Raw genomic sequence first — 144179 nt, 5'->3', positions numbered from 1 at the left:
GGAATTTAAGACCACAATGACTACATAAATACACTAAAAGCCATAAAGCATAAATCACAAAGTGTGGAAGAACAGATAGTCATTGTGAGCAGAGAGAAGGAACCCCAAGAAAGAACCAAAAAGAAATGCTAAAGATAAAAACAAAATAAAGAATGACTTCAATGGACTTATTTGTACACTAGACATGGTTGAAGAAAGAATTACTGAACTTGAGGATATCACAATAGAAACTTCCAAAACTAAAAGGCAAAGAAAAACAGACTTAAAAATAGAATGACCAAGAAATATGAGACAACTAAATAATGTGTAACATACACATAATGGGAATACCAGAAGGGGATGAAAAAATAAAGGAGCAGAAGAAATATTTGAAATATAAAGACTGAGAATTTCCCCAAATTTATCAGACAACAACTGACAGATCTAGGGAGCTCAGAAAATGTCAAGCAGGAAAAGTTGTCAAAAACTACACCTAGGCATACTGTTTTCAAAAAAAGGAAAAATCAAAGATAAAGAAAAATATTTAAAGAAGACAGTGGAAGAAAAACTCCTTACTTATAGAAGAGAAAAAGATAAGAATTATATTTGACTTTTTGGCAGAAATTATGTAAGCAAGAAGAGAGTAAATTATTCTTTTTTATAATTTATTTATTTTATTTAATGTTTTTATTTTTAGCTGCATTGGGTCTGTGTTGTTGTGCATGGGCTTTTTCTGTAGTTGCAGAGAGCGGGGGTTACTCTTCATTGTGGTGTGTGGGCTTCTCACTGTGGTGGCTTCTCTTGTTGTGGAACATGGGCTCTAGGCACACGGTCTTCAGTAGTTGTGGGGTGCAGACTCAGAAGTTGTGGCTCATGGGCTCGAGAGTGCAGGCTCAGTAGCTGTGGTACATGGTCTTAGTTGCTCTATGGCATGTAGGATCTTCTCAGACCAGGCTTGAACCCGTGTCCCCTGCATTGGCAGGCGGATTCTTAACCACTGTGCCACCAGGGAAGCCCCAAGAAGGGAGTAAATTCTGTATTTTGAAAAAAATTATCTTTCAAAAGTGAAGGGAAAATACTTTCTCAACTAACAAAAATTGCTGGGGTTTGTTGCCTGTATATCTGCCTTATAAAAAAAAAAGTTAAAAGAAGTTCTTTAGAGAGAAGGAAAGCGATACAAGTCAGAAATGCAGATCTCCATAAAGGAAGAAACAGCATTGGAGAAAAATACATAAAGATAAAATAAAAACTTTAATTTTTTTATTCTTAACTGAGCAAACTGATAATATTTTGTTCAAAACAATGACAACAATGTACATAATTAAGTATTCTTATATAATATAATGCATATAAACTTACATATAAATAAATTGAATTACAGCCATGATACAAGAGGTAGGAGGGAGGAATTAGAATCATTTTGTCATTATAATGTACTTGCACCACCTGTTCAGTGGTATAGTGATATTTGAAGGTAGATTTCTGTATTAAGGAGCCAGAACCAAAAGGATATGATAGGTAGATGGATGGATATAGAGATGATAGATTGATAGATGATAGATAGATAGATAGATAGAGAGATAGATAGATAGAGAGATGATAGGTAGATAGATGATAGATAGATGTAAGTGGAGATTTATTAAAGGAATTGGCTCATATATTATGGAGGGTGAGAAGTTCCATGATTTTTTTGTCTGCAATCTAGATAACCATGGAAGCCAGACTTATAATTTCATCCAAGTCTGAAAGACTGAGATCTAGGGGAGTCAAACTGGTCTAAATCCTAGTCCAAGGATGAGAGCCTCAGAAAGGGGGTTGATGATGTAAGTTCCAAGTCTGAGGGCCCAAGAACCAGGAGCTCTCAAGTCAAGGCAGGGAGAAGATGAACATCCCACTTCAAGAAGAGACAGCACATATTTGCCCTTCCTTCAATATATTTCCTTCTATTCAGGCCCTCAACCAATTAGAAGATACCCATCCACATTGGTGAGAGTGGATCTTCTCTACTTAGTCTACTGATTCAAATGTTAATCTCCAGAAACAATCTCACTGACACATCCAGAAATGATGTTTTACCAGCTATCTGAGCATCCCTTAGCTTATCAAGTTAATGAATACAGTTAACCATCACAACTTGCATTAGTGGCTAATGTATATTTCAGTATATAATGCATACTCTGTAAATGTACATGAAAACCACAAAACAATTTTAAAAGAAATTACAACTGATTTGCAGAGAAAGGAGAGAAAATGGAATGATATGGAATGCTCAATTAAAACAAATAAAGGTAGAACAAAGTAGAGCAAACAATAAAATAAAACTAAAAATAGGAGCAAACTGTAAGAACAACAAATAGAAAACATATAATATGGTAGAAACTAATCCAATTATATCAATAATAACTTTGAATGTCAATGATTTAAGTATTCAATTAAAAAGCAAAAAGTGGGACTTCCCTGGTGGCACAGTGGTTAAGAATCCACCTGCCAATGCAGGGGACACAGGTTTGCGTACTGGTCTGGGAAGATCCCACATGACGCAGAGCAACTAAGCCCATGTTCCACAATTACTGAGCCTGCACTCTAGAGCCTGTGAGCCACAACTACTGAGCCCATGTGCCACAAATACTGAAGCCCACACACCTAGAGCCCATGTTCTGCAACAAGAGAAGCCACTGAAATAAGAAGCCCATCCACTGCAACAAACAGTAGTCCCCATTCGCCCACACAGAGCAATGAAGACCCAATGCAGACAAAAATAAATAAATAAAATTTTAAAAAAATAAATAAAAAAGCAGAGTGTCAGAGTTAATAAAAAAAAAGGACCTAACTGTATGTTGTGTACAAGAAATCCATTTTACATATAAAGACAAATCTAAATTAACAGTAAATTAATGGTTTTGTGGTAGTATCTTTAGGACTTTCCATGTATAGTATCATGTCATTTACAAACAGTGGCAGTTTTACTTCTTTTCCAATTTGGATTATTTTTATTTCTTTTTCTTCTCTGATTGCCATGACTAGGGCTTCCAAAACTACATAGAATAGTAATAGCGAGAGTGGGCATCCTTGACTACTAGAGCTCATCAATGAATTTGATAAAGTTGCAGAATACAAAATTAACACACAGAAACCTCTTGCATTCCTATACACTAACAACAGAAGATCAGAAAGAGAAATCAAGGAAACAACCCCATTTACTATCCAATTAAAAAGAATAAAATACCTAGGAATAAATCTACCTAAGGAAACAAAAGACCTGTACTCAGAAAAGTATAAGATACTTATAATAGAAATCAAAGATGACACAAACAGATAGAGGCATATACCATGTACTTGGATTGGAAGAATCAGTATTGTGAAAATGACTATATTACCTAAAGCAATCTACAGATTCAATGAAATCCCTATCAAATTACCATTGGTATTTTTCACAGAATGAGAACAAAAAAAAATTACAATTTGTATGGAAACACGAAAGATCCTGAATAGCCAAAGCAATTTTGAGAAAGAAAAATGGAGCTGGAGGAATCAGGCTCCCTGACTTCGGACTATACTACAAAGCTACAGTCATTAAAACAGTATGGCACTGACACCAAAACAGAAATATAGATCAATGGAACAGGATAGAAAGTCCAGAGATAAAACCACACACCTATGATCACCTAATCTATAATGGAGGAAAAAAGAATATAAAATGAATAAAAGTATCTTCAATAAGTGGTGCTGGGAAAAATGGACAGCTACATGTAAAAGAATGAAATTAGAACACTCCTTAACAACGCCATACACAAAAATAAACAGAAAATGGATTAAAGACCTAAATTTAAGACAAGATACTATAAAATTTTTTAGAGGAAACCACAGGCAGAACGCCCTTTGACATATATTGCAGTAAGATCTTTTTTGATCTACCTCCTAGAGTAATGAAAATAAAAACAAAAATAAACAAATGGCACCTAAATAAACTTAAAAGCTTTTGCACAGCAAAGGAAATGATAACCAGAACATAAAGACAATTCACAGAATGGAAGAATATATTTGCAAATGAAGCAATCAACAAAGGATTAATCTCCAAAATATACAAACAGCTCAATATTAAAAAAAACTATCAAAAAATGGGCAGAAAATCTAAATAGACATTTCTCCAAAGAAGATATAAAGATGGCTAAAACATATGAAAAGATGCTCAACATAACTAATTATTAGATAAATGCAAATCACAACTACAATGATGTATTACCTCACACTGGTCAGAATGGCCATCAAAAAAATCTACAAACAATAAATGCTGGAGAGGATGTGGAGAAAAGGGAACCCTCCTATATATATATATTTTTTTTCTGGTACGTGAGCCTCTCACTGTTGTGGCCTCTCCTGTTCCGGAGCACAGGCTCTGGACACACAGGCTCAGTGGCCATGGCTCACGGGCCCAGCTGCTCTGCAGCATATGGGATCTTCCCAGACCGGGGCATGAACCCATGTCCCCTGCATCGGCAGGCAGATTCTCATCCACTGCACCACCAGGGAAGCCCCCTCCTGTACTTTTGATGGGAATGTAAACTTGTACAGCCACTATGGAGAACAATACAGAGGTTCCTTAAAAAAACTGAAAATAGAGCTACCATATGATTCAGCAATCCACTCCTGGGTTATCCAGAGGAAACCATAATTCAAAAAGATACATGCACCCCAATGATCATTGCAGCACTATTTACAATAGCCAAGAAACAGAAGGAACCTAAATGTCCACCAACAGAGGAAAGGATAAAGAAGATGGTGTACATATATACAGTGGAATATTAGTTAGACATTAAAAAGAACAAAATAATGCCATTTGCAGAAACATAGATGGACCGAGAGATTCTCATACTGAGTGAAGTAAGTCAGGCAGAGAAAGACCAATATCATATGATATTACTAATATGTGGGATCTTTAAAAAGGGTACAAATGAGCTTATTAACAAAACAGAAGTAGAGTCACAGATGTGGAAATCAAACTTGTGCTTACAGGGGTACATGCTTACATTGGGAGTTACACACATTACTATATATAAAATAGATAATTGGTAAGCACAGAGAACTGTATAGCACAGAGAACTCAATACTCCGTAATAGCCTATATGAGACAATAATCTAAAAAGAGTGGACATATCTATATGTATAACAGTTTCACCTTGCTGTACACCTGAAACTAACATGACACTGTACATCAACTATACTCCAATAAAAATTTTAAAAAAATAAAAAGGAACCTGGGTTCCTAACGACCACTTAAATCTACCATACAAGTCCTGGGTAACCTCCCTCTGGGCTGCTACTTACAGAATTAAAATAAAACCCCTATTGTTTTTTTAAAAAGTAAACAAATGAGCAAATATAAAGCATGCTAACACTAATCAAAAAGCAGTAGTAGCTATATTAATTTCAGCCAGAGCAGACTTCAATACAAGGGAATTTATCAAGCAAGAAATTAGATCAATTACCTACAATCTCTTTCATAAGATAGAGGCAAAATGAATACTAGCTAATTCATTCTATGAAGCCATTATTACCTTACTACCAAAACCAGACAGTACAAGCCACTTTGAAAGATGGATTGGCAGTTTCTTAGAAAACTAAACATAGTGTTACCACACCTCCAACAATCTTGTTCTTTGATATCTATCCAAAGGATTTGAAAATTTATGTCCACATAAAAACATGCACACATATATTTATAGCAGCTTTATCCATAATTGCCCAAACATGGAAGCAACAAAGATGTCCTTTAGTAGCTGAATGGATAAATAATCTGTAGTACATCCAAATGATGGAATATTACTCAACACTAAAAAAAGTGAGCTATCAAGACAAAAGACATTAAGGAAACTTAAATGCATACTACCAAGTGCAAAAAATTCTTAATATACTGTATGATTTCAACCCTATTACATTCTGGAAAAGGCAGAACTATGGATACAATAACAAAAATTATCAGTAGTTGCCAGAGATTGGAGAGAGGGAAAGATATATAGGTAGAGCAAAGAGGACTTTTAGGGCAGTGAAACTAATTTCTATGATTTATAATGGTGGATACATATCATTATAAACTGATAGAATTTGTTCAAACCAATAGAATGAATAGAACAACAACACTAAGAGTCAACCTTAATGTAAACATAGACTTTGGGTGATACGATTTGTCAATGTAGGTTTATCAATTGTAACAAATGGGGGAAGTTATATATGTAGGGGGTAGGGAGTATATGTGCTATCTCTGTACCTTCCACTCTTGATAACCTAAATCTGACCTAAATATAAATTCTAGTTAATAGAAAAATAAAGGTAAAGGAAAAATATGAAATTTTCATGAACACAATTATTTATTCTTTAATTTTGTATTCCCAGAGCTTATAGCTGGGCATAACACATAGTAGGCACTCAATAGCTTAATACTGAATAAATTCAAGGACTAAATAAGTATTTTTCCTCTGGATGCCACCTAGATTTCAGTAGAGCCTAAAAGTTAATGGAAATTCTAAAACAAACACTTGAGTCTCTCTCAGTACCATCTTCATTGTATACCCAAAAGCATTTAATTATCACATCGTTTCCTCAGGGTGTTTACAGTAGCTGTGTGATTACAAAAAGTTGAGGCTCTTTTTTATTTTGTAGTGGTTGTTGCTGAATAAAGCTGTATATAAATTATAAAAATAAAAAATATATAGCTATTGTTTTACCAAAGGAAAGAAATACAAATATAATTCAATATTTCAGTGATTTACAAATATACTGTCACTGTAATATGAAAATAAATGCTCATGTTGCATAATGATTTGCTATAAAACATTTTAAGAGCAGAATCAAACAAAAAAGAAGCTGATCTCTGTAATGTCAGACTGCATCACATTATGCAGTATCAACAACCAAAGAACATTCAAAATAGAATATTATGTGGCTTGTCTTACAAAATATTCAAAGACATTTGGTTTCTTTAAAATGCAAGTAATCACTCTAAGTTCCTAATGAGCAAGAATGGAGCTATCATTTTTCCTTAGACAGTCTCAAAGCTTACCATTCTTTGACCCCAAATAAAGGGCCTCATTAGATCGTGGTTGAAAAAGTGCAATATATAGAACAGTCATATGATATATTCTCAGAAATATAGGAAAAGATGTGTATGACACAGGTCATTGAAGGGGAAAATTCCTTTCAGAAAGTGTCAATTAGCAAAACTCAAGTATTTACTATTATTAAAAATACATATGTTGAATATTTTAAATTATATATTTTTTCATTCATACACTTATTTAATATCACAAGAACAGAAGATATGAAGAAAATAAAATTTATCCCCACCCAAGTATAAATATTTTCAATAGTTTGGTATTTATTCTTTAATTATGAGGGACAGAGGAAAGAATAATAATCATAATGTACACACAAGTTTTATAATAGTCTTTTACTGTTTAACAATATATTATGAGCTTTTCCCCATATTATTAAATGTTTTTATCTTATCTAAGAATAGTGAAGTCTTTTGCTAATTTGTCATGATTATGCCATGGTTTTGAGTAGGTAATGGGGGTGTGGGAATGGGGAGGTAAGATGCTTACACTTAACTTCATCTTACTTAGATATCCACATTTTCATTTTAGGTTTTTCCCATCAAATTTAAATATTCCATTACTGAGGCTGATAATTCTCTGTCTCCAATCCCCACCCTCAACAGCATCCATTCTTACACATTAAATCTCTGGACAGTAATCAATTCAAACTAGGACCACCATGACTATTTTTGAGAAAACACTTGTAATTTTTACTACCAGACTTTATATTATTTTACATACTGGGGCAATGGCTGAAATGAGGGGTCATGTCTTCTCCCTTCTCTCTCCCTCTTCTGTCCTCTGTACTTTCATGCCAATCCTGTTCTATTCTTCTTTTCTTGAAAATGGTGGTGGGAGACAAAGTATTATCAGTCTCAATAATAAAATTTTTAAATTTGATTGGAAAAATCCTAAAGTGGAATATAGATATTCAAGTAAGATGGAGTTAGCATAGACACCCCTGATTTCATTAGGATGGAAATGGGCATTGTTAGAATTTTTTTTTAATAATAAAATAAACCTACATTCCCCAGCCTACTTTGACAGTGCTAAATTTTCTCAGGTATCAGTGGAAGTATGCTGGAATATTTGGTCATGTTTTATATTCTGATGTAGGCACCAACCTATTCTTGTTGTTTTCTTATTAGTCTACTATTAGTAGCCTGTAATATGAGGCTGAATGTAAATCGTGAGACACATGATCAAGAGATTTACAGCATTCACTGTGGATAGTGGAGCAGGGAGATAGAAGAAGCCTGCGAAAATGGTGATCTCACAAAGTCAATGAATTATCCCAGGACTTATTATCTCTGACCTTATTTTTATATTAAAAAAAAATCTGTTATGTCCTAAAGCCACTTTCATCTGTTATCTACTTCATGCAGCTTAAGGCAATCCTTTGGTGATATCCTCTCTTCCAAACTCATTTTTCTTTCAGAATCCTGTTCCATAGATTAAAACAAAGGAAACTCCCATACATTATCATAATTTTTCTGAATAATTCCATATCTTGGTCTTGCTTAAATTCAGATTGAAACCACAAGTATCATCTTTTCAGCAGCTTTCTTAAAGGACTATATTTTATTTTCTCTTATTTTTTTCATATTTTAGAATCTGAGATTATCTGAGATGGGGAAAGCACTCTTCTCCCATCTCATTGCTCCTTCCACATTATGATGTATCTAACCACATATAAAAATGTCTTCTGTCCTTTAAGATCATACAGTTTGACTATTCCCACAACATCTGTTTTGGTTTCTGTTTCCTTATGATTTTTTTCTTCCACCTCTGCTTGGTTTCCAGTACTGAAATAATCTGAATGACTACAATATTCAGGCAGAGGACTATTATCCATATTTTTAAAGTCTTAACACTTTCATTTGTTCACACTCACTATATTTCAACTACTTCCTCATATATATATATATGCTGATTGTCAGCATCATCCATAAGGCTTCATATCCAGAATTTTAAATTGAAAATCTCTTGCTCTGACAGTAACGCCATAGGGTTTTTCTCTCCCTCTACTTTTACCACACTGAACCTTCCATATTTTTGACCCTTCTAACACCTCCATTTAAACCTTCTATTCTTTACACTTTCTCTGTACCCAACTTTATGAGCCAATATTAAAAACAACTCTCTCGCTGACATTATGAATTATTTTCTGTTCTTTACCCTTTTGTGGAATCTCCTAACAATACCCAAGCTTAGATCAACATCTGTTTGCTCCCTTCTATATCCAGGATATTTAGTAGTTCAATAAGAAAAGTACATAACCATGTTGGCTATGCTGCTACTGTTAAATCATAACCTCAAAACTCAATTAGGCCTGAAAAACTGTGATTCTTATGAATAACTAATATCACATGGCTCTTCTATAACATGAAATGCAATAGAAACAATTAATTCTGCCTGATGATAGAATGAACGGCCTCTTAAAGGAAGCATGTTTATCTGCATATATGTGAATATAATAGCTTTTAAAATATAATTATAAAAAATAGGAAGGAAAGAAAGTTATGAAGATATATAAATATGTAGCTAGTTTAGAAATCTGCATGTCACTTATGGTACCTGAAATGTATGGGTTTCATTCAGCAGGTGCAACTGAAATATACATGAGAAGTATTATAGACATCCTAGTGACTTTATAGTTTTATTCAATTAGAAAAACAAAATTGTGAACAGAGGACTGAAAAAGATTATGTATACATTAATATAGCTTCTTGCAAAGTAAAAAATACTTTTAATTTGAAAATATTTATAAATTTCAAAAACACATGTAGTGGAAAAAAACTAGAAGTAAACATCAAGAAGAGTCATATTTTGGTAGGTAATCTAACAGTTATACATGTATTTAGAAAAATTAGATCATAGTGTATTATTGTTTTTCTTCATAGTTTCCATGCAAATATATCATAACTTTATTTCTGCATTGAAAATTTTTCTACACCATCATTTTAGTGATGTGACAACATTCCATAATATTAATGCTTGAAAATATTAAGCAGTCTACTATTGATTTCAGTTGGTGCCAGGTTATACATATTGGGAAAAATGCTTCAATAAGCATCCTTTTACAAATACATTTTGCAGTTTATTATTTTTTTAGATTTAATAAACTTATTCTATCTAGAAAAATTTCTAATAATAATATTCTAGGCTTTTAATATTCACTAAATTATAAATTTAATATTTTAAGTTTGTACTAATATATTTCTTTTTGTGATTTTCTTAATAACATTTGTCTAGAACATATTTTACTGTAAGAATACAGTATATGATACATATAACATACAAAAATGTTAATCAACTATTTATGTTATTGATGAGGTTTTTGGTCAACAGGAGGCTATTAGTAGTTAAGATTTTGGGGAATCACAGATTTTCGACCTCTTGAACAATGTGGTAAGGAAGAATATGAAAGTGATAAGGAAGTGGTAAGGAAGAATGTGAAAAAACTTTTCAACAGGATTATTTATCAGAGAAATAAAAATGTTTAAATCATAATGGAGCAAAAAAAAATACACTCACTAAAATTGTTTAAAAAAAAAAGATGAAAAAGTCCAAATACTGGAAAGGACTGTGATTCTCATACATTGCTGTTGGAAGTATAAAATTATAAAACTGCTTTGGAAAATTGGTTGTTGTTTCTTAAAAATTTAAACATATATCTTCCCTATAATCCAGAAATTTCACTTCTAGGTATTTATCCAAGAACACAGAGAACTGGTGTCTACCCAGTAGCATTATTGATAATAGCCAAAAAATAAATAAACTGGTAACAATATAAATCAGTAGGAATTGGATGCATTGTGGTTTATTCATATAATTAGTCATACTCAGGTGTAAAAAGCTGATGAGCTCCTGAAACATGCAACAACATGATTACATCTTAAAAGAGTGTGCTGAGTGCCAGAAGCCAGATACCAAAATCACATAAAATATACTATATGATTTAATTTATATAAATTTCTTGACTTCACTAATGGATTTGGACTTTCTATTTGTAAACATATGACTGAAAAAAACAATTAAAATGCTTAAAATATTTTATAAGCCCATTCTCTAGCAACAATGTTTCTAGTAGAAGTAATGGCAGAAAGTGATGATGACAGAAAGATGATGATAGTTTACAGCAAAGTAAATGAGTTTAGTGGTGGTGGCAACAGCATTCTGACAAGATTTTTCCATCTTTGTTACACTACAGTTGATCCTCCATTCCACATTCCCAGATTCAACCAACTGCAAATCAAGAATAATAGAAAAAAAATCCAGAAAATTCTAAAAGGCAAAACTTGAATTTGCCATGTGCTGACAACTATTTATATAGCATTTATATTGTTTTTATTATTTGTATTGTTTTTATATTATATTTATATTATAACCAAACAAGGGGTGATTTAAAATGGATGGGATGATGTGTGTAAGTTATATATAAATACCACCCCATTTTATATAAGTGACTTGAGCATCCTCAGGTTTTGGTATCTGCCTGGGGTCCTGGAACAAATCACCTCTGATACTAAGGGACAACTTTATATTTCTGCAATACCTCAGATCTCAGTAGCAAAGACTGGGATTCAGAGAATCCTGTAATAATGAGATTTGAAGTGGTGGAAGAAGTAGCTTTGAGTAAGCAACAGACAGTGTCTACCAAAGTACTCAGCACTATGACTCATTAAAGTTTCTAACTTTGAGGTAACGTTTAGAAAGACTGTACCACCCGTGATTTTAATGGAAATTTCTCCAAGCCCTCAAATCTAAATGTGATGGTATTTGTAGATTTCAAATGGACATGTATTTTTATTATATTAAAGAAAAAGAACAAACAAGGTGAAATTAGATGTCAGCTGACTTCTAGGGAAGGTGTGGTTGCCAAGGTGGTTAATTTATTATAGGTTTTCATCTTAATGGTAAAATTTATCAATTTATCTATTCAGCATCTATTGAAAAGTTCACATTTTACTTTCACTCCTTTTCTCTACTAATGATTAAATATATGTTTGTTAATACACTACTCTATTTGCATCCCTGCCAATTACCCTGCTTGTACTTAATGTCTTAACATTTTTATAAAATGTTGGAGATGATTTATTCAAATTGGTGTTTTAGTACTTCTGCTTCTATATATAAGCTTGAATTCCTTTTATCTTTGAGGTAGGCTTTTAGACATCAATATGATGGTAACTTTTTAAAAAGAATCAGGAAACCATCTATCTTGTTCTGTATACTAGAGAAGTTTAAACCCCAGAAGAATAATTTGTTAGGTAAGGCTTGAAACATATTGACTTTTATCTTGACTGAGCCCAGAAACATTTTGTAGATAGTTGCTTGCCAATTTCTTCCCAAATATATTGCTTGTGTTTCTTCTTCTTGAACTAATTAAAACAATATATTTTTCAACATTGATAGGACTCAATGTATGCTCAGTAAAATGGATGATAAAAGATCTACATTAAAACTTAATAACTGAAATTTCAAAATGCAAGTTTCAAAAGTAACATTATAAAATCTTCCAGGGTAAGAAAAAAAAAAAACAATCAACAATAGTCTAGACAATGGCTCAATAATCAGAATGGCATTTCACTTCCCAAATGTTGATACTGTTTCTAACTCAGGGCAAATTATTTGTATTATGCATCTATACCTAGTTAAACACTGAATCACTATAAGGATTAATAGACATAAGCAAATTATCAGATATTTAGACACAGACAGAGTTTTGAGAAGCTACTTCACCACAGTAAGAAATAAAGTAACAGAGGAAAGTTCCAAGATCTCAATAGCAAGTTATTCAAATAGTAAAGAATTAAGGAGATTCCCAGTGTAACTATGATGGGAAATCACCACAAAATGTCTGTGCTGCAGACCTAGGGAGCAATCACTCCTGATTACAGCAAGAGGACAAAAAGCTCTAGAAGCATGTCCCCACGTAGATGAAATTGACAGAATATCTGCTGTTTACATTTTGGTCAGAGAAATTGAGGGTGGCTGACTGGATTAATGGTATTAAGTAAGAACACAAAGAGTACGTTTTCAGCTCCAGGAAAATAAAATGTTGTAAAAGAAAGTCTTTTATCTCTGATATGGCTCAGATATGGATAATGTCTACATTATCATAATGATGTACATACCGATTATTGATAAAACAAAATGTATGGTTTAATCATTTTGGAAAGATAGGGATGGGATGAGAAGGTTAGTTTGCCAGAAAGCTAATTGCTTACTTTACATAGTAAAAATAAATAAGCAAAGCCTAAAATTAGAATTAAGAGCATAAGTATATTATTTGGAAATATGGATATTGAAACTTCTTGGTATCCACCAATATTCATTTTCTCTCCAGGTACTATAATAATATTCAGTTATTTATATAGCTACTAACATTAAGACTGAATTTTCTAGCTTCCTTTTTCTCAATGTGGTAATGGATGTAGGTAGGAATGGCATTTTATTTTGTTTTGGTTGAGCAGCATTTAGAATATAACTTTATCTGTTTCTTCTCCATCTCCCTCATCTGTGGAGCAAATTTGCTATCTTGACACATGGATAAATTCCACATTCTAAATATAGTGGATTAGGAGAAGCCTGGGTTTTGAGATATGCTTCAAATAGATCTGTCTTAACAGCCCAGGTTGAACACCTACAAGAGTTGTGTGTGTGTGTGTGTATGCACACGTGTGTGTGTGTGTGTGTGTGACAGAGAGAGAGAGAGAGAGAGGGAGAGAGAGAAATTTTGTGTAGATGGTATAGTATAGGGGTTGGTTCCAAGAGCTCTGGGTAAATTCCAAACCAGACACAAAGCCTCTGTGACTTTGGGCAAGTTAACTATCTTTTACTTACATTGACACATGCCTTACTGAATTATAGTGAGAGTAACTTGGATTAATCCAGGTAAAGAAATCAGAGGAAGCAGAGCATTATTTAACCTTCTTATATTTTCCTTCTTTAGATACTCTGTTACATTGGATTTTGACACTACAATCCTATGGATTTACCAGTGCATGTGTGAGAGTTGATTTTCAATTTGATTTCCTGATTCTTCCCATAGATTCAATTAGAGCTTATTTGATGTTTACACCAAAAAAAAATCTATTATATCTCAGTACAAGCAAGGAACCCCTGAAATCTCCACCAGAAATTTATGTAACTCCTCAATTCCGGTATACTTCTTTTCCAGCACTGAATATCTTTCAACCTTTGTCCAAGAGAGTATATTTGTAATATTTCTTTCTCTCTCTCTGTCAATACCAATATCCACTTTTCTGGTAGATTCTACGCTACTTTCTAAATACATTTTGAACCCATACATTTCTCTTGATCCTTTGTCCAAGTGATTTGCAAATATTTCATAGACTATCACGACAGATACTTGCAATTTAACAATTTCCCTCTGTGTGTAATTGCACTCAGAAACATCCTATTTCCCAAATGGCAAATTTTAGATATTTGACATTGCAGCATCTGTTTCCATTTTCTTTCTCATGTCCTGTATCCCAAAATGAACTTTGAGTTTTTCGCAGGTCTGGGTTTCTCTTTCCTTTGTGACTCCTCTACTGCTTGTGCCTCATTCAATATCATTATTTCCTTCCCCCTCCATACCAATTTTCCTGTGTAATTAATTATATGTAACTCTTATTTTTTTAATGTTACTTTTTCTATGCGATTTGTCTTGATCCCCTATTCTACTCACACATTATGACTTCTCATAGTATACATCTTAGTCTTATTCTTCTTGGACTCTACAGTTATACCTGTCAAAGACAAAGATCAAGGTTCTAACTAGCTACCTGGATATGTGCTCTACTTACAAGGATGCCGCATTTGGACATATCACCTCAAACAATATTTAATAATAAAATTAAATTTTAAAAATTAAAATAAAATACTGCTAATAGTTATTTTTCACTTGCAATATGCTACATACTATTCTAAATGCTTTACATTTATCACCTTAGGTAATATTTATAACAATAGTAGGTACAGTTGTTATCTATATTTTACAGATAAAGAACCATTTTCAGAGGAATTCTATTCATAAACTGCTAGTGAGGGATAGAACAAGTTTTCATGCCCAGTTAACTTACTCCAGAGTTGTGCAAATAACCATTGAATTATACATATAAGTAATAGTATAACATGGATTTATGTATAGTAGATATTACTTACAGAGGCATAGAAAAACCATAAGATTCAACCCTATATTTCATGAATTTAGTCAATGAGTGTTCTAGTTTTCAGTAAAGCTTCAGTCAGTGAAAGCCCAATAGACATGCAGATTATTTCAACTATGAAAGACTTACTTTTAAAAGTGCAGTAATATATGCCACACATTTTAAAAATGTATTTTAATATATTTAAAATATATTCTTATATTACAAAGTAAACATTTAAGAAATGTAAAAATAGTATGAAAGAAAATCCAATGATTTGCCTTTCATTAACTACAAATTAAATTATTTGCAGCCTGTTCTAACTTTTGTTTTTCTAGTATTCTAAGAAAACGCACTTAAATTTCAGATAACTGCTTTGGGCCTGCTATATTTTAATTTATTTCATTGCATGGATATTATTATTTGTGTTCATTTATATTCATTGTACTCTGAAGTTGTCATAAGTAAATACAAGCCAGAGGCAATGGTGCTTTGATACTATTTCTATATAGCTCTGAAAAAAATACTCTGGAGAAACATCATTTATAGGAATGATATTTTAAGTTGTGCTTGCTTGTTCTGTTTAATGAACAAAATAATAATAAATAAAATGATTTTAATATATTTTCTTGGTCTATTTAATTCATATTATGTATTTACCATTTTATTCATGTTAAATTATATTTATTTTTAGAGGTGAGTCCACATTACAATATTTTATTTGGAAGAACAAGATCTATGCTTTGGCTTAGATAGCATGTAGGAGTTATGTCAAAGTATCTGTTTCCTGCCTGCTACTATTCATGATGCTTGAGTGTTGAACATAACACAGCAGTAACTGTCCATATAAATAGTTTTTCTTAAAACTTTTTGGGTAAGAATAGAACATGTAGGAATTCAATAGATCTATTCTATCTTACTCAAATAAAGGAATTCAAATGAGAACAAAACAGAAATGCCTATCTAATACCACAATTATCCCTAATATTTTCCATATATTTATGTATATGTTTATCTGTGAATGTTTGTGTATGCATACATACATTTTAAATGACAATAAGCAAAATGCTATTTGTCATAGGAACTATAGAATTAGCAAGAAACAGAAATGTATTTGACTGCTTTGACTATTCATGTGTAATAAAAAAAAGAAAATAATATCCTCATATTACACTGCTGTCCATTCTATAAGTATACAGTTATTTTGTCAGCTGAGAGGCTCAAGTCTGAAGTGAAGCCTCCACCTAAAACTGAGTGACCTCATGTGGTATAATGCTGAAAATTCAAGTTGTTTTATTGGTGTATCTAGTAAACATGTGTGATAATGGAGACCATGCAGAACTCTCATGAAAATCATTATTCAATAACTAGGTCCGATGGTAACACTGAAAAGGAAGGGGGTAGTTGACTCTATTAATGGTGAATAAGAAAGCCTTTGTTATAAGAGTTCTTCTGATTCTAACAGCAAGTAACCAAGGCTAAAGGTTCAACCCCTTTTTCCTATTTAACTACTTTCTGATTATGATCAATTTCATTTAAATTACCTTTCTTAAATCTAGCCTGAAAATGGCACATAATTACAATTGAGCCACTCAGCTGAGACTGGTACTCACATAACTCAAGTTACCTTTTGGTTCTAAGTTAATTATTTTGAATCATTAAGGTTATTTATTACACTATGTGTTAACTCATCTTTGCATTTGCAAAAATTTTCCTTGAAAAGATTATAGAGTAATAAAATAATTAGTCTGCTTCCAAAAATGTTGATTTGTTTTTCATGATATAGTATATCTTTTCAGAAACTCTGAGTCTGTTTGATCTGGTTCACCTGGAGACCTGAAAAGCCAATGTGGCTTTAATGTCAACATCAGTCACAGCATATGTGTAAAACAAATGTCTATATTGTGGACACATCTGTTATTTTTATCATGAATAGGGAAGATTTATCCTTGAGTAATTCAGTTACTTTGTTGAGTATTTATCACTGAATCTCTAGAATGAATATTCTTGACTAGTGGACTAGGAATGAGTCCACTCTGCTAGTCATATGTAGAAATGTCTTGGGTGTCACAAATCACACATATTTCAGAAAATAACATCCTGACTCGTTAAGAAACTGACATTGCAGAATGACAAATATCTTTCTATGGCGCCTAGAAAAAATATATAAACATTCAGGAATGACTGTTTTCTAAGCTTGCCAAATATTTTGTGTTAAAATAATTTAAAATCAATATGAAATTTATGTCAGGTAATACAAACTAGTTGTTGTTAAAAACGATGTTTTATTCAGCAATGTTGTTTTAAAGATGCAGGTTGTTATTCATGTAACATTTGACTACAAAAACATTCTCTTATAAACAAGATTAAATTTTTATTTAATATCACTTTTAATATTACAAATCTCAGTATTCAAAAGTTGTAACAATTTTGAAAATAAAATATTAAAAGAATAAATGCAATAGTTTCAATATAAATGTTAAAATTTTCAGAATACAAATTGAGGTTGATAAGTAATTCGTTTTTCAAATTATGTAATACAAAATAAACAAATATGCCTTAAAATTTTCCTGAAGGTTTTAATTAACTTATAGGTCCCCCATCTAGAAACAATCTAGTGGACCTTGCGAGTGAGCTTTTTTTTATTTTTTCTCTTTTTTTGGCTTGAATAGTCAGGCATAATACAGAAAGTAACATGGCATGCCAGTTGCAGAGTGTGTCTAAATAACGGAAATTTGCTCATATGGAGACAAACTGTTGGCCTTTAACAAAGTTGCTGATGACCTTTAGTAGCACCTAAAGAGAACATTTTCCTTTTACACTGCTTCTTGTCAAAGTTTGCAACATGGAAAAAAAATAGTGTAAATAAATTAATTTAGCAGTATCTTTGGAATTTTAGCTATATAAGGTTAAAAGAAGATCTTAACAAAAATCCTCCAAACAAAACCCCCTATAAATAAATCATCATTATAACTGTATAGAACCAAACAGATCTAACTAATGTGTAATTAAATCAAATTTTGGTCTCCAAGAAGATAGAAGTCTGATGATGTACATATATTGCTGATTAAGCAAATGTTTTCAATTTGTACTGCCAAAGAAAATGCAAAATGAATACTTATTAGAATACATGTAAAAACAACCAATCTGAAATTCAAATATTCCATGTTTATGCATGTCCAAGTTTGTTTCCATTTTCCATGCATAGTTTCATGTGCACCCATATATTTGAAGACAATCTCCAGTACCCAGATGACAATTTACCATTAAAAAAAAATTTCCTTTAAATATCTTCTTAATCCTCACTTCTTATATGGAACATATTAAATGAGTTAAGATGATTAGAATTAACTTATCTTTACCATGGAATTTAAGTGGCTGCATTTGTCAACAAGTTCTTTTTCTTGAATACTTTTACATTATTTCCCAGCATGCTTAAATCCTACAGCTATGAATAAGGCCTTCCCACAATTTCCCAACAAGAATTAATCCTTTGCTCCCCTCTCCTTTCATATAATTTTAAAAATCTTAATTACAGTTCTTATTAGAGTAGGTCTCACTGGTTTTAAGCCTCTGGATTCAAAGAATCTTTTATTTAGACATATTTGGTTCATCCAGGAATGCTTATACATAGTAGATATGTAGTAAATACTTACTAAATTGTATTGCAGAGTAAGAAGTGCTTCTCTGGAAAGACTTTTGCAAACAGTAGTACATTATAATCATTTTGATACACCCATGTTTCAGTTGCTCTAGATAAAAATGCATATATATATAAATTAATGAATAAACAATGTGACTTACTCATTGCCTTTAAAGTAAAAGAAAAATTATTACTGTATATAAATGTATTTACTAATGAAATATTTTAATAGAGGGTGATATTGTCTAGAACAGGGTTTCTCGACCTCAGAACTATTGACATTTTGTGCTAGATAATTCTTTGTTGTTGTGGGCTATCCTGTGCATTAAAGGATGTTTACCAGCAGATACTGATAATATTCCCCAAATCATGACAATCTATCTCCAGACATTGCAAAATATCTTCAGAAGGCAAAATTATTCCTACTAGAAAACCACTGATCTAGGAAAAGGAGCAAATTGATAAGTCCTCACTCTCAAGATTTGTAACCACAAAACTCTCCCTTGAGCCCATCAGATGACTGACTCGGTCATCTATGGAGTTTCATCTAAAGGAAGTCAAAAAGAAAAAGAAAATAGAGACGTATCTTTATTTCTTACCATAGAGATTGCAGGGAGGACAAATAAAAGCTAGAAAATGCAATCTAATTCTAATCTGACTTCTCTCTGAGTTTTGGTCCAAAGGAAAGATATTTGTTAGCTGCGTTGGGAGAATTACTTAAGGACAAAAGAATTACTATGTCAACCTAAATGTTGGACTTTGGAAAAGAACAGCCTTGAAAGCTGCTGGTAGTGATGTGTAAGTGGTCACATAAAACTAAGCTCGTTGGTGCAGAGTGGATAGGAAGTAGTAAGGTCAGAATTTAGCTTTCTAAAGTCCCCTTCCATTTTTTTGTGTTGTATATGGGGCACTGAATTTTCTATAATGTCCTGCGGCAGGGTGCATGTAGAGAGTGACTATGAAGGGACCAACTAGCAATCAATTGTTTATTCCCTATAAGACCTCTTAGGAAAAACTGAAACATTTGATCAGGCACAGCTAAGTTTATTAGACATACTGTAAGAAGGGAGAATACCACCTTGAGTGAACCTTATTTGTATCTCAGAAGAGGGAAATTAAGAGAGACTATTTTATTTAGAATAGGAAAGGTATTATCACATAATAGCTTTAAATTGGTAAACACCCTGAGATGCGGGTCTTAAAGCAAATTGTGTTGAACAAAATGTTAGTCTTCTTAAATAACTATTGATACTTCAGGTGATACACAGTCATATTGTTCAATAGCAATAATTTCTTGGAGAAAGTAGCTAAGTTCCTCATGCTTATTCTCAGTATTGTTTAAAACAGGGTCAAGAAAAATTATGTTGGTTTCAGTTATCATGCCAAAAGGTCAACAAGTAAGGAAGCATATGGTTTTTCAGTGAGTTTCAAAGATGGACTCAATAAATTAGATAAGAAACTAAGACATTCCCAGCAAAAGGGAGAAAAGACCTGAGGTGAATCATCCTTAGACTTTAGCTACAGTGGACAACAAAATGCTTGAGTGTGGAATATATTTACCTCTGCAGTCACCCATTCAGGGAGCAGCTCAGATCATGTTAAAGGGGAGGCCAGGGAATATACAGTGTGGATCTGGGAATCTATCTCTTCTCAATCCCTATAAGATCTTTTAAGAGTAAACAGCATTTTCAGTGAGAGAGTGAAGAGAGGGAGGACCCAGAGATCGAAATCCAATAATTTTACTGAGAGAACTCTTTGATTTATTGTATCACACTAAGTTTATAGGATTGAACAACATTATTTTTCACCTTAACAAATACTTTATCTAATCAACATTAAAAATTAAAAAAATGGTGTATAGATTTTGCTTCTCTCTGTACAGTGTATTTTAATGTGTGAACCCTGTGGTTAATAACTGCTATGTTATACATTTCAACAAATGACTGCCACGAAAAATTAGGGAGGGAAATGTCCATGTGAACTACCTGGAAATTGTCACACACACACACATACACACATACACAAATAGAGTAATAGAGGTTTAAATGTACCTAAGATTTAAATTCAGAGAGGAAAAACATTCATAAGGATATTCCAGAGCAAGAGAAACATAAGCAAGGTATAAAGATGAAATTTTATAATGCATGTTTTCAATTTGCAGTTGGCAATTTTAACATGCATGTTTTGTCAGGAAAACAGAAGTTATGCTAGATATTTAATCTGTAGGAATTTAATGCAGAGAATTGCTTACTGATTCATTGAAAAGAAATGGAGAGAAAAAAATGTAATGGCTCAGAATAAAAGGGATAAATAGGTTACCAGCCAAAAATAGATAAACTGCTTCCACTCATGGTCTTGTTTCCATAGGTTGAATATTTTTATGTTTCTCTGAAGGCACAGCTGCTGGTGGTGGTGCTAGGACACCAGGGGATACCACTGAGTCAATCAATTTAGTCATTACCATCAAAATTGGAACTACCAAAAGGATTTCATCTGCCTCAATTAGGACTAGTTAAAGAGTATGGCCCTGCAGCAACCTCCAGTCACTGTCATCAACACCCTCACTTTCTAAGGTCCTGCCTGTAACTGCACTGGCAGAAATTAATAAAAAGACGATTTGCATGGAAGTTTGAGAAATAACTTGTGGGCTCTTCAAGGGTGGTTCAGGGCCTGAGAAATAACAAAGAAATATCCTGGTCAATAATAGATAAACTTCTGAAGCTTTAAAAGTTCTCATAATTTCTTTCTTTTCAAATACCTTTCCAACTAAGAAACTTGTGATCATTTTTGTCCTGGTACTTTAGGCCTTAAGGCAAAGGTGAAACACGGATCTGTTTTGCTAGACTGAGCTTTTGACCTTTATTTATTTATTTGTCCACATGTCCAACAAATATTTACTGTCTACTGAGACCTAAGTACTTATCTAAGCAGATTACATGACTAACATTAACACAAGACAAATGTGTTAATGTATTAATTTTAAAACCTCATCCCCAGTTATCATATTCACTCCCTGTTTCAGATTCCTCTCAACATTTTCTCTTAACCCACTCAATCAGTCATTAACCCACACCCCTTCAACAAAGCTTTTCTAGTCAAAATCACCAATGAGCTCCATGTTGCAAAATTCAATATTAAATTTTCAGTCTCATCTTACTTGACCTTTGACTGTGTTAATTCCTTTTACCTGAAACTTTTTTTGAGTGGCTTAGAAGGAAACCCACTCTTCTGGTATTTCTCTGGCATCATGGATGATTCCTTTTCATCTCTCTGACCTTCAAAGTTTGGTGTTCTCAGTAGCTCAGGCTTCGAGCCACTTCGCCTCTCTGTCTACACTCATTTTGCGATTTCATTTAGTCTAATGGCTTTAAATGCCATTAATTTTCTGTTACCTCCTAGATTTTATATTACTGGTATGAAACTTGCCTCTGAAACAGTCCTATATATTCAACTGCCTATTTGATTGGTGTGCTTGGTTAGATAACAAACATTTCAAATGCAAGACATTCAAAACTGACCCCTAATGCTATTCCACCCATGGTCTTAATTTCAGTACATGATTACTCTATTTTTCATGTTTCTCAGGAAAAATACCTTGGACATTCCCTCCACTCCTCTCATTTTTGTATCCCAAATAACATTGGCTTCATTTTCCAAACATATCCAAAATCTGACAACTTTTCATCTTCCCCACTATCATCATAAGCCATCATTTCAGTGTGGATTATTGTCACAGTTCCTTTACTGGTCCTCCTGTTACCGAGCCCAATCTTGTGCTGCTCACTCACAACAGGTTAATTAAGTAGAGAGAAAAGGTGATGAGACAAGGAATAGCAATCTTATTCAGAAAGTAAGTAAACTGAGAAGATGGTAGAATAATGTCCTAAGGAAACATCTTGCTCGGGTTAGAATACAGGCTTCTTTGATGCTAAGAAATGTGAAAGCAGGAGGGGCGGGAGTGAGGTCTGGAGGTAAGAAATAGCTGCAGGCATCTGGGTGCTGGCCAGGGTCAAGGGAGGTTACCAAATGTCTTTGCTCATGATCAGTATACTCATTATTCTGGTCTGGTCATGATGTCCCTGCAGAACTGGATAAGAACATGTGTTCATGTTTCCTTATTTCAATAAGGAGGCAAAATTTCTGCGAAGGGGCTATTATGGACACCTCAAGCCATGGGCAAAATTCCTTCAATAATTAGGGTGTTTATGTGTAGAGCTAACGTGACTAAGCAAAGGCAATTAACAATAGAACAGAAAGGTTACAACAAAGGAAATAGACACAGTATAGAGTCAGACTTTTTCTTCCCTGTTATACTCTTGCATCCATTATTACCTCCCTAGAGTTTATTCAGAATAAAGGAGCCAGAAGTATCCTTTTTATACTGCCAGATCATATGAGTCCTTTGCACAGTCATTTGTAATGGAATCCATTTCTCTCAGAGCAAAAATAGAGGTTTTACCACAGACTACGAAGTGTCAAATGGCCTAGCCTCACTCCCTCTCTGACATTATCTGCTACAATTCTCCCCTTTGTATCCTCTACAATAGTTATCTTTTTGGACAAAAACTTCAGCCTTGGCCTTTGTATTTGCTGATCTCTGCTTAAATCTCTTCTCATAGATATGTACAAGCCTCACTCTAAGACATATATCAGGTGTTTGTTCAATTATCTTAATCTCAAGGAGGTGTTCCTTGGTTACTCTATTTAAAAGTGGCAATGCCTACCACTGCAGGACTCTTCATCTGCTTTCCCATCTTGATTTTCTTTATATTTTCCATATAATTACATATAACTATATATATTGTACCTATATCCAAATCTATATAGCTATATCTACACATACTTTTTTTTTTTTTTTTTTTTTTTTTGCGGTACGCGGGCCTCTCACTGTTGTGGCCTCTCCCGTTGTGGAGCACAGGCTCCGGACGCGCAGGCTCAACGGCCATGGCTCACGGGCCCAGCCACTCCACGGCATGTGGGATCCTCCCAGACCGGGGCATGAACCCGTGTCCCCTGCATTGGTAGGCGGACTCTCAACCACTGTGCCACCAGGGAAGCCCAGCACATACATATTTTTAACTGCTGTATTTATTGCAACATCACCAGATCCAAAACATAATTTCTAGTAACTAATATGTAAATATGTGTTGAATAAGTAAACAATGAATCAGTGAATGATTTTATTTGTAAAATAAGTTAATCGATTTTTTAAGAAAAAATAAAAGTAAAGACTTCCAGAATTAATTATAAAATAAATGGCAATTCTTATCTAATTAAAGAATCATCATTTCTTCAGTTTTTTAGAAGAAAACCTCATTTCTTTACCTATTAAATCTGAAAACTTTTATTTTACACAGAAAGTTCTGAAGTTTAATTTTAAAAAGGGGATTTTTTTTAGTCATAACGTGATCTGGAAGTAGTTTAATATAAGTCCTTTATTACATAAGTTAAAAATAAAAGAGACTAGAGGTAGACTGTTGCACAACTACTCTCATTCTACTAGGTCACAGATCATCAGGGAAGGGAACATATCTATTATAAATTGTTATGTAATGTTTCACAATTTTTTCACTGTATTATACTTTACTTTCTCATGGAGTAATATAGCAGCCTTGTGAAAGCATCAGATCTTGCCACCAAAGACTTTCATAGTTCTATTACTTTTTTTAATAATTATACATACAAATTCTTTATGGCAGTGTTCAAAACTGTTTAATGGATTGGGGAATTCCCTGACAGTCCAGTCATTAGGACTCCACACTGTCACTCCTGAAAATGCTGGGTTGCACAGCCAAAAAACAAAACGGTTTTATGTAGTGAGATCAAATATATATTTCACATAGTAATGTTATGTTCCACCTGATATTGTTTGTGTAGTGTGTATGTTTTTATACTTTAAGCTCCCTGCCTCCAAATGAAGAGCTTCAAAAACATTACTTTTGTCTATAACCATTGGAAATAGAGAGGAAGTTCAGAAAGTCTGTAAAATTATAAAATTTTAAATTAGTGGCCATTTAAACTTTTTAGTAATGTTACCATTCAAAATTATTTCGTATTTGTAACTATGTATTTGAACACTTGGTATCCAAAGATAAAATGTTCAATGATTATTTCCCTGCCAAAAGTAACATCACTTTAATTAAACATATCTGACAGAAATTAAAATAACACTTTTAGGGCTTCCCTGGTGGCGGGAGAGGCCACAGTGGTGAGAGGCCCGTGTACCGCCAAAAAAAAAAAAAAAAACACTTTTAAAATTGTTTAACTTTTTTTATTTGTTAATAAATTTATACTCCCCATCACCCATTTCTCCACCCACATCCCTTGCCTCTAGCAGTCACCAATAATCTGTTCTTTATATCTATTGTCTTGGGGTTTTTTAGATTTCATATATAAGAGAGATCTACAATAATTGTCTTTCTCTGTCTTACTCATTTCTCTTAGAATAATGCTCACAAGGCCTATCTATGTTATTGCAAATGGCAGGATTTCCTTCCTTTTTATGACTGAATTACATATTCTCCAATTCTTTATCCAGTCACTAATCATTGGACACTTCACTTGTTTCCATAACTTAGCTATTGTAAATAATCCTGCAACATGTAGGTTCATATATGTATTTGAATTAGTGTATTTGTTTTCTTTGGATAAATACCCAAAATGGGGCTTCCCTGGTGGTGCAGTGGTTGAGAGTCCGCCTGCCGATGCAGGGGACACGGGTTCGTGCTCTGGTCCAGGAAGATCCCACATGTCGTGGAGCAGCTAGGCCCATGAGCCATGGACGCTGAGGCTGCGCATCCGGAGCCTGTGCTCCGCAAAGGGAGAGGCCCATGTACGGCCAAAAGTAAAATAATAATAATACACAAAATGCATTGTTGAATGGTACAGTAATTCTATTTTTAATTTTCTGAGGAAACTCCATACTGTTTTCCGGAGTGGCTACACTAATTTACATTTCTACAACAGTGAACAAGGCTCCTTTTTTCCACCTCCTTGCCAACATTTGGTATACCTTGTCTTTTTGATAATAGACATTCTAACAGGTATAAGGTGATATCTCATTATAGATTTGATTTGTATTTCCCTGATGCCTAGAGATGTAGTGATGTTAGGCATCATTTCATGTACCTGTAGGTCATCTGTATGTCTTCTTTGTAAAAAGGTCTATTCAGATCTTCTGCCCACTTTTAATCAGATTATTTGCTATTGAACTGTATGAACTCTTTTTTGTGTGTGTGTGTGTGCAGTACGTGGGCCTCTCACTGTTGTGGCCTCTCCTGTTGCGGAGCACAGGCTCTGGATGAGCAGGCTCAGCGGCCATGGCTCACGGGCCCAGCCACTCCACAGCATGTGGGATCTTCCTGGACTGGAGCACAAACCCGCGTCCCCTGAATCGGCAGGTGGACTCCCAACCACTGTGCCACCAGGGATGCCCTGTATGAACTCTTTATGTCTTTTGGATATTAGCCCCTTATCATATATATAATTTATAAATATTTTCTCCCATTCAATTATTTACCTTTTTATTTTGTTGATGGTCTCTTTTGCTGTGTATACACTTTTTAGTATGATGTACTTATTCATTTTGGCTTTTGTTGCTTTTCACTTAGGTAACAGAGTCAAAAAATCATCACCAAGTCATATATCAAGGAGCTTATGTCTTCTGCTGGGAGTTTTATGTTTTCAGGTCTTACTTTCAAGTCTTTAATCATTTGAGTTAATTTTTGTGTATGTTATAAATTATTAGTCAAGTTTCATTCATTGTATGAGGCAGTCCAGTTTTTCCAACATCATTTATTACAAAGACTGTCCTTTCCCCACTGTATAATTTTTGTTTCTTTGTCATAAATTAATTGACTATATAAGCATGGGCTTAATTCTAGGCTCTCTATTCTGTTCCATTGATACCTTTTTCTGTTTGGGTGCCTAGAAAACTCACGTTGTATGAAGAATTAATGAAATGCTTATTAAATGAATGAACTAAGTATTTTTGAAGATTGTGATCAATGCTTGCTTGGAATAAATAAGGAAAGGTATTTAAGGAAGACAATATTTTTTCCTGGGCCAAAAATAGTAGTGCTGGTAAAAAATAAAATAAAAGAGGGGACTGCATAGTAAATCCACTTAAAGGGTGTTTTTATGGTAAATGAAGTGGTTTACATTGGCCACTTTTAAAATTTGCATTTTATTTATTTATTTATTTTTATTTATTTATTTTTGGCTGCATTAGATCTTTGTTACTTCATTAATGTGTACGGGCTTTCTCTAGCTGCAGAGAGCAGGGGCTACTCTTCATTGTGGTGTGCAGTTTCTCATTGTGGTGACTTCTCTTGTTGCAGAGCATGGACTCTAGGCATGTGGACTTCAGTAGTGTGGAACGTGGGCTCAGTAGTTGTGGCTCACGGGCTCTAGAGCACAGGCTCAGTAGTTGTGGTGCACTGGCTTTGTTGCTCCACTGCATGTGGGATCTTCCCAGACCAGGGATCGAACCCACGTCCCCTGCATTGGCAGACAGATTTTTAACCACTGCACCACCAGGGAAGTCCCGAAATTGGCAACTTTTAAAGGTCGATTAATCTCACATTCTTCCAAGGTATTTGCTTCTAAGGACTTTAGAAGTGAATAATGATTACTTGAAAGGAGAGAATTAACTTTTCTAAAGAAATACAATGTTTCATTGAAAAATGAATATTTGCAACAGTTCATAATGAGATTTCAAAATTCCACACAATATTCTGGCTTTTTAAGGTCAATTGGAATTATTTAACTATAAATATTTTTATAAACATTAATGTGCTAAAAAGAGCATTAACCTCCCCCACCTCTTAAACTTTTACTTAAACATGTATAATCTATTTTAAAGGCTATTCTCAAATTAAGCTTCCTCTATCAAAACAAGAGGAAAAGAGAAATTTAAGAATGGTCTGAAATTCTTTAAAATTTTGTCCATGTGTTTGTTTTGTTTTGTTTTGTTTTCTTCTTGGACATACACTCATTTATCAATCAAAATATCTGGTTTATATTCCTCTAAGCATGCACCAAATTCTAGAGAATGATCACAAAATACAGTTTAAATACATGTATTTGTGAGTAACAATTGATTTTAGGTTGGATTCGAAGGTACTAAATACAAACAGTATTTTAAAAGGTAGCAGAATATGCCACCCCCAAATATACCACACTTACATAAGGATTTTTTTGAGCTCAAGGCAATTGAGAAGAAGCATATATATAAGAAAAAAATCTCTTCCCTTAATTATTTGCCTAAAAAGACATAAATTTACAAAGGTGTCCCTCTTCCTCTTTTTACCAGGAAGGACAAAGATTAATCCTTAGAGAAAACTTTAGACCATTATCAATGGAGAAGGCACTGATTTAAATCTACATTAAAAGTCTTACTCTTATTTACTGCTTTTTCTGGTCAACCTCCCTAATACTTTCCTCCCCTACACTTTTATGTCTTTTGCCTTTCATTGTTATTTAAGCCTGAGTTCTAAGCCATCTCTAAGAGATATTTATTTATTTATTTTAAATTTTATTAGAGTGTAGCTAATTTCCAATGTTGTGTCAGTTTCAGGTGTACCGCAAAGTGAATCTGTTATACACATACATATATCTGTTCTTTTTTATATTATTTTACCATATAGGCCATTAGAGAGTATTGAGTGGAGTTTCCAAACTTCCAATTTATAACTCCCCTCCTCCTTACCCCTGGTAACTGTAAGTTTATTTTCTACATCTGTAACTCTGTTTCTGTTTTGTAGGTAAGTTCATTTGTACCTCTTTTTTAGATTCCACATATACATGATATCATATGGTATTTGTCTTTCTCTGTCTGACTTACTTCAATCAGTATGATAAAAAGTCAATCTAGATCAATCCATGTTGCTGCAATTGGCATTATTTTGTATTTTTTATGGATCAGTAATGTTCCATTGTATATGTGTATCATGTCTTCTTTATTCACTCCTCTGTTGATGGACATTTATGTTGCTTCTATGTCCTGGCTATTGTATATAGTGCTGCAATGAAATTGGGGTACATGTATCTTTTTGAATCATGGATTTCTCTGGGTATATGCCCACAAGTGGGATTGCTAGATCATGTGGTAGCTCTATTTTTAGTTTATTAAGGAACCCCATACTGTTCTCCACAGTTACTGTACAGGTTTACAGTCCCATAAACAATGTAGGAGGGTTTCATTTTCTCCACACCCTCTCCAGCATTTATTGTTTGTAGATATTTTGGTGATGGCCATTTTGACCAGTGTGAGGCTTTATTTGCATTTCTTTAATGATTAGTGATGTTTAGTATCCTTTCATGTACTTTTTAACCATCTGTACTCTTCTTTGGAGAAACGTCTATTTAGATATTCCACCCATTTCTTGATTGGGTTGTTTGTTTTTTGATATTGAGCTGCATGTGCTATTTGTATATTTTGAAGATTAATCCCTGGTTGGTTGCTTATTTTGGAAATATTTTCTCCCATTCTGAGGGTTGTCTTTCTGTTTTGTTTATGGTTTCCTTTGCTGTGCAAAAGCTTTTAAGTTTAATTAGATGCCATTTGTTTATTTTTGTTTTTATGTTCATTACTCTAGGAGGTGGATCAAAAAATACCTTGCTGTAATTTATGTCAAAGAGTGTTCTGCCTATGTTTTCCTCTAAGAGTTTTACAATAGCTGGCCTTACATTCATGTCTTTAATCCATTTTGAATTTATTTTTGTGTGTGGTGTTAGGGATTGTTCTAATTTCATTCTTCTACATGTGGCTGTCCAATTTCCATAGCATCATTTATTGAAGAGACTGTCTTTTACCCATTGAATATTCTTGTTTCATTTGTCATAGATTAGGTGACCATAGGTATGTGGGTTTATCTCTGGAATTTCTATCCTGGTCCACTGATTTATATTTCTGTTTTTGTGCCAGTACTATACTGTTTTGATGACTGTAGCTTTGAGATATAGTTTGAAGTCAGGGAGCCTAATTCCTCCAGCTCCATTCTTCTTTCTCAAGATTGCTTTGGTTTATGGGGTCTTTTGTGTTTCCATACAAACTCAAAAACTTTTTGTTCTGATTCTGTGAAAAATACCATTAGTAATTTGATAGCAATTGCTTTGAATTTGTTGATTGCTTTGGGTAATATTGTCATTTTCACAATATTGATTTTTCCAACCCAAGAACATGGTATATGTCTCCATCTGTTTGCATCATCTTTGATTTCTTTTATCACTATCTTATAGTTTACTGAGTATAGGTCTTTTTCCTCCTCAGGTAAGTGTATTCCTAGTTATTTTGTCCTTTTTGATGTGATGGTAAATAGAGTTGTTTCTTGAATTTCTCTTTCTGATATTTTGTTGTTAGGGTATAGAAATGCAAAAGATTTCTGCTTATTAATTTTGTAACCTGCAACTTTACCAAGTTCATTGAGGAACTCTAGAGTTTTCTGGTAGCTTCTTTAGGATTTTCTATGTATAGTATTATGTCATCTGCAAACAGTGACAATTTTACTTCTTCTTTTCCAATTTGGATTAATTTTATTTATTTTTCTTCTCTGATTGCTGTGTCTAGGAATTCCAAAACTATGTTGAATAATAGTGGCAATAGTGGACATCCTTGTCTTGTTCCTGATCTTAGAGGAAATTCTTTCACTTTTTCACCATTGAGAATGATATAAGCTGTGGGTTTGCTATATATGGTCTTTATTATGTTGAGGTGGATTCCCTGTATACCCATTTTGTGGAGAGTTTTTATCATAAATCAGTGAAGAATTTTGTCAAAGTCTTTTCCTGCATCTATCGAGCTGATCATATGGTTTTATTATTCAATTTGTTAATATGGTGTATCACATTGATTCATTTGCATATATTGAAGAATCCTTATTTCCCTGGGATAAATCCCACTTGATCATAGTGTGTGTTCCTTTTAATATGTTGTTGGATTCAGTTTGCTAGTATTTTGCTGATGATTTTTGAGTCTATATTTATCAGTGATATTGGTCTGTAATTTGTGTGTGATGTGATATCTTTGGTTTTGGTACCAGGGTGATGGTGGTCCTGTAGAATGAGCTTGGGAATGTTCCTTTCTTTGTAATATTTTAGAAGAGTTTCAACAGTGTAGTTGCTAACTCTTCTTTAAATATTTCATAGAATTTGTAAAGCCATCTGGTCCTGGACTTTTGTTGGTTGGAAGATTTTTAATCACAGTTTCAATTTCAGTATTTTTTATTAGTCTGTTCATATTTCTATTTCTTCTTGGTTCAGTCTTAGAAAGTTATATTTTTCTAAGATTTTTTTTTTCATTTCTTCTAGGTTGTCCATTTTATTGGTATATAGTAGCTTGTAGTAATCTATTCTGATCCTTTGTATTTCTGTTGCATTTGTTGGAACTTCTCCCTTTTCATTTCTAATTTTATTAATTTGAGTCCTCTCTTTTTTTTCAAATAAAAATGACTACATTTTTATCTGGCAAAAAATTGTATACACATTGTTTAAATTCCTTTTTAATTTTAACAGTTTTTTGGCAATCTTAATAAAGTACAATATATTACAACCAAACCAAAACATAGCTGTTTAAGTAACAGCTGTTAAGAGTGACGAGATCCCTAATGCTCAGACTCCCTCTTCACCCCACCTGACTCCTAGAGACAGAGAACAAAGAAAAATCTTCCCATCTGGATAAGCTCATCTCCCACCCTGCTTAAGAAGCTAACCAATAGGAAGTAACAGAACAAACGAGTAGTGTCAAAGGAAGCCTGTGGTCAGGCTGCATTATCAGGAGCAGCCACCTTTGAAGGCCAGGGTCTCATGGGTTTTGCCCAGCTTGATGTCAGTCATGCTTTCTTTGCTTTGCTCCTGGATATTCTCCATTTCAGTCAGAGCCAAGGTCACACGTCAGAAGAGCTGCTTCATGTAGCCGGTCTTCGTTCTCGTCTTGATGAACATGATGCTTAGTTCTTTGGCATGCTGTTCCCCTTCCTTGATGGTTATCTGCCTCTTGGCAGCCAGGTCTGTCAAGTTTCCCACCAGCATGATGAAGACGTCACTGCCCCTCTCTGCTGAAAACTTGATGAGTCTGACCAAAGTTTTATCAATTTTGTTTATCTTTTCAAAGAACAAGCTTTGAGTTTCATTTATCTTTACTGTTTTCTTCATCTCTATTTCACTTATTTCTGCTCTGATCTTTATGACTTTTTGCTTCTACTAACTTAGGGTTTTGATTGTTCTTTCTCTAGTTGCTTTACGTGTAAGGAGAACTTGTTTATTTGAGAGATTTCTTGTTTCTTGAGGTAAGATTGTATTGCTATACATATCTCTCTTAGAACTGCTTTTGCTGCATCCCACAAGTTTAGGATTGCTGTGTTTTTGTTGTCATTTGTCTCTAGGTATTTTTGATTTTCTCTTTAATTTCTACGGTGATCCATTGGCTGTTTAGTAACATATTGTTTAGCTTCCATGTGTTTATGTTTTTTACAGTTTTTTTCCTGTAATTGATTTCTAATCTCATAGTGTCATAGTCAGAAAAGATGCTTGATATCATATCAATATACTTAAATTTACTGAGACAAGAATTGTGACCTGAGATGTGATCTATCCTGGAGAGTGTTCTATGTGAACTTGAGAAGAAACTGTATTCTGCAGATTTGGAATGGAATGTCCTATAAATATAAATTACGACTATCTGGCCTAATGTGTCATATTAGGTCTAATGTGTCATTTAGGGCATTTATTTTCTATCTGGATGATCTGTCCATTGGTGTAAGTGGGGTGTTAAAGTACCCCACTATTATTGTGTTACTGTTGATTTCCCTTTTATTTTTATTTATTATTTACTTTTCACTTTTTAAAAATTAATTTTTATTGGATTATACTTGCTTTACAATGCTGGGTTAGTTTTTGTTGTACAGCAAAATGAATCGGATATACATACATACATATATATATATATATATATATATATATATATATATATATTTCCATTTAGGTCACCGCAGTTTATTAAGTAGAGTTCCCTGTGCTATACAGTATGCTCTCCTTAGTTATCTTTTTTTTTAACATCTTTATTGCAGTATAATTGCTTTACAATGGTGAGTTAATTTCTACTTTACAACAAAGTGAATCAGATATATATATATATATATATATATATATACGTTCCCACATCTCTTCCCTCTTGCATTTCCCTCCCTCGGACTCTCCCTATCCCACCTCTATAGGCGGTCACAAACGACCTAGTTGATCTCCCTGTGCTATGCAGCTGCTTCCCACCAGTTATGCATATTATGTTTGGTAGTGTATATATGTCCATGCCACTCTCTCACTCTGTCACAGCCAACCCTTCCCCTTCTCCATATCACCAAGTCCATGGTCTAGTAGGACTGTGTCTTTATTCCCATCCCACACCCAGGAACTTCAGGACCTTTTTTTTTTTCCCATAGATTCCATATACATGTGTCAGCATGCAGTATTTGTTTTTCTCTTTCTAACCCACTTCACTATGTATGACAGACTCTAGGTCCATCCACCTCACTACAATGTAACTAAATTTCATTTCTTTTTATGGCTGAGTAATATTCCATTGTATATATGTGCCACATCTTCTTTATCCAATCATCTGTTGATGAACACTTAGGTTACTTCCATGTCCTAGCTATTGGAAATAGAGCTGCAATGAACATTTTGATACATGACTCTTTTTGAATTATGGTTTTCTCAGGGTATATGCCCAGTAGTGGGATTGCTGGGTCATATGGTAGTTCTATTTTCAGTTTTTTTAAGGAACCTCCATACTGTTCTCCATAGTGGCTGTACCAATTCACATTCAACCAAAGGTGCAAGAGTACTCCCTATTCTCCACACACTCTCCAGCATTTATTGTTTCTAGATTTTTTGATGATGGCCATTCTGACCAGTGTGAGATGATATCTCATTTTAGTTTTGATTTGCATTTCTCTAATGATTAATGACGTTGAGCATTCTTTCATGTGTTTGTTGGCAATCTGTGTATCTTCTTTGGAGAAATGTCTATTTAGGTCTTCTGCCCATTTTTGGATTGAGATTTTTTGTTTTTTTGATATTGAGCTGCATAAGCTGCTTGCAAATTTTGGAGATTAATCCTTTGTCAGCTGCTTCATTTGTAAATTTTTTTTCCCATTCTGAGGGTTGTCTTTTGGTCTTGTTTATGGTTTCCTTTGCTGTGCAAAAGCTTTTAAGTTTCATTAGGTCCCATTTGTTTATTTTTGTTTTTATTTCCATTTCTCTAAGAGGTGGGTCAAAAACGATCTTGCTGTGACTTATGTCATAGAGCATTCTTCCTATGTTTTCCTCTAAGAGTTTGATAGTGTCTGGACTTACATTTAAGTCTTTTTCTTTCTTTGTTTGTTTTGTGGTTTGCAGGCTTCTCACTGTTGTGGCCTCTCCCATTGCGGAGCATAGGCTCCGGATGCACAGGTTCAGTGGCCATGGCTCATAGGCCCAGCCACTCTGTAGCATCTGGGATATTCCCAGACTGGGTCACGAACCCGGGCCCCATGCATTGGCAGGCAGACTCTCAACCACTGCACCACCAGGGAAGCCCTACATTTAGGTCTTTTATCCAGTTTGAGTTTATTTTTGTGTATGGTGTTAGGGAGTTTTCTAATTTCATACTTTTACATGTACCTGTCCAGTTTTCCCAGCACCACTTATTTAAGAGGCTGTGCTTTCTCCACTGTATATTCTTGCTTCCTTTATCAAAGATAAGGTGACCAAATGTGTATGAGTTTATCTCTGGGCTTTCTATCCTGTTCCATTAATCTATATTTCTGTTTTTGTGCCAGTACCATACTGTCTTGATTATTGTAGCTTTGTAGTATAGTCTGAGGTCAGGGAGCCTGATTCCTTCAGCTCCATTTTTCATTCTCAAAATTGCTTTTCCTATTCGGGGTCTTTTGTCTTTCCATACAAATTGTATTTTTTTTTGTTCTAATTCAGTGAAAAATGCCAGTGGTTGTTTGATAGGGATTGCATTGAATCTGTAGATTGCTTTGGGTAGTAGATCATTTTCCCAATGTTGATTCTTCCAATCCAAGAACATGGTATATCTCTCCATCTATTTGTACCATCTTTAAATCATTTCATCAGTGTCTTCTAATTTTCTGCATACAGGGTTTTGTGTGCTAAGGTAGGTTTATTTCTACATATTTTATTTTTTTGTTGTTGCAATGGTAAATGGGAGTGTTTTCTTAATTTCACATTCAGATTTCTCATCATTAGTGTATAAGAATGCCAGAGATTTCTGTGCATTAATTTTGTATCCTTCTACTTTACCAAATTCATTGATTAGCTCTAGTTGTTTTCTGGTAGCATCTTTAGGATTCTCTATGTATAGTATCATGTCATCTGCAAACAGTGCCAGCTTTAATTCTTCTTTTCCAATTTGGATTATTTTATTTCTTTTTCTTCTCTGATTGCTCTAGCTAAAACTTCCAAATCTATGTTGAATAGGAGTGGTGAGATTGGACAACCTTGTCTTGTTCATGATGTGAGTGGAAATGGTTACATTTTTTCACCATTGAGGACGATGTTGGCTGTGGGTTTGTCATATATGGCCTTTATTACATTGAGGAAAGTTCCATCTATGCCTACTTTCTGCAGGGTTTTTATCATAAATCGGTGTTGAATTTTGTCAAAAGCTTTCTCTGCATCTATTGAGATGATCATATTGTTTTTGTGCTTCAGTTTGTTAATATGGTGTATCACGTTGATTGATTTGCATATATTGAAGAATCATTGCATTCCTGAGATAAACCTCACTTGATCATGGTGTATGATCCTTTTAATATGCTGTTGGATTCTCTTTTCTGGTATTTTATTGAGGATTTTTGCATCTATGTTCATCAGTGATATTGGCCTGTAGTTTTCTTTCTTTGTGACATCCTTGTCTGGTGTTGGTATCAGGGTGATGGTGGCCTCGTAGAATGAGTTTGGGAGTGTTCCTCCCTCTGTTATATTTTGGAAGAGTTTGAGAAGGTTAGGTGTTAGTTCTTCTCTAAATGTTTGATAGAATTTGCCTGTGACGCCATATGGTCCTGGGCTTTTGTTTGTTGGAAGATATTTAATCACAGTTTCAATTTCAGTGCTTGTGATTGGTCTCTTCATATTTTCTATTTCTTCCTGGTTCAGTCACCGCAGGTTGTGCATTTCTAAGAATTTGTCCATTTTTTCCAGGTTGTCCATTTTATTGGCATAGAGCTGTTTTTCATAATCTCTCATAGTCCTTTGTATTTCTGCAGTTTCAGTTGTTACTTCTCCGTTTCCATTTATAATTCTATTGATTTGAGTCTTCTCCCTGTTTTTCTTGATGTCTCTGGATAATGGCTTATCATTTTGTTTATCTTCTCAAAGAACCAGCTTTTAGTTTGGTTGATCTTGGTTATTATTTGATTCATTTCTTTTTCATTTATTTCTGATCTGATCATCATGATTTCTTTCCTTCTGCTAACTTTGCGTTCTTTGTTGTTGTTCTTTCTCTAATTGCTTTAGGTGCAAGGATAGGTTGTCTATTTGAGGTGTTTCCTGTTTCTTAAGTTAGGATTGCATTGCTATAAACGTCCCTCTCAGAACTGCTTTTGCTGCATCCCATAGATTTTGGGTTGTCGTGTCTCCATTGTCATTTGTTTCTAGGTTTTTTTTGATTTCCTCTTTGATTTCTTCAGTGATCACTTCGTTATTAAGTACTGTAGTGTTTAGCCTCCATATGTTTGTATTTTTTAGAGATCTTTTCCTGTAATTGATATCTAGTCTCATAGCATTGTGGTCAGAAAAGATACTTGATATTATTTCAATATTCTTAAATTTACAAAGGCTTGATTTTTGACCCAAGATATGATCTATCCTGGAGAATGCTCCAGGATCACTTGAGAAAAATGTGTATTCTGTTGCTTTTGGATGGAATGTCCTATGAATATCAATTAAGTCCATCTTGTTTAATGTATCATTTAAAGCTTGTGTTTCCTTATTTATTTTCATTTTGGATGATCTGTCCATTGTTGAAAGTGGGGTGTTAAACTCCCCTACTATGATTGTGTTACTGTCGATTTACCCTTTTATGCTTGTTAGTATTTGCCTTATGTATTCAGTTGATCTTGGTTAGGTGCATAATTATTTACAATTGTTAAATCTTCTTCTTGGATCTATCCCTTGATCCTTATGTAGTGTCCTTCTTTGTCTCTTGTAATAGTCTTTATTTTAAAGTCTATTTTTTCTGATATGAGAATTGCTACTCCATCTTTCTTTTGATTTCCATTTCCATGGAATATCTTTTTCCAACCCCTCACTTTCTGTCTTTATGTGTCTCTAGGTCTGAAGTGGATCTCTTGTTGACAGCCTATATATGGGTCTTGTTTTTGTATCCATTCAGCCAGTCTGTGTCTTTTGGTGGGAGCATTTACCCCATTTACATTTTAGGTAATTATCGATATGTACATTGCTATTCCCATTTTATTAAATGTTTTGGGTTTGCTATGTACATTGCTATTCCCATTTTATTAAATGTTTTGGGTTTGCTATTGTCGGTCTTTTCCTCCTCTTGTGTTTCTTGCCTAGAGATGTTCCTTTTGCATTTGTTGTAAAGCTGGTTTGGTGGTTCTGAACTCTCTCAGCTTTTGCTTGTCTTTAAGGGTTTTAATTTCTCCATCAAATCTGAATGAGATCCTTGTTGCATAGAGAAATCTTTGTTGTGGGTTTTCTCCTTTATCACTTTAAATATGTCCTGCCTCTCCCTTGTGTCTAGCAGAGTTTCTGCTGAAAGATTGGCTGTTAACCTTATGGGGATTCCCTTGTGTTATTTGTTGTTTTTCCCTTGCTGCTTTTAATATGTGTTCTTTGTATTTAATTTTTCTTAGATTGATTGATATGTGTCTTGGTGTGTTTCTCCTTGGATTTTCCTGTATGGGACTCTCTGTGCTTCCTGGACTTGATTCACTATTTCCTTTCCCATATTAGGGAAGTTTTCATCTATAATCTCTTCAAATATTTTCTCAGTCCCTTTCTCTTTCTCTTCTTCTTCTGGAACCCCTATAATTCGAAAGTTGGTACATTTATTGTTGTCCCAGAGGTCTCTGAGACCCCTCAGTTCTTTTCATTCCTTTTCCTTTCTTCTTCTCTGCAGTAGTTATTTCCACTATTTTATCTTCCAGGTCACTTTTCCATTCTTCTGCCTCAGTTATTCTGCTATTGATCACTTCTAGAGTATTTTAATTTCATTTATTGTGTTGTTCATCATTGCTTGCTTCAACTTTAGTTCTTCTAGGTCCTTGTTAAATGTTTATTGCATTTTCTCTATTCTATTTCCAAGACTTTGGATCATCTTTATGATCAGTATTCTGAATTTTTTTTAATGTAGACTGCCTATTTCCTCTTCATTTGTGAGGTCTGGTGGGTTTTTACCTTGTTCCTTGATCTGCTGTGTTTTTTTCTTTCTCCTCATTTTGTTTAACTTACTGTGTTTGGGGTCTCTTTTTTGCAGGCTGCAGGTTCGTAGTTCCTGTTGTTTTTGGTGTCTGTCCACAGTGGCTAAGCTTGGTTCAGTGGGTTGTGTAGGCTTCCTCGTGGAAGGGACTAGTGCCTGTGTTCTGGTAGATGAGCCTGGATCTTGTCTTTTTGGTGGGCAGGTCTACGTCTAGTGGTGTGTTTTGGGGTGTCTGTGGCCTTATTATGATTTTAGGCAGCGTCTCTGCTAATGTGTGGGGTTGTGATCCTGTCTTCCAAGTTGTTTGGCATAGGGTGTCCAGCACTATAGCTTGCTGGTCGTTGAGTGAAGCTGGGTGTTGGTGTTGAGATGGAGATCTCTGTGAGATTTTTGCAGTTTGATATTATGTGGAGCTGGGAGGCGTCTTGTGGACCAGTGTCCTGTAGTTGGCTCTCTCACCTCAGAGGCACAACACTGACTACTCTCTAGAGCATCAAGATCCTTTCATCCACACAGCTCAGAATAAAAGGGAGAAAAATAGAAAGAAGTAAAGGAAGAAAGAAAGAAAGAAAGAAAGAATAAAAGAAAGAAAGAAGGAAAGAAAGAAGGAAAGAAAGAAAGAAAGAGGATATAATGAAGTAAAATAAAGATACAATAAAGTTATTTAAATAAAAAATAATTATTAAGAAAACAATTAATAACCCCCCCCAAAAAAAAAAAACGGAGACACAGAACCCTAGGACAAATGGTGAAAGCAAAGCTATGCAGACAAAATCTCACACAGAAACATACACATACACACTCAAAAAAAGCGGATAAGGCCAAAAAAATTATATATCTTGCTGTCAAAGCCCACCTCCTCAATTTGGGATGATTCATTTTGTATTCAGGTATTCTGCATGTGCAGGGTACATTAAGTTGATTGTTCAAATTTAATCCTCTTCTCCTGAGGCTGCTGGGAGAGATTTCCCTTTCTCTTCTTTGTTTGCACAACTCCCAAATGTTTAGCTTGGGGTTTGGTCCCGCCTCTGTGTATAGCTCGCCTGAAGGCAACTTTTCTTCGCTCAGACAGGACGGGGTTAAAAGAGTAGCTTATTCGGGGGCTCTGGCTCACTCAGGTCGGGGGGAGGGAACGGTACAGGACGAACCTGCAGCGGCAAAGGCCGGCGTCACATTGCACCAGCCTGAGGCACAGCATGCGTTCTCCTGGGAAAGTTTTCCCTGGATCATGGGACGCTTGCAGTGGCAGGCTGCACAGGCTCCCAGGAGGGGAGGTGTGGATAGTGACCTGTGCTCGCACACAGGGTTCTTGGTGGCAGCAGGAGCAGCCTTAGCATTTCATGCCCGTCTCTGGGGTTCGCTTTGATAGCCGTGGTTCCCGCCCATCTCAGGAGCTTCATTATGCAGTGCTCTTAATCCCTTCTCCTCGTGCACCAGCAAACAAAGAGGGAAGAAAAAGTCTCTTGCCTCTTCCACAGGTTCAGACTTTTCCCTGGACTCCCTCCCGGCTAGCCATGGTTCACTAACCACTTTAGGCTGTGTTCATGACGCCAGTCTTCTCCGTGCCCTCCAACCAAAGCACAAGCCTCAGCTCCCAGCCCCCGCCTGCCCCAGAGGGTGAGCAGACAAGCCTCTTGGGCTGGTGACTGCTGGTCGGCACAGATTCCCTGTACGGGAATCTCTCCACTTTGCCTTCCGCACGCCTGTTGCTGTGCTATCCTCCACGGCTCTGAAGTTTCCCCCCTCCGCCACCTGCAGTCTCCGCCCATGAAGGGGCTTCCTTGTGTGTGGAAACCTTACCTCCTTCATGGCTCCCTCCCACTGGTGCAGGTCCCATCCCTATTATTTTGTCTCTGTTTTTTCCTTTTTCTTCTGCCCTACCCATGTATGTGGGGAATTTCTTGCCTTTTGGGATGTCTGAAGTCTTCTGCCAGCGTTCAGTAGGTGTTCTATAGGAGCAGTTCCACATGTAGATGTATTTCTGATGTATCTGTGGGGAGGTAGGTGATCTCTGCATGTCACTCTTCTGCCATCTTCCTCAACTCCCTGCTGGTTTTGAAAGGTCTCCTGCAGAGGTGGGGGGTGGCTGTGGGGACAAGGTCACTGACAGCAGAAGTTCTCTCCCCTTTTATGACTGCTAGAATTTGCCTTTTATATTGAGGTGCTCCTATGCGGGGTATGTATATGTTTGCAATTGTTATATCTTCTTGGATTGATCCCTTGATCATTATGTAGTGTCCTTCCTTTTTGCTTTTAATGTTCTTTATTTTAAAGTCTGTATTGTCTGATATGAGTATTGCTACTCCTTTTTTTGATTGCCATTTGCATGGACTGTCTTTTTCCATCCCTTCACTTTCAGTCTGTATGTTTTCCTAAGTCTGAAGTGGGTCTTTTGTAGACAGCATAACTGTGGGTCTTGTTTTTTTATCCATTCAGCAAGCTTGTGTCTTTTGTTTGGTGTATTTAATCCATTTAGGTTTAAGGTAATTATCAATAGGTATAGTCCTATTGCTATTTTCTTAATTGTTAGGGGTATGTTTTTGTAGGTCTTTTTTCTTCCCTTACTTTTTTGTTCTTTTCTTTTGTGTTTCCCACCTAGAAAATTTCCTTTAGCATTTGCTATAAAGCTGGTTTTTTTGGTGCTGAATTCTCTTAACTTTTGCTTGTCTGTAAAGCTTTTGATTTCTCCACCAAATCTGAATGAGGGCCTTTCTGTATAGAGTATTCTTGGTTGTAGTTTTTTTTCCCTTTCATTGCTTTAAATATATCATGCCAATCTTTTCTGGCCTCCTGAGTTTCTGCTGAAAAATCAGCTAGTAACCTTATGGAGATTCCTTGTATGTTAATTTTTGCTTTTACCTTGCTGCTATATATATATATATATATATATATATATATATATATAGTATTTAATTTTTGTTAGCTTGATTAACATGTGTCTTGGCATGTTTCTTCTTGGGTTTATCTTGTATGGGACTCTTTGTGTTTCCTGGACTTGGGTGACTATTTTCTTTCCCATGTTATGGAATTTTTTGACTATAATCTCTTCAAATATTTTCTCTACCGCTTTCTCTTTCTACTCTTCTTCTGGAACTCTTATATTTTGAATTTTAGTGCATTTAATGCTATCTCAGAGGTCTCTGAGACTGTCTTCATATCTTTCGTTCTTTTTTTCTTTATTCTGTTCTGTGGCAGTGATTTCCACCATTCTATCTCCCAGCTCACTTATCTGTTCTTCTGCCTCAGTTATTCTGCTATTGATTCTTTCTAGTGTATTTTTCATTTCAGTTATTGTATTATTCATCACTGCTTGTTTGTTCTTAATTCTTCTAAGTCCTTACTAAACATTTCTTGTATCTTCTCTATCTGTGCCTCCATTCTTTTTCCAAGATCTTGGATCATCTTTACTATCATTACTCTGAATTCTTTTTCAGGTAGATTGTCTATGTCTTCTTTATTTAGTTGGTCTTATAGGTTTTTATCTTGCTCCTTTGTCTGTAACTTATTTCTTTGTCTTCTCAATTTGTCTACATTTCTGTTTTTTTGGTCTCCTTTCCACAGGCTGCAGGGTCCTAGTTCCTCTTGCTTCATGTGTCTATCCCCTGGTGAGTGAGTTTGGTCCAGGGGCTTGTGTAAGTTTCCGGTTGGGAGGGACTGCTGCCTGCCCTCTGGTGGGTGGAGCTGGCTCTTTTCCCTCTGGTTGGCAGGGCTATGTCAAGTGGTGAATTTTGGGGTATCTGTGAGATTATTATGACTTTAGGCAGCCTGCCTGCTGATGTGAGGGACTGTGTTCCTGTTTTGTTGGTTGTTTCACCTGAGGCTTTCCTGCACTGAAGCTTGCAGGCTGTTGGGTGGACCTGGGTCTTGGTGCTGAGGTAGGGCCCTCCGAGAGAGCTCACTCTGATTAATATTCCCTGTGCCAGGAATTCCTGGTGGTCCAGCAGTCAGGACTTAGTGCTCCCACCACAGGGACTCAGGCTCAATCCCCGACAGGGGAACCAAGACCCCACATGCAGCATGGCTCAGGCAAAAAATAATAATAAAGCCAAACAAACAAAAACCAATACAAACAATAAAAATAAAACAAAACCAAAAACCAAACAAAGGCAAACAACACAGAAAACGAAAAACAAGAAAACAAACCATACAAAAAACCCAAAACAAACAATAAGAGCAAAACTAACAAAAACAAATAGTAAAATTAAAAAAAAACAACAGAGAAAATAAAACAAACAAGAAAAAGATAAAAAATAACAAAAATAAAAGAAACAAAAATAGAAAAATAAAAATACATATTAAAAGTTTTTAAAATTACCATAAAAAATAAAACAACCTCCACCACCACCACAACAAATTCCTTGTGGTCTCCACTATCCATGTCCTTGCCCCCATAGTGACCCAAAACCTGTCTCCCCAGGAGGCCCTCCAAGATTTCTAGGGAGTCTGTGTACCCTTGGGTACACTGTGAGGGCAGCTGACTCTGATCTGGCCCAACTCCTGTGTGCACATGTCCACAGTTTCCACAGCTCCTATATATAGACCTATCTCAGTTGTGGGAGCACTCGTGCATTCTAATGTTATACAGGTGCTGGTTTACCAAGCCAATTGTGTGGGTTTAATCTGCAGCTTTTGAAGCTGAAAGGATAGATTTCTATTCTTTATTCACCCAGTGTTTCAGTCTCAGCTTTGGTTTCAGTCCCATGTCTGTGTGTGGGCCACCCTTAGTCATCTGCTGCCTGCCCAGGTGGGGTGAAGGCAGTGACTGGGAGTGCATTGGCCCATTTCCATGGTAAGGGGTGGGGCAGTAACTGACTGGGGCATGCTTTCTCACTTAGGTGGGAGAGGCAAGAGGTGGAGACTGACTGGGGTACCTGGGCTTGTTCAGGCTAGAGTGGGATAAGGCAGCAAAGACTGGAGTGCATGAGCTTGCTGTGGCAGGAGTCCCCTGTAGTGTCCATGGAGGCAGGGGCTGGCAGGAGGTGATAACCAACTGGGGAGGGAATGATCAATCAAGTGGGAGTGGGATAAGGTAGCAATGACTGGGGTGTTCTCACTTGCTCTGGCAGGAACGCCTACCAGTGCCTGTGGAGGCAGAAGCTTGCATGTGGGGGGAGAGGCTGCAATGGTGGCCCCACCCTTCCCACGCGACTCAGCAATGGCACCTCACTTCCATGGCAGTCCTTACTTCCTCCAGGAGCATTCCCACCTGCAGAACTCCTCACTCCCATCTCCTCAGGCTGTCTCTGTCCTGCTGAGTTCCTCACTCCTGTCCCTTCAGGCTGTCTCCATGCAGCGAACAGTCATTGTAAAGCCTGGGTTGGCTCTTCAAACCCCTTATTTCAGCACTGAGCCCCTGCCAGCACTGGTGGGCACCCACCTCAGGCTGGGGCATGCGAGGATGTGACACTGACCATCAGTGTAAGTCTCACCTTGTCCTGCCTGCCATAGACTGGCTGCTGCACTTTCCTCCAATAGCCCCCAAAGCTCCCCTTCTCTTTCAGTTGATCTCCCCACCAGTGAGGGGTTTTCCCCTGATGAGGTAACCACTCCTCCCCTTCAGCTCCCTCCAGGGGTGTGGGTCACACCCTGTTTCCTCTTTTATTTTTCTTCCTTTTCTTTCTTTCATCCTACCTGGTTATGCAGGAATATTTTCTTGTCCTTTTAGGTGTTCGAGATCCTCTGCTAGTGTTCAGCAGGGGTTCTGTGCAAATTGTTCCACTTGTAGATGTATTCTTGATGCACTTATGAGGAGAGGTGAACCCCAGGTCCTCCTATTCCACCATCATGACCCAAACTCATTTTTACCTGGGTCTTTCCAATGTATACATGAAATACATGTATTAATAAACTTGTGTTTGTTTTTCTCTTGTTAATTTGTATTTAATATGGGTAGAAAGTGAATTAATTTTTCTACCCCTATAATTCCACTTGTGCTTTGTGTACAATATTTTTATTTTGTGGTGTCCTTATACTTAAACATACAGATTTATCAACCCCAGGTAAGATAAGTTAATTTATTTTATTTGAATGACAAATTTGATTGGGAAAATTGGGAAACAGCAAAACGTTTGTGAAATTTGTAGTTATAAAATATAAAACATAGCAGAAAAGAATCTTGCATAAGTGGAAAATAGCATGAAATGAAATGGTTAATAACAAAAGACAAGATGCTCTTTGATACATTATATTACACCATTTGACAAATCCATATATAAAAAGCACTAACAAGGAAATAATATGAATAAGGTAAACTTATGGGTTTAAGTGAAATGTTTGTGTTACCAAGTTGGACAACTGCACTTGTGACAGGGTCCTAGCCCAGGCTGAGACTCTTCATCTAGGCAAGGGAGATTCTTTTCCAATCTGATTTACACAGACAATAACAAAACTAATGCTGAGACTGGAACGGCACAAGCTTCATTCAATGACCATAGAATGGAGAAGTGGGAACGTATTTCACCAATCAACTCTTCAACCCAATTTGGGCAGAGACACCAAATATATAGGAACATTAAGGTAAAAGGGTGGGGACTGGAAATAATGGGAAGAATATTCATGACCAATGTGAGGACAGGGTTGTGGTTTGGACCTGGAACTGATGAAACTCTCCTTTTTAGTCCTTGTATGACCTTTTCTGGTTGTTGTCATGACGATTGTCAACTGTCATGGTGCTGTTGGGTGTGTCATTTAGCATTTTAATATATTACAATGAGCACGTAATGAGGCTCAAGGTCTACTGGAAGTCAAATCTTCCACCATCTTAGGCCTAGTTGGTTCTAAACAGTTCTTGTTTTTTCTGTTAACAGCTTCTTCCTGAAACTTAGATAAGAGTAATTCATTTCTTTTTGAGGGAGGGGCAGGGGTATGATTCTGAGGCAACACTGGACAAGCAATGAAGCCATTTTATAATTTACAATGAAAAGGACTTTTGCTTGCATCTGCAAAATTGGATGTATGTTTGTATAGACTGAACTTTAACCATCTTATTTCAGAATGGAAATAAATTTCAATTATTTGTATAATTTTATCAGAAATGTAAAACAAACAAAACCTAATTTTACTTTTCCCGTACCTATTTTTAATTCCTCTGACAGAGACCAACACACTATCTAAATAATGTTCTACTGTAACATTTTTTAATATGCCACATCAGTTTAATTACAGTTTCTATAAATAATCTATGCAAAATACTTCCCAGAACAGAATGCACTTTTCCTTCTGTGTATGTCACATTTTAATACTTAAAAGCATTAGAACAGATGTTAGGTGCCTGCTAAACTTGTTTTCATTTTTCTTTTATTTATATGTTAATGAGAATTTAATTACTTCATGAATACTTAAACACCTGAGGGTGCCTGATATCATTAGCTTGAACATGACAAGCACCTCAAGTGACCACATGGGAAGACAAAAATTGCCTTTAGTTTACTTGAAGACAGAAAGATGAATTCATTTCACCTCCTGCTATGTTTTACCTGACACACAAAACGGGAAAAGCATAGATTCAATCTTGCTTCAATACGACTGAAAGGATTTCAGCAAAGCACTCATGAGCATAAGATCTTCCTATTTGGTTTTGCTTAAAGGTCTTTTAATTACTACTCTAGCTCTACTCCATTTTAAAATCTTTTTTCACTTGAAAGTGTTCTGTTAAAGAAAGTCACTCTATTTTATGTATTATTTCTATGGCAATCTTAGTGGAACTGTGAATATTTTAAGCATTATTTATGGCACTGAAAAATATTCTCCATTTAAACTCAATCAGAAAGGTTTATATGGCTGAACTCTAGAAAACTTGTAATACAGATAGCATTTGTGAATTTTTGCTTATCATTTTTAGTATCAAAAAGAGTAAGGTAAGAATAATTGTGCTAATAGCATTAATAATTAAATTTGATCTATTTAAATAATGATTAAATAATTCCACATAGACGTTATCTATTTATTTTAAAATATACAAATTTTATGACAAAAAGCTATAAACAATAAATGTTTTTCCTTAGAAAATGAAAAAGATTAATCAACTCATAAATATACATATTATCAACTATACAATATCTGGAATGCATGGGGAACTGTGAAGGGATATAAGAAGACTGCATTAAGAAAAAGAAAACACAGTACTCAAAAATAGAAGAAAATAGTGGAATATTGAAAAGACAACAGCTGTTTTCTACAGCTATTGCATTAATGTGATTAAATTTGCTAGTTGACCCCAAATCCCATGTATGTTTGAGTAATTATCAGATTTAATATTTTCCTATATTTGAAGACATTTTATGAATTCTTATTTATATCTTCTTTTTCTCCCATTTCTTATGAACAAAGACTATAACTAGTATAACAAGATCATTTCCTTCAAAAGTGCTTGAATATAATTTTCCAAAATATTTTCACAGAATATGTAGTACTAAAACAAAACAAAACACTTTAAACCTAAGCTAGAATAAAAATAAATATAAAAGCAGCCAGACAATTCCACACCCACAAAAAAGAATTAAACAGTTCCTCTAAGAGTGGAATTCATTAGATCTTTTAATAGACTAATATAAATGATGAATACCTATGAAGTGTCTGGTTCAGAGCTTTGCTCTGATGATGGGGTGGGTTGAGTGCTGGAGCCTTTCAGTACTGTGATGGTTCTATGTAGCTGCTCATGGTCAGGACTACATATTGTCTTCAGCTGAAGTCCCTGTGGTGTACAAATTTTGCCATACTCAGCATATGCTGTAATGTGGCAATGCTGTGGTTCCTGGGCTTCAGTCTGTAGCATTTTTCAAACCTATCTGATCAGAATCCCTTTGGAGATTAGTGTGTCAAAAAATAGCTTAGAAATATAGTTGAGAATTATTTATTTTATAACATTTCTTTATGAGTGCAAAGGTAAAAGATTTTACACTTCAGTGTTACAGGTATATATACATATCCTCATAATAGAATAGTGTAATATTTATAATATTTATATAGCACAAATATATACCATTATATATATATATATATATATATATATATATATATATATATTTATACATATATAGTAATATATACAAATTAAATTGTGCAAGAATGATTTAAGACATAAGAATACCTTTTGTGGATTAAAATTAAGTCGTGTTATTAGCATAAGCCTTTATTCCACAATAACCCACATGAGAAGGCTCTTAAAGAGCACTCTAACTTGGTAAAGGGGAGGGGAATGATTTATAAGGCGTTATTTGGAAGGAGGGGTCATGCAAATTTCACAGAGATGAAGAAACTGTTCTTGCTGATTACCAGCTATTGTTTGGGTAATTTGAATTTCATCAAGAGTAGTAGAGAGGAACAAGTGCAAATGACAAGGACATGCCATGACCACAGAGGAAAAGTCCATTTTCTGTGTCTCTTACAACATAGGGAGATTATTCTACTGACCATTTTGAGAGAGGAGTCAAAAGATATCAATTAGTAATGCAATGTGCATAGTTTTATGTTTTACCAAAAGTATTCAGCTTCACTTAAGGCTCATTGGATTTTCCAGAAATAAATGTGTTCTTGAGCTTCTTTTTTAAAAACATTATGATTTATCATTTATCTAACTCACAGATTTTACAAATTAAATGACCACAAACTAATAACTGTATTGACAAGATTTACGTACTGGTAAAGAAATATAGTTGAGTTTAGAAAGAGCAGTGAAAACAGATAAAAATATATTTCCCAGGGACTAAATACAAGGTGGGGGGGCAATTTTTGTCGTGTTTGCTTTTGCTAAGTATAATTTCACTCATTTTTGAAATTATTAATTTTTTTAAAGGGTGAGTAAATGTGCCTTGCATCATATTAATTACCAAAGAAAAATTTATTATGGACACCTGTTGAAACAAATAACTTTATTAAACTGTATTTAAGACTACTACAATAGAGGTAACAGATGGAACTCATTTCCTTTGAAGCAAAAGGCAGCAGAGTTTTTCAATGCTGGGGTGAGCTAGTGAAAAAGTACTGGAGGATTTTATAGAGATGGCTGGTGAATGTGATTTGTCCATCAGAGTTTGATAATTGGTGCTTATTAAAGTTAGACTCCTAAGTTCCCACAGAGGCTGGAAAATAGGGATTATATCTTCTTTGATAACATTTCAAAAGGATGACTCCCAGGCCCTTGAGAAAACATGTCTGGCTTGTATAAGTTTTACATCTCAAAGAAGCAAAGAAAGAATTCGCAGTTACAGGTTTTTAAGTAAAGGGAGATCAGTGATCAAAGTTTAGTAAAGCTTAAGGGATATTAAAACTGTCTCGGGGGGCTTCCCTGGTGGCACAGTGGTTGACAGTCCGCCTGCCAATGCAGGGGACATGGGTTCGTGCCCCAGTCCAGGAAGATCCCACATGCTGTGGAGCAGCTGGGCCAGTGAGCCACAGCCACTGAGCCTGCGCATCCGGAGCCTGTGCTCCGCAACTGGAGAGGCCGCAACAGTGAGAGGCCCACATACCACAAAAAACCAAACCAAAACAAAACACAACAAAAAACTGTCTTGGTCAGTATCAATCTATCATTGAGTATCATCACGTATATTGGTTGAAATTAACTAACAAGAAATAACAAAATGGAAAGAAACAATACTTGCTTATTTGTTGAGCAAATCTCACAACTTTTTTAATAGAGATCTTTAATTTGTGAAAATACTATAGACATTTAGAAACTGGTGCAATGCAAATAATTAGATAAGTAGCAATATTAAAAGATTCAAGTAGTGGAAAATGTACATTTAAGATAAAGGAATTTTCTGCCAAGCATCACAGTAATAGGAGCCTATTTCTCATTTAAATGGGAAAAAATAAAATGTCTTATATCTTAACTGCAAATCCCATCAACTTCCCTTTAATAAAATTAAATTGCAGTAAATCATCTATGAATAAGTAACATGCTCTCACTGTAGAATGTAAGTACTTAAACATAATTTCCTGATTTTCTGTAAACGTCATTCTTAGATAATTGCTTTGTTTGCAGATCATATAGAGTTTATATGCCTTTGACAATGAAGAACTATCAATACAATGGATAGAAAATTATTTGGGAATTGCAATTTGTTATAGCTTTTTAAAAAATGCTTAGTCAGTTCAGACTGCTATAACAGAATATCATACCCCTGGTGGATTATGAACAATACATATTTATTTCTCACAGTCTGGAGGCTGGGAAGTCCAAGATCAAGGCTCCAACAGATTCAGTGTTTGGTGAGTTCATAACCAGCCATCTTTTCATCATCTTGCTGTGTCTTCATGTGGCTGAAAGTGCAAGAGAGCTGTCTGGGATCTCTCTTATAAGGTCAGTAGTCTCATTCATGAGGACTCGACCTGCATGACCTAATCACCCCAAAGGCCCCACCTCCAAATACCATCACATTGGGGATTAAGTTTCAAGATATGAATTTTGGGGGGACACAGACATTCAGCCTTAAACTTTCCACCTCTGCCTTCTCTCAAATTCATGTGTCTTACAGCATACAAAATATATGCATTACATCCAAATAGCCCCCAAATTCTTAACTTGTTCCAACATCAACTTTCCAACCTAGGTCCAAAGTCTCATCTCAATATTTAAACTATAAATCAATGATATTATACATTGCTACATTATTTCCTTTTTCAAATGTGACTTCAGTGTGTGTCATATTACCTTGTAAAAACCTTAATGGAAAGAAAACGTTTGTTAGAAGAGACTGCAAACATTATCATCAAACTCCTTTCTTTATAATTCTTCCTCTCTTTTTTGCAAATAAAAAAAATGTCAGTAACCCATGTATAGATAAAAATAAATAAATTAAATTAAATTAAGGAAAAAAACAATGTCAAGAAGTATTTTCAAATCATGAATACATAATAAACTTCTTATGTTTTGTTAAAAAAAATAACCCATGTGGCTAATTACTAAAAGTTATGAGCTACAGGAGTCCTCCAGAAAGTGATACATTGACAAACCTAATAAGACATATAGAAAAATATTATCAATGTTGATATTTCAAATTTAAATTTTGGTGAAGACTATCAAATTCAATGATATGACTCCATGTAACTGAGCAAAGTCATTAATAAAATTCTATAAAGACATTTTCATATTACCATCACACTCTATGCTATCAAAATAATTACAGTTGGAAGATACTGAGTAAGGAAATGAATGCACTGATTGTTCAGAAAACTTCACTGATTGTTCAAAAAACTTAAAAAAACATAAGTTTTCTATATTAGTTGTAGATGTTTATGCATCTAAAAGACATATTTTAAGATTGGATTACTGATAGTAAACATTAAGGTTTTGTTAACATAAAAATGTAATAGTCTATGTTTTTATAATGAGTGACAGTGAAGCCTTACATTGGGATCATAATAACTGAGTGACAATGTAAAGAATCTCAATGCCTAAAGATTGCTGGGGAAATAATCAGTCTATAATTCTGTTAAGGATCTACTCAAGTCAAAGTTGAACCTTGGCCTTTGAGAAACAACATCTTATTTCTCCAGAAAATGTCAGAGTTTTGTTTGGCATTAATCTGTAAAGTTCTGAACACACTGACTTTGCTTCACAATTTCATAGTCCTTCAGCTGGATCTCTTGACCATGTCTGATACTCTGTTACTCAACACTGTCTCATTATGATACATTATTCCATGCCTATTGCTGACATAAGCAAATTAGCAACTCAAAATGCAAATTATGCAGGTCTTTGCTCTTTGAAATCCTAAGGAGAAAATAAGTCAGGTAATGAATAACTCACTAATTTCCTAACATTTTATTTCATTTTTAATTTTTTTTTCATTTTCTAAGTGTACTTTAGTCACTTAGAGAAGATATAAATATGCATTAATCTCTCCAGTGGCTACATGAAAACAATGGGGTTGTAAAAACAGGTCAACTGCTTTATTTTAGGTTACAAAAATAAAGTGAGGAGTGAGTTTCTGTTAATGTACAGTTCATGGATTCTGAGAAAGTCAATCACACTTACATAGTGTCTAGGCTTTCAATATATTGTCTTATTGTTCTTTTGCTAAAGAACTAAAGCAAATAAAATTATCATTGTCCTACCTATTTTTCCAAATTATTTATTTATCTCACAGTACACTTTAAAGACTTTTGTATTAGTCAGGGTTTTACAACAAAACAGAACCAGTAGTATGTGGACATATACGGAAATAGATTTATCATAAACAGTTAGCTCACATGATTATGGAGGTTAGCACCCCAAATTCTTCAGTGTGAATCAGGAGACTTGAGACTCACAAGAGCCAATGGTGCAGTTTCTGTCCTAAATTCATCTGGCCAAATAAAGTCTGAAGGGAGTATGTTGGAGAATTCCTCCTTGCTTTAAGAGGCTATTTTTTTGTTGTTGTTCTATTAAGAACTTCAACTGATTGGATAAAGTGCCCACATGCATTATGGAGAACAATCTGCCTACTCCAAGTTCACAAATTTAAATGTTAATCATAGAATGAGAGGGAGACATGATGGCAGAGTAGAAGGACTTGAGTTCAAATCTTCTCAAGAAAACACCAAAATCACAATTTACTGCTGAACAACCATCAACAAAGAGACCTAGAACCTAACAAAAAAGTTGTTCTACATCCAAAGACAAAGAAGAAAACACAATGAGATGGTAGAATGGACACATTTCTGAAACAGTTAAATCCCACACCTGCCAGGTAGGCAACCCACAAATGGAAAATAATTATATCACACAGGAGATAATACTTCCCACAGGAGTAAAAGTTCTGCATCCCATGTCAGGCTCCTAAGTCTGGGGGCTTGGTATTGGGAGGAGGAGACCCCAGAGCATTTGGCAGTGAAGGACATGGAGCTTGATCACAGGAACTCCACAGGACTGGGGGAAACAGAAACTCCACTCTTGGAGTGCACACAGAAGATCTCATGCACACCACGACACAGGGGAAGAGCAGTGAATTCACAGGAGCCTAGGCCAGACATACCTGCTGGTCTTGGAGGGTCTCCTGGGGCGGCTGGGGGCAGCTGTGGCTCACTGTGTGACAAGGACACTGGTGGCATAGGTACTGGGGAATATTCATTGATGTGAGCTCTCCTAGAGGCTGCCATTTTGACACCAAGACCTGGCCCCACCCAACAGCCTGTAGGGTCAAGTGCTGGTATGCCTCAGGCCAAACAACCAACAGAGCTGAGAACACAATCCCGCCCATCAGCAGAGAGGCTACTTAAAGTCTTCCTGATCCCACAGCCATCACTGAAAATACCCCTTGACATGGCCCTGCCCACCAGAGGGACAAGGCCCAGCTCAACCCACCAGTCCTTCCCACCAGAAAGCCTGCACAGGCCTCTTAGACCAGCCTCACACACTAGGAGGCAGACAACAGAAGCAAGAGGAACTACAATCCTGCAGCCTGTGGGACCACAGACACAGAAAGTTAGACAAAATGAGACAGTAGAGGAATATGTTCCAGATGGTGGAACAAGAAAAAACCCTAGAAGAACAACTAAGTGAAGTGGAGATAGGCAACCTACCCAGAAGTGTTCAGGGTAATAATAGTAAAGATGATCCAAGATCTTAGAAAAAAATGGAGGATGCAAGCAACATTTAACAACGAGCTAGAAGATATAAAGAATGAACACACAGAGATGAACCATACGAACTAAAAAAAAAACTAGAAGGAATAAATAGCAGAATAGCAGAATAAATGAGGCAGAAGAATGAATAAGTGAGCTGGAAGACAGAATGGTGGAAATCAATGCCACAGAACAGAATAAAGAGAAAATAATAAAAAAGATGTTAGGACAGCTTAAAAGACCTCTGGGACAACATTATAAGCAGCAATATTTTCATTATAGGGTTCCCATAATGAGAAGAGAAAGGACCAGAGAAAATATTTGAAGAGATAACAGCTGAAAACTTCCCTAATGTGGCAAAGGAAACAGTCATCCAAGTCTAGGAAGTGCAGAGTCCCATAAAGGATAAACCCAAGGAGTAACACTCTGAGATGCACATGAATCAAATTGACAAAAATTAAATACAAAGAGAAAATATTAAAAGCAATGAGGGAATAGCAATGAATAACATACAAGTGAATTCCCATAAGGTTATCAGCTGATTTTTCAGCAGAAACTCTGTAGGCCAGAAGGGAGTAGCACAATATATTTAAAGTGATGAAAAGGAAAAACCTACAACCAAGAACATTCTAACCAGCAAGGATCTCATTCAGATTTGATGGAGAAGTCAAAAACTTTACAAACAAGCAAAACCTAATAGAATTCAGCACCACTAAACTAGCTTTACAAAAAATGCTAAAGGGACTTCTCTAAGCAGAAAAGTAAAGGTCACAAATATAAGCAAGAACATTATGAATGGGAGAGCTCACCCATAAAGGCAAACACATGGTAAATGTAGGAAACCATCCACACACACATATGATATCAAAAGCAGCAATTGTGAGAAGAGGAAAGTACAAATGCAGGATATTGGAAATGCATTTGAAATTAAGAGACCGGCAACATAAAAAATTATATATACACCGACTACTATATCAAAATATCATGGTAACTGCAAACCAAAAATCTACAATAGATATACACACAAAAAAGAAAAAGCAATTCAAACACAACACAAGAGATAGTTATTAAATCACAAGAGAACAGAACAAAAGAAGAAAGGAAGAATAAAGACCTACAAAAAACCCCAAAACAATTAACAAAATGGCAATAAGAACATATGGACTGGTAATTATCTTAAATGTAAATGGATTAAATACTCCCAAAAGACATAGATTGGGTGACTAAATACAAAAACATGACTAGTATATATTCTGTCTACAAGAGACCCAGTTCAGATCTAGGGACACAGATTGAAAATGAGGGGATGGGAAAAGGTATTTAATGTGAATAGAAATCAAAAGAAAGCTGGGATTAGCAATACTCATATCAGACAAAATAGACTTTAAAATAATGTTAGAAGAGACAAAGAAGGGCAGTACATAATGATCAAGGGATCAATCCAAGAAGTTATAACAACTGTAAATATATACACACCCAACATAGGAGCACCTCAATATATAAGGCAAATGCTAACATCCATAAAAGGAGAAATCAACAGTAACACAATAATACTGGGGGTCTTTAACACCCTATTTACATCTTTATCTTTCTTTATGGCTTTTATTTTAAAGTCTACTTTGTCTTATACGAGTATTGCTATTCCTGCTTCCTCATCATTTTCATTTACATTAAGTATATTTTGCCATCCCCTCAATTTTAATTCTATGTGGGTCCTTTGTGCTAAAGTGGGTCTCTCGTAGGCCACCAACTTTAGGTGTGTAGACTATTGTTTTTTATCTACTCTGCTTCTCCATGTCTTTTGCTTGGAGCATTTAGTCCATTGACATTTAAGGTAATTATTGATAAGTATTTATTGCCATTTAAACCTTACATACTAGTTGATTCTCTGTTTCTTCTTTGTTTCTTTTTCTTTTTGTAGTTTGATGATTTCCTTTTATGTTATGCTTGTGCTCATCTTCTTTTTGGTTTTTGTGAATCTATTGTATTTTTTTGACTTGTGGTTACCCTGTTTTTCAAGTGGTTAACCCCTTTCTTTGCCTACTTGCTTTAGACTGATAGTCATATGGGCTCAAACACATTCTAAAAAAGGAACCTACATTTTCTTACCCTCATCCCCCATATTTTATGATTTTGATGCTCTCTTTTACATCTTTTTGATTATGAAGTTATAAACATAAAGATGTATTTATTATTGCTGTCCATTGTAGTTATCATCCCTTTCACACACAAACTTTTTTTTTTTGGCTGCTCTTTGTAGTTAACATTGCTTTAACAAAAATATGTATTTTTCTTCTTGTTTAAAATAAATTTATTGATTTATTTTTGGCTGCATTGGGTCTGTGTTGCTGCACATAGGTTTTCCCTAGTTGCAGCGAGTAGGGGTTCCTTTTCATTGCAGTGCCTGGGATTCTCATTGTGGTGGCTTATCTTGTTGCAGAGCACAGGCTATAGGTGCACAGGCTTCAGTAGTTGTGGCTAATGGGTTCAGTAATTGTGGTGTGCTGGCTTAGTTGCTCCACGGCATGTGGGATCTTCCCAGACAAGGGATCAAACCCATGTCCCCTGCACTGGTAGGGATTCTTAACCACTGCGCCACCAGGGAGGTCCCCGATTTTTTTTTTCTTTTTAATCTGTATACTGGCTTACTTAAGGGATTTACTTTCCAATTGTGATTTTCTCTTTACTATAGCTTCTTGCATCTTTTCTATTTGGAGAAGACTTTTCAATATTTCTTTTAGCATAGGTTTAGTATTGCTGTATTCTTTTAGTTTTTGCTTGTCTGAGAAATTCTTTAACTCTCTATTCCAAATGATAATCTTGCTGGGTAGAGTATTCTAGGTTGCAGATTTTTTTTTCCTTTCAGGACTTTGAATATATTTTGCCACCCCCTTCTGTCCTTCAATGTTTCTGTAGAGAAATAAACTGATAGCCTTATTGGGGGGGATCACTTGTAATTAACTCTCCGTTTTTCTCTGCTGACTGTAGAATCTTTTTCTTTCTTTTTTTTTTTTTTTTTTGCGGTACGTGGGCAACTCACTGTTGTGGCCTCTCCTATTGCGGAGCACAGGCTCTGGACGTGCAGGCTCAGTGGCCATGGCTCACAGGCCTAGCTGCTCCATGGCATGTGGGATCTTCCCGGACTGGGGCATGAACCTGTGTCCCCTGCATCGGCAGGTGGACTCTCAACAACTGCACCACCAGGGGAGCCCTGTAGAATCTTCTTTTTAAGTTTTGCCATTTTAATTATAATATGCCCTGCCATTTTAATTATAATATGTAAGTCTGTTTAGGTTCATCTCGTTTGGGACACTTTGTGCTTCCTGTACCTGAATATCTGTTACCTTCTGTAGGTTTAGGAAGTTTTCAGCCATAATTTCCCAAATACATTTTTGACGCATCTTTCTTTTCCTTCTGGAATTCCTATTATGTGTATATTGGCACACTTTATATTATCCCATAGCTTTCTTTCTGTTTTTTCATTTGGATTTCTGTCTGCTGTTCTGATTGGGTGATTTTTATTATTCTGTCTTCCAGATCACTTATTTGTTCCTCTGCATTATTCATTCTGTTCTTCATTGCCTTTAGCTCAGCTTTTGTCTTTGCAAATGAATTTTCCAATTTTTCTTGGCTCCTCCTAATAGTTTCTAGTTCCTTTTTACAGTAATCTGCATTTCTGTTGATAGCCTTTCTTAATTCCTTCAGTATTTTCATTATATCCTTTTTGAACTTGGTGTCTGTTAGCCTGAAGAGCTCGGTTTCATTGTCCTTTCAGGGGAATTTTCTTGGTCTTTTAACTGTGAGGGTTCCTCTGCTCTTCATTTTACTTATATTCTCTTATTCTGTAAATTTAGGAGAAATGATTTGTACTGTGGTTTGGAAGGTTATTTTTATGTGTGAGCATCACTGTGTAGCTCATGTGGGTTTAATAATTTTGGTGCAAGGGCCATTTTTAGTATGGATACCTGTGCCTCCTTTCTCAGCATGTGCTGGCTGTTATCCCCTTGATACAGGGTATGCAGATGCAGTGGCTGGTGCCCACTCCCAGAACATGTGACAATGGTAGCAGTGGCCGCTTGTGCTGGTACCTTGAGCCTGTGGAAGGAGTGCCTTGGTGGCTGAGATTGCATGCATACAGAGAAAAGAGAAAGAGGTGATATAAGTAATATCTTCCCTGGCTTTGTCTAATTTCCTCACATACAGGGATTAATCAGTGCTCAGAGATGGGAGATTTTCTGCAGCTCTCCAGAGTTCTCTCTCTGACCCTGTTCTGCAAAGTCTAGCTACTGTGGTGTTATTATCTTCTCTCTTCCATCCACCTAGAAAATCTATTTAGACTGTAAATTAAGGTCATTGTTGTGTTCATCTCATTTGTTTTCTGTCCCTCAGGAACTGCTGTTTTTTATTGTCTGTCTCATATCTTGAAGATCATTTTAATATTTCCCCTTTTCTTTCTTTCTTTCTTTCTTTTTCTTTCTTTCTTTCTTTCTTTCTTTCTTTCTTTCTTTCCTTCTTTCTTTCTTTCCTTCTTTCCTTCTTTCTTTCTTTCTTTCTTTTTTTCCTTCCTTCCTTCTTTCTTTCTTTCTTTCTTTTTTTTCCTTCTTTCTTTTTTTCCTTTGGTTTTTCCAGAAGGAGGATAAATCTACTATCTTTGGCACCACTTTGCAAAAATTTCCTGGTTATTTTATTTTTGAGTTCTATAATTTCTATGTGTTTTTTCCCATGATTTCCAGTTCTCAGCCAAAATTCTCAATTTTTCTTTTATCTGTTTGGTCATTGGCAGCATAATTTGAAGTCTTTGGTTATTTAATTTGATACTTTGATTCTTTGTGGGTCTCCTTTTATAGCTTTTTATTTTTATTAACTGTTGTTCTTGACTCATATTTTGTTGTCTCCTTGTAGGCATGGTTATTTATAATTGTATGCAAGATATTTTATTTATGGAATAATTTTTAGAAAAATTTCTGGAGACTAAGGTCATTTTATCTTTCTGCAGAGAAAAATTATAACTGCTTTTGGCATACATCTTCTTTTACAAAAATCATTGTCATTTTCTAGGAATGAGACATTTCCACATATGACAGAATACTGATAGTTGAGTGAGCTGCCAATCTCTTTCCAAACATTGACAGATAAAAAATGTAATTTGCTTTAAGTATGTAATGGTACAATCTCTGAACCAGTCCCTGTGATTTAGCAAATATTTTGCTCTAATTGACCAAGATTGAATCACATACCTGAGCTTGGTTTCAAAGAACATTCATCCAATATTTGACTAAGAATAAGGAAGTGGGTTACCATGAGGAAGATTGTGGTACCTCAGGAAAGTATAAATAGAAACTATATGTGGAAACATAAGATGGTGACTAATATATATGATTCTTGTGATCCATGTATTAATAGATTCATGATCAATTTTTTGGCTTCTTATCTAACAAATTTTCTTGCCATTCTCTGATTTGCACCTCACGCCTTTTTCATAACACAAAATTTACCTTTCCCCTCAAAAACTATATTTCATATCCACTTGACTGTATATGTTTTCTCCCCTCTTCCTCAGATATTCTTTTGCTTTTTCCATTTGAAAGGCCCATACTTGTCCTTTTAAACCCGTTTTCAAATATGACCTTTGTGGTGTCTCATTTCACTTCATAAGAGGACTCAGGAACATGTTTCTAATTTTGTTGCTTGCCTCTATTCCTACTTAATTTTATTGCTTTGACTCCATGTTGTCTTGTATTTTTACATAAATTTAGGAGTGTCAAGAGCATTTTTATTTCTAAATAAAGGTTTTTTTAATAAACAAATGTGACTGTCCTGGCTGAAGGATTGTGGAAACACTTGATTTAAATGGTGTCAAAATATAAGCTAAAACATATTTTAAAATTATATCTGCAATAAAAATCATTGTTAAAAGCATAAAACTTGAAGAAAGAAAATAATTGACAACACAGGAGATGCAAATGGACAGTTTTAAACTCACTCATGTAGACAGCAAGGCAAAGCTTATTTTGAGGAAGAGAAAAATAAGAGGTGAATATGGAAACTGATATTAGGATGTGAAATTGTGCAGCCCCAAAGACAAAGAATGAGAAATTCAGACCATAGCTCCTGATTTCCTAGTAAGTTCTGGCTGTTTTTCTTCCCTTAGGTACTGTACGATACCTTGTTTAATTATAGTAAACCTTCTTTTGTTCAAATATATTGATTGACTTTGAATTACTTGAAACCAAAAGAACATTAACTTAGACTGTATAAGGTGTGTTCCTTTCCATTCAGAAACTGAATTACATCTTGGTTTGGAAGCAGTCTTAATTTTATTCGGGTAAAATTCAAACCAGCTGTATTTTATGGATAATTTTCTCATTTACAGTCTTATTACCCTAAACAGTGTTCTCAGAGTGCATTGCACAAATCAATTGGATGAGGACCACATTATAGGATGGAATTACAAAATACAAGTCCTTTGTCTGGTCCACAGAGTTACTAGATCAAAACTTTTGATGGTGGGATAAAGGCTGTGCTTCTAACAAGTGCCACAGGTAATTCTTGTGCATTTTCAATATCAGTAAGCCTATGGACATTATATAAGTCTTAATTTAGCATGTTCACTTCAAATATGCATGTATTATTTTCTTTCATTTCCTTTAAAGGACAAGCGGCTATGCTTCTTAAATTTTTTCCTAGTATTAAGTGCTTTAGAAAGTAATAGCATCAGTGTTATAATATGATTATCATAGGTATATATTTCTGAGAGAGGAAATATATGTGTCTTTCTCTAAACTAACTTATATTTAATATAAATTTTAAGCAAATACCTTACTCTCTGTTTTACTGTAGAGGTTTTATACCTATGTCCTCAATATTCAGAATGAGTTCCTTAGGACTATTTATTTAGGTGTGCTTCTCTGTTCAGCTGATTTACCATTTGCATCAGAATCACGTGGAGTGCTTCGTAAGAATGCATGTTTTTTTGAGTCTCATGAATAAAAACCCTTTGGGATGATTCCCTGGAGTTTTAAAAATGTAACCTACATAGTTTAAACTTACACACAATAGAGTTTGAGAATCTCTAATCTGAAGCATATGACTACAAAATATTTTACTACTTTAAAAGTTTTACTACATTAAAAATATATGTATATGTATATACATATATATGTGTGTATATATATATATATATATATATATATATATCTTTATTGGAGTATAATTGCTTTACAATGATGGGCTAGTTTCTGCTTTAAAACAAAGTGAATCAGTTATACATATACATATGTTCCCATATCTCTTCCCTCTTGCATCTACCTCCCTCTCACCCTCCCTAAACCACCCCTCTAGGTGGTCAAAAAGCACTGAGCTGACCTCCCTGTGCTATGCGGCTGCTTCCCACTAGCTATCATTTTTACGTTGGTAGTGTATATATGTCCATGCCACTCTCACTTTCTCACAGCTTACTCTTCCCCCTCCCCAAATCATCAAGTCCATTCTCTAGTAGGTCTGTGTCTTTATTCCTGTCTTACCCTTAGGTTCTTCATGACACTGCTCTTTCTTAAATTCCATATATATCTGTTAGCATATGGTATATGTCTTTCTCTTTCTGACTTACTTCACTCTGTATGACACACTCTAGGCCTATCCACCTCAGTACAAATAGCTCAATTTCGTTTCTTTTTATGGCTGAGTAATATTCCATTGTATATATGTGCCACATCTTCTTTATCCATGCATCCGATGATGGACACTTAGGTTGTTTCCATCACCTGGCTACTGTAAATAGAGCTGCAATGAACATTTTGGTATATGACTCTTTCTAAATTATGGCTTTCTCAGGGTACATGCGCAATAGTGGTATTGCTGGGTCATATGGTAGTTGTATTTGTAGATTTTTAAGGAACCTCCATACTTTTCTCCATAGTGGCGGTACCAATTCATATTCCCACCAGCAGTGCAAGAGTGTCCACTTTACTCCACACCCTCTCCAACATTTACTGTTTGTAGTTGGTTTTTTTTTTTTTTTTTTTTTTTTTTTTTTGCAGTATGCGGTCCTCTCACCACTGTGACCTCTCCTGCAGCAGACCACAGGTTCCAGATGCACAGGCTCAGCAGCCATGGCTCAAAGACTCAACTGCTCCATGGCATGTGGGATGTTCCCAGACTGGGGCATGAACCCGTGTCCCCTGCATTGACAGGCAGACTCTCAACCACTGTGCCATCAGGGAAGCCCTGTTTGTAGATTTTTTGATGATGGCCATTCTGACTGGTATGAGATGATATCTCATTGTAGTTTTGATTTACACTTCTCTAATGATTAATGATTTGGAGCATTCTTTCATGTGTTTGCTGCCCATCTGTATATATTCTTTGGAGAAATGTCTATTGAGGTCTTCTGCCCATTTTTGGATTGGGTTGTTTCATTTTTTTGTTATTGAGCTGCATGAACTGCTTGTAAATTTTGGAGATTAATCCTTTGTCAGTTGCTTCATTTGCAAATATCTTCTCCTATTCTGAGGGTTGTCTTTTGGTCTTGTTTATGGTTTCCTTTGCTGTGCAAAAGCTTTGGAGTTTCATTAGGTCCCATTTGTTAATTTTTGTTTTTATTTCCATTTCTCTAGGAGGTGAGTCAAAAAGGATCTTGCTGTGTTTTATGTCACAAAGTGTTCTGCCTGTTTTCCTCTAAGAGTTTGATAGTTTCTGGGCTAACATTTAGGTCTTTAATCCATTTTGAGCTTATTTTTGTGTATGGTGTTTGGAAGTGATCTAATCTCATACTTTTACATGTAGCTGTCCAGTTTTCCCAGCACCACTATTGAAGAAGCTGTTCTTTCTCCACTGTACATTCCTTCCTACTTTATCAAAGATAAGGTGACCATATGTGCGTGGGTTTATCTCTGGTATCTGTATCCTGTTCCATTGATCTATATTTCTCTTTTTGTGCCAGTACCATACTGTCTTGATTACTGTTGCTTTGTAGTATAGTCTAAAGTCAGGAAGCCTGATTCCTCCAGCTCCATTTTTCTTTCTCAAAATTGCTTTGGCTATTCGGAGTCTTTGTGTTTCCATACAAACTGTGAAATGTTTTCTTCTAGTTCTGTTAAAAATGCCAGTAGTAGTTTGATAGGGATTCCAATGAATCTGTAGATTGCTTTGGGTAGTACAGTCATTGTTCACAATATTGATTCTTCCAATCCAGGAACATGGTATATCTCTCCATCTATTTGTATCATCTTTAATTTCTTTCATCAGTGTCTTATAATTTTCTGCATACAGGTCTTTTGTCTCCTTAGGTAGGTTTATTCCTAGATATTTTATTCTTTTTGTTGCAGTGGTAAATGGGAGTGTTTTCTTGATTTCACTTTCAGATTTTTCATCATTAGTGTACAGGAATGCCAGAGATTTCTGTGCATTAATTTTGTATCCTGCTACTTTACCCAATTCATTGATTAGCTCTAGTAGTTTTCTGGTAGCCTCTATAGGATTCTCTATGTATAGTATCATGTCATCTGCAAACAGTGATAGCTTTACTTATTTTCTGAATTGGATTCCTTTTATTTCCTTTTCTTCTCTGATTGCTATGGCTAAAACTTCCATAACTATGTTGCATAGGAGTGGTGATAGGGGGCAACCTTGTCTTTTTCCTGATGTTAGTCGAAATGGTTTCACTTTTTCACCATTGAGGATGATGTTGGCTGTGGGCTTGTCATATATGGCCTTTATAATGTTGAGGAAAGTTCCCTCTATGCCTACTTTCTGCAGGGTTATTATCATAAATGGGTGTTGAATTTTGCCGAAAGCTTTCTCTGCATTTATTGAGACGACCATATGTTTTTTCTCCTTCAATTTGTTAATATAGTGTATCACATTGATTGATTTGTATATTTTGAAGAATCCTTGCACTCCTGGAATAAACCCCACTTGATCATGGTGTATGATCCTTTTAATGTGCTGTTGGATTCTGTTTGCTAGTATATTGTTGAGGATTTTTGCATCTATGTTCATCAGTGATATTAGCCTGTAGTTTTCTTTCTTTGTGACATCCTTGCCTGGTGTTGGTATCAAGGTGATGGTGGCCTCGTAGAATGAGCTTGGGAGTGCTCCTCTCTCTGCTATATTTTGGAAGAGTTTGAGAAGGATAGGTGTTAGCTCTTCTCTAAATGCTTGATAGAATTCGCCTGTGAAGCCATCTGGTCCTGGGCTTTTGTTTGTTGGAAGAGTTTTAATCACAGTTTCAATTTCAGTGCTTGTTATTGGTCTATTCATATTTTCTATTTCTTCCTGATTCAGAATTACCAGGTTATGCATTTCTAAGAACTTGTCCATTTCTTCCAGGTTGTCCATTTTATTGGCATAGAGTTGCTTGTAGTAATCTCTCATGACCTTTTGTATTTCTGCAGTGTCATTTGTTACTTCTCCTTTTTCATTTCTAATTCTATTGATTTGAGTCTTCTCCTTTTTTTTCTTGATGAGTCTGGCTAATGGTTTATCAGTTTTGTTTATCTTCTAAAGAACCAGCTTTTAGTTTTATTGATCCTTGCTATCGTTCCCTTCATTTCTTTTTCATTTATTTCTGATCTGATCTTTATGATTTCTTTCCTTCTGCTAAATTTGGGGGATTTTTGCTCTTCTTTTTCTAACAGCTTTAGTTGCAAGGTTAGGTGGTTTATTTGATGTGATTCGTGTTTCTTAAGGTAGGATTGTGTTGCTTTAAACTTCCCTCTTATAAATGCTTTTGCTACATCCCATAGGTTTTGGGTCGTCGTGTCTCCACTGCCATTTGTTTCTAGGTATTTTTTGATTTCCTCTATGATTTCTTCAGTGATCACTTCGTTATTAAGTAGTGTATTGTTTAGCTTCCATGTGTTTTATTTTTTAGAGATCTTTTCCTGTAATTGATATCTAATCTCATAGTGTTGTGGTTGAAAAGCATACCTGATACAATTTCAATTTTCTTAAATTTACCAAGGCTTGATTTGTGACCCAAGATATGATCTATCCTGGAGAATGTTCCATGAGCACTTGAGAAAAATGTGTATTCTGTTGTTTTTGAGTGGAAAGTCCTATAAATATCAATTAAATCCATCTTGTTTAATGTATCATTTAAAGCTTGTGTTTCCTTTTTTATTTTCATTTTGGATGGTCTGCCCAATGGTGAATGTGGGGTGTTAAAGTCCCCTACTATGATGGTGTTACTGTCCCCTTTTATGGCTGTTAGTATTTGCCTTATGTATTGAAGTGCTCCTATGTTGGGTACGTAAATATTTACAATTGTTATATCTTCTTCTTGGATTGATCCCTTGATCATTATGTAGTGTCCTTCTTTGTCTCTTCTAATAGTCTTTATTTTAAAGTCTATTTTTCCTGATATGAGAATTGCTACTCCAGCTTTCTTTTCTTTTCCATTTGCATGTAATAGATATTTTCCATCCTCTCACTTTCAGTCTGTATGTGTCTCTTAGTCTGAACTGGGTTTCTTGTAGACAGTATATATATGGGTCTTGTTTTTCTATCTGTTCAGCCGCTGTGTGTCTTTTGATGGGAGCATTTAATCTGTTTACATTTAAGGTAATTATCGATATGTATGTTCCTATTCCCATTTTCTTCATTGTTTTGGGTTTCTTATTGTAGGCCTTTTCCTTCCTTTTTGTTTCTTGTCAAGAGAAGATCCTTTAGAATTTGTTGTAAAGCTGGTTTGGTGGTGCTGAACTCTCTCCGGTTTTGCTTTTTTGTAAAGGTTTTAATTTCTCCGTCATATCTGAATGAGATCCTTGCTGGGTAGGGTAATCTTGGTTGTAGCTTTTTCTCCTTCATAAATTTAAATATGTCCTGCCACTCACTTCTGGCTTGCAGAATTTCTGCTGGATAATCAGCTGTTAACATTATAGGGATTCCCTTGTGTGTTATTTGTTGTTTTTCCCTTGCTGCTTTTAGTATGTTTTGTTTGTATTTAATTTTTGACAGTTTGATTCATATGTGTCGTGGCATGTTTCTCCTTGGATTTATCCTATATGGGATGCTCTGTGCTTCCTGGAATTGATTAACTACTTCCTTTCCCATATTAAGGAAGTTTTCAAGTATAATCTCTTCAAATATTTTCTCAGTCCCTTTCTTTTTCTCTTCTTCTTCTGGAACCCGTGTAATTTGAATGTTGGTGCCTTTAATGTTGTCCCAGAAGTCTCTGAGACTGTGCTCAGTTCTTTTCATTATTCTTTCTTTATTCTGCTTTGCAATAGTTATTTCCACTCTTTTATCTTCCAGGTCACTCATCCATTCTTCTGCCTCAGTTATCCTGTTATTGATCCTTTCAAGAGTATTTTTAATTTCATTTATTGTGTTGTTCATCATTGCTTGTTTCCTCTTTAGTTCTTCTAGGTCCTTGTTAAATGTTTCTTGCGGGCTTCCCTGGTGGCGCAGTGGTTGAGAGTCTGCCTGCCGATGCAGGGGACACGGGTTCGTGCCCCAGTCTGGGAAGATCCCACATGCCGCAGAGCAACTGGGCCCGTGAGCCAAAATTACTGAGCCTGCGCGTCTGGAGCCTGTGCTCCACAACAGGAGAGGCCGCGATAGTGAGAGGCCCGCGCACCGCGATGAAGAGTGGCCCCCGCTCGCCACAACTAGAGAAAGCCCTCGCACAGAAACGAAGACCCAACACAGCCAAAAAATAAATAAAATAATAAATAAATAAATAATTTAAAAAAAAATGTTTCTTGCATTTTCTTTATCCTCTTTCCAAGATTTTGGATATCTTTACTATCATTATTCTGAATTCTTTTTCAGGTAGACTGCCTATTTCCTCTTCATTTGTTAGGTATGGTGAGTTTTTATCTTGCTCCTTCATCTTCTGTGTGTTTTTCTGTCTTCTCATTTTGCTTATCTTACTGTGTTTTGGCTTTCCTTTTTGCAGGCTGCAGGTTCATAGTTCCCGTTGTTTTTGTTGTCTGTCCCCAGTGGCTAAAGTTGGTTCAGTGGGTTGTACAGGCTTCCTGGTGGATTGGACTAGTGCCTGTGTTTTGCTGGATGAGGCTCGATCTTGTCTTTCTCTTGGACAGGTCCATGTCTAGTGGTGTGTTTTGAGGTGCGAGTGGACTTATTATGATTTTTGGCAGCCTCTCTTCTAATGGGTGGCATTGTGTTCCTGTCTTGCTAGTTGTTTGGCTTAGGGTGTCCAGCACTGTAGCTTGCTGGTCGTTGAGTGAAGCTGGGTGTTGGTCTTGAGATGGAGATCTCTGGGAGATTTTCTCCATTTGATATTATGTGGAGCTGGGAGGTCTCTTTTGGACCCATGTCCTGAAGTTGGCTCTCCCACCTCAGAGGCACAGCACTGACTCCTGGCTGCAGCACCAAGAGCCTTTCATCTACATGGCTCTGAATAAAATGGAGAAAAATTAGAAAGAAAGAAAGAAGGGGATAAGTGAAAATAAAATAAAGTAAGGTAAAATAATATACGTTATTAAAATAAAAAAATATATTAAGAAAAAAATAATGTTAAAATAAACAAACAAAAAAATGTACAGAGAGAACCCTAGAAAAAATGGTTAAAGCAAAGCTATACAGGCAAAATCTCACAGAGAAGCATACACATACACACTCACAAAAAAAGAGGAAAAGGGGAAAAAATAATAAATCTTGCTCTCAAAGTCCACCCCCTCAATTTGGGATGATTCATTGTTTATTCAGGTATTCCACAGATGCAGGGTACATCAAGTTGATTGTGCAGATTTAATCCACTGCTTCTGAAGCTGCTTGGAGAGATCTCCTTTTCTTTTCTTTTTTCGCACTGCTCCTGGTGTTCAGTTTAGGATTTGGCCCCGCCTCTGTGTGTAAGTTCAGAGGTCGTCTATTCTTCGCTCAGATGGGACGGGGTTGAAGGTGCTGCTGATTCGGGGGCTCTGGCTCACTCAGGCCGGGGGGAGGTAGGGGTACATTGTACAGGGCGAGCCTGTGGCAGCAGAGGCCAGTGTAACATTGCACCAGCCCGAGGTGTGCTGTGCTTTCTCCCGGGGAAGTTGTCCCTTGATCATGGGACTCTGGCAGTGGCGGGCTACACAGGCTCCCTGGAAGGGAGGTGTGGATAGTGACCTGTGCTTGCACACAGGCTTCTTGGTGGTGACAGTAGCAGTCTTAGCATCTCATGCCTGTCTGTGGGGTCCGCACTTTTAGCCATGGCTCACACCCGTCTCTGGAGCTCCTTTAAACAGCACTCTTAATCCCCTCTATTCGTGCACCAGGAAACAAAGAGGGAAGAAGAAAGTCTCTTGTCTCTTCAGCAGATCCAGACATTTACCAGGACTCCCTCCCGGCTAGCCATGGTGTACTAACCCCTTCAGTCTGTGCTCATGCTGCCAGTCCTCTCCCTCTGCTCCAACCAAAACCCGAGCCTCAGCTCCCAGCCCTGCATGCCCCAGTGGGTGAGCAGAGAAGTCTCTCGGGCTGGAGAGTGCTGGTCGGCACCAATCTTCTGTCCGGAAGTCTCTCCACTTTGCCTTCTGCACCCCTGTTGGTGTGCTCTCCTCCATGGTCCCGAAGCTCCCCCCCTCTGCCACCCACGGTCTCTGCCAACAAAAGGGCTTCTAGTTTGTGGAAACATTTCCACCTTCACGGCTCCCTCCCACTGATGCACGTCTCACTCCTATTCTTTTGTCTCTGTTTATTCTTTTTTCTTTTGCCCTACCCTGGTACATGGGGAATTTCTTGCCTTTTGGGAGGTCTGAGGTCCTCTGCCAGTGTTCAGTAGGTGTTCTGTAGGATTTGTTCCACGTGTAGATGTATTTCTGATGTATCTTGATTTTAGAGGTCTTTTTATCCTGCCAAGGACCTCAGAGCACTTTGTGAGGGTGCCAGATTTCCAATCAGAAGTAGCTAAATAGGAGGTGTTCCCACAGCCTCTTGATTTTCCTGCTACTGTTGGAGGGTCTCCTGCAGAGGCGGGGGGTGGCTATGGCTCACTGTTGGGACAAGAACACTGGCAGCAGAAATTCCGTGGTAAGCCCTCCCAGAGTTTGCCATTAGCCCCACCAAAGACTCAATTTCTAATATTTATTTTATTAAGTTTATCTGAGTATAGTTTGAATTGGTCAAACATCATTTATTTGAGGGAATTAATTCAAGTAGATCTAAAGGTGGTCAAAATAAAATGAAACAATTTAATAAGGTACACTCAACATATAAATTCATTAGAGGGATTTCTTAGATGTAAATAGGCCCTATAAATTTTGATCAAATAAGAAGTACCCTCTAATGCATTTGAACTTTAACAGTCAAACTCATTTTATATTCAGTAAAATATCCTAGAGGCTGTTTTATTTTATTTAACAAAGGAAAATATGTGTTATTTTATTCAAAGCAAAAAAAATTGAAAAAATCTTAAAGAAGCCACTGTATGACACAAACAATCTTAACTATAAGAAAATGATATTGTGATGCATTTTCAACAGTAAGGATGATTTCCACACATTATAACAGGTGAATGAGAAATAGCTATATTAGCAATATCCCACACTTGAAACATAACTCATTATATATACCTGCCCAGGCTATATTAAATATTTAATAACAATAGGATACACCTTACCCTCACAAGTGATACATTAGGACTTTTTAGAATTTTACTTTTTCTGTGGTGAATTATTACTTGCTATGTCATAAAAAAGAGAAAAAAATCTAAAGTTTCTACTTGTTAGATCTTCAAAAAAGTATTATTAGTGAAGTTAGAAAACAATTTTACCATCTTTTCAAAGATATATCTTTCCTTAAATTAAAACACTATAAGAGATTTCATATATGTAATTTTCATTTTAAGTTTATATAACGCCTAAAAGAAACTCATCATAATTATGTTTAATGGAAAAATTTAGAAGACTGCTTTTTTATTATTTTTTTAAATGTACATTTTTTTAAATTTTTGAGACAGTGTCTAAAATGTTAGAGCATTAAGTAAAAAGAAAAGCATATTCAACCACTTGGGTAGGAGCCAAATTTTAAATATCCCCTTCCTGCTTCCAATCCAATAAATACAATGCAAAACTTAACAACTGAATGTTAATAATAAGTCTCCTTTTCTGGGTTCAATCCATATGTACCTCATATTTTGACACATTATTCATTGCCCTGAAAAGCATCAGAAAAGAGCCAGCAAACCAAATAGAGAGGGCCAAGGAATCACCACCCTGGTTAGAAAAAAAAAAAACATGAAAAAGGGCTTAAAAGTGTATAGAAAAGATACCTCGGCATCCTCATATTTCTTTTCATTGTATAATGAATCTGTTGTAGTAGAAGAGAATGCTAAGTACCTAGTTCTGTATTTTAATAAGAACTATGTGTTCAAATATACTTAAATCTCTCAACACAATGATAAAAAGCACCAAGTGCTCTCATTGTAGTGTCAAAAAATAATTTTAATTTTCATGAATTCAAGACAAATTTCTTCTGAAATGTACAATTACAGATGATTTCCATCATCTAACTCATTTGTATGAATCAAACATGATTCTGAATTATCTATTAAGAGTACACTGTTCTTTTCCCCATGCTAGTCACTTATAGACAATTATTTTCTCTTTACCCTTCCAAGAAATTGTGAACCAAGATTTTAATACCTCTCATTGAATCTGTTAGAGTATTTTCTAGGATTAGGAAGTGTAATGGTCACATAGTTTTGGTGACAAATAGAATATTATCCCATTTTTTCCATAACCACTTGTGCTGTCTGCTTTGAAAAAGCAGACCTCTTTTTGTGCTATTATAATGATTTTACATTCTGGTAATCTATAGATTAAAATAGAGATTGCTTTACTTCCAAATACTTCTTATCACTCCCAATACTCTCAAGTGAGTCTGACAGTCTCTATGAGTCTATGAATGAATCATATAGTACAGAGGTCAGCAGACTATAGTCTATGGGCCTTTACTTGATGGTGCCTGTTATTCAAAATAAAATTTTATTGAAACAACCATTTACTTGTGTACTATCTAAATCAGCAGATTTGAGTTGCTGTGAAGAGATCACCTGCCCTGAAAAACATCTAAAATATCTACTATCTGATTCTTTATAGAAAATGTTTCTCAATCTTTGCCATAGAATATTTTCTTCGAGGGATATATTTCTGAAAGCCATATCATAGTGGTTAGGTATAGTTCTCTAAAACATATAAATATATGTAGAAAAGTTTGAGATTATTTGACCAGAAGTCAGAATAACTTACTTTGCTTTTATTCTTTCTTCTATTAATAAAAAAATGTGTCTACAGAGGAAAGTGAAAATTTGTTCATTTATCTCATTGTCTTTTATTAAAGCCTTGCAAACATCTGTACATATGAAATGCTACATGGAAATAAAAGCTATAAAAATGGAGCTGTTTTTATTGAAATGGAGGTGGGAGTCTCAATTCAACAACCATGCCATTAATTACCTATTCTAGTTATCCATTTACATGTTCCATAGTCATCTCAGAATCTACAAGCTGTTTATTTCTCCAAAGACATATCCTCTTCATCTACACCCTAGTTCTGTGAGTAGTAGCATTATCTATCATAATACTGCTTAAGCCATAATATTGGCTGTCAACCTTGACTCCTATCTACCTTAATTCTCATATAAAATGCCCTGTCAATTTCAGATCCATAAAATTTCTCCAATATGGTCTTTTTGTCTACTTCTGCTGACATGGCCCTGGATAGGCCTTTATCATTTCATATCTGAGTTTTAGCAAAAGCTTCATAAATGGTCCTCCTGCTTCCAGTTTCATTTCTTCAATTCAATTTTTAACTGATGCAAAAGTTGATCTTTTAAAATGAAAATAAACATACCACAATTCTATGTAAACTAGTTCAGTGGGTCACCCTTACCATTAAAATAAAATTCAACCCCCTTAGTTTGATACATAAAGTCCTTCAGTATCTTGCTTCTACTTCGTTCTCCATTCTCATTTCTTGTTGCACCTTTCTTTCCAGACTTAAGACTCATTCTATAGAGAATCATATTGTTGAAAAACTCTTGAAAACTTAAACACCAAAAATCTCATTTTCTTTCAGAAATAACTGAATCCAATTTGCATTCTTGAATACTATAATATATTAAATACAACTCTAATCTGAAACTTCACATAAATATGACTCACATAAATATATTTTTGTTTTATATCTTGAATAACATCTTGAATTATGCTCCAAATGCTAAAAGAAATAGAACCCCTTATTCTTTTACTCAGAAAAGTAATTAGTTTTCAAGATTAGGAAAGGACAAGAAAGAGATTATATATACATATATGTGTGTGTGTGTGTGTGTGTGTGTGTATACATATATATATTTATAATGGGAATCAAGGTAAACTTAGTTGACAGACAATCAAGGAAACTGATTTATGGTGAAAGGGAGATGCAACATTTAGGACATCTAATTACAAGTAATTTGTAGCATTATAAAATACTGGAATTATAAAAGACCTCAATGGTAATCTAAGTCTAATTTCATTTTTAGAGGACTGAAGAAAACAGGACTAAAGTGTTACAGGATTTGACTAAGGCTTCAACAAGTTCTTAGCACCTAACTCATGTCTTAAGTTCTTGATGATTTTGTTAAAAGTCAAGTCTTGGGGACATTTAGGAACTTCAGGTTGAGGTTGAAACTACGAAGAAGTATTTTCAAGTCTTCTAAGAATTTGAGGTGTTTTGAAAATGGATGGGAGTCCTCCTTAAATAAATAGAAAGAGAGAGGATTTGGAAAATTGCATTATGTTCCTTTGAATTCATTGGAGTCAAATTTTATTTCTGATTATACCTTGTTATGGTCATATTGAGAATAAGAACAAAGAGAAAACATCAAATAAAAGCTAGTTCAGGGCTACAGGTGTGAAAAGAAGAGAGTTTGATGAGTGGAGGTTGCTCTAGTGTCAGTGTTGCAAATGATGAAGTGGAAAGAAATGAAGAAAAGCTGTGGAAATTTCTGATTAGCAAATTAATCATGAACTTCCTAATCAGAAAAATATCTGATGAGAGAGAAAACTAGTTACAGTATTAGTGTGGTCATGTCAAACAAATTGCTCTTAAAAATACCTTCTCACTGAAGACAGTGACAGAATTTTAGCTTATCAGATTAAGAAAATGCTACTCAAAAGGTAATTAATCAGGGAGTGGGGAATTTGTTGTGACTAAATTTTTATTCTCATTAAGATTATCTCAGATTTCTCATTAAATATTTTATTCATGTATTTTATTTATATTTTAATAATACATATTTTGAAGGCAGCCTGTCTAATTTAAAAGCAATTGTATTGAGTTTCATCAACTGATGAGAGCTTTTTTAATTTTTTTTTAAATAAAAGATCATTTATTTATTTTTTTAAATGTTTATTTATTTATTTGGCTGCGCCAGGTCTCAGTTGAGGCACACAGGATCTTCGTTGCAGTATGCAGGATCATTTTTTTTTTTTTCGTAAATATTATTATTTTTTATTAGTTTCTGCTTTATAACAAAGTGAATCAGTCATACATATACATCTGTTCCCACATCCCTTCCCTCATGCATCTCCCTCCCCCCCACCCTCCCCATCCCACCCCTCCAGGCGGTCACAAAGCACCGAGCTGATCTCCCTGTGCTCTGCGGCTGCTTCCCACTATCTATCTACCTTACGTTTGGTAGTATATATATGTCCATGCCTCTCTTTCGCTATGTCACAGCTTACCCTTCCCCCTCCCCATATCCACAAGTCCATTCTCAAGTAGGTCTGTGTCTTTATTCCCGTTTTACCCCTAGGTTCTTCATGAAATTTTTTTTTTAAATTCCGTATATATGTGTTAGCATATGGTATTTGTCTTTCTCTTTCTGACTTATTTCACTCTGTATGACAGACTCTAGGTCTATCCATCTCATTACAAATAGCTCAGTTTCGTTTCTTTTTATGGCTGAGTAATATTCCATTGTAAATATGTGCCACATCTTCTTTATCCATTCATCCGATGATGGACACTTAGGTTGTTTCCAGCTCCGGGCTATTGTGAATAGAGCTGCAATGAACATTTGGTACATGTCTCTTTTGGAATTATGGTTTTCTCAGGGTATATGCCTAGTAGTGGGATTGCTGGGTCATATGGTAGTTCTATTTTTAGTTTTTTAAGGAACCTCCATACTGTTCTCCATAGTGGCTGTACCAATTCACATTCCCACCAGCAGTGCAAGAGTGTTCCCTTTTCTCCACACCCTCTCCAGCATTTATTGTTTCTAGATTTCTTGATGATGGCCATTCTGACTGATGTGAGATGATATCTCATTGTAGTTTTGATTTGCATTTCTCTAATGATTAATGATGTTGAGCATTCTTTCATGTGTTTGTTGGCAGTCTGTATATCTTCTTCGGAGAAATGCCTATTTAAGTCTTCTGCCCATTTTTGGATTGGCTTGTTTGTTTTTTTGCTATTGAGCTGCATGAGCTGTTTATAAATTTTGGAGATTAATCCTTTGTCAGTTGCTTCATTTGCAAATATTTTCTCCCATTCTGAGGGTTGTCTTTTCGTCTTGTTTATGGTTTCCTTTGCTGTGCAAAAGCTTTGAAGTTTCATTAGGTCCCATTTGTTTATCTTTGTTTTTATTTCCATTTCTCTAGGAGGTGGGTCCAAAAGGATCTTGCTGTGATTTATGTCATAGAGTGTTCTACCTATGTTTTCCTCTAAGAGTTTGATAGTTTCTGGCCTTACATTTAGGTCTTTAATCCATTTTGAGCTTATTTTTGTGTATGGTGTTAGGGAATGATCTAATCTCAAACTTTTACATGTCCCTGTCCAGTTTTCCCAGCACCACTTATTGAAGGGGCTGTCCTTTCTCCACTGTAGATTCCTGCCTCCTTTATCAAAGATAAGTTGGCCATATGTGCGTGGGTTTATCTCTGGGCTTTCTATCCTGATCCACTGATCTATCTTTCTGTTTTTATGCCAGCACCACACTGTCTTGATTACTGTAGCTTTGTAGTATACTCTGAAGTCAGGGAGCCTGATTCCTCCAGCTCCGTTTTTCGTTCTCAAGATTGCTTTGGCTATTCGGGGTCTTTTGTTTTGCCAAACAAATTTTGAAATTTTTTGTTCTAGTTCTGTGAAAAATGCCAGTGGTAGTTTGATAGGGATTGCATTGAATCTGTAGATTGCTTTGGGTAGTAGAGTCATTTTCACAATATTGATTCTTCCAATCCAGGAGCATGGTATATCTCTCCATCTATTTGTATCATCTTTAATTTCTTTCATCATTGTCTTATAATTTTCTGCGTACAGGTCTTTTGTCTCCTTAGGTAGGTTTATTCCTAGATATTTTATTCTTTTTGTTGCAATGGTAAATGGGAGTGTTTTCTTGATTTCATTTTCAGATTTTTCATCATTAGTGTACAGGAATGCCAGAGATTTCTGTACATTAATTTTGTATCCTGCTACTTTACCAAATTCATTGATTAGCTCTAGTAGTTTTTCGGTAGCATCTTTAGGATTCTCTATGTATAGTATCATGTCATCTGCAAACAGTGACAGCTTTACTTCTTCTTTTCCAATTTGGATTCCTTTTATTTCCTTTTCTTCTCTGATTGCTGTGGCTAAAACTTCCAAAACTATGTTGAATAAGAGTGGTGAGAGTGGGCAGCCTTGTCTTGTTCCTGATCTTAGTGGAAATGGTTTCAGTTTTTCACCATTGAGGACAATTTAGGCTGTGGGTTAGTCATATATGGCCTTTATTATGTTGAGGAAAGTTCCCTCTATGCCTATTTTCTGCAGGGTTTTTATCATAAATGGGTGTTGAATTTTGTCGAAAGCTTTCTCTGCATCTATTGAGATGATCATATGGTTTTTCTCCTTCAACTTGTTAATATGGTGTATCACATTGATTGATTTGCGTATATTGAAGAATCCTTGCATTCCTGGAATAAACCCCACTTGATCATGGTGTATGATCCTTTCAATGTGCTGTTGGATTCTGTTTGCTAGTATTTTGTTGAGGATTTTTGCATCTATGTTCATCAGTGATATTGGCCTGTAGTTTTCTTTCTTTGTGACATCCTTGCCTGGTTTTGATATCAAGGTGATGGTGGCCTCGTAGAATGAGTTTGGGAGTGTTCCTTCCTCTGAAATTGTTTGGAAGAGTTTGAGAAGGATGGGTGTTAGCTCTTCTCTAAATGTTTGATAGAATTCGCCTGTGAAGCCATCTGGTCCTGGGCTTTTGTTTGATGGAAGATTTTTAATCACAGTTTCAATTTCAGTGCTTGTGATAGGTCTATTCATATTTTCTATTTCTTCCTGATTCAGTCTTGGCAGGTTGTGCATTTCTAAGAATTTGTCCATCTCTTCCAGGTTGTCCATTTTATGGGCATAGAGTTGCTTGTAGTAATCTCTCATGATCTTTTGTATTTCTGCAGTGTCAGTTGTTACTTCTCCTTTTTCATTTCTAATTCTATTGATTTGAGTCTTCTCCCTTTTTTTCTTGATGAGTCTGGCTAATGGTTTATCTACTTTGTTTATCTTCTCAAGGAACCAGCTTTTAGTTTTATTGATCTTTGCTATTGTTTCCTTCATTTCTTTTTCATTTATTTCTGATCTGATTTTTATGATTTCTTTCCTTCTGCTAACTTTGGGATGTTTTTGTTCTTCTTTCTCTAATTGCTTTAGGTGCAAGGTTAGGTTGTTTATTCGAGATGTTTCCTGTTTCTTAAGGTGGGATTGTATTGCTATAAACTTCCCTCTTAGAACTGCTTTTGCTGCATCCCATAGGTTTTGGGTCGTCGTGTCTCCATTGTCATTTGTTTCTAGGTATTTTTTAATTTCCTCTTTGATTTCTTCAGTGATCACTTCGTTATTAAGTAGTGTATTGTTTAGCCACCATGTGTTTGTATTTTTTACAGCTCTTTTCCTGTAATTGATATCTAGTCTCATAGCATTGTGGTCAGAAAAGATACTTGATACAATTTCAATTTTCTTCAATTTACCAAGGCTTGAGTTGTGACCCAAGATATGATCTATCCTGGAGAATGTTCCATGAGCACTTGAGAAAAATGTGTATTCTGTTGTTTTTGGATGGAATGTCCTATATATATCAATTAAGTCCATCTTGTTTAATGTATCATTTAAAGCTTGTGTTTCCTTATTTATTTTCATTTTGTAAGATCCGTCCATTGGTGAAAGTGGGGTGTTAAAGTCCCCTACTATGATTGTGTTACTGTCGATTTCTCCTTTTATGGCTTTTAGTATTTGCCTTATGTATTGAGGTGCTCCTATGTTTGGGTGCATAAATATTTACAATTGTTATATCTTCTTCTTGGATCGATCCCTTGATCATTATGTAGTGTCCTTCTTTGTCTCTTCTAGTAGTCTTTATTTTAAAGTCTATTTTGTCTGATATGAGAATTGCTACTCCAGCTTTCTTTTGGTTTCCATTTGCATGGAATATCTTTTTCCATCCCCTTACTTTCAGTCTGTATGTGTCTCTACGTCTGAAGTGGGTCTCTTGTAGACAGCATATATGTGGGTCTTGTTTTTGTATCCATTCAGCCAATCTGTGTCTTTTGGTGGGAGCATTTAGTCCATTTACATTTAAGGTAATTATCGATATGTATGTTCCTATTCCCATTTCCTTAATTGTTTTGGGTTCGTTATTGTAGGTCTTTTCCTTCGTTGTGTTTCTTGCCTAGAGAAGTTCCTTTAGCATTTGTTGTAAAGCTGGTTTGGTGGTGCTGAACTCTCTCAGCTTTTGCTTGTCTGTAAAGCTTTCAATTTCTCCATCAAATCTGAATGAGATCCTTGCTGGGTAGAGTAATCTTGGTTGCAGGTTTTTCTCTTTCATCACTTTAATTATGTCCTGCCACTCCCTTCTGGCTTGTAGAGTTTCTGCTGAGAGATCAGCTGTTATCCTGATAGGCATTCCCTTGTGTGTTATTTGTTGTTTTTGCCTTGCTGCTTTTAATATGATTTCTTTGTGTTTAATTTTTGACAGTTTGATTAATATGTGTCTTGGCGTATTTCTCCTTGGATTTATTCTGTATGGGACTCTCTGTGCCTCCTGGACTTGATTAACTATTTCCTTTCCCATATTAGGGAAGTTTTCAACTATAATCTCTTCAAATATTTTCTCAGTCCCTTTCTTTTTCTCTTCTTCTTCTGGAACCCCTATAATTCGAATGTTGGTGCGTTTAATGTTGTCCCAGAGGTCTCTGAAACTGTCCTCTGTTCTTTTCATTCTTTTTTCTTTATTTTGCTCTGCAGCAGTTATTTCCACTATTTTATCTTCCACCTCACTTATCCGTTCTTCTGCCTCAGTTATTCTGCTATTGATCCCATCTAGAGTATTTTTTATTTCATTTATTGTGTTTTTAATCGATGCTTGATTCATCTTTAGTTCTTCTAGATCCTTGTTAACTGTTTCTTGCATTTTGTCTATTCTATTTCCAAGATTTTGGATCTGGGAAATAGAATCTTGGATCATCTTTACCATCATTATTCTGAATTCTTTTTCAGGTAGACTGCCTATTACCTCTTCATTTGTTAGGTCTGGTGGGTTTTTATCTTGCTCCTTCTCCTGATGTGTGTTTTTCTGTCTTCTCATTTTGCTTATGTTACTGTGTTTGGGGTCTCCTTTTTGCATGCTGCAGGTTCGTAGTTCCGTGGTTTTTGGTGTCTGTCCCCAGTGGCTAAGGTTGGTTTAGTGGGTTGTGTAGGCTTCCTGGTGGAGGGGACTAGTGCCTGTGTTCTGGTGGATGAGGCTGGATCTTGTCTTTCTGGTGGGCAGGTCCACGTCTGGTGGTGTGTTTTGGGGTGTCTGCAGACTTTTTATGATTTTAGGCCGCCTCTCTGCTAATGGGTGGCGTTGTGTTCCTGTCTTGCTAGTTGTTTGGCATAGGGTGTCCAGCACTGTAGCTTCCTGGTCATTGAGTGAAGCTGGGTGCTGGTGTTGAGATGGAGATCTCTGGAAGATTTTCGCCGTTTGATATTATGTGGAGCTGGGAGGTCTCTTGTGGACCAGTGTCCTGAAGTTGGCTCTCCCACCTCAGAGGCACAGCACTGACTCCTGGCTCCTCAATTTGGGATGATTTGTTGTCTATTCGTGTATTCCACAGATGCAGGGTACATCAAGTTGATTGTGGAGCTTTAATCCGCTGCTTCTGAGGCTGCTGTGAGAGGTTTCCCTTTCTCTTCTTTGTTCTCACAGCTCCTGGGTCTCAGCTTTGGATTTGGCCCCGCCTCTGCGTGTAGGTCGCCGGAGGGCGTCTGTTTTTCGCTCAGACAGGACAGGGTTAAAGGAACAGCCGCTTCGGGGACTCTTGCTCACTCAGGCCGGGCGGGAGGGAGGGGCACGGAGTGCGGGGCGAGCCTGCAGCGGCAGAAGTCGGCGTGACATTGCACCTGCCCGAGGCATGCCGTGAGTTCTCCCAGGGAAGCCGCCCCTGGATCCCGGGACCCCGGCAGTGGCTGGCTGCACAGGCTCCCGGAAGGGCGGTGTGGACAGTGACCTGCGCTCGCACACAGGCTTCTTGGCGGCGGCAGCAGCAGCCCCAGCGTCCCACGCCCGTCACTGGGCTCCGCGCATTCAGTCGCGACTCGCGCCCGTCTTTGGAACCCCTCCAAGCAGCGCTCTTAATCCCCTCTCATCGCACACCAGGAAACCAAGAGGGAAGAAAAAGTCTCTTGCCTCTTCGGCAGCTCCAGAGTTTTCCTGCCGGCTAGCTGTGGCACACCAGCCCCCCCACAGGCTCAGTTCTCGCCGCCAGCCCCAGTCCTCTCCCTGCGCTCCGACCGTAGCCCGAGCCTCAGCTTCCAGCGCCGCCCGCCCTGGTGGGCGAGCAGACAAGCCTCTCGGGCTGGTGAGTGCCGCTCGGCACCGATCCTCTGTGCGGGAATCTCTCCGCTTTGCCCTACCCATGTATGTGGGGAGTTTCTTGCCTTTTGGTAGGTCTGGGGTCTTCTGCCAGCATTCAGTAGGTGTTCTGTAGGAGTTGTTCCACGTGTAGCTGTATTTCTGGTGTATCCGTGGGGAGGAAGGTGATCTCCGCGTCTTAGTCTTCCGCCATCTTACCCGGAAGTTGCTGATGAGAGCTTTTTAAAGGATTAGCTCCTTGAGAACAGTGAATGTGTGTTCTAAAATAGTGCCAAGAACAAATTAACCCTTCAGTAAATGCTTACTGACCAAAGGAATACACAACATAAACAAGCCCTCCTGAAAACTGCTAGTGTATTTTCAGGCACCACATTTTTCAGAAATCACCCAAATCATAGAGTTATAAACATTCAATTCAATATAAAAATTACTGGGAAAAATCACAGTCAATATTTTTTTAAGTCAATAAATTGAAAACTGTCTCTGCATTCAAATTTGAGTTATAAAATTACAAGGGTAAGAAAAGTTAACCTAAACATAATTTAGCAAATACGATATCCTAACTGGTTAAAACGTAGAGGAAATTTACATAATATTGAATGAAATACAAAATAATTGAATGGCTATAGTGATCTTAAGAATAAGAAACTCATAAAACAAATGCTGAAAAAATCAACTAATTGCCATTACTTATGTTTTATTCTGCAACTGTAACATTGCACCTGTGACTTACAGAGTTCCTTCTCAGAGGAGGAATACTAAATTATTTTGGTGATCAAAAGACACTTAAATCAAAGTTAAAAGTTAAGCCTGAGATACATAGATGACAAACTTTATTACTATAAAATTATAAGCTGTTCACCTAACAGTGGAACTGAGAGTTATCACACATTTCTTGAACAGGGAAATGCTATTAAATATTTATTATTATTAATTATAATGATATACTTACAAATATTTTTGAATGGTAAGTGACAATAAAATAAATCTCCCTATATGATGCTATATTACATTATGCTTTCTCAATAAAGCTCCAATTCTACTGCTTAATACAAAATATTCAGATTTCCAATACATTGGAAACAAATTGATGGTATTTATCTTGCTGCATACATGACTGCATCTATTCCAAATCCCGGTGTATCACTCTTTACTGTGCCATGAAACTGAGTAACAAATTATTTGGCTGAACAAAAAGGGGCATGCACAAAGCAACAGCTTAACTGTAAAACAGTTTGGAAGCAAAATGCCATTCTAAAATTTGTTGTAGTCAGATCATTAGGTTAATATGGAGTTGTGTGAGAAGTATGGTTAAAGGGGCAGTTTATATGTCTAGAAATATTTAAAAACAATTTTCACCATGCACACATCCTCGTCCCTGACTGCCTTTGAGCATGTTTGTAATCCACTAAGAACATCTGATGCATGTTTAATTTCATAATTGATTAGACCAGGTGTTAGTTCAGTCAGGAGCAGAAAGACTGGAGGGATGTGAAGCTGCTGGTTAAACTTGAACAGAATATATCAGCTGGTTTGTTAAATATTTATGTGAACTCGTAATATTTTACTAGTTTTTTGAATATAATATCTCACCAACTTTAGAATTACAAAAAAAAAAAAAATGTTTGTTTTTCTCCCAGCATGGTTTATGCCTCTTCTCTTTTCTTTCCACATTTTAAAGAACTGGTTAGAAATAATTAGAATATATTTTTTGTTAATTATATTTCTAAGATTAGAATTATTGACCAAAATTATAATTTTGAATGAATATGATAGATGAGGTTGACTATAAAATCTGATATATGGATATATGACATCATAAAAGATAAAATATAAAAGCTTAAATATAAATGGAGTGTATGCCTTTGGTTTTATTCTCAGAAATCCCATTAAATGATTCAATAATTGTATCTCCCTGTTGGTCTTTCTGATATGCCCATTCTCTTTCCTCTTCTGTGTTTACCAACCCTTGGATCATCCATTACTGATTCATTGTTTTTTCTTTGACTTTGTATTAATTTGTAGCTCCAATCTACCTCTGTATTTTTTTATCCAAAGTTTTAATTTTATATTAAAAAATTTTTATTAAAGTATAATTGCTTTACAATGTTGTGTTAGTTCCTGCTGTACAATGAAGTGAATCAGCTATATGTATACAAATATCCCCTCCCTCTTTGACCTCCCTCCTACTGCCCCGCATCCCACCCATCTAGGTCATCACAGAGCACCAAACTGAGTTTCCTGTGCTTTATACCATGTTTCCACTAGTTATCTATTTATACATGGTAGTGTATGTATGTCAATCCTGATCTCCCAATTCTTCCCACCCTTCCCTTCCCCGCCATGTCCACATGTCCATTCTCCACGTCTAAGTCTCTATTCCTGCCCAGCAAATAGGTTCATCTGTAACATTTTTCTATATTCTACCTGTATGCATTAATATATTTGTTTCTCTCTTTCTGACTTACTTCACTCTGTATGACAGACTCTAGGTCCATGCACAAATCTACAAATGACCAAATTTTGTTCCTTTTTATGTCTGAGTAATATTTCATTTACATATGTACAACATCTTCTTTATCCATTTATCTGTTGTTGGACATTTAGGTTGTTTCCATGTCCTGACTATTGGAAATAGTGTTGCAATGAATATTGGGGTACATGTGTCCTTTTGAATTATGGTTTTCTAAGCATATATGCCCAGTAGTGGGATTGCTGGGTCATATGGTAGTTCTGTTTTTAGCTTTTTAAGGAACCTCCATACTGTTCTGCACAGTTTCTGTATCAATTTACATTCCTACCAACAGTGCAAGAGGGTTCCATACCCTCTCCAGCATTTATTGTTAGTAGATTTTTTGATGATGGGCATTCAAGATACAGGATAGAAAGCCAGAGATAAACCCATGCACATATGGTCACCTAATTTATGACAAAGGAAGCAAGAACATACAATGGAGAAAAGACAGCCTCTTCAATAAGTGGTGCTGGGAAAATTGGACAGATATGTGTTAAAGAATGAAATTAGAACACTACCTAACACCATACACAAATATAAACTCAAAATGGATTAAAGACCTAAATGTAAGACCAGACAATATACAACTCTTAGAGGAAAACATAGAAAACATACTCTTTGACATAAATCACAGCAAGATCTTTTATGAACCACCTCCTAGAGTAATGAAAATAAAAATAAAAATAAACAAATGGGACCTAATGAAACTTAAAAGCTTTGTACAGCAAATGAAACCCTAAACAAGAAGAGAAGACAGCCCTCAGAATGGGAGAAAATATTTGCAAATGAAACAACAGGCAAAGGATTAATCTCCAAAATATACAAACAGCTCATGGAACTCAATATCAAAAAACAACAAAATCAAAAAATGGGTTGAAGACATAAATAGATATTTCACCAAATAAGACATACAGATGACCTAGAGGCACATGAATAGATGATCAACATCACTAATTATTAGAGAAATGCATATCCAAAGTTTTTAAAAGAGTAGTATGCTCTTGCTCTCTCCCTGCTTTACTCATCTACCACCTAAACTGGGTTTTTATCGATTTAAATTTTGCCAATAACACCCTAAATTTATAAATCATATGCAATTTGTCAGGTTTTTCTTCTTGCCTTCTTCTGCCTTAGCAAATACTCACTTCAAATCTCTACTCTCATGACTATTATGTTGCCACATTATCCTCACTGTCCTTGGACTTCTTTGATTTATCCATCATTTTATCTTGATGAGATTGTTTTCTTTCTTGACCCATTCAATAATGTTATCACACTACATTTTTTTACTCCCCTATTCTTCTTTACTATATATTTTTATCAGATGATTTCACACATTCTCATTTCTTTCAACCACCACCTATAAGCTACCAATATCTCAATTCAGTACTTCACCTCATAATCATTTCTTGAACCAGAGACACATTTATATGATTGGCTTCTATACCTATATGTGGATTTTCCATGGATATCTTACAATCAACATTTATAAACTTTATTTTCATCTTGTTTTCTTAATTTATTCTTACTCTGCATCTTTATAGGAGACATCTACATCAATCCAGTTATGCAAGTGAGAAAACTGACACTCATCTTAGACTATTCCCACTTTTATATTCACAGCATTCAATCAATATGAAAAATCTTCCAAATTCACAGTAACTTTATACCTCTATCAATGTCATAGACTAGGATATTCATTTCTCTTAATTGGATGGCTACAAGGTCTCAATTTTCTTTATTTTCTGCATTATTGTTTTTATCACACAGATTTTCGTCATAAATGCTTAGTTAACCACCTTAAAAACAAATCTGATTCTGGCACATTCCAGACAAAATTCTGCAATTATTCCTTATCTTATCTAGTGTAAAATCTCAATTCCTTAAGACTGATGCTTTCCTTCAAGTTTTGCATTCCAACACCTAGGCACATTGTCAGTCTCATCAACTCTCATGACAATCCTTATATTATTATTATTATTATTAATTTATGAGTCTTTTTTTAAGGTAATTTTCTCACCCAACACCTCCTAACTTAATGTGACTAACACCTGTTCTTCATTAATGACTCAAAAATCATATTCTCTCAAAAGTCTTTCTGGACTTTTTCACACTAATCTCTGTGTAATAGTTCATTATTACCTTATAAATGTACTTTTGGCATATTTCTGGGTTTTTATGGAGAGTGGAAGTTGTCTGAACCCTGTGTGCAGAGAGTATCTGTTGCTGCAGACACATTCCCTGTAGTCTTAAAAACTGCAGTGATGCTACTATGTGGTCAAGCCAGTGTCAATGGAGATGACTTCTGTGTCACCTGGTCTTCAGTCCAGATGAGTTTCCTTGATCCTGCTTTTTGATATCACTGCCAAGTATTAGCTTGGGCTAACTCTACCCAAACTAAACAAACAAACCAAAAAAAAAAAATTAAAAGGTCTCACAGTGAATAAACATGCTCACAGTTGACTACTATTACATAGTATCTACTGCAGGTGCTGAGACTGTTAAGGAAATTGTCAATGCCTCACTGCAACAAATAGACTTCATTTCTATGACAGACATAAACTAGGATATCTTTCTATGCAAAATATTTGAGACAAAAGGGACAGTTTTAAACGTGTTGAGGGAAAAATGTTATTTTTAATTGAGGTGCTAGGAAGTCTACTGTAATAAAGAAAGTACCATCGTATCAAACTGTTCTTTTTTTTAAAATTTATTTAACTTTAATAGAAATTCTATGACCAATGTGAAACGGGACTGTGTATCCTACAGGAGGTTGTTTTGTAGTTTTTATGTAAAATATATGAGAATCCAGTGGATGAACAACATTACAGAAATTGAATACTTTGCTAATTTCCATTAGAAAATATATCACAAGAATAAGTTTAGTGATTAAGTTATCATATATCATCATATATCATAAACTAATGTTCTCTTTCCTTTAAGATCTAAAATCTGAATTTAAACGTTTTAAATCACATAAATGTTGCAGAATTTTGTGGCGGGGAGTTGTTGTTGTTGTTTTGTTTTGTTTTACTTTTTTGCAACATGGAAAGGTATATCTCAAGAGGAGATGACCCTAAGTCAGCTACTTATATTGTTATGCAACCAAACTATGATGAAAGGAACCAAAGAAAACCAAAAGACTCTGATATCTTTCCATTTTGTTTTGTTCGAGTATCTTTAACCTGCATTTTCTTGAATTTAAAATCAAATGAAAATCTTATTATCTATGCTCAGTTTAATATGATTCAATTACACATCAAGCACAAACTTCTTTGAATTTTACAGTTAAAGAGAATCAGCAAGACTTTTTTTCATCTTGCTGCTATGTGTTTGAAAAGATTAATTAAATGATAAGACAAAATTACATGGAGTAATATGTAAAGGTGGTATCTTGTACTGTTGGAGCAAATTAATTTCAGTTCTATGGTCAAAGACTAATGAAAATTTCAGTAATGAATTTTATTGACACTATGTCTCCAAGAGTCTAGCACTCAGACACATTAAATTATTTATATAAAACTCCTTATTTGAGGGGCAGGATGCTATTTAAGAATAAAAACCTTCTACATCTTATGTTGAGCTTGATGCAAGAGGTTGTTAAAAATCATTGAAATATCTTCTTTAATTTCATAAGACATTTCTACTTTATAGTCCTCTGATGAATAGAACATGATATATCAATTACTTCTAGCTAGGCTCCAGAAACTTTATTCTACCCATCTGAAAAGTTTAAGCATTATTGATAAATCCAATATTTTTGAAAAAAAATTTAACTTGAAATTGACTAACCAATGTGTTCTCATACTACAATTTCAGTTTGTATAAACATCTACTTTCTTTTTCTCTCTCTTTTAGCAGCTAAGCCTGTCTTCTAGTGAGTTTTTCCAGACTTCTTCGTCTATTTTTCCAAAGCAGTCATTGCATTTATCCTGGACTCAAAATTCCTAGTCTTGTATCCTCAAAATTAAATGCAACACTTGTTGGCCTAGTTCAGATTGTTTCATTTAATTTGATAATTTCTGCTCTTTGATCAATTTCCACTTTAATTTGTTGTCCACAGTAACCATTTCAAGTTAGTTTTGCCTCAGTATAAGTATTTCTACGTCAAACAGTTTTTAATTTGCAGGATATTGTGGAACTTTTCAGAAAAATAAATCTTTCCTCTCTTTCCGTTTCTCTTTTTTTTTTTTTTGTACCATCTCTTCTTATTGCTACTGCTGCCATGGTTATTTATTCAAGTGCATAAAAGCCTTAACCATTATCTTCTTTCTATCTTTTACTTCTAGTATCAATTAAAATTTTATACCTAAATAAAAATCACAAAAAATATTGATGAATTACATTTATTTATTTTGTGTTCTATATCCTACACAATATTCTAAGTGCTAGATACAGCATTCTCTAAATATGTGAATTTTTAATGTATTTTCCATATATATATATATATATATATATATAATTTTTAGTCAGTCCAAATGCAGATTTTTTTTGATTCCTTGTCAGTAACTTTTAATATTGAATTTAACAAATATTTATGACATTGTTAACCTGTTCAGTATTCAGGATTTTTGCAGTTGTGATGTAAATGAAATCAAGAGTGAGGTGGTAAAGATACTAAAGACTCAGAGTGGAAATGTGAGTGAAAGATGTGAGGAAAAGCTAGCATATAGATAGCCAAAGTGTGTGTGTGTGTGTTTTTTTTAATATGGAAACACAAGCTTTATTTTATTTTATATATATATATATATTTTATTAGTTTCTGCTTTATACCAAAGTGAATCAGTCATACATATACATCTGTTCCCACATCCGTTCCCTCATGCATCTCCCTCCCTCCCACCCTCCCCATCCCACCCCTCCAGGCGGTCTCAAAGCACCGAGCTGATCTCCCTGTGCTCTGCGGCTGATTCCCACGATCTATCTACCTTACGTTTGGTAGTGTATATATGTCCATGCCTCTCTTTCGCTTTGTCACAGCTTACCCTTCCCCCTCCCCATATCCTCAAGTCCACTCTCAAGTAGGTCTGTGTATTTATTCCCGTTTTACCCATAGGTTCTTCATGACATTTCTTTTTTTAAATTCCATATATATGTGTTAGCATACGGTATTTGTCTTTCTTTTTCTGACTTACTTCACTCTGTATGACACACTCTAGGTCTATCCATCTCATTACAAATAGCTCAGTTTCGTTTCTTTTTATGGCTGAGTAATATTCCATTGTATATATGTGCCACATCTTCTTTATCCATTCATCCGATGATGGACACTTAGGTTGTTTCCAGCTCTGGGCTATTGTGAATAGAGCTGCAATGAACATTTTGGTACATGTCTCTTTTGGAATTATGGTTTTCTCAGGGTATATGCCTAGTAGTGGGATTGCTGGGCCATATGGTATTTCTATTTTTAGTTTTTTAAGGAACCTCCATACTGTTCCCCATAGTGGCTGTACCAATTCACATTCCCACCAGCAGTGCAAGAGTGTTCCGTATTCTCCACACCCTCTCCAGCATTTATTGTTTCTAGATTTCTTGATGATGGCCATTCTGACTGGTGTGAGATGATATCTCATTGTAGTTTTGATTTGCATTTCTCTAATGATTAATGATGTTGAGCATTCTTTCATGTGTTTGTTGGCAGTCTGTATATCTTCTTCGGAGAAATGCCTATTTAAGTCTTCTGCCCATTTTTGGATTGGCTTGTTTGTTTTTTTGCTATTGAGCTGCATGAGCTGTTTATAAATTTTGGAGATTAATCCTTTGTCAGTTGCTTCATTTGCAAATATTTTTTCCCATTCTGTGGGTTGTCTTTTGGTCTTGTTTATGGTTTCCTTTGCTGTGCAAAAGCTTTGAAGTTTCATTAGGTCCCATTTGTTTATCTTTGTTTTTATTTCCATTTCTCTAGGAGGTGGGTCCAAAAGGATCTTGCTGTGATTTATATCATAGAGTGTTCTACCTATGTTTCCCTCTAAGAGTTTGATAGTTTCTGGCCTTACATTTAGGTCTTTAATCCATTTTGAGCTTATTTTTATGTATGGTGTTAGGGAATGATCTAATCTCAAACTTTTACATGTCCCTGTCCAGTTTTCCCAGCACCACTTATTGAAGAGGCTGTCCTTTCTCCACTGTACATTCCTGCCTCCTTTATCAAAGATAAGTTGGCCATATGTGCGTGGGTTTATCTCTGGGCATTCTATCCTGATCCACTGATCTATCTTTCTGTTTTTATGCCAGTACCACACTGTCTTAATTACTGTAGCTTAGTAGTATAGTCTGAAGTCAGGGAGCCTGATTCCTCCAGCTCCGTTTTTCGTTCTCAAGATTGCTTTGGCTATTCGGGGTCTTCTGTTTTGCCAAACAAATTTTGAAATTTTTTGTTCTAGTTCTGTGAAAAATGCCAGTGGTAGTTTGATAGGGATTGCATTGAATCTGTAGATTGCTTTGGGTAGTAGAGTCATTTTCACAATATTGATTCTTCCAATCCAGGAGCATGGTATATCTCTCCATCTATTTGTATCATCTTTAATTTCTTTCATCAGTGTCTTATTATTTTCTTCATTCAGGTCTTTTGTCTCCTTAGGTAGGTTTATTCCTAGATATTTTATTCTTTTTGTTGCAATGGTAAATGGGAGTGTTTTCTTGATTTCATTTTCAGATTATTCATCATTAGTGTACAGGAATGCCAGAGATTTCTGTGCATTAATTTTGTATCCTGCTACTTTACCAAATTCATTGCTTAGCTCTAGTAGGTTTTCGGTAGCATCTTTAGGATTCTCTATGTATAGTATCATGTCATCTGCAAACAGTGACAGCTTTACTTCTTCTTTTCCAATTTGGATTCCATTTATTTCCTTTTCTTCTCTGATTGCTGTGGCTAAAACTTCCAAAACTAGGTTGAATAAGAGTGGTGAGAGTGGGCCGCCTTGTCTTGTTCCTGATCTTAGTGGAAATGGTTTCAGTTTTTCACCATTGAGGACAATGTTGGCTGTGGGTTTGTCCTATATGGCCTTTATTATGTTGAGGAAAGTTCCCTCTATGCCTACTTCCTGCAGGGTTTTTATCATAAATGGGTGTTGAATTTTGTAGAAAGCTTTCTCTGCATCTATTGAGATGATCATATGGTTTTTCTCCTTCAATTTGTTGATGCAGTGTATCACACTGATTGATTTGCGTATATTGAAGAATCCTTGCATTCCTGGAATAAACCCCACTTGATCATGCTGTATGATCCTTTTAATGTGCTGTTGGATTCTGTTTGCTGGTATTTTGTTGAGGATTTTTGCATCTATGTTCATCAGTGATATTGGCCTGTAGTTTTCTTTCTTTGTAACATCCTTGCCTGGTTTTGTATCAAGGTGATGGTGGCCTCATAGAATGAGTTTGGGGGTGTTCCTTCCTCTGATATTGTTTGGATGAGTTTCAGAAGGATGGGTGTTAGCTCTTCTCTAAATGTTTGATAGAATTCGCCTGTGAAGCCATCTGGTCCTGGGCTTTTGTATGATGGAAGATTTTTAATCACAGTTTCAATTTCAGTGCTTGTGATTGGTCTATTCATATTTTCTATTTCTTCCTGAGTCAGTCTTGGCAGGTTGTGCATTTCTAAGAGTTTTTCCATTTCTTCCAGGTTGTCCATTTTATTGGCATAGAGTTGCTTATAGTAATCTCTCATGATCTTTTGTATTTCTGCAGTGTCACTTGTTACTTCTCCTGTTTCATTTCTAATTCTATTGATTTGAGTCTTCTCCCTTCTTTTCTTGATGAGTTTGGCTAATTGTTTGTCAATTTTGTTTATCTTCTCAAAGAACCAGCTTTTAGTTTGGTTGATCTGTGCTATCATTTCCTTCATTTCCTTTTCATTTATTTCTGATCTGATCTTTATGATTTCTTTCCTTCTGCTAACTTTGGGGGTTTTTTGTTCTTCTTTCTCTAATTGCTTTAGGTGCAGGGTCAGGTTGTTTACTCGAAATGTTTCCTGTTTCTTAAGGTGGGATTGTATTGCTATAAACTTCTCCCTTAGAACTGCTTTTGCTGCGTCCCATAGGTTTTGGGTCGTCGTGTCTCCATTGTCATTTGTTTCTAGGTATTTTTTAATTTCATCTTTGATTTCTTCAGTGATCACTTCGTTATTGAGTAGTGTATTGTTTAGCCACCATGTGTTTGAATTTTTTACAGCTCTTTTCCTGTAATTGATGTCTAGTCTCATAGCATTGTGGTCAGAAAAGATACTTGATACAATTTCAATTTTCTTAAATTTACCAAGGCTTGAGTTGTGACCCAAGATATGATCTATCCTGGAGAATGTTCCATGAGCACTTGAGAAAAATGTGTATTCTGTTGTTTTTGCATGGAATGTCCTATAAATATCAGTTAAATCCATCTTGTTTAATGTATCATTTAAAGCTTGTGTTTCCTTATTTATTTTCATTTTGGATGATCTGTCCATTGGAGAAAGTGGGGTGTTAAAGTCCCCTACTATGATTGTGTTACTGTCGATTTCCCCTTTTATGGCTGTTAGTATTTGCCTTATGTATTGAGGTGCTCCTATGTTGGGTGCATAAATATTTACAATTGTTATATCTTCTTCTTGGATCGATCCCTTTATTATTAGGTAGTGTCCTTCTTTGTCTCTTCTAATAGTCTTTATTTTAAAGTCTATTTTGTCTGATATAAGAATTGCTACTCCAGCTTTCTTTTGATTTCCATTTGCATGGAATATCTTTTTCCATCCCCTTACTTTCAATCTGTATGTGTCTCTAGGTCTGAAGTGGGTCTCTTGTAGACAGCATATATATGGGTCTTGTTTTTGTATCCATTCAGCCAATCTGTGTCTTTTGGTGGGAGCATTTTGTCCATTTACTTTTAAGGTAATTATCGATATGTATGTTCCTATTCCCATTTCCTTAATTGCTTTGGGTTCATTATTGTAGGTATATTCCTTCTGTTGTGTTTCTTGCCTAGAGAAGTTCCTTTAGCATTTGTTGTAAAGCTGGTTTGGTGGTGCTGAACTCTCTCAGCTTTTGCTTGTCTGTAAAGCTTTTAATTTCTCCATCAAATCTGAATGAGATCCTTGCTGGGTAGAGTAATCTTGGTTGCAGGTTTTTCTCCTTCATCACTTTAATTATGTCCTGCCTTCCCTTCTGGCTTGTAGAGTTTCTGCTGAGAGATCAGCTGTTAACCTGATGGGGATTCTCTTGTGTGTTATTTGTTTTTTATCCCTTGCTGCTTTTAATATGATTTCTTTGTGTTTAATTTTTGACAGTTTGATTAATATGTGTCTTGGCGTATTTCTCCTTGGATTTATTCTGTATGGGACTCTCTGTGCCTCCTGGACTTGATTAACTATTTCCTTTCCCATATTAGGGAAGTTTTCTACTATAATCTCTTCCAATATTTTCTCAGTCCCTTTCTTTTTCTCTTCTTCTTTTGGAACCCCTATATTTCGAATTTTGGTGCGTTTAATGTTGTCCCAGAGGTCTCTGAGACTGTCCTCTGTTCTTTTCATTCTTTTTTCTTTATTTTGCTCTGCATCAGTTATTTCCACTATTTTATCTTCCACGTCACTTATCCGTTCTTTTGCCTCAGTTATTCTGCTATTGATCCCATCTAGAGTATTTTTCATTTCATTTATTGTGTTTTTAATCGATGCTTGATTCATCTTTAGTTCTTCTAGGTCCTTGTTAACTGTTTCTTGCATTTTGTCTATTCTAGTTCCAAGATTATGGATCTTGGAAATAGAATCTTGGATCAGCTTTACTATCATTATTCTGAATTCTTTTTCAGGTAGACTGCCTGTTACCTCTTCATTTGTTAGGTCTGGTAGGTTTTTATCTTGCTCCTTCACCTGCTGTGTGTTTTTCTGCCTTCTCATTTTGCTTATGTTACTGTGTTTGGGTTCTCCTTTTTGCAGGCTGCAGATTCGTAGTTCCCGTTGTTTTTGGTGTCTGTCCCCAGTGGCTAAGGTTGTTTCAGTAGGTTGTGTAGGCTTCCTGGTGGGGGGGACTAATGCCTGTGTTCTGGTGGATGAGGCTCGATCTTGTCTTTCTGGTGGGCAGGTCCACGTCTGGTGGTGTGTTTTGGCGTGCCTATGGCCTTATTATGTTTATAGGTAGTCTCTCTGCTAATGGGTGGGGTTGTGTTCCTGCTTTGCTAGTTGCTTGGCATAGGTTGACCAGCACTGTAGCTTGCTGGTCGTTGACTGAAGCTGGGTGCTGGTGTTGAGGTGGAGATCTCTGGGAGAATTTCGCTGCTTGATATTATGTGGAGCTGGGAGGTCTCTTGTGGACCCGTGTCCTGAAGTTGGCTCTCCCCCTTCAGAGGCACAGCACTGACTCCTGGCTGCAGCACCAAGAGCCTTTCATCCACCCGGCTCAGAATAACAGGTAGAAAAAGCACAAAGAAAGAATTAGTAGAAGAATGAAAGAGAGAGGGAAAGAATGGAAGAAGGGAAGAAAGGAAGGAAGAAAGAAAGAAAAGAGGGAGGGAGGGAGGAAGGATGGAAAGAGAGAAGGAAAGAAAGGAGGGAGGGAGGGAGGAATGAAAGCAAAAGGAAGAGTGAATGGAAGAAGTGAGGGAGGGAGGGTGGAAGGAAAGAAAGAAAGAAAGACAGGAGGGAGGGAGGGAGGGAGGAAGGAAAGAAAAAGAAAGTGGAAAGAAGAAGGGTGGGAGGGAGGGAGGGAGGAAAGAAAAAGAAAGAAGGAAAGGAGGAGCGGAGGGAGGGAGGAAAGAAAAAGAAAGAAGGAAAGGAGGAGCGGAGGGAGGGAGGAAAGAAAAAGAAAGAAGGAAAGGAGGAGCGGAGGGAGGGAGGGAGGAAGGGAAGGTAGGAAAAAAAGAAAGAGCAGGTAAAGTAAAATAGAATAAAGTATGAAATATAGTAGCGTTATTAAAATTAAAAAGTAATTATTGAAAAAAAAACGGACCGATAGAACCCTGGGACATATGGTGGAAGGAAAGCTATACAGAGAGAATCTTACACAGAAGAATACACATACACATTCACAAAGAGAGAGCAGGGGGAAAAATCAAAAATCTTGCTCTCCAAGTCCACCTCCTCAATTTGGGATAATTCGTTGTAAAAAGAGGAAAAGGGCGAGAAGTCTGAAATCTTGCTCTCTAAGTCCACCTCCTTAATTTGGGATAATTCGTTGTAAAAAGAGGGAAACGGGGGAAAGTCTTAAATCTTGTCCTCAAAGTCCACTTCCTCAATTTGGGATGATTCACTGTCCATTCATGCTCTCCACAGACGCAGGGCACATCAAATGGACCGTGGAGCTTTAATCTGCTGCCTCCGAGGCTGCACAGAGAGATTTCCCTGTCTCTGCTCTCACAGCTCCCGGGTCTGAGCCTTGGACCTGGCCCCGCCTCTGCGCGTAGGTCGCCGGAGGGCGTCCGTTCTTCGCTCAGACAGGATGGGTTTAAGGGAGCCGCTGATTCGGGGGCTCTGTCTCACTCAGGCAGAGGGGAGGGAGGGGCGCGCAGTGTGGGGCGGGCCTGCGGCGGCAGAGGCCGGCGTGACGTTGCAGCAGCCCCTGGCGCTCCGTGCGCTTTCCCAGGAAAGCCGTCCCCGGGTCCCGGGACCCCGGCAGTGGCGGAGTGCACAGGCCCCCCGGAAGGTGGGGCGGACAGTGACCCGCGCTCGCACACAGGCCCCGCGGCGGCGGCGGCGACGGCGGCGGCGGCGGCGGCGGGGGGGGCGGTGGCGGCGGCGGCAGCGACAGCCGCAGCCCCAGCCCCAGCATCCCACGCCAGTCTCCGAGGTCCGCGCCTTACCCGCGGCTCGCGCCTGTCTCCAGTGCTTCCCCAAGCAGCCCTCTTAATGCCCTCTCCTCGCGCACCAGGAAACAAAAGGGAAAAAAGTCTCTTGCCTCTTCGGCAGCTCCAGACCCTTTCCCCGGACTCCCTCCTGGCTAGCCGTGGTGCACTAACCCCTTCAGGCTCTTTTCCTGCCGTCAGCCCCAGTCCTCTCCCTGTGCTCTGACTGAAAGCCGATACCCGAGCCTCAGCTCCCAGCCCCGCCCGCCCCAGCGGACGAGCAGACAAGCCTCTCAGCCTGGTGTGTGCCTGATGGCACCGATCCTCTGTGCCAGAATCTCTCCGCTTTGCCCTCCGCACCCCTGTTGCTGTGCTCTCCTCCGCTACTCCGAAGCTTCCCCCTCCGCCACCTGCAGTCTCCGCCCGCGAAGGGGCTTGTAGTGTGTAGAAACCTTCCCTCCTTCACGGCTCCCTCCCACTGGTGCAGGTCCCGTCCCTATCCTATTGTCTCTGTTTATTCTTTTTTTCTTTTGCCCTACCTAGGTATGTAGGGAGTTTCTTGCCTTTTGGGGTGTCTGAGGTCTTCTGTCAGCGTTCAGTAGGTGTTTTGTAGGAGTTGTTCCACGTGTAGATGAATTTCTGATGTATGTGTGGGGAGGAAAGTGATCTCAGCCTCTTACTCTTCCGCCATCCTCCTCCGGGGCCTCCAAATGCAGATTTTTAAGAAGCAGTCAGACTAGGAATCTGTGGAGGTATCTCAGCCTCAAAACTGAAGATCTAAGTTTTCCCAGTTTTAAATATTCCTACCTATTACCTATCAGCCAACTGAGGGTATGAGTTCATAGTTATGACTGAGCTGCTGTACTTATGCTTTGACCTCCCTAACTTTATACTAATTTCTCAATACAGACTTTACTACTTGAGGGGAAACTTGACATTAAACACTTTAAGAATTATATCACTGGGGCTTCCCTCGTGGCGCAGTGGTTGAGAGTCCGCCTGCCGATGCAGGGGACACGGCTTCGTGCCCCAGTCTGAGAAGATCCCACATGCCACGGAGCGGCTGGGCCCGTGAGCCATGGCCGCTGAGCCTGCGCGTCCGGAGCCTGTGCTCCGCAACAGGAGAGGCCACAACAGTGAGAGGCCCGCGTACCAAAAAAAAAAAAAAAAAAAAAAAAAGAATTATATCACTGACACTACAATCTACATTATCATAACTCCAAATCTACAATTTAAAGGTCACTGTATCACAGTAATCAAGTGGAGAGGATATCAATTTTTATTGAAAATTGCTTTGTTGTTTATTTAATATGTTTTTACATCTACAATGAATGTATTTTAAATTACATAAATATTTGAGTGTAAACAATTAAAATGTAAACCCTAAAAAGTTAAGACAGTTGGGGCTACCCTGCTGGCACAGTGGTTGAGAGTCCACCTGCAGATGCAGGGGACACAGGTTCATGCCCCAGTCCGGGAAGATCCCACATGCTGCAGAGTGGCTGGGCCTGTGAGCAATGGCTGCTGAGCCTGTGCATCCAGAGCCTGTGCTCCACAACGGGGGATGCCACAATAGTGAGAGGCCCACATACAGAAAAAAAAAAAAAAAAAAAAAATATATATATATATATATATATATATATATATATATATTTAAGACAGTTGGACTGAAGCAAAGAGGGAGAGATATACTCCAAGAACAAATTTAGACATGCAAATAAGAAGAGACTAATAATACATAGTCCCATTAAGTTAGCTAAGATTAATAGCTAATGCAAAGACTCATTTGTGTTTGGCTATCAACACTGCTGAGAAGATAGTTAGACCTAGTTCATCTTTTGGAACTCCTATACAATCTGTGTGATCACTTTCCATCATACTGAAAAATTCCTCCTTGTTGAAACATTGATATAAACACAGTAAGTCCTAAGCAAAATTATGAAGCAGGTGGAAGCTTTTAGGGACATGGTTACAATATGGAATAGTCTTTGTCCTTGAACCACCTGTATCTTTCTTCTCTAAAGAGGCTCCTTTCTTAAGGTAGCTATCAATTAATTCAGTTTAATGGTACAGAACACTAGTTCTCAAACTTTACTTGTATTCATTTGGATTAGGGTCACTGTATTTACCTTTACTTATTTTATTTTTTATTAAGGTAACATTGGTTTATAACATTATGTTTCATGTATACTACATTATATTTATATTTCTGTATACTCCACAGCATGCTCATCACCCAAAATTTAGTTTCCATCTGTCACCATATAGGTGATCCCCTTTACCCATTTCACCCTTCCCCTCACCCCTTCCAGTCTGGGACACTCAATGTCCTTCCATGTTTTTGCAAAATTGGCAAGATTTTGTCTTTTTTGAATGGCTAAAATGTGATATATATATCATATCTTTTTCTCCATTCATCCAATGATGATTGTCTCCATCTCTAAATAATACTTCAAGGAACATAGGGGGTGTATAACATTTAAAATTAGTGTTTTCATATTCTTTGGATAAATACCCAGAAGTGAGATACCTGGAACATATGGTATGTTTGGAAAATACCATATGGGATATATGGTATGGTATGTTTACATTCCCACCAACAATGTATGGAGGTTCCCCTTTTCTCCACAACTTCACCAACACTTGTTATTCTTGCTTTTTTATAATAGCCACTTTAACAGGAATGAGGTGATATATAATTGTGGTTTTGAGTTGCATTTCCCTAATAAATAATTAGTGATGTTGAACATCTTTTCATGTGCCTGTTCGCCATCTCTATGTCTTCTTTGAAAAAAAAAAAAAGGTCTATTCAAGTCCTCTGTCCACTTTGAAACTGGATTGTTTTGTTGTTGTTGTTGAGTAGTATGAGTTCTTTATATGTTTTAGATATTAACCACTTTTTGGACATATGATTTGCAAATATATTCTCCCATTCAGTAGGTTGTCTTTTCATTTTATTGATTGTTTTCTTTGATGTACAGCATTTAGTTTGATATAGTCTGTTTATTTTTACATTTCTCTTCCTTGCCTAAGGAGACATATCTAGAAAGATATTGCTAAGACCAATGTCAAAGAGCATACTGCTTATGTTTTCTTCTAGGAATTCCAGGAGTTTCATATCTCACATTCTTTAATCCATTTTAAGTTGATTTTTGTGTATGATGTGGGCTGATTGTAACAAAAAAATGAAATATGTAGGAATAAATTTAATCAAGAGGGAAAGACCTATAGCCTGAAAACTATAAGAAATTAATGAAATAAATTGAAGAAGACACAAAAAATAGAAAGATATTTCATGCTCATGAATTGGAAGAATTAATATTGTCAAAATGTTCATACTACCTAAAGCAATCTACAGATTCAATGCAATCCTTATGAAAATTCCAATGGCATTTTTCATAGAAAAAATAATCCTAAAATTTATATGGAACCACAAAACACCATGAACAGGCAAACAATCTTGAGAAAAAAGAGCAAAGATGGAGGTATCACTTTCCCTGATTTCAAATTATATTACAAAGCTAAAGTAAGCAAAACATCATGGTATTGGTAGAAAAACAGATAAATAGATCATGAAACAGAACTGAGAGTCCAGAAATAAACCCACATATATAAGGACAATTACTTTATGACAAAAGAGAAAAGAGCACACAGTGGAGAAAAGATAGGCTGTCTCTTTGATCAATGATGCTGGGAAAACTTGACAGTCACATGCAAAAATATGAAACTAGACCACTGTCTCACCACTGTCTTTTCTACATTTCTAACAAATTCTCAGGTGATGATGAGGCTGCTGGTCTGGGAGCCTATTGGTGAGTATATTGGCATATAATTAGTGAAACAAGAGGGCTTAGTGCTCATAAAAGTCTTATAAGAAGCAAAGTATAAAGAAGCTCATAAAAATGGTATCTAACTTAGTCCTTACAATTTTAAAAAGTAACTATGCACATTTTAAGGAGGAAAAACTGATGTTGGAAGAGCTTAATTAATTTGCTCATGGCTAATCAGATTATAAGAGGCTGCAATTATTTGAATACTTGTTTTTGTTTTGTTGGTCTTTTTTTTCCCCAACTTTCTATACTTTTCACTAAAAATAACTGAAAAGCCACTGCTGATTAGGAAGAACCATTTAATTGAGAAGAATCTTTAAGGAAAAGATGGATCACTGAAGAAATGCTTTTCAGGAATCTGGGTGACCCTGTGGAGGGGAAAAAAACCTTTAATCTCAAATTCACACTTTACATGAAAACAGATTCTAGATGGGTCAAGAATCTAATTAAATAGAAAATATGTGACATAATAATAGTATTAGAAAAATGCCAATATATTTATAAAATAATCTTCATAATTTATCAAATAATCATTTTCTTAGATGACTGAAAACTCAATCCTTATAAAACTGATAAACAAAAATGTTTAAAAATGCATATGAAATAAAGAATTACCAACTGACTTTACTATATAAAGAGTTTGTACAAATGAGTAAGAAATACTCTAAAACCCATTAGAAAATTGCACAGAAGTTATGACTAGGAATATCCAGAGAAAGTAATAAGAATGAATCTTAAGTGTATTCAGAGATAGTCAATTTCATTCATGGTAATGTAAATTAAACTGAAAAATAAAAATCAAAACAATTTTTTCTCTACCAAATTGGAAAAGCAAAATGTTTCATTAAGTATTACTTTGATAAAGACTTGGAGAAATTAGTAGGAGTGTGAATTAGCACAAACTGCATTCTATGTAGAAAATATCTATACAAATATAAATGCATATTTCCTTTGAAATTTTAATTTTGGTAATTTTATCACAGATATATTCAGTTTTGTGAAATAGCATATGGTTGATACAGTTCATTGTGGCATTGTTTGCAATAACTAAATAAAATGTCCATCAGCATGTGTTTACTTATATAAATTATAATACTCATGCACAATAAAATATGTATCAGTTTTTAGGAGAATGAGATGAAGGAGAAGGAGAAGAAGAAGAAGATAGAGGAGGGGAAGAAGAAGTAAGAAGAACAGCTAGGAAGAAATATAATCTCCTAGGTTTCTAACAAATAAAAAAACTTTTTATTAGGCCATGCCCTTGGATGTAAGGTAAGCCTTATCACCATCTAGTCCCACCAAGTATAGTTCTTTGCTCATCATTACCCCTCTGGGCATCAAGAGCTTGATTCTCACTTGAAGGCAGAGGGATTTGGGGTGGGGTTTTTTATGAGTAGGCTGAATATATAATTTATTGTTAAAATTGAGTGCCACTTGAGAATGCAAGAAAACCAATAAAACAGGCAGAAAGTGTGAGTATAATGAATAAATATCCAAATTATGAGCATCCCACAACATTGAAAAGGAAGGTTTCCCTATAAGTCAGTATAGTTTGGGTTCAGGTGATCTTGGACCATGGTTCAATGTTACTATATATTTCATGTGAATTATATAGAAATAGAAGGGGACAGGGGAATCCAGAGAAACAGCTAATATGTGTCCTCATCATAGGTTAAGTGTGACCACAGATGGCTTGCGTATCTTTGCTTTCTTTCCATGTGCTTATACTGGCAAATTAAATATGCTGTGAGATATCATTGTTGGATCTGACATGAACTTCAAGTGCCTAATTTGGAGGTACAAAGCTGGACATTGTTTCTTTTTTTATCCATTCCTATTATAAGGAACCTCTTTTATCTCAAGGTCATAAATATGTCTCAGTAAATAGGAAAATTGTCTCAAAAAGGACTTTTAGAGAAGATAAAAGTTTCAAGAAAATATTTTGCTATATGTATGCATAAGAAAAGGTATAAAAATATTGCAAGTGTGAAATCATTTACTGAAACTGGCTCAACTAGTGTGAAGAATACTTAATAAACTATTTCTATGAAGAAACTGTTAAAAGTCATAGCATTCTAACCTTCCTACTTAAATGTAAGGAAATCTGTTCCAAATTTCATCATAATTTGACCATGCTTCATTTGGAATTTAAGGCCTTCTTAATGCCAACATACAAGTATCCATTCCATTCGTACTGGTATGAAAAATGGAGGGTCCTAGGCCTGTCTCATTTTGAGTTTTGTCTGTAAAATGTTCTGTGATTTTCATTACCAAAATTATAATTGTACCTCTTCATTTTATGCCAAATGATAACATGGTACATTGTAGACTATCCATTTTATACTAAATGATTCTACTTACAATTTAAAAATTTTTAAATCCTGACTCTTCTGATCCTTGCCTCCACTGAAACAAGTTTTATTCAGTTCTGCTTCCACTAAAATAAGTTTGCTTATTTTCCCAAGTCTCATGTATATGTGGTTCAACACTTACTTGACTCAAGATTAAAAGGTTTAAACTCATTATCCTCCACACCTGTGTAAATAACACCCTCATTTGAGGTTCACAATAACTGGCTCAAGTACCCACTGCCATTTTTTTCTTTTTTCATTCAATATACTTTTCATTCAATATAATCTTTTTATTGGAGTATAATTGTTTTACAATGGTGTGTTAGTTTCTGCTTTATAACAAAGTGAATCAGTTATTCATATACATATATCCCCATATATCTTCCCTCTTGAGTCTCCCTCCCTCCCACTCTCCCTATCCCACCTTCCTAGCTGGTCACAAAATGCCGAGCTGATCTCCCTGTGCTTTGCGACTGCTTCCCAATAGATATCTGTTTTACATTTGGTAGTGTATATATGTCAATATATACACTAGCACTCTCTCACTTTGTCCCAGCTTACCCTTACCCCTCCCCGTGTCCTCAAGTCCATTCTCTAGTAGGTTTGTGTCTTTATTCCCATCTTGACCTAGGTTCTTCATGATCTTTTTTTTTTTTTTTTAGATTCCATATATATGTGTTAACATACGGTATTTGTTTTTCTCTTTCTGACTTACTTCACTCTGTATGACACACTCTAGGTCCATCCACCTCACTACAAATAATTCAATTTCACTTCTTTTTATACCTGAGTAATACTGCATTGTATACACGTGTCACATCTTCTTTATCTATTCATCTGTTAATGGACACTTAGGTTGCTTCCATGTCCTGGCTATTGTAAATAGAGCTGCAATGAACACTGTGGTACATGACTCTTTTTGAATTATGGTTTTCTCAGGATACATGCCCAGTCCCACTGCCTTTTATCATTGCTAAATCTACTGATTCTCAACAACACTCCCCATAATTAACTGAAATAAGCTCATTATTTCTGCTTTGCTTAAAGTTATGCCATTCTCTCTGTTGATGTCAATGGTTATGTGATTGACCATACAACACCAGAATCTCAGAATTTCTAATTATCTTCAACCTCATATGTCTTTCTCTGTAATTCTTGGTAGCTTTCTATAACCAAGTCACCACCTTAGATTTTGTCACTATCTGCAACTACTCTGTGTTAATCAAAATTTGATTTACCTCTAACATTTCTCTTTCTAATTATAAACTCCTATTTTTTCAGCTGATCTTTACCTCACTTACACTACATCTGTCTGATAGTCATGTTACTAAAGTCCTTCCATTTATTCAAAGCCCATAAGCCCCATATAACTTATTTTTTTTTTTAAACTCAGGAGGGATCTTGTGGTGGGTCTGTTCTCCTCCCTGTGAAACCAAATCTACATGTTTTCTTCTGGGTTATTTTTATAATAGTGCTAATAAAGTGTTAGGCCCCAGAGCTATTTATAATACTCACATAAACCCTGGACTATATTAGATGATTTGTTATTAAAGAAAGTCAATTTTATTTCCAAAATTAAAATAACTTATTTTATTATTTTTTATTCCTAACCAAGAAATCATAAAGAACATAAACCTTTGTAATGGTTGTTCACAATTAGATGTTTTAATCTTAATTTTTTAAATTGAATTTAAGATTTGATTTGGGATGTGTGTGTGTGTGTGAGTATGCATGTATTTAAGTGTGTTTGTGCAACTGTAGTGTGAAAACATTAACAGATTTAAAAAATAAAACTACTATAATACAATATTGTGATCCTTTAAGGAAACATATCTAAGAACTGCTATGGTAACATAATAGCAGGAGGGATGCCACACCGGGGGAAATCTTTTCAGAATAGTTTACAAGTTTCACAAGAACTTGAATGTTGAGAAGATAATTAAAATCTGTATAAGAGAAAACTAGAAACAAAATCAGAGAAAGAGAGGAAAGTTTTTGGAATCCTGAATGCTGCTAACTAGGTCCTTGGTAAAGTAAACGGGCAGGCAGACTCTGGTTCATACAGTAAAAGTAATTGTCTTTAGATGGAGTGTTCATTCTTTTGTCATTCAGAACCCTCTCCTTTTTCACTTTCCTATCCACCCCTGTAGGCTTAGGTAGGAAAATGTTGAGGATGTTTGCAGATGACTAAGCGGAGGACATTGGCAGCTAAAGATAAGGCTCCAAATAACTGTTGGAATTAAACTGGACAAAGCCTTAAACATGCCTTTAGACTTTATCTTACAGGAAGTAGATGTGTGTCTTTTGGGAGGAAACACTATACCTGGTTTGCCAGATGCTCTCTGACCAATAACCAGAGAGATTGTAACTTTCTTGATCTGTGTACTATATTTATAATAAGGAAATTTAACATAGTATTAGCTGTCCAGGCTGGCATGTCCTATACTTGGCTGACACAGGAAATAAGTTTCCTGGGTATTTCTTATTTTAAAATCTTTTTTTTTTTAGAGGCCCTGCTTTTTTTTCTTTTATTAGTTTCTGCTTTATAACAAAGTGAATCAGTCATACATATACATCTGTTCCCATGTCCCTTCCCTCATGCATCTCCCTCCCTACCACCCTCCCCATCCAACCCCTCCAGGCAGGCACAAAGCACCGAGCTGATCTCCCTATGCTCTGAGGCTACTTCCCACTATCTACCTACCTTACTTTTGGTAGTGTATATATGTCCATGCCTCTCTTTCGCTTTGTCACAGCTTACCCTTCCCCCTCCCCATATACTCAAGTCCATTCTCCAGTAGATCTGTGTTTTTATTCCCGTTTTATCCCTAGGTTCTTCATGACATTTTTTTTAATTCAATATATATGTGTTAGCATACGGTTTTTGTCTTTCTCTTTCTGACTTACTTCACTCTGTATGACACACTCTAGGTCTATCCACCTCATTATAAATAGCTCAGATTCATTTCTTTTTATGGCTGAGTTATATTCCATTGTATATATGTGCCACAACTTCTTTACCCATTCATCCGATGATGGACACTTAGGTTGTTTCCAGCTCTGGGCTATTGTGAATAGAGCTGCAATAAACATTTTGGTACATGTCTCTTTTTGAATTAGGGTTTTCTCAGGGTATATGCCCAGTAGTGGGATTGCTGGGTCATATGGTAGTTCTATTTGTAGTTTTTTAAGGAACCTCCATACTGTTCTCCATAGTGGCTGTACCAATTCACATTCCCACCAGCAGTGCAAGAGTGTTCCCTTTTCTCCACACCCTCTCCAGCATTTATTGTTTCTAGATTTCTTGATGATGGCCATTCTGACTGGTGTGAGATGATATCTCATTGTAGTTTTGATTTGCATTTCTCTAATGATTAATGATGTTGAGCATTCTTTCATGTGTTTGTTGGCAGTCTGTATATCTTCTTTGGAGAAATGCCTATTTAAGTCTTCTGCCCATTTTTGGAATGGCTTGTTTGTTTTTTTGCTATTGAGCTTCATGAGCTGCTTATAAATTTTGGAGATTAATCCTTTGTCAGTTGCTTCATTTGCAAATATTTTCTCCCATTCAGAGGGTTGTCCTTTGGTCTTCTTTATGGTTTCCTTTGCTGTGCAAAAGCTTTGAAGTTTCATTAGGTCCCATTTGTTTATCTTTGTTTTTATTTCCATTTCTCTAGGAGGTGGGTCCAAAAGGATCTTGCTGTGATTTATGTCATAGAGTGTTCTGCCTATGTTTCCCTCTAAGAGTTTGATAGTTTCTGGCCTTACATTTAGGTCTTTAATCCATTTTGAGCTTATTTTTGTGTATGGTGTTAGGTAATGATCTAATCTCATACTTTTACATGCCCCTGGCCAGTTTTCCCAGCACCACTTATTAAAGAGGCTGTCCATTCTCCACTGTACATTCCTGCCTCCTTTATCAAAGATAAGTTGACCATATGTGCGTGGGTTTATCTCTGGGCTTTCTATCCTGTTCCATTGATCTATCTTTCTGATTTTGTGCCAGTACCACACTGTCTTGATTACTGTTGCTTTTTAATCTGTCTGAAGTCAGAAAGCCTGATTCCTCCAGCTCCGTTTTTCGTTCTCAAGATTGCTTTGGCTATTCGGGGTCTTTTGTTTTTCCAAACAAATTTTGAAATTTTTTGTTCTACTTCTGTGAAAAATGCCAGTGGTAGTTTGGTAGGGATTGCATTGAATCTGTAGATTGTTTTGGGTAGTAGAGTCATTTTCACAATATTGATTCTTCCAATCCAGGAGCATGGTATATCTCTCCATCTATTTGTATCATCTTTAATTTCTTTCATCAGTGTCTTATAATTTTCTGCGTACAGGTCTTTTGTCTCCTTAGGTAGGTTTATTCCTAGATATTTTATTCTTTTTGTTGCAGTGGTAAATGGGAGTGTTTTCTTGATTTCATTTTCAGATTTTTCATCATTAGTGTACAGGAATGCCAGAGATTTCTGTGCATTAATTTTGTATCCTGCTACTTTACCAAATTCATTGCTTAGCTCTAGTAGTTTTTCGGTAGCATCTTTAGGATTCTCTATGTATAGCATCATGTCATCTGCAAACAGTGACAGCTTTACTTCTTCTTTTCCAATTTGGATTCAATTTATTTCCTTTTCTTCTCTGATTGCTGTGGCTAAAACTTCCAAAGCTAGGTTGAATAAGAGTAGGGAGAGTGGGCCGCCTTGTCTTGTTCCTGATCTTAGTGGAAATGGTTTCAGTTTTTCACCATTGAGGACAATGTTGGCTGTGGGTTTGTCATATATGGCCTTTATTATGTTGAGGAAAGTTCCCTCTATGCCTACTTCCTGCAGGGTTTTTATCATAAATGGGTGTTAAATTTTGTAGAAAGCTTTCTCTGCATCTATTGAGATGATCATATGGTTTTTCTCCTTCAATTTGTTGATGTGGTGTATCACACTGATTAATTTGCATATATTGAAGAATCCTTGCATTCCTGGAATAAACCCCACTTGATCATGCTGTATGATCCTTTTAATGTGCTGTTGGATTCTGTTTGCTAGTATTTTGTTGAGGATTTTTGCATCTATGTTCATCAGTGATATTGGCCTGTAGTTTTCTTTCTTTGTAACATCCTTGCCTGGTTTTGTATCAAGGTGATGGTGGCCTCGTAGAATGAGTTTGGGAGTGTTCCTTCCTCTGATATTGTTTGGAAGAGTTTGAGAAGGATGGATGTTAGCTCTTCTCTAAATGTTTGATAGAATTCGCCTGTGAAGCCATCTGGTCCTGGGCTTTTGTTTGATGGAAGATTTTTAATCACAGTTTCAATTTCAGTGCTTGTGATAGGTCTATTCATATTTTCTATTTCTTCCTGAGTCAGTCTTGGCAGGTTGTGAATGTCTAAGAGTTTTTCCATTTCTTCCAGGTTGTCCATTTTATTGGCATAGAGTTGCTTATAGTAATCTCTCATGATCTTTTGTATATCTGCAGTGTCAGTTGTTACTTCTTTTTCATTTCTAATTCTATTGATTTGAGTCTTCTCCCTTTTTTTCTTGATGAGTCTGGCTAAGGTTTGTCAATTTTGTTTATCTTCTCAAAGAACCAGCTTTTACTTTTATTGATCTTTGCTATCGTTTCCTTCATTTATTTTTCATTTATTTATGATCTGATCTTTATGATTTCTTTCCTTCTGCTAACTTTGGGGTTTTTTTGTTCTTCTTTCTCTAATTGCTTTAGGTTCAGGGTCAGGATGTTTACTGGAGATGTTTCTTGTTTCTTAAGGTGGGATTGTATTGCTATAAACTTCCCTCTTAGAACTGCTTTTGCTGTGTCCCATAGGTTTTGGTTCGTCGTGTCTCCATTGTCATTTGTTTCTAGGTATTTTTTATTTCCTCTTTGATTTCTCCAGTGATCACTTCGTTATTGAGTAGTGTATGGTTTAGACTCCATGTGCTTGTATTTTTTACAGATCTTTTCCTGTAATTGATGTCTAGTCTCATAGCATTGTGGTCGGAAAAGATACTTGATACAATTTCAATTTTCTTAAATTTACCAAGGCTTGAGTTGTGACCCAAGATATGATCTATCCTGGAGAATGTTGATGAGCACTTGAGAAAAATGTGTATTCTGTTGTTTTTGGATGGAATGTCCTATAAATATCAATTAAGTCCACCTTGTTTAATGTATCATTTAAAGCTTGTGTTTCCTTATTTATTTTCATTTTGGATGATCTGTCCATTGGTGAAAGTGGGGTGTTAAAGTCCCCTACTATGAGTGTGTTACTGTCGATTTCCCCTTTTATGGCTGTTAGTATTTGCCTTATGTATTGAGGTGCTCCTATGTTGGGTGCATAAATATTTACAATTGTTATATTTTCTTCTTGGATAGATCCCTTGATCATTATATAGTGTCCTTCTTTGTCTCTTCTAATAGTCTGTATTTTAAAGTCTATTTTGTCTGATATAAGAATTGCTACTCCAGCTTTCTTTTGATTTTCATTTGCATGGAATATCTTTTTCCATCCCCTTACTTTCAATCTGTATGTGTCTCTAGGTCTGAAGTCGGTCTCTTTTAGACAGCATGTATATGGGTCTTGTTTTTGCATCCATTCAGCCTGTCTACGTCTTTTGGTTGGAGCATTTAATCCATTTACATTTAAGATAATTATTGATATGTATGTTCCTATTCCCATTTCCTTAATTGTTTTGGGTTCGTTATTGTAGGTATATTCCTTCTGTTGTGTTTCTTGCCTAGAGAAGTTCCTTTAGCATTTGTTGTAAAGCTGGTTTGGTGGTGCTGAACTCTCTCAGCTTTTGCTTGTCTGTAAACGTTTTAATTTCTCCATCAAATCTGAATGAGATCCTTGCTGGGTAGAGTAATATTGGTTGCAGGTTTCTGTACTTCATCACTTTAAGTATGTCCTGCCACTCCCTTCTGGCTTGTAGAGTTTCTGCTGAGAGATCAGCTGTTAATCTGATGGGGATTCCCTTGTTTGTTATTTGTTTTTTTTTCCCTTGCTGCTTTTAATATGATTTCTTTGTGTTTAATTTTTGACAGTTTGATTAATATGTGTCTTGGCGAATTTCTCCTTGGATTTATTCTGTATGGGACTCTCTGTGCCTCCTGGACTTGATTAACTATTTCCTTTCCATATTAGGGACATTTTCAACTATAATCTCTTCAAATATTTTCTCAGTCCCTTTCTTTTTCTCTTCTTCTTCTGGAATCCCTATAATTCGAATGTTGGTGTGTTTAATGTTGTCCCAGAGGTCCCTGAGACTGTCCTCTGTTCTTTTCTTTCTTTTCTTCTTTATTTTGCTCTGCAGCAGTTATTTCCACTATTTTATCTTCCACGTCACTTATCCGTTCTTCTGCCTCCATTTTTCTGCTATTGATCCCATCTAGAGTATTTTTCATTTCATTTATTGTGTTTTTAATCGATGCTTGATTCATCTTTAGTTCTTCTAGGTCCTTGTTAACTGTTTCTTGCATTTTGTCTATTCTATTTCCAAGATATTGGATCTTGGAAATAGAATCTTGGATCATCTTTACTATCATTATTCTGAATTCTTTTTCAGGTAGACTGCCTGTTACCTCTTCATTTGTTAGGTCTGGTAGGTTTTTATCTTGCTCCTTCACCTGCTGTGTGTTTTTCTGTCTTCTCATTTTGCTTATGTTACTGTGTTTGGGGTCTCCTTTTTGCAGGCTGCAGGTTCGTAGTTCCCGTTGTTTTTGGTGTCTGTCCCCAGTGGCTAAAGTTGTTTCAGTAGGTTGTTTAGGCTTCCTGGTGGGGGGGACTAGTGCCTGTGTTCTGTTGGTTGAGGCTTGATCTTGTCTTTCTGTTGGACAGGTCCACGTCTGGTGGTTTGTTTTGGGGTGCCTGTGGCCTTATTATGTTTTTAGGCAGCGTGTCTGCTAATGGGTGGGGTTGTGTTCCTGCCTTGCTAGTTGCTTGGCATAAGGTGACCAGCACTGTAGCTTGCTGGTCGTTGACTGAAGCTGGGTGCTGTTGTTGAGATAGAGATCTGTGGGAGATTTTTGCCGCTTGATATTATGTGGAGCTGGGAGGTCTCTTGTGGTCCAGTGTCCTGAAGTTGGCTCTCCCACTTCAGAGGCACAGCACTGACTCCTGGCTGCAGCACCAAGAGCCTTTCATCTACCCGGCTCAGAATAAACGGAAGAAAAAGAAGAACGAAATAATTAGCAGAATAAAGAAAGAGAGAGAGAAAGAAAGGAAAAATGAAAGAAAGGAAGGAAGGAAGGAAGAAAGAAAGAAAGAAAGGAGGGAGGGAAGGAGGAAGGACACAAAAAAAAGAAAGAAAGAAAGGAGGGAGGGGGGGAGGAAGGATAGAAAAAGGAAGAGTGAAACGAAGGAGGGAGGGAGGAAGGAAAGAAAGAGAGAAAGAAGGAAAGGAGGGGTGGAGGGAGGGAGCGAGGAAGGGAAGGTAGGAAAAAAAGAAAGAGCAGGTAAAGTAAAATAGAATAAAGTATGAAATATGGTAGTGTTATTAAAATTAAAAAGTAATTATTGAAAAAAAATCGGACAGATAGAACCCTGCGACATATGGTGGAAGCAAAGCTAGACAGAGAGAATCTTAAACTGAAGAATACACATACACATTCACAAAAAGAGAGCAGGGGGAAAAATCAAAAATCTTGCTCTCCAAGTCCACCTACTGAATTTGGGATAATTCGTTGTAAAAAGAGGAAAAGGATGAGAAGTCTGAAATCTTGCTAAGTCCAAATCCTTAATTTGGGATAGTTCTTTGTAAAAAGAGGAAAAAGGGGGAAAGTCTTAAATCTTGTCCTCAACGTCCACTTCCTCAATTTGGGATGATTCGCTGTCCATTCATGCACTCCACAGACGCAGGGAACATCAAGTGGACCGTGGAGCTTTAATCCGCTGCCTCCGAGGCTGCACAGAGAGATTTCCCTGTCTCTTCTCTGCTCTCACAGCTCCCGGGTCTCAGCCTTGGACCGGCCCCGCCTCTGCGCGTAGGTCGCCGGAAGGCGTCTGTTCTTCGCTTGGACAGGACGGATTTAAAGGAGCCGCTGATTCTGGGGCTCTGGCTCACTCAGGCAGAGGGGAGGGAGGGGCGTGCAGTGTGGTGCGGGCCTGTGGCTGCAGAGGCCGTGGTGACATTGCAGCAGCCCGAGGCGCTCCATGCGCTTTCCCGGGAAAGCCGTCCCCGGGTACCGGTACTCCGGCAGTGGCGGGGTGCACAGGCCCCCCGGAAGGTGGGGTGGACAGTGACCCGCGCTTGCACCCAGGCCCTGCGGCGGCGGCAGCAGCAGCCCCAGCGTCCCATGCCCGTCTCCGGGGTCCATGCCTTTAGCCGCGTCTAGCGCCCGTCTCCGGCGCTTCCCCAAGCAGCCCTCTTAATGCCCTCTCCTCGCGCACCAGGAAACAAAAGGGAAGAAAAAGTCTCTTGCCTCTTCGGCAGCTCCAGACATTTTCCCGGACTCCCTCCTGGCTAGCCGTGGTGCACTAACCCCTTCAGGCTCTCTTCCTGCCGCCAGCCCCAGTCCTCTCCCTGCGCTCCGACTGAAAGCAGATAACCAAGCCTCAGCTCCCAGCCCTGCCCGCCCTGGTGGTCGAGCAGACAAGCCTCTCGGGCTGGTGTGTGCCTGAGAGCACCGATCCTCTGTGCCGGAATCTCTCCGCTTTGCCCTCCGCACCCCTGTCGCTGTGCTCTCCTCCGCTACTCCGAAGCTTTCCCCCTCCACCACCTGCAGTCTCCGCCCGCGAAGGGGCTTGTAGTGTGTGGAAATCTTTCCTCCTTCACGGCTCCCTCCCACTGGTGCAGGTCCCGTCCCTATCCTTTTGTCTCTGTTTATTCTTTTTTCTTTTGTCCTACCCAGGTATGTGGGGAGTTTCTTGCCTTTTGGGGTGTCTGAGGTCTTGTGTCAGCGTTCAGTCAGTGTTCTGTAGGAGTTGTTCCACATGTAGATGAATTTCTGATGTATCTGTGGGGAAGAAGGTGATCTCTGCATCTTATTACTCTTCCACCATCTTCCTCCGGGGGTCCCCTTATTTTAAAATCTTATCATTTATCACTATGTACTTGTATAGTTTTGATTTATTTACACAGAAATTTAATTTATCCTCATTATATTTCATCTTTTGCTTTTCACTTTAACCAAGATGAATTAAGTCAGGTTAATTAATTTATTCAATATTTTTCATAGACATCTACTAACACTGAGGGACAGTAATAGACACTGGTCTTCTGAGATATAACTTTTCACTCTCCCAATTTGTGACTTTTGTCTCTTCCTTTGAGATTGGCTGTAGACATTTCTCATCATTATAATCTACACTTTCTAAAAGCTTCTGCATATTCTTAATTCTAGAAAAATTAAGTGATGGTGGATGTCGGGATCCAACTCAAAACCTCCTAGTTGCTTATTTAGGTTGTAATGCCTTAGAGTTGTTTTTAAGGACATTGTTCTTGAAATATCTTCTATCTAGCCTCAGAGCTGCGTATGTAACATTTTTGCTTCAAACGTCTCTCTTTTCCAATCACTGAATATACATTTTTTTTCCCATTTTGAGGCTTTGATCCTTGTACTCCACTCCACATATAGTCATTGTCATCCTCTCCATATTTTAGTTATTGTTCATAATCGATGGACCCCATAATCCTCATGAAGTTTCTACTTAAGTATCTGAACTAGAAGTGATTTCACCCAGCTCCAAAATATATATCTATCACATATATTAAATTATAAATAGTATGAATATTATATTTATAATTTTATACAAAGATTTTATTGGTTGTTTTAATATTCAATTTTAGACAGGTTTGATTATATATAAATATAAAATAAAATTTTTCTAATCTATTTAATTAAAAAAATTTTAAAGCTCTTGAAATAAAATTGTTTCCATGATTTTCATGTAATAATTATAACTCTTTAATAAGTGGAAAGGATTTTCTATTGTCATAATTCAGAAGTCTGACCTGGGTTGTGCCATGTTTAATAACATAATCAATTATGTGAATCACATCATAGAAAGTGTCATATTTACAAATGATAAAATTGTGAGAGAAATATTAAATGTATTGGACAGTATTTGCTATGATAGTCCAAATCTAGTAAGGTAAAAGAAAGTGAAGAATAAGAAGAGATTGTATGAAAAACTACACAGTAGAATCTCCCTCTCCAGCCTTATTGCACTTACCAGACATCCTGTTATTTTTCCCACATACCACACTTGTTTCCTCTTCACTGTCTTTGTACTTGTTTCCTTGCCTGGACTACTGTACTCTGAATATCTACAGTGTTCTGTCATTCTCTTGAGGTCATTGCTTAAATAACTTCTTATCATAAGGAGAATTTTATGATGACTGTTGTATAATAGCTTTGCATTTACCACCTCTATCATTCTCTACTCACCTTTCTCATTTCTTTTTCTGTAGCACTTTTCATTCTCTAACACAGTATGTGGTTCATTCAGTTTTAATTTTATTGTATTTTCTCCGCAATACTTTCCTTACATACACACGTACACACTAAATGTATGTTTCATCAAAGCAGAACTTCTGGGCTTCCCTGGTGCTGCAGTGGTTGAGAGTCTGCCTGCCGATGCAGGTGACATGGGTTCGTACCCCGGTCCAGGAAGATCCCACATGCCATGGAGCGGCTGGGCCCGTGAGCCATGGCCGCTGAGCCTGTGCGTCAGGATCCTGTCCTCCACAACGGGAGAGGCCACAACAGTGAGAGGCCCGCTTACTGAAAAAAAAAAAAAAGGAAAAATAAAAAAGCAGAACTTCTGATATCTTCTCTTTTATTTAAACTGCTACATTCCCATTCTCAAGATACTATTAGGTAAGAATCACTGCTCAAAAAAGTTTATTGTATAAATTAGGTAATTAGAGTACTAAAATAAGATGGTATAGTTCTGTTCTACCATATGCTATTCAGCTCAGAATTCATATATTATTCTTAATTCTGAGCTCTATATTTCAAGAAAATCATATTCAGAATAGCCATATCAAGATGGTGAAGAGTCTTATGTCATGTAAAGAAAGTTTGAAGCATTTTATTATCTTTATTGGAGAAATAATCTAACGCAAAGAATATTATATAATTGGTCAAATAAAGATATGGAGAAAATACTCTATATATTTCCAAGGAGTTGAAAATATGAACAAATAAAATAAAATAAATAATTTCACTTTTGCTCAAAATAATAAAGAACCTTTTAACATTCAGTGCTGTCCAAAAACAGAAAGAGCTGTCCCAGGATTAAGGAAGTTGTTTTTTTAAGTGTCATCTGCACCACTTCTTCCCAGGGGTGTTATAAAAGTGATTAAATATGAATTAGAGATTAAACTGGAAGACACAAAAACATTCAATCTGGATTTCCTCAAAATTCTATGGAAAATGAATTTTAATATATTGAAGGTGTAAATCTACAGAGGTAAAAATTTTTAGACTTAGAGACAAGAAAAAAGGTTGATTTCTATTTTTTGTGATTGGAACTTGCAGAATATCAACAAATTTAGTATCTCTCTTCTTATTATTGAGATAAATTACAGCATAATATTAAACAGAATGAATCAAATATTTTGCTATCATCCTTCCAACTCTGTAAATATATGTCATATAGGGATAACAGTTTCTTCATATTTCAGTTACATGTGTTTCCTCTGTGTTCTTATGACTTTATAATATATTGCTTTGTATTAACACTTTTTTACAGTTTATCAAGTAATTTTACTGTAGAAATAAGTTAAAAAAAAGTAAAAAGTATAAAGGCTTAAAGTAATTTCTCTGTTAGGATATTAAAGTTGTTCTTAGTTGTTCTCAAAGTTTTGGATGATTTTTTACAAAGTCTAAACATCAATATACTTTATGTTCTTAAACATTATTGCCAAGCTTTCACAATAAAACATTCAAAAATAGTCTGTTCTTCATGTCATCTTCAGTTATGCTATTGACTGCATGGCTAGTTGAATCAATGATGCAGAAATTGGTCCTTTATATTGCAAAAATCAGAATCAATTGAAAAACTGTTAACTCTGTGAATCTTAGTCTTGTGAGAGAACACATATCAGATTAAGGTGACTTGTTATAACCTCTAAGAGAAACTCTAAGCAATAATTTACACACTTAATACTGTTGTTGTTTTTTTATCATTATTTCATATAATTTTTGTTTGGTTTTTATGTAAATTGATTTTAAATTCTGAGGTTACATTTTGGATGTTATATGGCAGAACTACTCTTAAGAGATGATTTAGCTTGAAAAAAATTGCTTGGTTAAGCAGCATCATTGCTTCCTTGAAAAAAATTCACATTTTCAGTGAAAACTTTATAAAACTGATCAAATTACTGTGAGGACATGTTGCTGAAACACCTGTTATTAGCAGTCAGGATATTTCATTGACTTTATAGGGAGTAGATAAGAAGGTTAATTTAATAGTATAATCTAGTCTATCTATGCCATATAACAGAACACCCCCAAATTTTGTGTTCTAAAACCTTGGATCAGGAATGTAGTCAGGATTTTAGAAGGCAATACTTCTTCATGTGGTTGTGCCTATCGTCACTCAAGCTATTCATTTGGTTTCTGGACTGGTCTAGAGATATAAGAACATCTTTATTCTTACATTGACAGGGGCCTCTGGAAGACTAGCTTAAGTATGACCTTCTTTTAGGACTAGTGGTCCCTCAATAGTGAAATACTTTCATGAGAGTACAAGGCTCTAAAATTAAATCTTCCAAAATATAGGACACAGGACCTGCCAGTTGTTGTAAAGGCTAGTCCTACAAGAACTGGTATAGCATTACTTCCATGGTACTCTGTAAGTAGAGAAATAGAAACCAGTTTTTGAAGAAAAGAGTATCAAAGAATATTTGGCTATCTTTACTTCAATAATGAACTGAGTTTTAATCCCTTGTTCAAACATTCTTGACGTTTCCTTTCATATCTAATTAGGGAATTAAGAAATACCTATTTTTCACTTCTCATAACTTTTAAAAATGCATACTTTTAGTCTCAACAAATGTCAAAAGGAGATTTCATTTCAAATCCAATAGCATGCAAACTCAGCTATTTGGGAGTTCAATTTTAGAAAAAAGTCAAATTTTTCTAGACCCTGCTTAGGTTTCTAAATGACATATTGCACTGTTTCTGAATTAGATGAGACCTAGGTTCACTATTTCAATTTAGTTTAGCCATCCAGTTTTTATAGCAAATTCTTGAGAATTCATAGGGTTTTATGATTACTTTTGAGTTCCTCACCAGGTTTCTTTGTAAAATATGACAAAACCTGTCAAAACCTGTGAACCCAAAAGAGTTGGCTGAAGCTCACCAGTTTTACGTTTAACTTGGAAGCTCATGTGGGCTTGGCTGAACATGAAATGTCAAGCTAAATATGCATGACTTAAAATGGGAAAGTTAAAGCAAATAAATTAATGAAAATTCATGTAAATTGGACACTGTGTGTTACTATTAATTTCAATAACAGTTAAAATCAAGACCATCAGGAAATGAGGAACCAGCTTTAGAAAAATTTGTAAAATAAATGAAGTTTGTCCTCAAACTTTGATAACTCTTTCCAAAGTCTTTTAATCTTGTTTTACTTTGACTCTGATTTGTAAAACAGTCATGCTTTCTCTCCTGTGGCTCTACAAGATTCCTCACACTAACAACCTTCCCCACAAATCTCCTCTGCTCTGTGAATCCTCTGCATTGCTTTTCTATGTTAAAACTTACTTGACGTGGTATATACACTGAGAAAACCATAATTCAACAAGAGTCACATACCACAATGTTCACTGCAACTCTATTTACAATAGCCAGGACATGGAAGCAACCTAAGTATCCAACAGATGAATGGATAAAGAAGACATGGCACATATATACAATGGAATATTACTCAGTCATAAAAAGAAATGAAATTGAGTTATTTGTAATGAGGTGGATGGACCTAGAGTGTGTCATACAGAGTGAAGTAAGTCAGAAAGAGAAAAACAAATACTGTATGCTAACACATATATATGGAATCTAAAAAAAAAAAGAAAAAAGAAAAAAGAAATGGTTCTGAGGAACCTCGGGGCAGGACAGGAATAAAGATGCAGATGTAGAGAATGGACTTGAGGACATGAGGAGGGGAATGGGTAAGCTAGGATGAAGTGAGAGAGTGGCATGGACATATATATACTACCAAATGTAAAACAGATAGCTAGTGGGTAGCAGCTGCATAGCACAGGGAAATCAGCTCGGTGCTTTGCAACCACCTAGAGGGGTGGGATATGGAGGATGGGAGGGAGATGCAAGAGAGAGGAGATATAGGGATATATGTATATGTATAGCTGATTTGCTTTGTTATAAAGCAGAAAATAACACACTACTGTAAAGCAATTATACTATAATAAAGAAGTTAAAAAAGCTTATTTGAATTTTTATAATACATATATATCTTATATACATATATAAATATTATGTATTATATATAATACTAATGTATACAATATATTATATATAGTATACAATAATATGTAATAACATAGTATATGTTTACAATGTGTAACATATTACATATGATATATAGTATATGTAATATATTAATATATTGTATATATGTATATCATTAATTTATAATATATATTTATATATGTAAAAAAAGCTTTTTTCTTGGAAATGACTATGAGGCCTTTGAAACCCATAGTATCATTTTCATCTTATATCTTCATATAAAATCTGTTATTTTGGTTTTCAGTAAATATGTTTATTTTCCTTTTTGATAAATTAATATCTTAGTATATTAGACAGTATACTATAAGAGTATCATACCTCACTTAATGCATCCTAAGCCCTGACACTGTAATGATCCATAAAATAAAGAAAAATGTAAAGTCAATGCATGATATATTTTGTCATTCTTTAAAATCAAATTAAATCTAACAGTTGAATAGTTTAAATTTCATCACAGAAACAAAACTATTGACAAAAAGTAAATAAACATATTAAAATATTAAAGTAAATATGTTAAAATGGTGAGAAATTAAAAATATGAGCCCACTTTATCACTATCCTGGCATTAGACCTCTCCATTCCGCTGAAGCCCCATTTATAAAGATTAAATCTGTTATGGATGGCTCTTTCTGTGTAGCAAATCATCACCAGATATAGGGGCTTAAAACAGCAACAATTTGTAGGTCAGGAATTCAGGAAAGATTAAACTCGTGGGTATAGCTTCCACGTGTCTCAGGTGGTTGCAGTTAGGCTGTGGTCAGAACTGAAAGAGAAGGGGGGCTGGAGCAGCTCGTGAGTAGCTAAAACATCTCTCTGTGGAATTTCAAGGCCTCCCATGTGTTCTCTCAGCTTGAGCTTGTGGAAGCTTCCTTAGAAAATTGAGGCTTCAGGACACTAACTCCTTTGTTCAGGGCTCCAAGTATAGGTGTTCAACTACCTAGAGAGAATGTGCACCACTTGGAATGGCCTCACCTCAGAAGTCATGTAACGTCACTTCTGTGGCATTCAATTACACGTGAAGGAACCACAGACTTACCTAGATTCAAAAAGAGGGACCTATAACACTCTCCTCCACCACTGCAAATACACATGCTCAATAGGAACAGTGTCAAGGCCAAGTTTTAGAAGAGCAGGTGGAATGGGAGGTTTTGTTGTTCACAAAGAATAGTGAAATAGATATAATGAAGAAGGAACAAAATGAAATATTAACCTTCAAAAATATCTGCTGGCATCAGGAATCCAGAAATGTTTAAATCTCTGTTGCTCAGGAACAGTAACAATTAAACAAGTAAACAAACAAAGAAATTTGAGTCAATTACAAATATCTGGCTATGTACTATAAACTTTTCTTCTTAATCATCTATAAGTCCTCCTTTCTAAATTACCCCAAAGTTTCCTTCCAATGAACCTTGTTATTCCCACAGGTACTTTCTATAAAACATACTCTCAGTGTGTCCAACAGATGGGCATTCTTTATGAAAGTGACACAATGCATTTAGAAATAGATAAAATTTAGGGGAAATTACTGAGCTCTTTGGTCTTGGTCTAGGTTCAATGACAAATAATGCCTCTACAGCATTATGTATCAGTAGTATTATTATTTTGTTGTTGTTCTTATTATTACTTTATCTATATACCTCCCTGGGATGTGATTCTTTATTTGTAATCATTGTGTTTGGTTGAATATTATATAAAATAAGTGAAACGTTTTACATCTGTCTTGCTAAGGAAGAATGGAAGCCACTTAAGCATGCAAAATAGGGAATTACATTTGGTCAGTAATTTCCATTTGAGCAGGTACAAGGTAAACCTGGCACAAATTTGCACCTTTTGTATCATATGACAGCTATAAATGAACAGCTGAAGAAATTGAAGATTAAAAAATTAAAAGCCTAGCCAACAAGTTTTCCAAATTCGTGGGTTTTCAAGTTAAAAAAAAAAAAAAAGCATGGGCTTTTGCCGATCCTCTATGTTTTGTACACTTAGTGCTATTGTCTTCATGACCTCTCAACTTCGATATCTCTGGAATTCTGTCTTTGATTTCATTTTGTCTCTCTTGATGTAATTGTTTCTTGTTTTTTTTCTTTATAGCTATGCTAAAGAGTAGTGTGTAGATAGGTATAATCAAGATGTTATACTTGTCTCTGATTAACTCAACCCAAAAAAATAAAAGAGAGAAAATATTTTGTTCTTGAACTGAAAAATATTTAATGAAGCAGTTACTCTAAATAAATGCCAAAAACTCCCTAGTCTGGTCAAAGTTTTCTCAATTTTCTGATGTCTTAATAAAGTAAAGCATAGGGTTTAGAATCATGCACAGTATATCTTTGAAGAAAATCTTTTTACTTCTTTAAGGAGGTTGTAGTGAAATTGTAAAAGTACTGGAAACAAATTCTAAAACAGGAAATATAATGTCTGTCAAAGAATAGCACAGCTTCCAATTGTTTAATCTAGAGTAGGGAATATCAGGGTGAGGGTTAATAAAAATATCATTCAGTATTTCAAAAATGCTATTAAAGTTACTACCAGTTTACTTACTTAACTGAATATAGTGTTAATACTACATCAGGAGAAAAAAAGTAAAATATGGCATTTCAAAACCACAGTGACACATTTAGATGGGTCACATTTTAATGGTTATACTGCTGATTCTCTTAGAGTGATCATTCTAATTTTCTGAAAACAAAAGCAAAAACAAACAAAAAAAACAAAACAAACAAAAATCAAGACAGATAAAATAAGCATAATGGCACAGATTACACAATATTGTAAAAATTGGTATTTTAAGTACACCCTGTTGTGACAGTGATAACCACATATTCTCCAACCAGAGAAAGATACAATCCTGCCTTTTATGCTATCCTTTCAAACAGCCTATTTTTCTGCATTCCATTCAGCCCACTCTAAATTTCCATACAGCATGAAGCTAAGCCAAATTCCTCTTACCATTGTGGATACATCTTTATTAGACAAAAATATGAGAATATAAAATTAACTATAGCTTAGTACAAGAAATCATTTGTGCCTGCTTTTTTATTTGACAGACTTTTTACATCTTGGTCCATCTTCCCTATAGTTTTATTTGGGTATCTTCTCTGTTTCCAGAAGTTCTGCTCAAAGGCATAAAAATTGGACTGTAAACACTTGTCTATTGAAAGCATGAAATGTATAATTCAAAGTGACTGATAATTAATGCATTAATTGTTCATATGGAAGCCCCATATACAAAGGTTAAACAAGAGTGTTATGCAATTGTGGGCCTTAACTCTTAAGAGGAATGAACATACCACATCATCAAATTTTAAAATCCCATAAAAGTATTTTATCTCATAAACTCATTTGTGTATGTTTGTGTGTGCACATGTCTATTGATGGAGGAAGTATCATCTAATAGATTCCTTCCTATGCTCTAAATAATTATTGTACTAAATACTCTTTTCCTCCCAGTGATGTACATACAATATTTACTAAACTTAGACTATTGTTAACTATATGCTTAGATAAGATTATGTATAATTCCTCCTCCATTTCTTAGTAAATGTATAGTTGACCATCAGATAACAACTGTGATGCATACATATCATGCACACATGTTGGCTTACCTTTTTTTTGCACTCTGTACATGAAAATTGAAAGAAATAATTTTTCCAAGTGACCTCTGAGATGTAGAAGAATTTATAAGTAAATTTGGTTTACTACTGATAAGGGAGGGGGCTGGGAGGCAGTTTTCAGAGGGTGGGAGAACAGTAAGAAACAGAATGACCCTATCTGCCACGCCACCTCTCAAATTTAAGCCTTCTTGAAAACATTGCTTCAAAGGAGCACTTTATTTCTGATTACTGCTTGCCAGCACAGACTGTGTGCTTTTGAGCAAGGTTGAGAAATTTCCTTCACTAGTAAACGGACAACTATTGGTTTTAGAAAGTTTAGGGGAAAATACTTATTCTACTCATGGGGAATAAAAAAAAACACCTTGTCTCTCTTAAAATTTTGTCTGCTGTGACTCTATAATTCCATTACCTTTTTACACCTACAGTCATGAGAGGGGATAAAGTGATAGATGTAGTCTCAGGACTGAGTTCAGGATTCTGGGACTTTGAATTTATTATAATACCCACAAATTTAGAATAACTAACTCCTGTTCAGTTTTTTTTTTTCCCTATGTCTTCCACCCTCTGTGGCTCAGCCTTTTTGTATTAAATCAATCATTATCCATCAGCTTTCTCTAGTCTGGGTTACATGATGCAGAAGAATATAACTCTACTCTTATCTTCAGGAACAAACATTCAGATGGCATTGCCTTCCCCAATGACCCATAAAACATTGCTTCCATTATTACCTTTGTGTGGGCATTTGAATGTGAGTAATGCCATTTTCTTTCTGTTTTATTCACAAGCACATTTCAAAATGCCAATCAAAATCACTGAAGAAAGTGCTCATATTTGGGGTGAAAATGATAGTCCCTGACAGTATGTCAAATTTTTGGTCATGCTTCTCAGAGATATATTTATATTTCTCTTTAGTAAGAATAACAATTGATAGACCCAGTGTTTTTTGTTTGTTTGTTTTTGTTTTTGTTTTTAAGGATATACCCCTCAGTTCTTTCACACACATCCTCAATAAAATATGTGTATTTAATAGTTTTTATTTTAATTAATTAATTAGTTAATTTTTGGCTGCGTTGGGTCCTCGTTTCTGTGCGAGGGCTCTATCTAATGGCGGCAAGCGGGGCAACTCTTCATCGCGGTGTGCAGACCTCTCACTATTGCAGCCTCTCTTCTTGCAGAGCACAGGCTCCAGACATGCAGGCTCAGCGGCCATGGCTCACGGGCCCAGTTACGCCATGGCATGTGGGATCTTCCCAGACCAGGACTCGAACCCGTGTCCCCTGCATTGGCAGGCAGATTCTCAACCACTGTGCCACCAGGGAAGCCCAAACCGAGTGTTTTTAGCAAATTAAATCATATTCTGTTTTGAAATGCATCAGGAATTACATTTTAAGAACTACATTAAGTAATTGTTTTACATGTGATATGTCCCTATCACCTCATTTAAAACAGTGTTTTAATGTTTTAAATGGAAGCAGACATTTGCTGTTTGTTCCTATATTGTAAATTATTTAAAATAAGACCTTGGAACATTAGTTATTGATAAGGAATGTATTTTTTCCTCTTGTTCCAAAAATAATTTCCAATTATTTGAGCTACAGAAATGGAATTAGAATTACATGTGCATCTGAGATCCAATATCTTTTAGAGGAAGAAACAGAACATGGGGTCTGAATGCCTAATTTTAAACAAAGCAAACTCCTCCAGTTTTTTTTTTAATTTGCACTCTTGGGAAAGTGTCAGGCTCTCACAGCTGTGGTTTTCTCTTGGGTGGAAAGAGCTAAAACCACACCTATTGCTAAAGTGTCAGGCACTGAACCAGCTCTCACTCAGTCTAAACCAGCTCCTTGACTCCCTTCCATTTCCCTCCATACTCTTCAGTGTAATCATGGGGAACTAATGTAATTGCATCCAGGAAAGAGTGTTTTATACTACCAGGTGCTATAAAAATAAAAGAAACTTCATTCAATCCAAGTTTTTACATTAAATAACTTATTATACCCATGAAATATACAGAATTAATTTTCTATTTATTAGCATAGGATTTAAAAAGTATTCCAATACTTTTATTAAATTAAAAACAAACAGCTTTTTTTCTACTACAGAAGAAACTTTTGCTTTTAGCCTTCAACATTTGTTATACATTTGAATGATTTCATGTTAGTTAGTAGTTATTCTGTTTACATTTTGATATTTAATCTTAAGTGATCAAATCAAAATCACCCATGGGGAATTCTGAATAAGGTACATAATCACTCTTAGGTAAACTCACTATACTTTAGGAATGGTCTAATTCAATAAACTCATTTTGCACACAAGGAAACTAAAGTATAGAATTATCAAAAAGTGGAATAGTGTTCTTGATTTAGAATAAAGCTATCAGGGGAATATTTATTAAGATTTTTCAGCTAGTGATCAGCTGATTTAGGTCTAGAACCCAGACTGCTGGCAATGAGTACAGTGCTTTTTCTCTCAGCCAATACTTCACAGTTGACACATCTAAAGTCATAAAATACTTTGAATATCAAAATAAAATAAAATAAAACCAGAACAAAATTGCTATGTATTTAATTAACCTGAATTAGTAACCCTACAATTCATATATTATATGTATTCACTTAAGGTGTGTGAAATTACCTCTAAAATGGGATATTAAAGGCACATTTAAAAACCAGGCAAAACTAATGAATTTTGTTACTCATCTTATAATTCTACTTCTAATATCTAGTTGACTTTGGGTTAAGAATTCTTAAGATATATAACAAGACATAAATACTATGCAAATGATAACTACTCGGAAAGTTTGGTGTGCAGAGCAGTTGTAAAATACTTTATGAAAGTTTGTCTTAGACAGCTGAACTATAAAGACTACAGAAGATCACTATACAAATATCTGTCAGCCAACATGTATATCATATATTCTTTCTTCTTTTACTCAGAGTTCACTTGTCTTTGAAATAGCATCATAGACATCATAGAATCATTATGCTTGTATATGTTACAGAGGGCACATGTGAAAATTATCATGGGAGGACTTGAAGGATAAGATAAAATATTTTAAGCAGAGTTGGGTATAAGAGTTCAGGGAGAAAGGGTAGTGTGACAAATTTTAGGGACTGGAGAAGGACATGACTATCTGGGAAATGGCAAGTAAGGCAGTATCTTCCTGGCTTATTTGACAGGAGAAAGCTAGAAGTTAAATAATTTGTCCACTGTTTCACAGGTAGTAATTTGACATGTTAAGATTGAAGCTTGTTTTCCTAATATCTTATCCATTCTGTTTGAATGATTTCACACTTTAAGTTACTCTATTGACAGTTGCATCAAATTATTTAAGTTCAATTTTAGGGAGACTAATTAAGCCTATTTCATTTACCTTTTCAATTAAAACTTATTTGTCAAATTTTGTAAAGCAAAATCTCGACTTTCCTTAGTTTCTCCAAATGTTTTTTTATTGATTGATTTATGTAAAAACAAATAATGTGAAATCTATCCTCTTAACACAATTCTGTATGTGTACTGTACAGTATTATAAACTATATGCACATGTGGCAGAGCAGATCTCGAAAAAACTTTTCATGTTCATAACTGCAAATTTATTCCCATTAAACATTCATTATTCCTTATTCCCCTTTCTCCCCAGCTCCTGGCAACTGCCATTTTACTTTCCACTCTTTCTATGAGTTTACCTAATTTAAATATTTCAACATAAGTGGAATCATACAGTATTTGTCCTTCTGTGACTGGATTATTTCTTTATCATGTTCTCAAATTCCATCCATGTTGTAGTATATGACAAGACTTTCTTCTTATTAAAGGCTGAATAATATATTCTATGTTATGTATATATCATTTCCTTTATTTATTCATCTGTCCATGGCCATTTAGGTTGTTTCAACCTCTTGGCTAATGTGAAGAATGCCACACTGAACATGAAAGTGCAAATATCTTTTGAGATCTCGTTTTAAATTCTTCTGGATAAGTACCCAGTAATGGGATTGCAGTACCATATGTTAACACTATTTTTAATTATTTGAGGAAACTTACACTGTTTTTAGTAGCAACTGCACCATTTTACATTCTCACCAACATTTCCAATTTCTCCACATCCTTACCAATGCTTATTTTCTGTTTTTTGTTTTTTTGTTTATTTATTTTTTTGTTTTAACATGGCCATCCCAAAAGGTGTGAGGTGATATCTCATTGTGGTTTTGACTTCATTTCTGTGATGATTAGTGATGGTGAGCATCTTTTTATATACTTGTTGGCCGTTTGTTTGCTTTCATTGGAGAAATGTCTTTTTAAGTTCTTTTCATTTTTGAAAATCAAACTATTTGGGTTTTTTTTTAGCTATTGAGCTGTAGGAGTTATTTACATATTTTGGATATTATCCCCTTATCAGATTTATGGCTTGAAAATATTTTCTCCCATTCTGTAGATTGACTTTTCACTCTGTTGAGTGTTGCATTTGTTGCACAGGACTTTCTGTTTCATGAGTCCCACTTGTCTATTTTTCTTTTGTGGCCTGTGCTTTTGGTGTCATATCCAAGAAATTATTGACAAAACCAATGTTGTGAAAATTTCTTCCAATTTTTTTCTAGGTGTTTTATAGTTTCAGGTGTTATATTTAAGGCTTTAATCCATTTGAGTTAATTTTTAAGTATGATGTAGATAAGGGTCCAATTTCACTCTTTGCATGGGGATTGTTAATTGTGTTTTGTACTTGAAATGAACACAATAGTTGCTACATAGTTTGAGGTTATTATAGTAAAGTAAAATACAGAATGCTTTCAGGAGTGATTTTGCCCAGTGCATTACAAAATAAAGGCACTTAGAAACATGTTCAAAGAGTGCATAAAATATCTGCAACATATTTTGTTAGAGATCACTTTTCTCACTTGCTTTTATAGTGAAAATAATGCAGAAATGAGGACATGAAAGTAAGGATTTAGTTGAAGCAAGCATGAAACATAGTTTTAGTTGGCACTAAAGGGCAAAGTGTAATGTAGCTGCCAAGATATGGTATTAATAGAATTATAGTATCTAAAATGAGATGTTGATAACCCTTCTGTACTTTAATTCCTAGTCATCACATATTAAAAGAGACATAGACAAACTAGAATTTGTACAGTAGATAATGAGAATGGTAAAAGAAATCATGATATGATAGAAATTGACCTAGAAATTGAGGTTTTTACTCTAAGAAAGAGAAAAATCAGGAAAATGTATTACCTTAGTTTCATCTACTAGAAATGCTGTTGTAAGAAAATAGAATTGGACTTTCTTTTTCATAATGTCAAGGAGTTGAATCAGAACTACATAATAAAAAATGCATAAAAAAACTTCATCAAAATATTACAAGATACATTTTTGTATGAGTATAGATTAATAGAATGCTTACAATAGGGTAGTCATACATTTCTACTTGATAACATGTTGTTCAGATTTGTGGTCATTTCTGTACTCACTCATCAAATTAGTTCATGGTTGTTTGTGTTAGGGACTATGTTAATTGCCAATTAATTACTACCTAGTCAATCACATTGAATGTGTGGTAGCCTGAATCGGCCATTTAGCCAGAGGAAATATCCTGAATAGAAGTCTTGTGCTCTGATTATTTACATAATCTAGAAATGGGCTGAGTTAATAATTTTTATTTATTACAAATATTTTTATATATTACTCTAATATAAATCATATTAGTAATAGGAATAGAATTTCTACTTCTAGTAGAATTCTACCACAAATAAAATGGCACTAGATGTAGCTTCCAAAATCTGTTTCAAAAAAATACTATATGTTGAAGAGATGAACAAATCAAAGGAGTCTCAATAGTTTAATGTCTATTGTCATAATTTCCAGTTGGTGTTTCTATAATTTAGACAATTTAAATGTCAATATACTGACCTGTTTTAACAAAAAGGAGTGATGAATTGAGACTATGCCAAATAGAATGCCTTAGTTATTCCTATAATTGCTTCCCATTCACTATACTACCCAGACCTCATTTTACAAAGGATAGGTTGGGAATATAGTATCTTTTCTTTTGATATTACTTTTTCTACTCAGTGTTTCTAATGTTTTAACCACTCCTAAATTTTGTTTATTTACACTATAAGAGAACACATATCTGACAAGTAGAGATAATGGCATTGGGAGAATAATGTTGATCTTCCCATTAATTTCCATTTCTATTACATGAAATGACTAAGTGTCCTTCCAACAAATTATTTTTATCTACAAAGGCTACAGGGATTTTAAAAGAGGGGAATGGTAAGGCACTGAATTGTTACAGGAGAAACCATATTCCCATGATTTTTTCAAAAGAAATACTCTGTTGGAACAACTCATGAAAACTAACATACTTAAGAGAGACGCAATTCTCATTAATATGCAAATGTCACATTGGGGAAACCTGTAGAATATAGTTCAGATAGCAGATTCATAACTCATTTAATTTAATTAATATTCTATCAAGTTTGCATTAGAGTTGTCTTGGCTACATGATGCCAAATGATGACTTTAGATGAATTTTTAATCTTTTAATATAGTATTTTGTTCCAGGGTAGATATAAGATTCAGAATTTCCTTAAGTGAGAGATTCTGTAAAACTCTAAATTTAAAAATTATAGATATTTTCTATTGACTTGACTGTGTTATTTTAGTCTAAGGTAGGAGGTTGTAGCTCAGTTTATCTGTTTATTTGACTGTCTTCCTGATAACGATGTTACCAGATAACTAGATCATGCAACAGTTTGCAACTTTCATTTAGTCCAGAATTGACCAATCATTTTCTGTAAAAGGCCAGATAGTAAATATTTTAGGCTTTGAGGGCCATATGGTCTCTGTCATAGTATTAGACTCTGACAAAAACAGCTGTAGACAATGCTTAAGTGAGTATTGCTATGTTCCAATGAAAATTTATTTATAAACATTATAACTCAAATTTCTTGTGAATTTCCATATGTCTCAAAATATATTTTTAAAAAAAATTAAAATCAAAATTCAACATTTCAGAGCAATTCTTAGCTCATGGAACACACAAAAAATGGCAGAAAGCTGGATTTGTCTTTCAGGCCATATTTTGCCAGTTACTGATAGTTAAATAAAACCTCAATTAACTGCTTTTATCTATTCATTTGAATATGGCTTTATTCCCAAGATATTGTAAAAGACTTGAATAAGTTGATTTGTTAAATAATTGTTAAATAATAATTTGTTAAATAATTTATTTGTGTATAATTATTTCTTCTTCTACCAAGGATTTAAAATTAAAATACATAGATGTTAAACAAGGAATATAAGTTAGTTGGAGAAATATCAATTCTAAATTTGCTAACTAGATTTTAAGTATTTCCCTACAGTTGTTGTTTTCCTAATCCTAAAAAGAACAGCATTCAAAATCTTTGTCATGGGCTTAATCATCTTGCAACACGTACTTTTCGGGACTAAAGCAAAAGTTCCAAGAATTTTTATAACTTAGTTGATTTGGTTATAAGATTGCTTTTTACTTTTTTTGGCTTTTGGTTTTTATACTGGCAGTAACATGCCTGGCTGCAATGCAGGTCTAGAGCACCATCTAGAGATGAAAAGTTAAAATTAACACAAAAAAATAAGGACTAAGAATCAGTGTAACTGGAGGATGACTGCAATTTACAGTTAGTTTGCAAATTATATTTTCAAATGATCAACTCTAAGAAAGATACACATGCCTAATTGAAAGCAAATACAGTTTAATGTTGATTCTCTTTATGACTTTTCCAAAAATACATTGATTTGAACTGATTCAAACTATAATTTGCATTCCATGCAAATAATTAAGATGATTGTGTATTTAATTATATTCATAAAAACTTCTGTTGAGTAGAAACGTTAAAAAAAGTATCCTAAATAACATGCATATAAACATAAAAATATAGATTAATCAAAATTGGCCTGAAGAGTCTCTTCCCTTAAAGCTCAAACCAATTTATTCATTATCTTCAGTGTGTATATTTATTCATTAACCTCATATATAAATATATATATATATATATATATATATATATATATATATATATATATATATATAATATAAAATTAGAAGGATTTCCTAGGTTTATGAATGCAAACAGCACTTCTGTCTTTCAGTTTGTGGTAGATGATGAAAGGGTTGCAATCAATTTGAGTTTAGTGTAATTTTCTTATTATATAAACACGTTAATCCATAATGATTCAGTAATATAGCTATTATTCTATTGAGTGAAGGAGCTGAGCATATTTTCTCAATTAAACAGTTAACTGACAAAATGAATATTATCATTTTAAAATAACATTTATACCATATCAGACTATGGTGGGCCAGGCAAAATAATAACTCTCTAACTTTGACATTTCAATTTCAATGCATCTTTGAAAAAGCATCTGTGTCCCACAAAATTGTTCAGGTACTAATAGGAAATTTTTAGCAACATAGGTGACAACATGAACTCCCTCCCTTTTGTTACCAGTTTACAGTGTATCTATTTTGTCTTAGTTACTGTCACTAATATTTTATAAATTATGTCATTAATTCCCCAACTGACCCCCAAGAAACCCTACAAAGTAGAATGTAATTTTCTATCTCATACATGTGAAAATATGTTATTTAAGTTATTTAACTAACAGACATGTAATTCAACCCCAGATGTGTCTAGCTTTGAGGCAAGTTATCTTTCTTTTTATTTTATTTATTTATTTATTTACTACTTGATTGGAGTATAATTGCTTTACAATAGTGTTTCTGCACTGTGTGTTAGTTTCAGCTTTATAACAAAGTGAATCAGTTATACATACACATATGTTCCCATATCCCTTCCATCTTGCATCTCCTTCCCTCCCACCCTCTATATCTCAACCCTTTAGGTGGTCACAAAGCACTGAGCTGATCACCCTGTGCTATGCAGCTGCTTCCCACTAGCTATCTATTTTACATTTGGTAGTGTATATATGTCCATGCCTCTCTTTCGCTTTGTCACAGCTTACCCTTCCCCCTCCCCATATCCTCAAGTACATTCTCTAGAAGGTCTGTGTCTTTATTCCTGTCTTACCCTTAGGTTCTTCATGACATTTTTTTCTTAGATTCCATATATATCTGTTAGCATACAGTATTTGTCTTTCTCTTTCTGACTTACCTCACTCTGTATGACAGACTCTAGGTTCATCCACCTCACTACAAATAACTTAATTTCATTTCTTTTTATGGCTGAGTAATATTCCATTGTACATATGTGCCACATCTTCTTTATCCATTCATCCAATGATGGAAACTTAGGTTGTTTCCATCTCCTGGCTATTGTAAATAGAGCTGCAATGAACATGTTGGTACATGACTCTTTTTGAATTATGGTTTTCTCAGGGTATATGCCCAGTAGTGGGATTGCTGAGTCATATGGTAGTTTTATTTGTAGTTACTTAAGGAACCTCCATACTGTTCTCCATTGTGGCTGTACCAATTCACTTTCCCACCAGCAGTGCAAGAGTGTTCCATTTTCTCCACACCCTCCCCAGCATTTATTGTTTGTAGATTTTTTGATGATGGCCATTCTGACAGGTGTGAGATGATATCTCATTGTAGTTTTGATTTGCATTTCTCTAATGATTAATGATGTTGAGCATTCTTTCATGTGTTTGATGGAAGTCTGTATGTCTTCTTTGGAGAAATGTCTATTTAGGTCTTCTGCCCATTTTTAGATATGGGCTGTTTGTTTTTTTGTTATTAAAATGCATGAGCTGCTTGTAAACTTTGGAGATTAATCCTTTGTCAGTTGCTTCATTTGCAAATATATTCTCCCATTCGGAGGGCTGCCTTTTGGTCTTGTTTATGGTTTCCTTTGCTGTGCAAATCTTTGAAGTTTCATTGGGTCCCATTTGTTTATTTTTGGTTTTATTTCCATTTCTCTAGGAGGTGGGTCCAAAAGGATCTTGCTGTGATTTATGTCATAGAGTGTTCTGCCTATATTTTCCTCTAAGTGTTTGATAGTTTCCGGCCTTACATTTTGGTCTTTAATCAATTTTGAGCTTATTTTCATGTATGGTGTTAGGGAGTGTTCTAATCTTATACTTTTACATGTACCTGTCCACTTTTTCCAGCACCACTTATTGAGGAGTCTGTCCTTGCTCCACTGTACATTCCTGCCTCGTTTATCAAAGATAAGGTGAACATATGTGCATGGGTTTATCTCTGGGATCTCTATCCTGTTCCATTGATTTATATTTCTGTTTTTGTGCAAGTACCATACTGTCTTGATTACTGTAGCTTTGTAGTATATTCTGAAGTCAAGGAGTCTGATTCCTCCAGCTCCGTTTTTGGTTCTCAAGATTTGGCTATTTGAGGTCTTTTGTGTTTCCATACAAATTGTGAAATTTTTTGTTCTAGTTCTGTGAAAGATGTCAGTGGTAGTTTGATAGGGATTGCATTGAATCTGTGATTGCTTTGGGTAGTACAGTCACTTTCACAATGTTGAATCTTCCAATCCAAGAACATGATATATCTCTCCACCTATTTGTATCATCTTCAATTTCTTTCATCAGTGTCTTATAATTTTCTGCATACAGGTCTTTTGTCTCCTTATAGTTTTATTCCTCATTATTTTATTCTTTTTGTTGCAATGGTAAATGCGAGGGTTTTCTTGATTTAACTTTCAGATTTTTTATTCTTAGTGTATAGGAATTTTAGAGATTTCTGTGCATTAATTTTGTATCTGCTACTTTACCAAATTCATTGATTAGCTATAGTAATTTTCTGGTAGCATTTTTAAGATTCTTTATGTATAGTATCATGTCATCTGCAAACAGTGACAGCTTTACTTCTCCTTTTCCAAATTTGATTCCTTTTATTTCCTTTTCTTCTTTGATTGCTGTGGCTAAAACTTCCAAAACTATGTTGAATAAGAGTGGTGAGAGTGGGCAACCTTGTCTTGTTCCTGATCTTAGTGGAAATGGTTTCAGTTTTTCACCATGGAGGATGATGTTGGCTGTGGGTTTGTCATATATAGCCTTTATTATGTTGAGGAAAGTTCCTTCTATGCCTACTTTCTGCAGGGTATTTATCATAAATCGGTGTTGAATTTTGTCGAAAGCTTTCTCTGCATCTATTGAGATGGCCATATGGTTTTTCTCCTTCAATTTTTAATATGGTATATCATGTTGATTGATTTGCATATATTGATGAATCCTTGCATTCCTGGAATAATCCCCACTTTTTCATTGTGTATGATCCTTTTAATGTGCTACTGGATTCTGTTTGCTAGTATTTTGTTGAGGACTTTTGCATCTATGTTCATCAGTGATATTGGCCTGTAGTTTTCTTTCCTTGTGACATCCTTGCCTGGTTTTGGTATCAGGGTGATGGTGGCCTCGTAGAATGAATTTGGGGGTGTTCCTCCCTCTGCTATATTTTGGAAGAGTTTGAGAATGATAGGTGTTAGATCCGCTCTAAATGTTTGATAGAATTCACCTGTGTAGCCATCTGGTCCTGTGCTTTTCTTTGTTGGAAGGTTTTTAATCACAGTTTCCATTTCACTGCTTGTGATTGGACTGTTCATATTTTCTATTTCTTCCTGAGTCAGTCTTGGCAGGTTGTGCATTTCTAAGAATTTGTCCATTTCTTCCAGGTTGTCCATTTTATTGTCATAGAGTTGCTTTTAGTAATCTCTCATGATCCTTTCTATTACTGCAGTGACAGTTGTTACTTCTCCTTTTTAATTTCTAATTCTATTTATTTGAGTCATACCTTTTTTTCTTGATGAGTCTGGCTAATGGTTTATCAATTTTGTTCATCTTCTCAAAGAACCAGCTTTTAGTTTTATTAATCTTTTATCTTATTAATCTTTGCTATTGTTTCCTTCATTTCTTTTTCATTGATTTCTGATCTGATCTTTATGATTTCTTTCCTTCTGCTAACTTTTTTTTTTTCTTTTGTTCTTCTTTCTCTAATAGCTTTAGGTGCAAGGTTAGGTTTTTTATTCGAGATGTTTCCTGTTTCTTAAGGTATGATTGTATTGTTATAAACGTCCCTCTTAGAACTGCTTTTGCTACATCCTATAGGTTTTGGGTCATCGTGTCTCCATTGTCATTTGTTTCTAGGTATTTTTTTTTTTTTTTTTTCTTTTTGCGGTATGCGGGCCTCTCACTGTTGTGGCCTCTCCCGTTGCGGAGCACAGGCTCCGGACGCGCAGGCCCAGCGGCCATGGCTCACGGGCCCAGCCGCTCCGCGGCATATGGGATCCTCCCAGACCGGGGCACGAACCCGTATCCCCTGCATCGGCAGGCGGACTCTCAACCACTGCGCCACCAGGGAGGCCCGTTTCTAGGTATTTTTTGATTTCCTCTTTGATTTATTCAGTGATCACTTCGTTATTAAGTAGTGTATTGTTTAGCCTCTATGTGTTTGTATATTTTATAGATCTTTTTCTATAATTGATATCTAGTCTCATAGCATTGTGGTCGGAAAAGATACTTGATACCATTTCAATTTTCTTAAATTTACCCAGGCTTGACTTGTAACCCAAGATATGAGCTATCTTGGAGAGTGTTCCATGAGCACTTGAGAAAAATGTGTATTCTGTTGCTTTTGGATGGAATATCCTATAAATATCAATTATGTCCAATTTGTTTAATGTATCATTTAAAGCTTGTGTTTCCTTATTTATTTTCATTTTGGATGATCTGTCCATTGGTGAAAGTGGGGTGTTAAAGTGCCCTACTCTGTTTGTGTAACTGTCGATTTCCCCTTTTATGGCTGTTAGTATTTGTCTTATGTATTGAGGTTCTCTTATGTTAGGTGCACAAATATTTACAGTTGTTATATCCTCTTCTTGGATTGTTCCCTTGATCATTATGTAGTGTCTTTCTTTGTCTCGTGTAATAGTCTTTATTTTAAAGTCTATTTTGTCTTATATGAGAATTGCTACTCCAGCTTTCTTTTGGTTTCCATTTGCATGGAATATCTATTTCCATCCCCTCACTTTCAGTCTGTATGTATGTCTAGGTGTGAAGTTGGTCTTGTAGACAGCATATATATAGGTCGTGTTTTTGTATCCATTCAGCCGGTCTGTGTCTTTTGGTGGGAGCATCTAATCCATTTACATCTAAGGTAATTATTGATATGTATGTTCCTATTCCCATTTTCTGAAGTGTTTTGTGTTTGTTATTGTAGGTCTTTTCTTTCTCTTGTGTTTCTTGCTTAGAAAAGGTCCTTTGGCATTTGTTGTAAAGCTGATTTTGTGTTTCTGAACTCTCTTAGCTTTTGGTTTTCTGTAAAGTTTTTAATTTACTCCATCAAATCTGAATGAGATCCTTGCTGGGTAGAGTAGTCTTGGTTGTAGGTGTTTTCCTTTCATCACTTCTAATATGTCCTGCCACTCCCTTCTAGCTCTCAGAATTTCTGCTGAAAGATCAGTTATTAACCTTAAGGGGATTCCCTTGTTTGTTCTTTGTTCTTTTTCCCTTGCTGCTTTTAATATGTGTTCTTTGTATTTAATTTTTGACAGTTTGATTCATATGTATCTTGACATGTTTCTCCTTGGATTTATCCTGTATTGGACTCTCTGGGCTTCTTGGAATTGATTAATTGTTTCCTTTCCCATATTAGGGAAATTTTCAACTATAATCTCTTCAAATATTTTCCCAGTCCCTTTCTTTTACTCTTCTTCTTCTGGAAACCCTATAATTCGAATGTTGGTGGGTTTAATGTTGTCCCAGAGGTCTCTGAGACTGTCCTCAGTTCTTTTCATTCTTTTTTCTTTATTCTGCTCTGCAATAGTTATTTTCACTATTTTATCTTCCAGGTCACTTATCCATTCTTCTGCATCAATTATCCTGCTATTGATTCCTTCTAGAGTATTTTTTATTTCATTTATTGTGTTGCTCATCATTGCTTGTTTCCTCTTTCGTTATTCTAGGTCTTTGTTAAATGTTTCTTGCATTTTCTCAATTCTATTTCCAAGATTTTGCATCATCTTTACTATCATTATTCTGAATTCTTTTTAGGTAGACTGCTTATTTCCTCTTCATTGGTTTGGTATGGTGGGTTTTTATCTTGCTCCTTCATCTGCTGTGTGTTTTTCTGTCTTCTCATTTTGCTTATCTTACTGTGTTTGGGGTCTCCTTTTTGTAGGCTGCAGGTACGTAGTTCCCTTTGTCTGTGGTGTCTCTCCCCAGTGGCAAAAATTGGTTCAGTGTGTTGTGTAGGCTTCCTGGTGGAGGGGACTAGTGCCTGTGCTCTGGTGGATGAGCCTGGATCTTGTGTTTCGCTTGGGCAGTTCCACATCTCGTGGTGTGTTTTGGGGTGTCTGTGGACTTATTTTGATTTTAGGTAGGCTCTCTGCTAATGGGTGGGGTTGTGATTCTGTCTTGATAATTGTTTGGCATAGGGTGTCCAGCACTAGAGCTTGCTGGTCGTTGAGTGAAACTGGGTGTTGGTGTTGAGATGGAGATCTCTGGGAGATTTTTGCCATTTGATAATACATGGAGCTGGGAGGTCTCTTGTGGTCCAGTGTCCTGAAGTTTCTCTCCCACCTCAGAGGCACAGCACTGACTCCTGGCTCCAGCACCGAGAGACTTTCATCCACATGGCTCAGCAAAAAAGGGAGAAAATGTAGAAAGAAAAAAAGAAAGAAAGAGGATAAAAGAAAATACAATAAAGATAAAATAAAATAAAATTATTAAAATAAAAATTAATTATTAAGAAAAAAATTTAATGTAAAAAATTAAAAAAAACCAGACAGATAGAACCCTTAGAGAAATGGTGAAAGCAAAGCTATACACACAAAATCTCACACAAAAGCATACACATACACACTCACAAAAGGAAAGAAAAAGGGGAAAAATTGTAAGTCTTACTCTGAAAGTCTACCTCCTCAATTTGGGATGATTCATTGTCTATTCAGGTATTCCACAGATGAAGTGTACATCAAGTTGATTGTGCAGATTTATTCTGCTGCTCCTGAGGCTGCTGGGAAAGATTTCCCATTCTCTTCTTTGTTTGCACAGCTCCCAGGGCTCAGCTTTGGATTTGGCCCTGACTCTGTATGTAGGTTGGAAGAGGATGTCTGTTCTTCGCTCAGACAGGATGGGGTTAAAGGAACACCTGACTTGGGTACTCTGGCTCACTCAGGCTGGCGGGAGAGAGGGCCAGATGTAGGTGAGCCTGCTGGGGCAGAGGCCGGCAGGACATTGCACCAGCCTTAGGCGCATTGTGCATTCTCCCGGGGAAGTTGTCCATGGATCTCGGGAACCTGGCAGTGGCGGGCTGCACAGGCTCCCCAGAAGGGAAGTGTGGATAGTGACCTGTGCTCACACACAGGCTTCTTGTTGGTGGCAGCAGCAGCCTTAGTGTCCCATGCCAGTCTCTGGGGTCTACACTGTTAGTCACACTCGTGGCCATCTCTGGAACTCCTTTAAGCAGTGCTCTTAATCCCCTCTCCTCATGCACCAGGGAACAAAGAGGAAAGAAAATGTTTCTTGCCTCTTCGGCAGGTCCAGACTTTTCCCCGGGCTGCCTCCCAGCTAGCTATGGTGCACTAATCCCCTGCAGTCTGTGTTCACGCCACCAACCCCAGTCCTCTCTCTGCGATCCTACCGAAGCCCAAGCCTCAGCTCCCAGCCCCGCACATCCCGGCGGGTGAGCAGACAGGTCTCTGGGGCTGGTTAGTGCTGGTTGGCACTGGTCCTCTGTGCGGGAATCTCTCTGCTTTGCCATCTGAACCCCTGTTGCTGGGCTCTCATCCACGGCTCTGAAGTTTCCCCCCTCCGCCACCCACAGTCTCTACCTGTGAAGGGGCCTCCTACTGTTTGGAAACCTTTCCTCCTTCACAGCTCCCTCCCACTGGTGCAGGTCCTGTCCCTATTCTTTTTTTTTTAATTTTATTTTTTTTATTTTTTGCTTTATAACAAATTAAATCAGTTATACATATACATATGTTCCCATATCCCCTCCCTTTTGCGTCTCCCTCCCACCCTCCCTATCCCACCCCTCCAGGCAGTCACAAAGCACCGAGCTGATTGTCCCTATTCTTTTGTCTCTGTTTATTCTTTTTTCTTTTGCCCTACCCAGGTACTTGGGGATTTTCTTGTCTTTTGGGAGGTCTGAGGTCTTCTGTCAGCGTTCATTAGGTGCTCTGTAAGAGTTGTTCCACGTGAAGATGTATTTCTGATATATCTATGGGGGAGAAGGTGATCTCCATGTCTTACTCTTCAGCCATCTTCCAAGTGAGTCTGAAGCAAGTTCTCTTTCCATTTTCATTTCTGGCTTTGTGTGGTAAGATCAGAGTCCTATTGACTGCATAGAAAATATGCTGACTCTAGGAGATTCACCACAAAAATTGGGAGTCAGATTTCTATGGATGAAAGCCCAGGAGATTCTTACCATGAACAAAATAAGTTTAGTTGCTAAAACTTTATAAAACATACATTACTCTTCCATAAATGGGGGATAGCAATTATACATGGGTCATGTATTTTTTAATAGTAGGAAAGTATTATGTAATATATTTAGTATAATGCCTGGTACTGTAACCATATTAAAATAATTTGAACTACTACTGTGGCAAATGAAGTAGAGCAGGGGTGACTTAATTATCTTGGTGCAGTAAACCAGGGCTAAAATTGGTAAGCATGATTTATTTGATTTTATGATAGTTGATTTTAAAAAGAGGGAAATAATTAATTCAGAGAAGGAAGAGACTGTTGAGATTATTTATTCCTGCCATTGGAAAAGATAATCTGACATCTAAAGTGAAGAGGCAACTTTTTAAAAATCTTTGCAATTATCTGGATGTTTCTAATTTGAGAAACCACCAAGTTTTCTTCATCTTCACCATGCTCTTCTTTTTAACTTAAAAGTTTTAGTGTAAGCACAGACAAAAATGTATACTTTTTTAAAGTCCAGAATAAATATTTCACTTGTTTTCATATCAGAAATGTACTATAGGTATGTTATCCCTTGAAGTCTTTTAATATCTGACCCAGGGGTGAGGTATGGCCAATATGGTGGAGTAGGAAGACTCTATGATCACCTTATCCATGGGAACACCAAAATTACAACTATTTACAGAGCAACTGTGTATGAGAACAAGATGAGACTGGAAGAAAAGATTTTCCAAAACTAAAGCTATAAAGAAGGAACTACAAGATGGGTAGGAAGGGCAAGTATGAGGTACATTCAAGACCCAACCCTCAAGGGTGGCAACCCACAAATAAAAAGATAATTATAATTGCAAAGGTTCTCCCCAAGGAGCACAGGGTCAAAACCCACATTGGGCTTCCCAGCCTGGATGTCCTGCACTGGCATGATAACCCCAGAACCTCCAGCTTTGAAGGACAGAGGGACTTGTGGATAGGCAAGTTAAAGTCTTTAGGAAACAGACTTCACTATGAAAGAACACTGACAAAATCTCACAAGATCTTAGCACAGAGGCAGTAATTTGAAATAAGCCTAGTCATACCCACTTACTGATCAAGGAGAGCCTCCTAGAGAGGCAGGAGGCAACTGGGATTCAAAAGGTACTTAAACACCGGTGGTAGCCATTTTGTATTCCTCCTTCTAGCCTATTAGTGCCAAGAGCCTACTGGACCACCAGTGGAAAAGAACCAGCTCAGGTCCCCCAGGCTGCAGAGTCTGACATGCTGGGACAAGGCCCACATACCAGCAAGTCATCAGGCACAGCAAAAGACAGGGACTGGCAGACAGCTGGGCCAGAAGCCAGCCCTGCCTGCCAGCATGCCCACTGTACTCAGCCCTGCCATAACATAAAGACCCACCTAGACCACAAAGAGGGTATATAGCTCAGGTGACCAGAGGGAGTAAGCTGCTACACCCTATAGGACACTTCTTACATAGTGTCATTTCTCCAAGATTGGGAAACATAACCAAAAAACCTAATACATATAAATAAAAGCAGAGGATTAGGTAACATGAGGAGATGGAGGAATATGTACCAAATAAAGAATAAGACAAAACCCCAGAAGATGTGACATGGAGATAAGTAATCTAATGAATAAAGAGTTCAAGGTAATGATCATGAGGATGCTCAATGAACTCAGGAGAAGATGGAGGAACACAGTGAAGATTTTAACAAAGGGTTAGAAAATATAAAGAAGAATCAAACAGAACTGAAGAATATAATAATTGAAATAAAAAATACATTATAAGAAATCAACAGTAGATTAGATGATACAGACAAATGGACCAACAAACTGGAACAAAAAGTAGTGAAAATGACCCAAGCTGAACAGAAAAAAAAATTTGAAATTAAGATTAAAGATTTGAAATTAAGGATAGATTAAGAGAAATCTGGGACTACAGCAATTGTACTTACATTCACATTATAGGAATCCCAGAAGAAGAAGAGAGAGAGAAAAGGTCAGAGAATCTATTTGAAGAGATAATGGCTGAAAACTTCCCTAACCTGGGAAGGAAAACAGACACATCCAGGAAGCATAGAGAGTCCCAGAGAAGATAAACCCAAAGAGGTCCACACTAAGATGTATCATAATTAAAATGCTTTAAATTAAAGATAAAGAGAGAATCTTAAAAATAGCAAGGGAAATTCAATTAGTACCATATAAAGGACCTCCCATAACTCTAAGCTGACTTTTCAGCAGAAAATTTGCAGTCTGGAGGGAGTGGCATAATATGTTCAGAATGATGAAAGGAAAAAACTTACAATTGAGAATAATCTACCCAACAAGTTTACCATTCAGATTTGAAGGAGAGATTAAAAGTTTAACAGACAAGCAAAAGGTAACAGTTCAGCACCACTGAAATGACTGTGCAAGAAATGTTAAAGGGATTTCTTTAAACAGAAAAAAAGACCACAACTAGAATTATAAGAATTACAAAAGAAAAAACAAAGGCTCATTGGTAAAGGCTAACAATAAAGATAATAGAGCAACCACTTATAAAGCTATTAGAAATGCTAAAAGAAAAGTAGTAAAATCATTTATATGCACAAAAAAATAGTTAAATGATACACAAAACAGAAATATATAAAATATGATATAAAAAAAGTTAAGTGTTTGTGGGAGGTTAAAATGTAGGATTGTTCAAATGTGTTCATAAAGAATCCAAATTGGAAAGGAAGAAGTAAAACTGTCACTGTTTTCAGATGACAGGATATTATACATAGAATATACTAAAGATGTCACCAAAAATCTATTAGAACTAATAAGTGAGCAGTAAAATTACAGGATACAAAATTAATATACAGAAATCTGTTACACTTCTATACACTAAAAACAAACTAACAGAAAAAAAGAAATGAACAAAGCAATCCAATTTACAATTGTATCTAAAAGAATAAAATAGCTAGGAATGAATTTAACCAAGGAAGCAAAAGACCTGCCCGTACTGTGAAAACTGTAACATTGTTGAAAGAAAGTAAAGATGACAAAAACAAATGAAAAGATATCCAGTGCTCCTTCAGTGGAAGAGTTGATATTGTTAAAAGGACCTTACTACCCAAGGTAATCTACAGATTCAATGCAATCACTATCAAAATGTCCATGGCATTTTTCACTGAGCTAAAACAAACAATTCTAAAATTTGTATGGAAGCACAAAGAACTTGAGTAGTCAAAACATGTTTGAGAAAGAAGAATAAAGATGGAGTTGTCACATTCCTTGATTTAAAGTATACTACAAAGCTACAGTAATCAAAACAGTATGGTACTGGTGACATAAAACAGGCACATAGATCAAAGGAACAGAATAGAGAGCCCAGAAATAAACCCACAGTTATATGGTCAATTGTTTTCTGACACAAAATACAAGAATATACACTGGGGAAAAGATAGCCTCTTCACTAAATGGTGTTGGACACCAGACAGCTACATACCTAAGAATAAACCTGAACTACTTTCTCACATCATATACAAAAATAAACTCGAAATGAGCTGAAAACTTAAATGTAAGACCTGAAACCATAAAACTCCCAGAAGAAAACTTAGGCAGTAATTTCTTTGACATTGATCTTAGCAATATATATATATATTTTTGGGGGGAGGGAAAATGTCTCCTCAGAAAGGAAATTAAAAAAAGCAAAAATAAACAAATGGGATTACACCAAACTCAAAAGCTTTTGCACAGTGAAGGAAACTATCAACAAAATTAAAAGGCTGTCTGCTGAATGGGAGAAGATATTTTCAAACAATATATATGATAAGGGGTTACTATCCAAAATATATGAAGAACTCATACAGCTCAACATCAAAAACTCCATAAGCACCCTGATTAAAAAGTGTTCAGAGGATCTGAATAGAAATTTTCCCCAAGAAGACATGCAGTTGGCGGACATACACATGAAAAAGTGTCAACATCACTAACCAACAGGGAAATACAAATCAAAACCACAGTGAGCTAGACATATGTGCCTATGGAGTGCTTAGTATGGGACGAGTCCAAATTGAGATGTGCTATAAGTATAAAATCCATACCAAATTTCAAAAGCTTAATACAAAACAAGAATGTAAAATATCTTATTAATAATGTTCTATATTGACTACATGTTCATTTATCCTGGATTAAATAAAATATATTATTACAATTTTAAAAAACACAGTGAGATATTACCTCACATCTGTCAGAATGACTATCATTAAAAATGCAAAGAATAACAAGTGTTGGTGAGGAACTGGAGAAAAGAGAACACTTGTGTACTGTTGGTGGGATGTAAATTGATGCAGCCACTATCTAAAACAGTATGTAGTTTCTTCAAAAAATTAAAACTAGAACTATCATATGATTCAGCAATTCCACTCCTGGGTATTTTTCAGAAAAAATCAACATGCTAATTTGAAAAGATATATGCACTCTATGTTCATTGCAGCTTTATTTACAATAGCCAAGATATGGAAACAAAAGTGTCCATTAATAGATGAATGGATAAAGAAGATGTGATATATATAATATATACAATGGAATATTACTCAGCCATAAAAAATGAAATTTTGTCATTTGTGATAACACGGGTGGACTTAGAGGTTATTATGGTAAGAGAAATAATTCAGACAGAGAAAGACAAATGCCATATGATTTCCCTTATATTTAGAATCTAAAAAACAGAACAAACAAAAAAAATAATATAACAGAAACAGATGCATAGGTACAGAGACAAGTTGGATTTGCCAGAGTGGAGGGGACTTGGGAGGAGGGGATTAATACAATAGGTAAAGGGGATTAAGAGGTAGAACTACCGCTTATAAAATAAAGTTATGAGTCAAGATAGTAAAATTTACAGCACAGAGAATATAGTCAATAATATTACAACAACTTTGTATGGTAACAGATGTTATCACAGTGATCATTTTGTAATGTATACAATTATGAAATCTCTTTGTTGAACACTTAAAACTAATATATTATTAGGAGACAGTTACATTTAAATAAAAAATTAAATTAAAAATAAATAAATAAATCTGACCCAGTATTTTAAACAATCTCTTTTATGCCTTTCCACCACAGTCACTAAATGCCCAGAGTTCACATAAAAACTGACTGAGGGTCTTCACTTTCCAGAAGTAGATATTGTCTTCTTGGTTTGTAGATGTTTCCCTAAATATGTAGATCACACAAATAGTAATAAAAGGTTTCTGTGTAATTTTATTCTTACATTTGCATATTTTATCATGATAGTTTTGTGTTCTGTAGCCTTGGAGGAAATTTCTGAATCATATATAAAATTAGTTTAAAAAACTTTTTCATAATCACAAAATAAATGACTCATGAAAAAATTGAATGAAAAGCTAATCAGGTATCAGAGTTGAAAACTTCAGGGTACTTTTTTTTTTCTGACAAGTCTATTGCTGGCTATGCCATTGAATAGATGTCTGATTTTGAGGTAATGGAAGTGAGGAAATCAGAAAGACATTGTTTTAAACTCCTGATTTCTTACTTTTGAAATTTATGGTTTTAAGTCAATCACAATATAACTGAATCTCAGTTTTTGCACTTATACCTTGAATATAACATCTCATTTATTTAAATGTTTAATGTCAAACTAGAAGGCCAATTTAAATATTAAATGAGATATACTTAATGTTTTTAAGGCCTGAAACTATATATTTATTATCCAAACCCTTTCACTCCTCTATACTTTAGCTGTTCCACATTTAATTTAAGAATTTAAGAATAACACCTCCTGATATAGAAAAAAAAAGAAATAATGATGTGAAATAATACTGTGAAAGGGAGAATCAATATAGATTCATCATTTATCCTTGAATCTCTCTCAGCATACTCTGAGGTTGCAGTAGCAGTAAGAGATCATGTGTGAGCAGAAGGGAGGGACCTGGTGTACAAATACTTAGAGATTGTATTTTAAATTAGAATTTGAGCAAGGTACAATATCAGACAAAGTGGAATTTTTCTTTGTTATTTGCAAAATTAAAAAACCTCAAGCAGAATATTCCTTAGAGTTTATGCTGATTATTAAGGCTGACATCTTATATGTTTATGTTGGTTTCATTGTCACTATAGAATATGAAAAAGAGGGAAACAAACAAGAAAGAAATGTCCTCCTATTCAACTTCCTATCTCCCTAATACAGATCAACAGTAAAGAATGACTTAGACATCTTTCCTTGGAAAATACAAACTGTTAAAGGCATCTTGACTTAGCAGTTACCAGGAGAATTCCACAAAGGTTTTTCTCCTAATAAGTTACAACTAAGTTAAAATATAAACCAGTGTCCAATGAATCAAACAAAAGATACACAAGACCACCAGAAACCGACTCTTTAGTCTTTAAAATTGAAATTGGAATATAACTTGATTTTATATATCTATATTTAAGTATCTAAAAATAATATACCTCTGATGGATATTTAGAAAATGGAGAATCACAATCACACATTTTTGTAATGTCTACTGACAATTGCTTAAGTATACAGGGTTCTTATCCAAAGCTTGGATCCTGCTAATTCCAAATATATCTCTTTTACAGAGAAATGAATATCAAGCTAGATTAGGCAGTTGAAAATAAAATGATCAAATCATGCTTTCTTTCAAGAATATCAGTGTAACATGTTGTATAAAAGCACTGATTCCTGAACCTGATTACTTGAATTCAAATTCTGGCTCCTCCAACTTACCAGCTATTTTACTAAGAATCACTTAACCTTTCTGACTTTTAGTTTCCTCACCTGGGAAATGAGGTTACCAGCAATAGCTTCCTCACTGGGAAGGTCAAATTAGGGAATTCAGGTAAAGCATTTAAAATAGTGTTTTACATGTAAATCTGCTTACATATTAGGTGTAATTTGACTTTCCTATAGAATTTCTTTTTTTAATTTTTAGTTTATATTGGACTATAGTTGATTTACAGTGTTGTGTTAATTTCAGGTTTACAGCAAACTGCTTCAGTTATACATATGTTTATTCTTTTTCAAATTCTTTTCCCGTTTAGGTTATTGCCGACTACTGAGCATAGTTCCCTATGCTATACAGTAGGTCCTTATTGATTATCTATTTTAAATATACTAGTGCGTATAATATATCTCAATCCCAACTCCTAATTTATACATTGTCCCCACCTTTCTCCTTTGGTAACCAAAAGTTTGTCTCCTAAAGTGTGAGTCTGTCTCTGTTTTGTAAATAAGTCATTTATTTGTATCCTTTTTTTTTTTTTTTTTTAGATTCTGCACAGAAGCGATAGGGAAAGGTGAGCTTAGTCACAGCACATTCCTCTATTCCTGATGTCAGCTGTATTTCTCATCCTTGAGGGAATATTCCCCTTCATGTAAGTTTAGCTAACATGAATCCATCCCTCACAGACAGATTCACAATCCAGGGCCAAGTGATGGCAAAGCAGGTTTCTTAGCCTTTAAACTAAGGGCTAACTTTAGACTGTGTTGCACTGAACAAGGTAATGCAGTACTCTGGGAGTCCAGCCAGGATTCTCTGTAATGTTCTCTTTATTTCAAAAGTAAGCTTTGTTTGAGCTATATTAGGTCACCTGAGTTCCTTTCACAATCACCTAGTCAAAGAGAAATAGGAAATAGATCCTTATTTAATTTTCTTTTTCTAATATGGAGAATCTCCAGAAATAACTACTTCAGAATGGGAAGTGAACATGACAAATATTCAACACCAAAAGATGTCTGACAACTTAAGAATGTTACTTTTGTTGTGCCTGGTTTCAACCTTTGTGTTATTACTGTTGCCAGATTAATTACTTTCTTAAAAAATATTTTAGAGTTATTTTGGAATTTTAATAAGTGGGCCAGCCAAAAACTTTCTGAGTCTATAATCTAATTATCAGAAACCTAATTATTGGAAAAAATATTTTTTAACTTGTAGTGATTTCAAAATTGCCAGCAAACAATCATTTTATTGATTTTGTTTCTGTTGCTTGAAAATTGATTTATTATTACTATATTTAATAATGCATTATTAATTTGTTTATACATCTCTCATACTTCTTTCTGTATCTTTTTCTCTTTATCTCTGGTATCAACATACTTACCTGATATACTTGCAGCAAAAACAAGAAAAAAAAAAGATGTGTTATGTGCAGATTCATTACTATTTTTTTTTAATTGGAGTATAGTTGCTTTACAATGTTGTGTTAGATTCTGCTGTACAGCAAAGTGAATCAGTCACAAGTATACATATATCCCATCTTGCTTGGATTTACTTCTCATTTCGGTCACCACAGAGCATTGAGTAGAGTTCCATGCCAAATACACTCTGTTCTCATTAGTTATCTATTTTATACATAGTAGTGTATATATGTCAATCCCAATCCCCCAACCCATCACACTCCACCCTTTCCACCTTGGTATCCATACATTTGTTCTCTATGTCTTTGTCTCTATTTCTGCTTTGAAAATAAGTTCATCTATACCATTTTTCTAGATTCCACATATATGTGTTAACATATGATATTTGTTTTTCTCTTTGTAACTTCACTCTGTATGACAGTATTTAGGTTCATCCACACCTCTGCAAATGGCACAATTTCATTATTTTTAAAGACTGAGTAATAATCCATTGTATATATGTAGCACATCTTCTTTATCCATTCCTCTGTTGATGGACATTTACGTTGCCTCCATGTCATGGTTATTGTAAATAAGACTGCAATGAACATTGAGGTTCATGTATGGTTTTGAATTATGGTTTTCTCCAGGTATATGCCCAGGAGTAGGATTATTGGGTCATATGGTGGTTCAATTTTTAGATTTGAAAGGGACCTCCTTACTGTTTTCCATAGTGGCTGTGTCAATATACATTCCCACCAACAGTGTAAGAGGGCTCCCTTTTCTCCACACCCTCTCCAGCATGTATTGTTTGTAGAATTTTTGATCATGGCTATTCTGACTGGTGTGAGGTGATACCTCATTGTAGGTTTGATCTGAGTTTCTCTAATAATTAGTGATGTTGAGCATCTTTTCATTTGTTTGTTGGTCATCTGTATTTATTCTTTGGAGAAATGTCTATTTATGTCTTCTGCCCATTTTTTGATTCGGTTGTTTGTTTTTCTGATATCAAGAGGCATGAGGTGTTTGTATATTTTAGAGATTAATCCTTTGTCTGTTGCTTTATTTGCAAATACTTTCTCCCATTCTAAGGGTTGTATTTTCATCTTGCTTATGGTTTCCTTTGCTGTCCAAAAGCTTTTAAATTTCATTAGGTCCCATACGTTTATTTTTGTTTTTATTTTCATTACTCTAGGATGTGGGTCAAAAAAGATCTTGCTGTGGTTTATGTCACAGTGTGTTTTTCTTAAGTTTTCCTCTAAGAGTTTTACACTGTCCAGTCTTACATTTAGGTCTTTAATCCATTTTGAGGTGTTTTTTTTTTCTTTTTTTTTCCTTTGGATGGTGTTAGGGAGTATTCTAATTTCATTCTTTTACATGTAGCTGTCTAATTTTCCCAGCACTACTTATTGAAGACACTATCTTTTCTCCATTGTATATTCTTGCCTCATTTGTCAAAGATTAGGTGACCATGGGTG

The sequence above is a fragment of the Mesoplodon bidens genome (assembly GCF_964165515.1).
Source record: "Mesoplodon bidens genome assembly, chromosome: 17".
Taxonomy (NCBI): domain Eukaryota; kingdom Metazoa; phylum Chordata; class Mammalia; order Artiodactyla; family Ziphiidae; genus Mesoplodon; species Mesoplodon bidens.
Note: the sequence above shows the minus strand (reverse complement) of the source record.